Below are 144,179 nucleotides of genomic sequence, written 5' to 3'. Positions count from 1 at the left end.
CCCCTTTTGAACAATTTCTACGTCAGAGAAATTGACAATTGCTAAGTGACAACTGCACGTTGAGACAACTTGCAGATGACGGCGTAGTGTCTATGACAGGGCCCAAAGGGGTCGACCTACAAGGACCCTTACAGGATACCTTAGACAATTTGTCTACTTGGGCTATTCAGCTAGGTATCGAATTCTCCACCGAGAAAACTGAGTTGGTCGTTTTTTCTAGGAAGCATAGCCCAGCACAACCAAAGCTTCAACTTTTGGGTAAACCGATCACTCATTCTATGTCCTTCAAATATCTTGGGGTCTGGTTCGTTGCAGCTGCAATAAAACCTTTATAAATTTTGAATATAGCCGAGCAGCTCTAGATTTGTTACTTGGGTTGTGTATGACATATGAAGCCTGTCAATTTTGCTTTAAGAGTGTCACAATTAGCTATTCGCATCTTACAAATAAAAAAATATCAACACACATACGAATCAAACGAAAACAATGAAGGGTTTTCAAGCTATGCTGGGGCTGCACCGTGTTGGCGGATCTTTTCATAAACAACAACCAAATCTAAACAGAAATAGCTGAAATAACACATGACCCTTCATCAATAATAGATCACCTCATTAATGAAATCATTATCACCATTTATTAAAATTAAAACATTTCCATTTCTCGATTCGGGAGACGAAAACCATTCCCCCTACCAATTTCCGTTCCGTTCAATCACAACCATTATCACCTCAGAATGGTTGTTTGAACTGGAAAAAAATATGATGAAATCTAATCAACGAATTGCATCATAAAAAACACATTCTCATCCTCATCCAATGTCAATCGAGTTCAGGGTTGCATGCACAATTGACAGGCTTCATGTGTCAAACTCATACTGTACAATCTCTTACTGTAACTTGCAAGTGCAAAATATCATCATAACATCTAATGATTTAATAATTCCAAAAAAAAAAATTATAGCGAAGTAAGTGGAAGCAACCCTGATCAAGTTAAGTGAAACCTTTTTTTTCTGCTGTCAATCACAGAGAAAATAAAAATTACTACCGACAACTCCCAGCTCATTAGGTGTCTCCCAGGAATCCACTCGAAACCGCACACGTACAACGTGACAATGAGCTATCATCAGCGGCGCAGTCGCAAACCGCAACTAGCGGAAAACGGCGCCTCGGGCCAACCACAGCGAATGTCGTCGGTCGTCCTTGAAGGGATAGAACGCTGCAGCACCGGCACCGGACTGGCGGTTCTTGGCATTGATGCTTGCCGGGGAACCGAGACCGAGCTTGAGCTTGACCAATATTTCACCGACACCCCAAGATCCACGAGCGGAGATTTGGCGCTCTGTCGATCGGTTACCAGGTGGTGGGTCCGGGGAGGGAGGGGGTGGGTGGTTAATTACCTACTTGTTATTATTTAACTAACTACTAGTTGTTGTTTGTTTTCACGCGCTTGTTGCAGCCGATCGACGGTAATCTAGTTCAGTAGAGTTGCTGAGTTTAGCTATCAGACAGCAGCCGGCTTGTCTGCCTGTCTCGAGAGTCGGATCGGCCGCTTGCAGTCGGCGATAGAGTGAGAGGGCGGAAGAACCGTGTTAGAACATAATTATCACCGCAATTATCAGCAATATTGGTAATTTAATCGAACAGCTTGTCAGATCAGTATGCAACGCGGTGACATTTATTTGCTGACGGAGTAATCGGTCGGTGGTTTATGAAGTGCGTCGTGCTTTATGCGTTTCATTAGTAAGAATGGATCCATTAGTACATTGTATAAACTTGACTTAGACCTTGAAACGTCTCAGTGGATCAACTCTTCATGCAACATTTCAAAAGGGCGAAACTGCTTTTCTCGCATATAACCATCAAACAGAGGGATGTTTCCTCTGCAGTTAGTATGGTTAGTTTGCACGAGTGAGCTTTAATTTGCCGTAAATCGGTGGTTGAAGTCATTGTTTACAAAAGCAGTTTCGCCCTAAGGAAATGTTGGCATCGAACTATCAACTTCCTTGCAGTTCCTTATTAATGCTGTCACAACTACCTGATAAGAACGATTGCTCTGATGAGTGAAGCGCCCGAAGCACCGCACACAGGGCCAACTAGCTGGCCAAAAGCCGATTTTTTTTAAATTAACCAAAATTTATTCTAAATTGATGTACTCAAAGATAGGCGAACAATGCTCTAAACTTGTTATTTAATATTCAAACTTCACAACGATGCGGTAGGTATCAATTTAAATTTGAGCAGATTCACGCCAAATGACGAATCGGAAAAACTCGACAATCTCCGATTTGCATGAAACTTTGCATAATTGTTTGTTATGGAAAATGATTCACATTTGTGCCAAAATTCGACCACTTTGAATTTTGCTAAACTTTTCAAATAGTACCTTTGAATTTTTTTTTAATTGTAGCACGGAAACGGAACTTCTGATCAAAATGACGTCTGAGACAAAGTTGTAGAAAACAATAATGTCTTTCTTGAAAAATATACAAGGAAGCAATTCAAATAAGCTCTACCAGAGGCTGGACCAATTCATATTCAACCCGTCAAGGAACTGGGATCACTTATTGCACATCACCATTGCCATTTGGATCAAAGAAATGGTACTGCATTTGTGAGATGCATTTAGATCCAGCTTAGGAAGCATGAGAAGGTTGGCTAATTACAGAACATTCCAGTGAGACCCTTCCTTTTTATGTGTTTACTTTATTGTTTTAATCAGTATTTGTAAAATAAGGTACTAAAATTTAAATTGAGGAGCTCGGCTAACTTGGTGGCTGCCACTTTTGCTTACTGAGTAGATCATGGGTTCCCAAGCTCCTCCAAAACAAAACAATTACTATGGTCGCATCGCTTGCTTAAGGTTCAATTTACTTTGATGCTTTTTCGAAAAATTCAAGAGCAGTTTTTTTCGACGCATTAGTTCTGATTGCAAAATGCTCGCACTATTCGATTCCTTTTGCTATTCTACACAAAATGACGCGAGCTCTTAGCAATCTAAAATAATGCTCCGAAAAAAACTGCTTTTGATTTTTTCGAAAATGCATCAAAGTAAATTGAACCTTAAGCGAATCCTGACCCATCTATCCAAATATCCAACTCCGTAGCATCTATGGGGCGTCGGTAAGTCGCTGGGCTCCCGTTGAGTAGATGTTACAACAACAATGTTCGCGGGTAAAACCGACTTTACGGACACAACACAGAATATTCACGTTTATTTAGACGAAAACTAAAACACTTTATTCCTAACGCGAACACTACAACGAAAATTTATTGCGGATAATCAAACGCGCTCCGACGATATGTAAAGCGAGACGGTTTTTTTTATCTCGCTCGAACATATGCCGGGCCTTGAAATATTCTGATTTCAATTGCACTACTCTAGCTTCTAGCTACCTAATCTATAATTTTGTTTTGCTATGCTGATTCTTCCTTATATAATAGACACATTAAAAATTTGTACAAAATCAACACTATTGTTCTCCTGCTGGAAGTGGGAATTTATGTAAGAATAAACAACTTGCCTGGAGCGGAGGCCCCGCTAATGATGACGTTTCGATGATTCCTGATAGGTTGACTTCCCTCTTGACTGCTTAAGTTCGATTTGGCTCCCCGATGATATGACCGATCAGGTGAACTAGCCAAGTTCGCTGACGACCACTCTGTTGAACTAGGGTTTGAAGTGTACATCTTCTTACTGGGAATGCAGTTGTTATTTGGAAGTACCTCGGAAGTGTCTGGCTAGGCTGGCCCCTGTGATCCAGTACTGTGTGCGAAAGAAAGTACGATGCAGTTTGTGTACAGTATACTGGTACCTTTGGTGATGGGGGGAGAGGTAGCTCATCGATTCTTCCGGTTCGCCTCCTAGCATCGTGCTATAAGGTACCAGGCGATAACCAGGGTAGTTGATCGATAGCTCGATGACGTCATTTCGTTGGCGTCGGCAATGGGAAATTCTCATAGCAGGCGTTGACGATGGGACGTTGTCGAGTTGTTGAATAGCAACTATCGTGGTAACTCACCGATTACCTGTCGATCTGCCAAATTTGGAAAGACGTCTGCATTGAATTGTCTCATATAATAATATTCCGCCCACTATATCACAAGAAATTGCGAGTAGCTGAGTGGAATGGAGATAAGTTAAGCATTGGGTACAGGACCAAGTCTCCCCTGGGTGGTGCCAAAAGATGAGCGCAATAGAATCATCAAGTTGCCATAAGGCACGGAATGAGACTATTGCATGGCTGGGTAGTCAAAGTCTTCCATTCGTTAGTCATTTCAGGTGGATTAGAACAGGTTTAGGTGGGCATTGGCCAGATTTGGATTTTTCAGATGTAATCCTGGATAGGACCCTGTCATTGAACGGCGCGTGAAAGTGGAACTTAATGAAGGTCTAAGTACTTTTTCATAGTTTTTAGTTTTCGGATTTGAATCGGTCGGTTACAGTGGCCTGCTTACTGAGCAGAAAAACGCTGTCCCAGGTCCTTACATATCAAAGAGATTTATGGTAAAATCGCTTGTGTATCGTGTATTTTGCGAAACTCGTTGTTGTCGTTGGTTCCGGGTTTGAGTGGATACACAAATTTGAGCAACGGTATTATGTGATATGAGGGGCTCGGTGGCCTTACAGCAACCGTTTTTGCTTACTGAGCAGAACATCGTGAGTCTAATCTCAGGCCCATCCACATTCAAGATTCGTCAATCGTTTTATTTGTTAATATGACTACATGGTAATAACAGCAACTCGGTGATTAAAAAGGTGCTCGTCTGCCTAGTGGCAAACGTTTTTGCTTACTGAGCAGAAACGAACCCTGCTGCAAACCCAACCCTCTTATCCAACATCCCAGTGATTCCTCGTGGAAGTGCAGAGGAGTTCTCGGCTTCCATCAAAGCGAGTGTCATGTCAACACAATCCTTCCCATTCCTTTCTTGACCTGAGTTCGGGCGCGGCCGGCGCTGGTATTGCCTAATTTAAGATCACCAGTTTTTACACATTGAGGATGATTGCTAGTCCCAAGCATCGTCTATTGGTTCTCTGTGTAATTACAGCTGATCTGGCAGTAACAGAGTAGCAACCGTGGGCGGTCAATCAAGCTCAAGCTCAAGCTCAAGCTCAAGTATGCTGGTACCTTTGGTGATGCGACCGTCCAAATGTCATGGAGAAAGAGTGCAAAGCAGAGAGAACGATATAGCGTAGACGCGGTTTTGATGATACTGATCGAGATTGTGTGAGCTGCTTCCACTGGTATGTGAACGTTTGCTGTTGGATCAGTCGGAGTAAGGCTGATTCCGCTTTTTTTATTTCTTTCCGTACCGTAGGAGGCTGTGACGATTATTATTGGAGGTTGACGTATTGTATCGTGATCGCAGAACTTGTCCATGTGTAGATCGATGAACGATGGTTCTGCGAATACTGGGCAGACGGTTGTCGGTCGCTCTTCTGGTTTCTCGAGTGCATTACTGGCATCGTCCTTTATTGGCAAGCGAGTAAGTCGCATTTGTTCTTTGCATGTTGATTGTTCGTCGGAGGAGGAAGGAGTAGCGTCTTCATCAGTGGGGCAGAAACGCTTCGTGGACCGATGTTGGTCAGCGTCGCATTGGGAGATTACATGTTTCGTAGGAGTGCCGTGTGAAACCTTGCCTGAAACGATCCAACCGAGGATCGAGTTGACCAAAGTCGGAAGAGAGTTACCAAGTGGAATGCGCCCAGGAACTAAAGGGCTCGAAAAAGATTTCAGCTCCGATGACGATATCGATCTGCTTCGATTCGTGAAAATACGGGTCGGCTAAGTGCACTCCAGGAGGAATTTGCCACGAAGAAGTATCGAAAGAGACAGTCGGTAGATCGATGGGTAGGACCAGAAATTCAGCCGAGGTGGAGTAATTACTGACTCTCGAGCAAATGGTAGAGACGATCTTGTATCGTGCATGCAACGACGATTGACCGATCCCCGAAATCGGAACAGAGATGTTCTTGCGATGTGTCTTGACGAGCTGCGCGAAAGTCTCGGTAATGAAGCAGCATTCACTACCGGAGTCGAGAAGTGCTCGTGCGTGGTGAACAGTTCCGTTGTCATCGACCAGTTTGACGACTGCTGTGGCCAAAAGTACATTGTGCTGTGACTGTTCGGAGCTTGCGTAGCTGACAGGTTCACGGATGGTAGCTGATACAGATGCCTTTGGTTGCTCGCCGGACGTAGAAACGATTGGTGCCTCGGATTGGGAAGATTCGGTAGTCCTGGAGTTCTCAGCGACTGATTTTTTCCCTGAGCAGGGCTGCGTATGATGTCGGCCTCGACACTTGCGGCAGGAGCTAGATGACGAGCAATCCCGAGCCGGATGACCTTTACGAAGGCAGTTACGACAGAGCTGATGTCGGCGAACTTCTATCTCTTTCTCCTACACGACGAGTTTGGCGAACACAAATAGAGCGGATGTTGATCAGAACAGAAGATGCATTTCTATCCGAAGTTATATTGGTTGGCTTCGTTACTGGCAATCGGACGTTGAGCAAGCTTCTTGAACTGCTGAGTGGACGCTGGAGCTTCTTCGACTTTTCTTTGAATAGTTTGAAGAACAGTCACTCTCCGCTGAATGAACGATATGAGGTCTGTGAACGGAATGGCATCCTTCGTCGACGAGTGCTCCTCCCAGTCTCGTCGAGTAGTTGGATCCAGGTGGATGCTTAACATTCAGATAAGGATGATGTCCCAGAACTCAGTCTTCTCTCCAAGTTGCTTCAGTACCTTCACGTTGGCTTCAAACTTCTCCACTAGCGAATGAAGTTCGGCTGCAGATTCGCGTTTCAGTGAAGGAAACTCAAAAAGGGCGTCGAGGTAGGACTGCTTTAAGCGAGCAGTATTTTGAAAATAGTCCACCAGCAAATTCCAAGCGACGGGGTAGTTGTTCGCACTAAGTGGAATCGTTTGAACCTATTTTAGGGCGTCTCCAGCCAAAGACGAACGAAGATAATAGAACTTTTGGATGTTGGACAACTCGAGCGATGAGTGAACCAGTGAAACGAAAAGGTCGTGGAAATTGAGTCAGTCGTCAAGACTTCCACAGAATAAAGGGTGATACGGTCAAAATTTGGTCAATATCAACTTGACGTATTTCTTTCAATTTTGCATTTAAAAAACCTGAACACCCCTCATTTTGAAGGTGTGTGTGTGTAGAATGTTGCTCCTATTTTGATTTTGGAATTCACTCTTCAGTTGTCAAAATGGCGTCCAAGCAAGAAGAGCAGCGTATCAAAATTTTGCTCGCGCATCGCGAAAATCCGAGCTACTCGCACGCAAAGTTGGCAAAATCGCTAAAAGTTGCCAAATCAACCGTTACAAATGTAATTAAAGTGTTTGGGGAACGTTTGTCGACAGCCAGGAAGTCTGGATCGGGGGGAAATCGAAAACCGGAAGCCGCTGAGACGACAAAGAGAGTTGCCGGTAGTTTCAAGCGAAACCCTAACCTCTCTCTCCGAGATGCCGCAAATAAGCTGGGTGTATCGTCTACAACCGTGCATCGAGCCAAAAAACGAGCCGGACTATCGACTTACAAGAAGGTAGTGACTCCAAATCGCGATGATAAACAAAATACGACGGCCAAAGCGCGATCCCGGAGGCTGTACACGACGATGCTGACGAAGTTTGACTGCGTGGTAATGGACGACGAAACCTACGTCAAAGCCGACTACAAGCAGCTTCCGGGACAGGAGTTTTATACGGCAAAAGGAAGGGGAAAGGTAGCAGATGTTTTCAAGCACATGAAACTGTCAAAGTTCGCAAAGAAATATCTGGTTTGGCAAGCCATCTGTACCTGTGGCTTGAAAAGCAGCATTTTCATAGCTTCCGGGACTGTCAACCAAGAAATTTAAGTGAAAGAGTGTTTGAATAAACGTCTGCTGCCTTTCCTGAAGAAACACGGTTGTTCCGTACTGTTTTGGCCGGATTTGGCATCTTGCCATTACGGTAAAAAGGCCATGGAGTGGTACGCCGCCAACAACGTGCAGGTGGTTCCCAAGGACAAGAACCCTCCCAACACGCCAGAGCTCCGCCCAATTGAGAAATACTGGGCTATTGTCAAGCGGAACCTAAAGAAGATCAAAAAACTGCTAAGGGCGAGCAGCAGTTCAAGGCAAACTGGCTTTCTGCGGCGAAGAAGATGGACAAGGTGGCTGTACAAAATCTGATGGCAGGGGTCAAGCGTAAGGCCCGGCAATTCGGATTTGGAAAAGCGGAAGCCTAACTGAATATTTTTCCTGAATTTTATACTAATTGAACTTGAAAAAGAAATTTAATTTGATTTTTTAAATAAACGATTTCACCGATTTACACGCGTTTTCCCTTGACCAAATTTTGACCGTATCACCCTTTATGGGCAGCTTAACGTCAGGTAAGCGCACGTGACATAATGAACCAGGGAATTGCGAGCTTGAAGAAGAAGAAGTATTTATGCGGGATGACGACGGCGTTTTATTCATCGACAACAGAAATCCTCGTCTCGAAATCGGTCCGCTGATTCAACTGCTGGTCTATTGTTGCTTCGTCGAGGGATTCGAGCTCTGACTGGACCTGCTTAAAGTCAGTCCATAGAGCGTCGAGGCTTTCCAAGCGAACCGGAATTTCGCAGGCTCCGGTTTCCTCGTCGTAGTTGTCAACGACGGCCTTAATGAGGCTGAACGACGCAAGTAGGCTCTTCTGCCTTATCTTGAGGCAATTGATGCGTCGGTCGGTTGGCATGATGAATGGCGAGCAGGGTCATGCTATAGGCAATACTGTGCCTTGTACAAAATTACAGCAACAGCAATGACGGAGTCCAGTACACTGATGTGGATCTCCAGAAAGCGACAGATGATGCGATGGGTCTGAAAATCAAAAGACCACGCAGCACAAAAAAGAAGCAATACACGTAGTTGGAATGCTAATTACCTTTGAAAGGCTAAGCAATGCCTTTAACTGAATAATCCGAATAGTAGCTGTAGAGATCCTACGTGATGATCCCAAGGATGGCGATGGCGGATCCTACGTGAGTCGTCCCTCTGTTGCATTGGTGGTTTTGCTACCCACAGGAAGGTTCCGGAACGGACGGAGTTCGACGCCAGATCCGGTTCGAAGGACCAAATGTTCGTATAGTTTAGAGGAGAGCAGTGTTTCTGTGCTAAAATCTCTGCACCGAGCACAGTAATAAATCAGTCCTTATGACACTAATTTATTACTCGAATACTATAATTTACACAATGTTAAAATTTGAACTAATTTAAATTCACTTCTTCAAGTCGTCATCTTTGTTTTGACTCGAACGTTCCCATCTGCTCCTGCGTGAACTTCGGTTACACGCGCTAGTGGCCACTTGAGTGGCGGAAGGTTTTCATCCTTTAGAACAACCATCGTCCCAACAGCGATGCTGTCTCTTCGTTTTGTCCACTTCGTTCGATTGTGTAGGTCTGACAGGTATTGTGTAGGCCATTTCTTCTATATGCCTTGCATGAGGTGTTGTATTCGCTGCCATGTTGAAAGCCGATTCTCTGGAATTCCATCCAGGTCAGCTTCCGGAAGTGTAATTAGAGGTCGTTGAATTAGAAAGTGTCCTGGTGTCAATGCCCCAAAGTCTTCAGGATCATTGCTGAGCGGTGTCAACGGCCTAGAGTTTAGTACTGCTTCGATCTGTACGAGAACCGTTTGCATTTCGTCGTACACGAGAGTTAGAACGCCGATGCTTCGCTTGAACACGGTTTTCAAGGACTTGACTGCTGATTCCCACAGTCCTTCAAAGTTAGGTGATCGTGCAGGGATGAACTTGAATTATATGCCTTCTTCAGCTGCGAGATTTACAACAGATTTCTGAAAGTCCGTTGACTTAACCAGATTGTGAACCTCAACGATTTCTCATCTTGCACCAACGAAGTTTTTTGCATTATCGCACATTACAACTTGTGGATTTCCTCTGCGAGCGATAAATCCTTTGAAAGTAGCTAGGAACCCTTGTGTAGACAAGTCTACTGCTAGCTCTAAGTGAACCGATTTCGTTATCAGGCATACGTAGATTGCGAAGAAACATTTAATCGGTTGTGCACGATGTTGAGGGTACCTGATTGTGAATGGTCCACAGTAATCAACTCCAACCCGCTGGAAGGGAAAGCAGGGAGTGACTCGTTCAGGAGTAAGGGCTGCCATTAGCTGTTCGTGAACTTGTGGATGTGATCGGAACCATGCAACACATTCATGCAATACTGTGCGAACTAGATTTCGGACATTCGTAGGCCAGAATCGTTCTCGCATGGCAGAAATCAGCAACTGTTGTCCTGCATGGAGATGCCTCCTGTGATAGTGAACCACAACAAGCTTGGCGAAAGGATGCAGATAATCAATGATGAATGGATGTTTCCGATTTTCCGATATGATGGCGTGTTTCAGCCGACCGCCAACGCAGAGTATGCCCTCGATCAGCTGAGGATTCAGTGACTTGATCCTTGAGGAGTCTCGTTCAGGTCACTGATTTCTTGGGAGAAGCTTTCATTTTGAGAAACACGAACTAAAATTTTGAGAGCTTTGTCAAGCTTTAAGGAAGTTACAAAACCAACGCCGTGTGTTTGAGCGGAAACGATCTATGTATGTACATAATGACTCGTACGAGGTCCATCAGCGAAGATCTCCAACTGAATATCTTGCTGAGAATAGCGGTTGGAAGCGCTGCCGTTACGCTTTTCTCCTTCAATACTGCCATTTGAATTTCTGCTTCTTGAACTCGTTGATCGCTAGGCCAGTGTTGATCTTCCAGTCGCAGCCAGCATTGACCGTGGAACCATAGTGTCTCATACTGCAACTGTGCTGGTGTCATCCTTCGTGAGATAATGTCTGCTGGATTCTCCAGTCCCACAACATGACTCCAAACTCCCCCTCTCGTGATGTGCTGGATTTCGGGGACTCTTTTGGCGACAAATTGCTTCTATCTAGCTGGAGATGATGATAGCCAGCACTTCACAATCATTGAATCTGTCCAGAAGAATAACTGCGCTCTCAAGTGGATAGCAGTTTTCACATTTTCATACAAATGTGCGAGCAGAAGTGCTGAAGAAAGCTCCAACCGAGGAGTGGTTTCAGCCTTCTTCGGATTATTTAGAGGAGCTACACTAGATTTGGCTGTCAGTAGATGAACAAACATTTCGCCAGTTTCCAACACGGTGCGCAAATAGATGCAAGCTCCGTAGGCCTTCAACAGCTGCGACATTCTTGCTGTATCCAACCCAACGACGAATCGTCAATGTGTCCAGACCTGCTACATTCCGCTTGTACTCCCGCCATTGATTCTCGTCCAGCGATTCATCCCACCAATACTGCTTCCCCCACAGGATCTTTGCCTGAACTACAACTGGTCCTACTAGGCCAAGTAGATTGAATGTGCGGGAAACATCCGAAAGCACAGTCCGTTTGGTGATTATTGCAGTGGGGTTCCACGATGGTGTGCAGAATTTGAAGTGATCAGAGCTAGGCTCCCACATTAAGCCTAGTGTTTTAACGCTGGAATTAGCTGATTAAAGCTCCAGAATAGAACGACTATCCCTCAAGTCGAGACGGCTAATACATAGGTGTAACAGTCGGAAGAAGTGTTAGTTTGTTTACTTAAATGAACCATGCCCATTTTGTTATGGCATGTTTGCTATAAGAAATGCGCCTCGTGTTTATTAGCGAATTTCACATCAAAGATCGATTAATTGAGTAGGAAATCAGTTTGGCACGGCATTTGTGACCAGCATACACCTTCCGGTAGTATGAAACAGGTCAAAAACTGTTCAAATCCGCAGATAAAATTTTTGTTTTGAATTTCTGTATAGCAAAATAGTGAACTTTTCGTGAACATTAACGGCAAAGAACTCACCAACACTGGGAGACTGTGAGTTCCTGCCCACCTGTCATTTTCCATCGTGCCCTCAAGTCTTCTGGTATGTTTATCAGCAATTCACTCGAATTGGAGTTCCACTTTCGAAGGGTGAAGCCGACTGAATGTGACAGCGCTATAATTTGTTGAATCAATACCTTGCCTTCCGCGATGTAATCTACACCTGACAGCATGTCGTCCACATAGAAATCCTGCCTGAGCACTTTTGCAGCTAACGGATATGTTGATTGTCCATCTTCCGACAAACGTTGCAAACATTTTGTAGCTAGATAGATATGATGGACTTTCTCGGAACTTTAACTTGTTCGAGAAGCCCTTGGTCATCAAACAGTGCTGAGAACATGAGTCCAGTAATGCTCGTGCCAGCATCGAATTCCCAAATCGATCCTGGATTTTGATAAGCACTGTTGATAGGAGTATGTTTTGTGTAGGAGTGATAGGAAGTGCAACGAGGTTTTGGCTAGTGTTGGCTTGTTCTGTGGCTCATTGTGTGTGCGAGTTAGCAGAGCTAGCAGCAGAGGTTGTGCTGATCTGTTTTATTTTATTTTTTTCTCGCTCGAACAAACAATATCCTTCCTTTTTTCGTAGCGGTTAAAATGGGTGTGGCCGGCAATGGTAATTGTCATGCTTTACCTGTTCTGAACTTTGATTGGAGAGATTTTAACTCCCAAATATTTTTCCTTAAGCAATCAAAATGAGAACATTAAAGTAGACACATGACAGTTGCCAGTATGCAAACTACGAAATACTCCGTTACAAACGCAACGCAACGCAACATTAATAGGAAAACAAGAACCTTTGGTTAAATTTTTGAATTTTGTGTTGGTACGCTGCTCCACTGCTCTCTCCATGCTTCAGAATTTGGAAAGGCTAAAAGTAAACAAGAAGCACTCGTAGTACGATAACTCCATCTTGTATACTTTTCTGCTGAACGGGGATTGGAGGGAATCGTGGTAACTGTGTGAGTCGTTATACAATGTTAAAAATAAAACACAAGGCAAATGCTTGCTGCTATAGGTGAAAGCAAAGACAGACGAAATAAAAAAGATTAAACATTATTGCATCTTCTGCTAGGTCAACTTATATCATTCGGTGGGGAGGAAAATATGAAATGCAACTAACATTTCAATGTGATACATTTTTCATTTGCATGTAAGTTACAATAAGAACTTCTTTGGAGAAAATCTCTAGTGTTCTCCACAACCGTAGATTTGACGTAAGATTACGTGCTCGGTATCAATATTTGGCGACTGTGTTAGGGAAACCACTTTTTTACAGGCAATCGGTGATAGTTTTGATCACCATTGCAACAGTTGGACATTTGTGTAATTTTCAATAGTGACCCATTGAAAATTGATTAAAAGTTACTTTTATTAGAATCGTAGAACATTTTTCAATCCATTGGCTTATTTAAAATTAAAATCCATCCGCTCTTGACAGAGTTATAACTAGTCAAAAACTGACCGCTTTTCGTAACGAGGTCGATTTTGGTTTTTTTGTGTTGTTGCCGAAAGACGTAATCATACGTCAAAAAAATTTAGAAACCCGCAAGAAGCATGCTGCAAGTTTTATGAGTAGACTTAACAAAAGAATTCAAAATGGCGACTTAAAAAAAATTGCCTGTAGTTCAATTTTAAACAACATTTAGTTAAATTACTTCATTCAGATATATTTATGTTAACGGGAAAATTTAGTATATGAAAAAGTTTGAAATTGTTAAAACTAAAGAAATATATGTTTGAAAAATATGATCGGCAATCACAACCCGAGGATCGTTATGATGAGCACGGTAAAGAGTTTAGGAAATTCAATTTATGATTTATTCCGACCTTATGAAAGAGTGTTTCGGCCAAGTGGCGATGGTTTAATGTTATTGGCCTGCTAGAATTAAAAATACCCCACTGTGCGCCGGCCGCCTGCAACAATGTTCTTACACATAGTAGTTCTAACTATGCCTTCCTTGAATTACTGACACGCAGCACAATCATTCATATTTTAACCGAGCCACTAAGTGTTGCTGCAGGTAAATCGACAACCTCTTCACAAGCACGTTGCTGTCTCGGTCTCGACTCATCGTCAACGGCTCATCACTATCCATATGCAGCGATTTCATTCATCGAAACCTTGCTTGTGTTGAATGAATCATAACCCGACGGAGGCGTGCTCGTTGATGGTTGGACTCTACTCCGTGTGAATTATCTACCACTACCTGTTGTTTACAAACATCAGTCATGCTACTAGACAAATCGTAAATCATGTGTGAACAAGGCGGTGCGAATGATTAAACGATTTTTCACTAATATCTTTGCGTAGTTCGGAAACAGTTTATTTTGAATACTACCATAGTTGTCATGAAAATTGCGAGTCTACCATTACCACCATTACCACAGAGGAGATAAAGGACTCAAAATCACACTTAGGCCGTCCTCAATACTGTTGTATTTTATATGGACTGTTTAAATTTTAAACTAGAACAGAGACTCGCAATGCTTAGTTGCAGTTTCATTATTCGAGCACTATTTTGCACCAAATTTGCAACTGCTCGAGTATTCGGTTTGGTTTTATTCTGAGCGGGTTTGAAACACGAATGGAACTCTGTTTCAAATTTATTTGGATGTATTTATTGGAGTTTGGTGGGAATTTTACAGAAATTTTGGAAACTTCTGAGAAGTTTGAGGATATTTTATAGAAGTTCGGAGAACTTCATTTAAATAACGAAGACATGGAACCAAATTGTGTTCATTTACATCAAAAATATTAATGTTCATTATAAAAACATATGAGTAATTCAAAGTAAATTTGAAACATTTTTTTTTTTCCTTTGGTTTGTTTTTTTCCGTCGATCTTGTTTTCCGTGCTGAGCACCAATGCTACCGACGTGCCAGGAAGGCAGCTCCCACACCTGGACCCTACCTATCGACCCATCAACTCATGAACCGGGGATCAACGGCTTTACTTCCCATCCGAAGGAAGGCGTGATCAGAGATGTTATGCCTCAGAACATCCCGGTGGCACCGACTGGGATTGAACCCAGGCCTGCTGGGGTGAGAGGTAATCACGCTTACCACTACACCACCGGCGCCGTTAATTTGAAACATGTTTGAAACAAAAATGTTTATTGTTGGATTAAATTCAAAAGCATGTTTATTTCAACAATATAGGATTTGGGTAAACGATTTTTAGCGTGTCCTGCCTTGTTTACATTCGGCAGAAATTGACTCAAGCTATTCCTCGGAAACGTGAAACTGAATAAAAGGATCCGGAAACCCATCTAGGTAAGAGTCCAAATGAAGTTCCAGCTCGACAAAACCGGCGGAACCCCACAAAATCAGCGTCACTCCATTGCTTCTGATGCCGATCCCCATAACACCCTTTCTCAAGACGTCGAAAGAAAAACGACAATTCGAAATGGATGCTGAATCTATTCCGGATCCTCTCCCTTCTCCCGACACCAACCGTAGAAGGAGGACCAACGTCAGAAACGACAAAAAATTTCACCGATTCCACTGAACTGGAAACCCCAGACACTCACCCCGACAGGCCTTTTGAAACCCGGACTAGAACACCACCATAAAAGATCGGGGAACATCATAGTAGTTCTAAGAATTTCATAGTATATTATAGAACTTCATGGAAAACCATGGGTCTTCACAGAATTTCATGAAAGCAGTTGCGTCTTTCACATCAAGAAAATTTTCTCTCATATGATACCAGGCAGCTCAGAAATTATTCCATGTGTTTTAAGATGCCTATAAAGTCCTCTGGATACTTTTTCAAGTTGATCAGGTTGATCAGGTAGTATTACTATACTGATAAAGATCTCAAACTATCCAACAATTCAAATCACATCTCCCAGATATTCTCTCATGACACCAGGTGACTCAAAACATATTCCAACGGCTTTCAGGTGATCAGTGAGTTCCAAAATCTTCTCAGGATGTTCTCATGTCTTCAAGATGATTTAGTATAATTTTGAAGATTTTCAACTGCCCAACCATTTAAATCATGTCTCTCCCAGATACCAGGTTTCCCAGAAATTGCTTCTAAGACCATCAGGTGATCAACGATCTCCGCAAATAATCATACCTTTTTTACATGTTTCGACAGCAGAATTGTCCGGGACCACTATTCGTGGTTCGAACTCGTTACCTGATACTGGATTACGAATCACCGAAGCAAACAAAATGTGCATACGCACACATATGTAGCGATGAATTTCAAACACTGTGCGTTGTTTTGCCAGTTTCAAATTATAGAACTGTCGAAACAATTTTGAATTTCATTGAAGAATCAAAGTAACGATTGACTCACAGATGGCGAGTGGGTGGAAATGGCAATGACGTTTTGATATCTGTCAAATTGCACATATTTTTCAATAGATCATCAGTTTTTAATTTGCGGGTCTAAAAACTAGGTGTCGCATGATCAGTTTTGGCTTTGCTTTGATTCGCCAATAGTCTGTGTTCTTCTTCTAGAACCTCGAGAAAAAAGGTCTTATTTATGTGTCTGGTAGAAAGTCGCTCTCGAGTAACTCTCTGAGTGAGTTTAGTTTTCAGTGTACGTTTTTGCGATTATAAGTAAAAAATCACTAAATTTTGAGCTGATCTAAATAGTCGTGTATACACAGACAGAATAAATAAAACACGGACTGAGTTTCATTTACTCACATTTTTAGCATACTTTAATCCCCCACACAAAATTTCACTCCAATTTATAAAAGCGTACACTCTAACTTTATAGTACCCATGAATGAGTACAATTTCCCCCATTTTGAAGTAAAGTAGGTTGACCCATTAAATGGGTAAAAAAATACCCATTAATGAGTAATGTTTACCCACTAGTAAGTAACAATTTCTCATTTATGGGTACAAGTTACCTATTAATGGGTAACTTTTTTACCCAATAAATGGGTAACTTTTTTACCCAACCTTCTCTTCTCAGATGTCAAAACGATTGGACAAGTTATTCTCTTGGTCGGTGGTTACATTCCATTACTCCAAATGTTTCTTCAAGACCGTGGTTCAAAGGTCTGGATGTAAGTCGGGGATTCATTCATGTGATGTCAAGACTTACATACCAAATTCTGTTTTCATCTTCCAGCAAAATAGTTTGCTGAAAATGATCCAGCAATACGATTTTTGCTGAAACAACAGCAAACAAATTTTCAATTACTGAAAACCCAGTAAATCAGTTTGTTTGCTGGAAACCAGCAAATCATAAACTGTCCAAAAGACTTGTGATTTTTCTCATTAGTTTGACGACCGCTTAGAAACAAAATTCTGCTAAAATGTATTGCATTAAGAATTCCTGGTTTCTGAAGAAGTTCACTATTGTTCGTAATAATAACGGTAAGACAAGGGAATACTTTGAAGGAAATATTACCTCTTAGCAGGTTGTGTTTAATTTTAGGTTATTCCGGTGGAAAAGATTCTTTCGGAAAAAATTATCATCCGGTGCTAGTAGAGATAATCTTGGATATATTTGAACGTTTAGTGCTTAAGGGTAGATATGAACTGAATAAAATAGTTTTTTTAATGAGTTCTCATTCTTTTTACATTATTTTGTTTAATAAAGTAAGAAAAACACGCGTATATAATTGCTGAACGAGCAGCAATGTTTCCCAAATAATTTTCAGGAAAAATGCTGATTTGCCAGCAAACCAAAATCCAGCAAAATTTTGCTGGTTCCCAGCAATTAATAAATCATGTTTAAAATAAAAATATTTATTTTTAATTATAAAGCTGTCAAAGCAAAAATATTCGCGATGATTTTCAACACGAATATTTTTAAAATAAACATTTTAAACATTGATGTCACATGACTTTAGACATTATTACGTTTGAAATCAATCTAATTTATTTTTGTGGCCAGAACAAACTGAGTTTATGTTTATATTTACCTCAAATATTTTTATTTCGATAATATTTTTTGTGCGTGTAGCTCCTTATAACCAAAATTGTTACCCATAACATCAACCCAATAAGGTAAGCGTGATTACCTCTCACCCCAGCAGGTCTGGGTTCAATCCTAGTCGGCGCCGTCGGGAAGTAAAGCCGTTGGTCCCCGGTTCATGAGTTGATGGGTCGATAGGTAGGGTCCAGGTGTGGGAGCTGCCTCCCTGGCGTCGGTAGCATTGGTGCACAGCACGGAAAACAAGATCGACGGAAAACAAATCATAGAAAAAAAAATCAACCCAATACTAACCTTGATTACTGCTTTTTAAAATGTTAATTAAAAAAAAACGGATTTTTGGCTCCGCAAAGTGTCTGAGCCTAGTAAATAAACGAACTAGTTTAAAAAAAATGGGTTAACCGACTTTACTTCAAAATGGGTGTAATTGGACCCATTAATGGGTACTTTTCAGTTACAGTGTAGGCTACTCAGCGCTCCAACCTACGCTTCAAGCCATTTGAGTGAAAATTTAATGGTGATTATAGTATGCTAAAAAGTGAGTAAATGTGACTCAGTCCGAGAGTTGTTTATTCTGTCCGTGAACGCTGATGCTATAATTTATAACATATTTTTGCACGCCATCTATGTTTCAACTAAAATAACGTTATTATGGTTACACGGCCGTTGAATATAGCTCATTTTTTGTGATTCGTTTACTCAATTTGTAGTAATCCCACTTCAAACGATTTTGAGAGAAATATTGTTTAATTTGAGTTAGTTAGATCAGCGGTGGCGTAACATTACCGTTGAAGCTCTGTTTATATCATGTTATTAAGGGTTCCTGGGATAAAATGCACCAAGGTGTTAAAAGCAATAGTGAAAATAATGTATTGCAAAATTCTCGTGAGCATTATTTAGTTGTTTATATTCACAAGAAAACTTCGAAAAAATACCTTAAAAAGTGATTTTAGAAATCGTTAAAATAATCTGGAAATGCTACTGATCGGGGCAAATTCACCCATGCTGGGGTATTATGCCGTACAGCAAAGGGGCAAGACGCACCATGATGATGAGGCAAAATGCACCCCAACAATGGGGCAAAATGCACTACAATGATGGGGCAATATGGCTCTCCTTGCCGTCTTATAAATGATCATGGCCAATTGGGGCAGAAAAACAACTTCGTTTTTGAATGCCTCCAGTTCCAATCGTAGTTGTTCAAAGGTCCATGACTGCTTAGTAGACGTCGGAACGTTGCGGACCATTTTTGAAGAAAATATAGAACGTAAACCAAGCTTGTTCACTAAAGGATCATTTTGACCCGAACTTAGGAGTGGATTTTGCCCCGAACATATAAACAAATGTTTTTGATCATAAAATATAAATACATATTAAAACGTACCGGTATTTTATCAGAAAGATATAGCTTTAACCTCAGTCAAATGAGTAATAGCTTTCTCTGACGCTTAATAAATGTTTGAATCGTTAAAAAATCTTAACAATGAGGGGGACAAAATCACACTATATCCGAAGAAAACTGGTTTTTGTTTTTATTTACATTATCTGCCATAGAGCTGCCAAATTGATACGGTGTCCAAAGCAAACATAGATTTAGCTTGTAGGGTAACTCCTTTGACATTAAAATGTATTTTAGGCTTAAAACAAAGGAAGTGCATCTTCTCCCAACGGTAGATGTTACGTTACCCCAGGTACCCCTAGTTGTTTGTCACAAAACTGTACCATTATTAAATATTCCAGCGGACGACAAAAGATTCAATTGCGGATATTTTATAGATAGCGTTCATATAGCCACAGTTCAGTGAAACAATTTTCCAGAACTATTACAATACAGTGTAGTGAAAGGTTGTATTAGCTTGCAAATGCAACATCAAACGCACCGAGAAATGTTAATCCAGCCGAGTTATTAACAAAAGAGAAAATCAACGAAGAGAATCGCTCATCGCATTCTGAACGCTAGATATGGAACTCTTCATTAGGTTCTGCAGCGTGACGTCACGAATGAACTCAGTGTTAATTGGCTGAACCTTTTTGACTTTTCAGTGGTACTGTTTACAAGCACTTACATCTCACTGCAGTCTGAAAAATTATCTACCCAAAAATCGACTAAGTCCACGTAAACAGTACCTCTGAACTGTCATCAGATTGAGGTTAACCCCGACGGTGCAAAACCTAATAGGAGTATACAAGTTGACATGTGAACAATGTCGAACGGATTTGGGACGATGATGTAGATCTTGAGTCAGAGCGTCTCAAAATCTACCAATTTTTGATAATGTTTACATTTGGCCAACCAGAATAAATAAAACAACAAAAAAGGTTCCATTTAATTCCACTTAATTAATTTTGGTATCCATGACAGATACGTATTTTGACTACAATGTGCAGTCTTCATCAGTGTCATTCGCACTAAAGAACTTCCCTAATAAAATTGTTATGGTTATTTTGCTTAACGACGTGTTCCGGGTATCATCCAAACCATTTGTGGAATGGTTCTATTATTTGGGTTGTCGTTCGTTTATGGTTATTTTTTATTAGGGTTACATAGGGGATGAGTACTTAAGGGGGTTAGATTTTGATAAGTTATTGATGATATTCTCAACGACATGTTTTCTCGTATCATGCTAAGACTAATTGATACGAACATTTCCTCCTGATGATATATCAGTAATTTATTTAGTAATTATAAATGAAAAACCTTTCAGTTGGCTTAGAAAAACGCATTATAAACGATTCAGGTCATATCTAGACCAACAATTGAAATAGGCGAAACAACCAAACGTAAACAATGGCTTTAATCGCAAATTGTTCGAGAATCAAAGCACATCCAAGAAATATAACATCATCATCTGATAGAGCAAACTTCTTTTAACGAATGGCATTGTTAGTTTGTGTGGGAGTGTTTTGATTCTCGAGAATTTTGTGTTTAAAGACATTGTTTACATTTGGTTATTCCGCCTATTTCAATTGTTGGTCTAGATATCAAGAGCAAATTTTCATTATGTCGTAAGTAACATTCGCACCAATCCGAGAAAAATAATGTTTTGTTTTGATGACCGAAAAGTTATTCCTATTTTCAAGTAAACACATATAATCTCATAGAGACAGCAATGTTTAACATATTTAGCAGGGTTTTAATCATACAAATGCAAATCGCTAGCTTTCATGCTAAAAAATACTGGTTTTTGAGTCAAAAGTTATTATACGTCGTTTGGTGGCCCCTATTGTTACTTAAGTCAAAGTGTATTTACCAGGATATTCGGGAGAATTATCAATTACGTCTCCTTACGTGCAGCCCATTCATCATTTTAGGACCACCGAAATCATCTTAGCAACAAACAGTTCGATTTATTCACTTTAATAATGAGAAAGCGAAACGACGAACGTACACTTTTCACGGGTTTCTCAGCGCTGTTACTTAAGTCAAACGGCATCTCCATAGAAATTGGGTGACTTAAGTAACATCGAAAACTATTTTGATCGGAAGGTGATTACGTCGAAAAGTAATTTGACTGGTAAATAAATTTAAAAATGGGGTTTGATCCTATATTCGGACAGTATATAGTGTAATAGCAGGAGAATCGATTGACACTGATAGCTCGACTTTGTTTACCTTTGTTACATTCGACGTAATGAAAATTTGCTCTTGATATTACCTTGTGACGCGTAAAGGGTGATACGGTCAAAATTTGGTCAACGGAAAACGCGTGTAAATCGGTGAAATCGTTTATTTAAAAAATCAAATTAAATTTCTTTTTCAAGTTCAATTAGTATAAAATTCAGGAAAAATATTCAGTTAGGCTTCCGCTTTTCCAAATCCGAATTGCCGGGCCTTACGCTTGACCCCTGCCATCAGATTTTGTACAGCCACCTTGTCCATCTTCTTCGCCGCAGAAAGCCAGTTTGCCTTGAACTGCTGCTCGCCCTTAGCAGTTTTTTTGGTCTTCTTTAGGTTCCGCTTGACAATAGCCCAGTATTTCTCAATTGGGCGGAGCTCTGGCGTGTTGGGAGGGTTCTTGTCCTTGGGAACCACCTGCACGTTGTTGGTGGCGTACCACTCCATGGCCTTTTTACCGTAATGGCAAGATGCCAAATCCGGCCAAAACAGTACGGAACAACCGTGTTTCTTCAGGAAAGGCAGCAGACGTTTATTCAAACACTCTTTCACGTAAATTTCTTGGTTGACAGTCCCGGAAGCTATGAAAATGCTGCTTTTCAAGCCACAGGTACAGATGGCTTGCCAAACCAGATATTTCTTTGCGAACTTTGACAGTTTCATGTGCTTGAAAACATCTGCTACCTTTCCCCTTCCTTTTGCCGTATAAAACTCCTGTCCCGGAAGCTGCTTGTAGTCGGCTTTGACGTAGGTTTCGTCGTCCATTACCACGCAGTCAAACTTCGTCAGCATCGTCGTGTACAGCCTCCGGGATCGCGCTTTGGCCGTCGTATTTTGTTTATCATCGCGATTTGGAGTCACTACCTTCTTGTAAGTCGATAGTCCGGCTCGTTTTTTGGCTCGATGCACGGTTGTAGACGATACACCCAGCTTATTTGCGGCATCTCGGAGAGAGAGGTTAGGGTTTCGCTTGAAACTACCGACAACTCTCTTTGTCGTCTCAGCGGCTTCCGGTTTTCGATTTCCCCCCGATCCAGACTTCCTGGCTGTCGACAAACGTTCCCCAAACACTTTAATTACATTTGTAACGGTTGATTTGGCAACTTTTAGCGATTTTGCCAACTTTGCGTGCGAGTAGCTCGGATTTTCGCGATGCGCGAGCAAAATTTTGATACGCTGCTCTTCTTGCTTGGACGGCATTTTGACAACTCAAGAGTGAATTCCAAAATCAAAATAGGAGCAACATTCTACACACACACACCTTCAAAATGAGGGGTCTTCAGGTTTTTTAAATGCAAAATTGAAAGAAATACGTCAAGTTGATATTGACCAAATTTTGACCGTATCACCCTTTATTGTCCCACCTCTCCTCTACTCTAAATTTCTTTCTCAACATTCTCTTCCTACTGTGTTCTGACTGGTTGACGGTGAGACAACGGGACACATTTTGCTCTTGCCATTGCATTACTAAAACGCTAAGAGGAAGAAGTGACAATTGGCTTCTTTCTCTTTTAGTTCTATCTCTATCTCTATCTTTATCTATCTCTATCTCTATCTTACGCACATGAAATCGGCTAATCAGGAGCTGGTTCACGTTTGACAGAAAAGTGGTTTTTTTTCACCCCCTTATTGTCACCTCTTCTCTTGGCTAAAACGGGGTGAAATGTATTACCGCGCTATTTCCCCTCGCATAGCTATTTTTCTACAGAAATGATTTTCAATAACCGCAAAGCGAAGTAATACACTTTTCTCAGCAATACATTTCTGTAGGGCAACAAGAATGTTTTTATGAGCATCCCAACCAACATTTTCAGATTTATAAGCCAACTTTTTCAGCGTTGTGCTGTAAAGTAGCTGAAACAACGCTACAGATACAACTGCAAGCAGAGGCTAGCAAAATAGTTTTGGTGAACGTTTACTAAACATTTTCACAACCATTATTCAATTTGTCAGTCGCACTGAATAACAGCAGCCAATAAACGCTAATGTCACTTTTATACACATGCAAATCAACTTTCCACTTGTAGCTGCAAAACAAAGCTAACAAAGTGAATATATTACTCATTTGATGGCGTCTACACAACCAACCACTCTTGTTGGATAACATAAACATCAAAAGTGCTTTTTCAATAACTAAACAACGTGTACTCAGCTATAAACAGCGTTAGCGCTATTTTGGAAGCATTTTTACAGTCACCTAGGTTTTTTTTTTGACGTGTGCAGTTTTACAGCTTTTACTCTGCTCCTTTACAAAACTGAATTAACTATATACTATAGTAGAGAAAAGTGATTCATGTGCACTATTATAAAGCCTCTACTCGGTTGTCTTGTTGTATCAGGTAATGTAGATTTGTTTACGCCAGTTCAAAGTGTTGGCTAAGCTAAGTTGGTATTGTCGTTGTTTGCCAATGCGGTCGTCTCGAGTTCGATTCCAGCACAGATGAACAGACGTAACACTGTATATTGTATATCTTCGTTCACGCATTTAACGGTTGATTTGAATATTATCAGTTCCGCGAACTACTCGCCGTAGCGCTGGCATCAGATCACTTTGACGTTTCTATACATTCTATAGAAATTTTATGCAATATTGTTTGCGAGTTAGCGAGCAAGCTTGTTTTCCGCGAGTAGCCCGAGAGATGTCGTTACTGAGGTCATATGTTTTGAGATACTATGTTTTCAAGAAAAACTTATTCATAGAGTTAAGTCTGTTTGTCTGTGATTCCAGGTTCCGGTGCAGGGTAGATAAAATGTGGTGGAATGCTTATAACCGAGGGGGGCGACTCTATCTAAGTTGCAGGAATTTTTTTGCTTTGCTGTTGTGAAATGCACTCACGATTAATAGATAGAAACACGATTGATTATGATTTTGAAGATTTCCTGCAAAAAGGTGGAGAGCGTTGCGAGAGATGAAAAAAGACTTTTCGTAGATTGATTCGCTAGTGTGAGATTTTTCGACCATGTGGTAAAATCGAGATTTAGATGTGTCGCACCCCTCGCTTATAACTAATTTAGATTAATTTGATTCACAGCAAAATAAACTCAATAAATTCTTCCAATATCAACAAAATCGTGAACAATATTTATGCTGGTTTCAAGAGATAGCTGTGTAGTGATTATTGGATAACCGGGAAAAGGTTGAATAAGCGCCTTTCAAGTTGACACCGAATTAAACAGCAGGATAACAGCTGTATAGAAGCGTAACCCCAACAGCCATAAGTAGCTGACTAAGTTCGCCAGATTAGCTTGTAAAGAGGTTGAGTCGAATAACATGTATGATTAGTTTTGATTGTATGATTAGTTTTGATTCAAATAAGATTTTGATCACGTTCTCGAAGGCACTCGGAACATGTCGTATGAGGTCATTGGGATCTTAGCTTTCCCAATCTCTCTTTGAATGTAATTATTATAATGGATTACTTTTTTACCATTATATTGGCAACACTTCCAGAGCCAACACGTGGTTATTTAACAATTAAACGTGGCAATTTCAAATTTAACTATTGGAAGCTTGGCCTCACCTCATAAAACCATCCTTTGCCTGTATTTTTTTTATTTAAAATTACTCATGGAAGTCATCATGCCAAAGAGACATTTAAAACTTTTTAAAACGCATGTTTTACAAAAAATCTGTATCTCTGTTTATAAAAGAGTTATATTGAATTATATTTTATGAAATAAACAAAGTTAAATTGAATTTAAAAAATGACATGTATCTAATTTAATCAAATAATATAACATCATCATCTGATAGACCACCCTACTGGTTTCTCTCTGAGATGATCACGTTGGTCATGACGAGAGGAGCAACACAATAGTTGGGTAAAGAAGAACTGCATTATAACACACCATCGACTGGAAATGCTCTCGCAACGTGGGGCTTTAGGTAGTGATGAAAACGTCGCTAGAACTATTCCACAGCCGCAGTCAGTTTATGAGCAACAAGAGGGACGCACATTTTTGCCTGTGGACTTGGAGACATACTTCAAGTCCCTGCGTACATCGTACGGGTTAGGCAAAGATGTGCGTCTATCTTGAAAAACTGACGCATTAATGGCCCTTCGCTCATTTTCAACTTCTATTCAATTTTCATACTGCCGTACTCTAACGGAACTATCCACCTACCCTCTTCTAAAGATCATTCTCTAGCTAATAAATCATCACACTAAAGCTTCATGTTAGCATTTCCAACCAACTCCAAATAATGTATTTAAGATTAGCCCTTTCAAATGGTAACCTGAAAACGTATGTGTATTTGTCCCGTGCTGAGTAATTAGCATCTGAAAAGGGATATTTTTTTTGAGAAAAAAGTTCTAGGCAAAATAGCGAAAAAAATGACTTTCTAACTCCACCTTCTCCGATTTGTAGGATCAGTTTCATGGATTGACCACTTTTACCGATGTTTTGGATCTTCCGAAGGACCGTTCCGTTATCTCTAGCACTCCCCGTTACACGGTAGTCGGAAGCTTCGTAGTCGCTGTAAAGTTTTTTACCCACCGTGTTCGGAGTGTTAAGCATCTTTTAAATGTTTGTTCAGTCTGCTCTATGTCCAGGGAAGTCTACAAACTTGTACCTCGATCGGACCGGGAATCGAACTTGCCGGCTTGGTAAGGCCGTGCCTTTATTGTCAAGGCTATCCTTCTCAAAAAAAAAAAAACACATTGCATGCAAAATTCCATACATCCAATATATGACATCCCGAATAGACGGTAATATCAAATCAATAGCCAGTTTTACTTTTAAAACAGAACATCAAACATTACTATTAGTTTATCAATCAAAGAGGTAAAATATGAAAAATAATATCAAAACATCTATGATCAACAGAGTAATATGACATATCTAAAGAATATGTTGACATATCTAAAGAATAGCAAAATCATAGCAAATTGCTATTATATCTCATCAAGCTATTGGTACTTTGATTAAATTAATCAGTTTACATACATATTAATAGCTAATTCTCCAATCAGATCAAAATTATCTCTTGAATTCATGGTACCAAACTATCAGTACATTGGCAAATTATGCTTTGAAAGCAGAATAAGCTATTAACTTGTTAAAGCACACAACCTACTACAGTCAAATTTCGCTCGTTGGACTATGCTTAAGTGGGCTACTTTTTAGTTTTGGGGTGTAGCCCACCTAATACCCCGTTCACATTACAACCTATATCACGTAATATAGGCTGTCTTGCAATGAGCACTCATACATAGGATTTCCAGTGAAAACTAGATGTATGAGTGCTCATTGCAAGACAGCGTATATCACGTAATGTGGACGGGGTATAAATCGAAGTCAAACGCCATTTCTGGCAGAGCTGTTTCTTTTTCGATGGGCTCATGTATGAACACTTTGGATAGTTGGTTGGTCTAGAAAACGGTTTGGTTTTGACGATGACAGGAGCACATACCGTGGTAGAGGTAACAATAGCTGCAATTACCAAACCTGGATGCCTCCCTTCAAATAACAACATGAGTTCGGTACAATCGAATAGAACCAGGCCTAAACATTCTCATTTGAGCCAAGGTTGCAAAGACTCATTTCAGCTAAAACAATGTTTTTCTAAATTATGAAATAATTAGATGCCATGATCAAATTTTGAATTGGTAGGATACAAGAAGAGGTTGCAAAGAATGTGTTTGACATATTAAACCTGGTGTTGTTGAGTACTTGGCACTGATGAAGTCTGCAAGTAGTAGACGAAATACGCGTATCTGTCAAAAGATAAGCAATTATAACGGAATTAAAAGGAAATATACCAACCCACTCAAAGCTCTTCATAAAGGGATTCCGTTAAGAGGTTCGACAAATTTAAAGGATTAATATTAAACCTGTTTATTTCACTTCATGAGAGTCACAATCAGCGATTTTTCACAAACTCACTCACTCACTCACTCACTCACTCACTCACTCACTCACTCAGCGATCAGCAAATCGCTGATTGTGACTCATAGAAAGCAAAATTTACAGGTATTATGTTTCCAACGCATACTTTGTAACCTCTTCTTGTAAGTTGCAAGTAAAACATGCCATCATACCATCTTTTGGTTTTATTATTCCGAAAAAACATAATTTTAGCTGAAATGAGTCTTTGCAACCTTGATTTGAGCTAAAATACTAGTTTTCGAAATTATGAAACTATGAGATATTATAATAATAATGTTTATATGTAAGATGCAAGAAAAGTTAAAGTTTGTGTATGACACATAACACCAGTCAATTTTGCTTTCAGAGGGTCACAATAAGCTATTTTAGCTGTAATGAGTAATCGTCATGAGTGAGTACTATTCGTTATAGCTAATTGCTAATGGTGACACTCTGAAAGCAAGATTGACAGATATAATTTCGAAAAAGTAGTATTTGAGCGTTAATTAATATGTTCAGCCCTGGATAGAACTGTTTCAAACGCATCGTCGGTACATGAGCAAGTCGGTGATCATCTCTTTTTGCCAGTGGTGGTAGGGGGGGGGGGATACCCTTCACCATCCCTCTCCAACGGGGGAGTTTGGTAAAGAGGGATGCTCAACCCGATTTTTACCTTCCTAAAATGTTGTCCTTGCTAGCTAATATACAATTTTCACAATGCCGTACTCTAATGGTACTATCAATTCTATACTTTCATCTCCTCATCTATCGTATAAAAATTACCACTTTAGTCTGTTATTTGAAATAAGCATCTTGAACTATGTAAATCGTTAACTTCGCGTAGAAGTAATACAAACAAATATTTAATGTAATAACATAATAAGATATTGATAGTAAAATATGATATTATTCAGTTCTGATTTTGCTATGCACCTCTAACCGGGATGCGGTGGAAAATGTGCTGCACAAGCAAAACTGACGCTACAGCACATGTTCCATGAAACTAATGCGCTGCAAACAACAAATCAACGAAGATTGCGGCAAAACTGGATCAGTTCGCAACAATTCGTCGTAATGAGAACATCTAGCCACTCGTGGAGACAATGTGCGGCTGTTGTGTGAAGGTATCGTTGAACTTACTCGCCAATCTGCTGCAGCGCATCACCGATGACATAATGGAGCTGATCTACTGCCAAAGAAACTGCTCTGGTAGCCTTCTGTCAGCCGAAGATCAATACCAATGCCACCAACGAGAGCAACCACAGGCTAACAGTGATCATGAACGTCATCTACCACCAGACCAGCAACTGGTGCACCGCGTTGATGAAGGTGATTGATTCGGTTTACACGTAGAAAGACATATCATTCCGTCACAAATGGTGCTTAATTACACACAGGCGGACGGGATGCCACCACTGCGTGTAAATAGAGGAAAAACAATTAATCATTCCGCGTCGAACAGATGGCTTCCACAAACGGGAAAATCAACTCATCCATGTTTTTTGTCTAACGTTCAGATGCTACGACAGACGCAACAAAGGGCACTGACCTAGGAATGGCATCGGCAAAGCTGAAGGGGCCTAGTTTTTACAACGTGATCTACGATACCGTGGAACTGGAACCGTACTTCTGCGCCGTTGATCGTCCGCAGAGTGTGGAAATACTTCGCGGTCATCCGGATGGAGCCTGTCTCGTGAGACCGTTTAAGCTGAAGGTTGGTATTTTTTGAAACAACATTTCTTTCACGTAACAATTGGAATTGGTTTTTGATCAGCACGCTCACATCCGGTATATCCTTTCGGTGCACGCTGCGGGGGCTTACTTTCACCTGTTCATCCGAAAAACCAGCCCGAACGGGATGTACGCGCTGGGACTCGAAAAGCAAAAGGAGCGCCAGTTTAAATTCCCCTCCGATATCGTCCAGTATTATCGAACCCATCGATTGGAATGTGCCACCGGTGATAAGGCGGTTAAAATCAGGCTCCATTTATTGCCCATCGTAAATGTTTGTGCCAATCACCCGGGGCGGCGGCGCATCGATGACGATGATGACGGCGAGCAAGGAAGTTGTGATACCAGTAATAGCCAGTAAACCCGACGAAGTGAGTTGAAAACGTTTAAAATTTATTACATAAAACATTATACTATATGTACAGAATCTTACCGAGCAGATACGAAAACGCCTGAAACAAAAGTGGTTAAAATCAATTTCGGTCGGTTGTCTTATGTCGCTACTTTTTGGAACTTGCACTAAACGGCTCAGTATTATTTAACGGTACGATGATTTCGTCAATCGCGGTCCTTTGACTGCAACGAAAAAATACTTGTTTGCATTATGTAACTATGAATCTATATAGACGTAGCGGAAAGCGTTGTTGAGCAAATATTTCCCATGAACCGATTGGGGTTCCGGATTGGTACAGGATCACTACTACGTGGCAACGACTGCCTTGAAGACGCAGCGGCCGTTCTGAATCAGAGCTGGCCACAGGAAGGCACGGATGATGTCCGATCGCTTCTCCGAGATTGGGTAACGTTCGTGTTTCTCCGGTTGGAGCAGCCCTGGAAGGAGATGAGGAAAATTTCGGATTATTTGATGGTCAACCCAAGTTCTAGTTCAATCTAAGGTAAAGCACGGTGTGTATGGTAGAATAATATTATAATGAAATAATAAGCATCGCTGAATCCTTCACTATTTTAAAATAGATCGTTTTACCTTTCATTTGAGACCTGTTTGAATATAATCCACCGAGGGATCGTGGACCTCTTTTGTTTGTTATAATTGTTCGTCCTGAAAGCATAGGCAACTTAAAAAAGAAAGAAATTCCCTGAGCTTTCCCAATTTTTCAAGGTTCAAATTTAATGCAGATTTTGAGTAAACTCACTCAGAAAAATCTACTGTATTAAAAAAGTTAACGAGGAATTTAAACATTAGTTTAGGTAAATACAATAAATTTGATGATATTCTTGCATATTTTCGGGAAATTAATAACTCAATAGGATAAAACTCGTAATAAGTTAGAAAACTTATAGCTCTTTGAGGGGGTAGTCCACTTTGGCGGCATGAAAAATAGGTCATTTTCACGATTTTTTTTTTTTTTTTTTTTATGTAAAATAACGATCAATTCAAAAAAAAAATGCATGGTTTTGTCAATTGAAATGTCCTCTTTAATTGAGATTTTTTTTGGCGCGATTGAATGTTTCCTGTAGCCGCTGCACCAGGTTCCCCAGGAGACCTCCCGTCTGAGTCGTTGCGGGGCGGGACGTCTGGCGGTCACACCACTGAAGCTGGAACAACGATTTTTTTTGTGGTTATTCTCTTATAGATGACCCAGTCTTGTACGTAGCCGTTTTTGATTTCGTTGAAAAATTTGGCGACGTTTTGGAAAAAAAACAGTCCGTTTTTGTACCCTAAAATTGGAGATAAAAGCTTGCACCAAAAATCCATTTTTGATTCATTTGAAAATCGGCTACGTACAAGACTATAAAAAAAGGTACTTAACTCGAAAATTTAATCGCCGTTTAAATCGAATGAGCCGTTTCTAAAATACAGCGCCCGCCAATTCTACCATCAGCCATCTGGTAACGACGCGGCAGCAGTTGGAACTACTAAGACACGCCGTTTCGCCGGTAACGGGCGGGTACTCCGAGCGCTCACCTGAGCGCGCTTGGAGCGTCTGGACACGAGTCCACAAATCGGACTATAACTTTGGAACGATGTCACTTGCGGACTTGCGGTCAAGTCTATGTCCAAGTAAACATTCCAAAGTATTTTAAGCCAAAAAAAAAGATTTTTTTAAATTTCCAGAGTGGACTACCCCCTTAAAGCAAAGTAATAAGTATCATTCGTGATGAATATCGGGCCAAATTGGTATTCAAGCAATTATTGAAAATTTAAAAGAAACCCGATTTTTTTTTAATTTTGCTTTTGCCACTTTAAGTTAATTAATTTTTTTTTATCGAAAAACACCCATGCTTTCTGAGATCTAAAAAGCTAAGGGTTGTGTCCAAAGCACGACGGCATTGTTGATGTAGGACTACGAGATTATTTTTGCTGCTTCATTAAATAACGGGCCGCGAAATTATTGAAATCATCACTGTGGCCAAATATTTATTTATTTATTGCCATTCGCCTTCGACTATGTCGCACAGACTACTACTAACCTATGTTCCTAATACTATTTTTAAAACAACTTTTAGTCATACTAAAGCCAAAACAGTCACTAATGTTGCTAAAAGCCTTGATGCCAGGGTTGCCAAAAGCAAATCTGTATTTTTGCTTATAAAAATCTTTTCATCTGTATTTCTTCTTCGAAAAATCTGTATGTATCAATATCTGTATAGATTTAATATTGCGTATTTCGCTCCAAAATGAACAAATAAGTGTTGGAAGTGCGGTAACGGTCATAAAAGTGCGCTTTTGCATCGAATCGTGCTAGTGCGTTTTGCGCCGAATACATTGATAGCGGTAAGCTTCAACTCGGAATTATTTTTAATACCGTCCATGTTTGGAAAATTTGCCAAATGTTTGCTTAAGAGGAGGTTCTCTTTCAAAATTTTCAAAAAATCGGGTTTTTTGTGATTACATTTTTTGAATGGTATATGCACAGACAAACAGACATAACACATTGAACATTTCTCATTGTAATACATCGTCGCTAAAACATTTGCGCCATCTGTTGAGTACACTGTGGTGGGTAGTACGCTGAACAGATGGCGGTAGTATGTAAACGTCAAACGCAAGGAAATTTACTATGCGCGCCACAGGTGGCAGTACTACAAACTGAGATATGTACTTTCAAATTGACCGTTAAATGCTTGTTCGATGAACAACTTATGAGAATTATGTCTGTTTGTCTGTGGTATAAGTGTCTACTATATTGTGTTGAAAGGGTTTTCGATCCGCACACAAGAAAAGTTTCTACAGGCCATTGTTCGAAGCGGCGTCCCGGCACTAATATTCGATCGAAGCTGTCGTGTTTATCTCGAAACAGGATTTTTCAAAACTGCGTACAATCTCACTTGAAAACGATTAATTTAACGACTTCAACCTTTGACTATTCAAAAGAAAACCTTTTTCATTTGAGGGATGACCTATAAAATCTACAAATTCTTTGTATTCACTATTTTTTCTGAAGCCTGAAAGAGGAAAAAAGGGTGAATCGACAAAAAAGTTTGAGATCGCACTATTTCGTCAAATTTGAAGTTATTTACCAGTTCTTAGATCATTCCTCCAATTAATTAATCGTCAGATCGATCCTGAGGCTGGACGCAGTTTGACAATTCCAGGTGTACACTACCTTACTCAAAACGTGACCACGAACGCCATTTTGTTTTTTCCGCTTTGTAAAAATTTGTAAATAAATTCGAAATTCTAAGCTTTTTGAATTTCAAAACCGCGTCCTTCTATGTTTTTTTCATGCCAACAAAAAAATGCCAAACTTTGCTTACTTTTTGGTCATTTGAATGAGAACCTCCCCTTAAGATTGAATTGGTTAATACTAAATCAACCCAACATTCGTTATCCGGATTTAAACCGAGGATAATATCAGTTGGTGCTTACCACCATAAAACCATTCAAGTATTAGTAATCCAAAAACATATACATTATTATTTATTTTTTTTTTTTATGTATTTGACTATATCAAGCATAACTTTTCAAAAGGACGTAAGTCGCAAAAATAAACAAATCGATATTTTGCATCTAACCGAATATAAAATACATGCTTTTCCTACGAGTTAATGAAAAACAAGGTTTTAAATTGTAATGCATTATGGAGAATATATTTAATGAACGCCCTATGTGATCTCCTTTCATTGTTTTTAAAATGGTGTTGATACACCCTTTTATTGTCAACATGTCTTAACTGTTAAATTTTGATGATAACACAAAAACTGCAGATACGCTCACAGTGAAGCGTCGTATGTGAAAAAACAAAGCAACCACTATCAATCAGCAAATGCGTCAAGTTTGTATGTTTGTTTTTGTATATCCGGGAGCAACATGTCTATTATTTCAAAAGTATTCTAATAACATTTCACTTTAATATTGACTTTAATATTGAACTTCACATACCAATCTGACCAGCGCTTTCTTAATACGAAAAACACAAAACGTATAACATCTGACAGCAGATAATGCGGTGACCCTCTCATCTCCGCTTTTAACATCGATTATTTCACAACTTTGGGTAGTTATGTAAATAAACCAACCAACCGACAATTCCTCAATGCTTTTCGAGCTGCCGACGTATCTTCACTGCAAAACAAAAACCGGTGTATCTGATTTGACGTATGTGAAAACCCTTCTGTCAAATAAACGAATCATGCAGGGTGTATGTAACAATCAAGGTGTGATACCGACGAATCAATCAGGGTGTATGTGAGTAGTACACAAGTAAAAGGTGTATGATTTTGTTTTATCAAAAGTCTTGTCCGTGTTTACAAAACTCGACATTTTTCACAATTCTCTTAAACGCTATCCCTTTATCCAACTAATAGCACAAACAGATTTAAAAAAATAGCATTAACTTTTAAATAGCATTTAATAATCTCATATAGACATTGCTATCCAATGTTTCTAATTTCCTATCCAATGTTACATACGTCCTTTTGAAAAGTTATGCTTGATATGTTTAGTATTACTTCTGCGTGAAGTCAACGATTTACATAGTTGAAGATGCTAATTTCAAATAACAGACTGAAGTGGTAATTTTTATACGATAGAGTGAGGAGATGAAAGTATAGAATTGAAAATTCCGTTTAGAGTATGGCAGTGTGAAAATTGCTTCTAGAGGAGTAGACAGCGAGCTCGGACCAGGCTAGTAAGAGAGGTGCCACAGTCGGAAAAAGTGTTAGTTTGTTTACTTAAATGAACCGTGCCCATTTTGTTATGGCAAGTTTGCTATAAGAAATGATCCTCGTGTTTATTAGCGAAATTCACTTCAAAGATTGACTAATTGAGTAGGAAATCAGTTTGGCACGGTATTTGTGACCAGCATACACCTTCCGTTCGTACGTAACAGGTCAAAAACAGTCCAAATCCGCAGATAAAAATTTTTGTTTTGAATTTCTGTATAGCAAAATAGTGAACTTTTCGTGAACATTAACGGCAAAGAACTCACCAACACTGGGAGACCGTGAGTTCCTGCCCACCTGTCATCTCCCATCTCGGAGCTAGGACAACTTTTAAGAAGATATAAATCGGTTTTATCATACCCCCACCCCGCCAACACTGTCAAAAAGAGATGATCGCCGACCGCTCAAATACTAGCGATGTGTTTGAAACAGTTCTACCGATTTTTACCGCACTCCAGTTGTCATTTTAAGGAAGGCATCCAGTCGTAGGTTTGGAAATGTATATGCATATGCAATTTGTGTCGTAGGTAATTGCATGTACGTACAGTGCTGTCATGCAGTTGTGTGTGCCCGATTACTTCACCCCGGTAATTCAGTTCATTGAGTTCTACACTCTCGAGGCAAGGTTATAAATCATACGATAACATGAAAGTAACACTGGCGCAAAAATTTAGATGAATTAAAGACAGACCTCAAAATATTTGTATCCAATCAAAAAAATCTATTTATCTGTATATTCTTGGTTTAAAAAATCTGTATAAATACAGCTTATTCTGTATTTTTGGCATCCCTGCCAGAAGCAGGAGCTTAATGGGCTGTTGTACCCGTAACTAGTCTAATGTCGTGGAACAGTAATGAAGGCCGAGTTTCTAAGTTGACCATGGGGCACATTGAAGGAAACTTGCTGAAGTAGGTCCGAGCAATCGAAGTTGTTCTTTAGAAGGTCAAATATGAACATCCGCTGTGTCTGGAGGCGTCTTGCTGATAGCAACTGGAGGTCGTCAATACAGCGTGGCGCATTCTCAGGAAGATGAACAGGATCGTTCCACGGAAGATGACGGAGAGCGAATCGCACGAATTGTTTTTGTACACATTCAATGCGGATCACTTGAGCTCAAATCGGAGAAGCGTATTCGAGAATACTAAACACTTAGTAAATCATGTAAATTAAGGTGCTCTGAGACTGACATATACGAGCGTCAATTTTGACATAGAATTGAGTCATAACATACGCAAAATTCAATGCAATCAAACGTATTTTTCGTCGAGTAACAAACTTTTCAGTCTCGGAGCACTTTATTTTACATGAAATATTTGTTTACGTGTGATCCTTTATGTCAAAGATGGATTCCGTCACGTGTAAACTTATTTATTTCTAAGTGTGTACGCACCAACGCGCATAACCAGGCATGGAAGATCATTTACATTCATTTGCCTCTATATTTTTTAATCAACAGCATTCCGCAAAATGATGTATAGAGCTTTATTTAGTAGGTTTTGTTATTAGCTACAACTTTTGCCCATAACTCAAATCTGTATCTCTTATGCATCACGAATTAGAGCGGGCAGAACTTGTTAACAAAAGTTGTAGCTTATAACAAAACCTACAAAAACTCTTTCGCCATTTTGCGGAATTCTGTTGATACAAAAATATAAGGACAAATGCACGAAATGAAAGCAAATGATTTTCCATGCCTGCGCATAACAGTGCTCCCAAGTAGCATTTCTTGTTTTATTGTACTCTATTAGTGGTTTTTGAGATCAATTTTATAAAACCGTCAATAAAATTAATAGCTCCAGCACAACCTTTTGAAAACCGCTATAAGAGCATCTTACAGCTTAGGGTACCACTCTTGATAAGGTTTATAAAGCATGTTTGAGAATCACAATGAAGCTGTCTTAAACCTTTTGTCAGAAAACCTCATACTCTACAAAAGGTTCTCATAGCCTCTTTAAGAGTAATATTGTATTCAAGCAGTCTTATTACGCTTTTGTGAAAATCAGCTATGAATCCAATTTAATTTATATTTGCTTCAAAGCAACCGCCATAAATTAGCTTGTTGTTATTCTGTTCTGCTCAAGGAGTGGGCACTCTACACACTTATTTTGCGCCAACATTTTTCTCAGTGTACCTCAGTGTGCCGCAGCTGTACGGGCAGTGCCAAGAAGTCGTTGAACTAACTTTTATTTGCTTGTGAATAATGCCTTGCTTGGCAACCCGGTATTTTAACAGCTCTTGTTTTTGTTTTGTTTTTCAATGTTTTCAAAAACGACACGGACTCCCGTTGGGACTATACACTGGCTGCATCCGTCTCCAAGGATGCCTGCAACGGACAAGCTCCGTTGCTACACGATCCTTCCATCTTCGGCGGAAGACCGACTCCACGAACGTCAATCATTAGTCAACCTGCCCTTCTGGGAGCCGGCGAAGGAAACGAATTTGCACCGCCCGAGTATTATCCGTCGGAAAACTGGAAACCAACACCAGCTAGAACACACGTCGGACTGATGAAGGACGCACCGCTGACCCGAAACGGACCAGTCAACTTCATTCAACCGGCACAGCAACAGGGCGCGCAGTGATGATGGTCTACGGACTCGATAACAACACAGCCAACACCGATAGGCTGTTCAATCTGTTCTGCCTGTAAGGAAATGTTGTCAGGATCTCGGTCAGGATAAAGTTCAACATCGAATGAATGGAAATCATGGTAGCAAAATTCAAATTGCATTTTTCAAGCAGAACTACTTGTCAGAGTCCACCAACCCGCACACCCTGCCAGACAATTCGAACAGCTTCAAGGTCTACAGCGCCTCCAAGAACAATAGCTTCCCAGGCCAGCAAAAATCGCATTCTCCACTTCTTCAATACCCCACCCGTATGCCGTCTGAGGATCTACTGCTGACTGCATTCACCACCAAGGACTGCCACCCGTCCCAAGTGCGAATGTTCTCGCTGAAATCGGAAAGTTCCTCCACCGGATTGGTCGAGTTCTCAAGCAACCCAGCGCGGTCGGTCACAAATGCACAAAATTCCCGTCCATTATGAAGTTGTGCTTTTCCTCCTCCAAGAAGATGAACGGTGCGTGGAGCAACGAAAAAATCGAAAACACGTTAGCTTTGAAAGAGCGGAAATTTGTTTTTCTGAGAACAGAAAGGATTTTCCTTTTTATGTGTAGTTAATTTTATAATTCGTTATTATAGGTAATTTCTTATTGTGTTGGAAATGCAAAAAGTCAAGAGAGTAAAAATAATTTGTTGAACTATTTGAAATTTTGCCAAGACGTTGAATGATGGAATCGTTGGTGTAGCAGCTACCGCCATGGATGTATTCGAGCAGTTTGAATGGTCTGATGGTATAGTTTTTGTATGGTTGTTGACTTTCCGATTAAATCTTAAACACCGCTTGTCGAGACCGGACCGAGATTTCCAGCGTCGACCACGGCTATAGGAATTAGCGATGCAACTCCCGCGGCTGCTTCCAATGCTGCTGCTGCTGCTGCTGATCCTTCTGCTGGTCCGTCTCCTGTAAAATTCGCCAAAAAAGACGGAGCAGCAGCAGCATTGGAAGCAGCCGCAGCCGTGGGAGCTGCATCGCTAGTTCGTGTAGCCATGACCGGAAACCTTGTTCAGGTCAAGATACTGATGTCAGCTGTTCTTCGTCTGGGAGGAAATGTGGATGCGACTGCCGTCACGGGTGTAACGATTTTGAGAATCCATGGCGAGACCTGGTGGAGATTCACGGTTGTTTTGAAAATAATTTGATTATATTGTGGCAACATCTATAACAAATTTTGACACATGCACACTGCAAGCGAAGAAAAATTTCAGTGTTGCCAGTAACTTGAAAGATTATAAAAATTGTAACCATGGGTGCCAAACAGCACCAATGATTTCGACCGGGTGTGCCCAAGTTTGATTTTGGCACACTGTGTAGAGTGACCAACCCCTTGGTTCTGCTGAAACTTTTTTTCTCCATATGGAAATCTCTAGCGGTAAAAATAGGTTTGAGTGTTGGTGTCAAGATCACCATGTAATCAATTTTGTTTTATGGCGACATTAGTGAAAATCTTAAAGAAAATATGTGACTTTTTAGAAGTTCCAAAACATATGCGCTTGAAATTTTATCGTGTATATTGGGATTATATGAGTCTTATTACAGTGTTCACTCGGCTGTCGACAAAAGCAGGCCACTCTCGATGTGTGCTACGCGATCGTCTGTTTTCTCGGCAGCAACCATTGTGTGGTCCTCCTCATTGTTCTTCATCAGCAGTTCTTTCGGTCGATGCGTCGTCGACTTTGGAAAGCAACCGTTTCGTGATGAGTGTGTGAGTGCTGACCACGTTTTGCGTCCATTGCTGCAATGGACGCGCTCTGACCCTCGTTGGCGTACAACAATTTGCCATACAATGAAACTACTGCAAGCGGCTTCAGTTCTGATGGAGGAGGCTTTTTGGATAGCGGAAGATAAAGTGTTTATTGTGTTGTACCTTTTGACTATAGTTTTAAGATGTATTGTACCAAGAATCCTCGGCTCTGTAAAGTTAATTCGGTTGAGCCTTATCAAATAAATTAACAAAAAAAAAAAAAAAAATGAGCCTTATTAGGCGCATTTACCTCCAAAATAATTCAAGTTAACAAAATATATTGTTTCAGAAATCAAATTCATTTGATGGAATCATCTTAATTTTACAGAAAATAGATCTCAATAAATAAATTTATACCAATGCACACTGGAAATCATTTCGGATATCTAATTTAGCCATTATTTTATTGAAATTTCTTGGATTTTATTCCAAGGCTAATGGCATTTTCATAATGACAAAATGGCGACAGAGGACAGCAGGCAAGAAAAACACCAAGCGCAATTTCTTAAAATGTCTAATGCTTACATTGCACACTGGGTCAGGAATGCAACCTAGCGGAGCAGAATTAATAACTCCGAAACGAAGCATTTCCGCAACTTGCTGCCTTGGGCAAAGTTTCTTATCATAATAAGGACCATCTATTGACATGAAATGAAGTAATATTAAAAACACCAAAATACACCTCTCTCAAATTTCAATATTTTGTTTATTGAGTATTGTTTAATTTTTGCTGAAAATGTCAGATTGCAAATTTTTGCGCTTCAGGAGATTTTGAAGTGCAAAAATTTTTGTTTTTTTTTTCGTTTTTTTCAACAATATCTTTAAAATTTTAAGCTTAATCCAGTATATTTCTTAACAAAAGTTATTTATTTAATACATTTGCATAAGAGAAAAATACAACATTATATGGTTGTAAGCAAAAAAAACCGAAACAGAAAGAAAAAACCAAATTCTCGACATTTTTTTAACTCCATATAAATTGGAACCAGTAGGCTGTGGAAATTTCACGTCTTTGAAAGAGCTGTTCATTTTGTCAAGATAAACAACTTTGTCTTGAACTATTTGTTTATGCCAATAGATGGTCCTTATTATGATGAGATACTTTGTCGAAGACACCAAGTCGCGGAAATGCTTCGTTTTGGAGTTATTAATTTTGCTCTGCTAGGTTGCATTCCTGGCCCAGTGCCAGTGTGCATTGAATGAAAGCAGAACAGAAAAGCATAATGCATGATTTTATTATGAGCACTATTTTCTTTTTTACAAGAGCAATTCCTATTGTACGGGTGCAACCGATTAATTTTACAAACATTTGGAAAAGTTTTAAATGGTACATTAACCTTTATGAAAAGTTATGCGTGATTTCAACTTTTTTGTCCTAGAACTGTCACCATTCCATTTATTTCGACCAATGGAATGGTGAGGAAGCACACTCTTTACAGCTTGTGACATCCGCAGAAAAACTGCGGCATTTTTTTTTTCTTGGTTGGAGTTATTCACGAAGGTTTGCGGCTGACTGTAGCAAATAAACGGGCTCATGCTAACAATCTTGTTGATTTTCTTTGCGCTCCTCTTGGAGCCGGAAAGTTTTGATTCTTTTCTATGTTGTAGAAATAAACCGCACATTTACACTTCGGACAAGTTGCAACTGAATGCTTATAATTGTTTTAAAATAACTGTTTCATGGCCAACTAGCTTTATTGCGCTTACGTATATAGCAATATAAGGATTTATTTTTTTATACTTCAAGGCAATCATAAAACCTTTAATAAGTGGAAATAGCATAAGCATCAGTTGGTTCTTTTATAAGCTTTATAGGGGTTTTATAGATAGCTATAAAATGTTCCATGCCTTGCATTGTATATGACCGTCAAAAAGCTGTAGGCAATGGTTGCAGCTGCAATAAAACCTTTATAAATTTTGAATATAGTCAAGTAGCTCTAGATTTGTTACTTGGGCTTTCAACGCATAAACGTCAGTGAATTGCGGAGCGTTGCGACGAATGAATCCAAAAACATACAAAGCTTTAACTGTTATGGTAGCAATATGATCATTGAACCTCAATTTGTGGTCAATTATAACACCCAAATCGCGAATGGACTGAACACATTCCAGAGGGGGGTTGTATCGATGGAGTAAACGTGAATAATAGGCGACCAGCGGACGTGATTACCTTGCTCTTGTTGATGTTTACACTCATACCATTCTCGTTGCACCATTGGGAAAGCATGTCGATGTCTATTTGTAAAGCCGCACAATCCAGTGCGGATTTGATTACGAAGGCACAGATTGTTTATGAAGAGGATGAGGATAAGAGGGCCTAACACGCTACCCTGAGGAACTCCAGACTGTATTTCGAATCCTTTGGAACGTGCAGAGTTAACCTGGACGAATGCTTTACGACCAGTCAGGTATGACTTCACCAAGTCCGTTATCCATTTCGGAAAACCCATGCGTTTCAGCTTCTCCACAGCGTAGGTATGTGGCACAGTGTCAAACGCCTTCGAAAAGTCGACGTAAATAGAATCAACCTGATTCCGACGTTCCATCTCTCGGAATAAACTGCTCGTATAACACATCAAATTAGTTGTTGTTGAGCGACGAGGAACAAACCCATGCTGGTATTCAAATATCAGGTATTTAGACAACATTCAGGAACCTTTGAGTTCCATCATTCGGAGTTCCAAACCGAAAAATTTGGAAGAAGCATACCAAGCAATGCTTCTCAATCAAAACGCGGACACTCGAAAAAACCGCAACCTCACCCCAACCCCAATTACTCAGGTAAATTTAAATCGCATAAACCACAGAATGCACAATAGACTAATGCAAAGTTTGACTTTTTCGCTCCACAGTGCTTAAATGGTTTCAAATCGGGTCCTGATTAGCCTCTAAAAGTTACAACTCATTTGGTTAGAAACAGACTTCGCACAAGCCATTTGAAGTTTACATGTAAATTACTATGGGACATCTCAACTTTTTGTTCATCGCCTTTTAGTCTTTTTGCATATGGAGCTGCGAAACAGTTCGATAGCCATTCTTATAAAAAAATTTCTTACAACTTTGCTGAAGATCGTTTCTATGTAAAACAAGACAGGAAAAAGTTATTAATTATTTAAGAGATTGGTAAACTTATGACATGATCAAGCAGCTACTCTGTAGGCAACACTGTATTTTGCAGTGTGACATAGTAGCCTTGATTTTTGTGTCCTATTCAACGCCCCAGAAACACCAATGTTGCCTGCTGAGCAGTTGATTGAGCATGATCATAAGACATCAGCGCATTGAACCATTGATAACTTTCGATCCTTACATTTAGTCAAAAAGTAGTCTTGAGCAAAGTTGTAGCTGGGAAATGCTCCTACAAGTACAGTTGAAAACTTTTGAAGCAGACCGATATGGTGAATTATTAGATAGACATGAACGAAAATCTTGGTTTTACCATAGTAATTCCAATACAAACTTCAAATCGTTTGTGTCATCTCAGTTTCTCACCAAATGGGTTCAAATTTTGAGAGGTTAGTCAGGATCCGATTTGGAATCGTTTAAGTATTGTAGAGCGAAATTTTGCATCACTCTAATGCACAAGCAGGCGGTTCGCAACAATCGCAACCTAATGCCCCGTACAGACTATGGCTTATATCATGTCATATAGGCTGTCTTGCAATGAGAACACATTGAGTGCACATTGCAAGACAGCCTATATTACATGATATATGCCATAGTCTGTACGGGGTATAACGCGTCGCATAAATATGCACCAGTTAGAAAACAACCATTGCAGCCAAAGCCGCGAACTGAGGCTCATGATAACGAATTGGAGAAACTGGACGAACCCGAAACTCCAGTTGAGCAAAATGATAATTTGGATTTCTCGGACGAGGAACTAAATTTTCAGACTGCCAGGGGAGAGAAGAACCTAACATATATTTCATTCCATATCTTCGTTTTCCATGATGGACGCGATGGACTTATTGGATATGGAAATTTGGCAAAAATGAAAGCCGTCGTTGATACGAAGCGTCTTAATTTGCAATAAATCATATGAATTCTCTCGATATCGGTAAAAAATTGCATTGTGCAAATTGGTACCACTAGAAATGGTACGTTTTTAGTTCAACAGGAGGAGAACTTATCACCGCAAGTTGTTTTGAATCCAGGGTTGTATTCCGCTAAAGGAAATAAAGCCATGCTGCAACTTTCGATCAATTCAAAAGGTTTGGACCCATTTTGTAACGATGATTTCATCTTGATTTTCCAAGTGATCATTTGAATAAAGAGGAGAAAACACGTCTGATTAGACTCTTGAAACCATTCAGAGATGTTTTCTTTCATGAAAGTAAAAAATTGACTTTTACGCATGTAGTTAAACGCAGAATTTCAACAACCGATGAATCCCCTATTCATCAGAAAACTTAAAAATACCCATACCACCATACCAGGCAAGTGGTATCGGAATAGATTCAAAAACTTTTGGAAACAAGATTAGTGAGAGAATCCTATTCTCCTATTTTGGTAGTGCCCAAGAAAATGGACAATTCTGGAAAGCAAAAGTGTAGAATTGTTATCAACTACAGGAAGCTCAACGAGAAGACTCCCGCATATCGATACCCAATCCCATAAATTAGTGAAATTCTGGTTAGATTGGGTAAGGCGCAATACTTAACCGTCCTAGATCTCGCCAGTGGTTTCCACCAAATCTAGATTGATCCAAAAGACATCCCTAAGACACCCTTCAATGTTGACGGAGGTAAATTCGAATTTGTTTGAATGCCTTTTGGGCTCAAAAACGCACCAGCCACCTTCCAGAGACTAATGGACTCCGTGCTTCGCAAGCATCTGAATATTAGATGTTTTGTCTATATGAACGACATCATAATATTGTCCTGCTCTTTGGAAGCACATCTCCTGACATTCAGAAAGCTTTACAGACGTTGAGAGATGCCAATTTGAAAGTTCAAAGTGACAACTCCAAATTTTTTAAATCCTTGGGCACGTAGTAACGACCAATGGGGTTAAATCCAATCCGAAGAAGGTTGAGGCAGTAGAAAATTGGCCTATTTCGAAGACACCCAAAGAACTTAAGTCCTTCCTTGGAACAATTTCATATTATAGAAGGTTTATTCCAGGGTTTGCTAAATAGCAAAACCTATGCCCTGCATGATCCGTGGTAAAGACAAATCCATTATTATAAACCGGTAATACGAAAATGTCTTACTCGCCAGAGATTGTATTTAGAACAGTTTGATTTCAACTGCCTAGTTCCAGGTAGAAGTAACAAAATATTTGCCCCACTTCAAATTGTCCTAGCCTGCAAAAATATCCTAGAAAACTATTTCAATCCCGGCATGAAAGTAAATTTCTGCAACCATATGCTCCCTGATGTCATTTCTGAGCAAGAACAAATTGACTTCATTAAGAAGCGCCACAAATTTAATCACAGAAGTTGGAGACTCTCATATGAAGAAGCACAAAAGTCAGTGTTCTTTCCCGGAATGATTTCAAAAATCAAAAACTTTGCGAAAACTTGCGAAGATTGTAAATTTTCTAAATATGAGCGAAAATCATTTAAGATTGAAATAACTCGACGAGTTTACGAAAAACCATTAGAAAACGTCTTCATAGACGTATATTTAAAGGAAAACGAAAAATTTCTTACACTTGTCGACTCGTTTATAAAATTCTAGTTCGATTTATAAAATTTGCAATGAAACGTCGGAGGAGTTAATAGAAACCCACATTAAATACTACTCACTATGCTAGTAGTAGCAACAGTAATGGCATCATCAAAAGATTCCATGACTGACGAATTGACACCCTACCAAGGACTGTCTTTCGTGACAGCACTATACAACGACACGAGACATTCGACAACGAACCTGACACAAAGACAAATAATCTTTAATACCTCGACGTCACTGGATCTAAGTGACATAAACTTGACTGAAAAACGAGCAATCATGACAACAAAAGCGAAGACAACAAATCAATAAGACTGGCAACGCTTCCATTTTCTCATACGAACGCTATGAGACAGATACAATCGCGTCATCTGCCGCTCAAAGGTAAATGCTTCGAAAGAATTTGATAGCAAATACTACATCCTCAGAAGAAAGGTTTCCCTAATAAAAAAATACTATAAACGAACGATAACCCAAATGATTGAACTATTCCAAAAATGGTTTGGATGATACCCTGAACACGTCGTTAAGCAAATTAACCATACAACTATTATTAGGGTTGTGTATTTCCTCATTTTTCTATGCGTAGCTTCCAGCTTCACTCAAGCGCAGCGCTATTGTATCTGTCACTTGGATTCTGGCAAAGTTGCCAGTCTTCTTGATATGATGTCTTTGACAAAAGACAATATTGCTCGCGAAGCCAGCATACATAATTCAAAAATTAAAGCAGGAAACAAAAATTATGAAATTATTAGAAGTAAAGAAATATTAGTGAAAACAAAAACAAAGTCATTTCCATACCCCGATAGATATAAGATGGTAGAAATTCAGGGACAACCCGCATAGAAAAATACCATTTCTAGAACAGTTAAAACTTCACTGACACCTTACTAGCTATGTTAACTTTTCACAAAATAGTTTTGTTATGGTTTATGGAATGTAATAAACATTAAAGAAACACTACTTTCAACTGTTACAGTTTCTGGTATGTTTCAGCTAAATTTTGTTACGGTTGATCAACTATACTGAACTGTTACAAAACATTACGAATAAAAGTTGTAAACAACTTGTACAACGCTTACGTGTTTCGATTATGGTTGCTTTATGTTTTTACAATTTGTACAAACAGAAGAAAACGCTTTTGATTGAAACGGTGCTCGTGAGTTCATTGTGTTGTTTTGTTCGTTATTTTATTTTTAAAACCCTTGGTAATATTAGCTTAAAGCATAAAATATTTCTTAAAAGCGCATGCATTTTCTACACAAATATTCAGGGCTAACAGCGGTTTACATGTGAAGGAGATTTCGATGTTGGTGGCTCACATCATCCAAAAAGGAAATCGAAGCAGGTACGTTATGCCGGGGCCTTTTTATCTTCCAGAAATGGAATGGAGTTTGTTTTGCAGGGCAAATTCATTTATCTATTCATTTTATATTAGATCAATAAACATGTTACCAAGAGCAAGGGAGGTGTCCACAAAAAGATATCTTGTAAATCACATTAAAATTAAAGAACAACCCATGATGGCTGTATTCCGGATAAGCTACGACAGTATTTATTATAACGTCAATAAGTATAGTAATTTATACCATTTCATAGTATATCATGAAGTTAACAACAATGGTTGGTTCTAAACCGTACTACCTTATTCGAAAGTTAATGGAAATAGTTTCACATATCCAACTAGAACCTTTTCTGATGTGGTAAGGCTATAGTTGTTTTGCTAAAAATGTATGAGAAAAAGCGAGATTTCGTATGGTGAACGTTCTTAACCACCCATTGTTCATATGGTTGGGTCTTCGAAAACCTTAATCAATATGGTCAAAACTTTATCTAGGTATGGTTTGATTAAAGTTGACTGAACCTTTCTCATTATGGTTTTCAGAGGAAGATAAACCATTTTTAATGTGGTAATCGTATGGTTGTGATTTATGCGGGAAGATAAAAAAGGATTCTAATTGAATAAGCCTAAAACATAAAACATTTACTTGATATGTCATCAGAAAGACTCATTTTCTTCCCTTAAGTCACTTTAAGTCACTGTTTTACAACTATAAGTCACTATTCGGTCACTTATTTCTTCAACATGATCACAAATCACTATTTTTGACAGCATTGAACGCTACCAGCCTTGTGTGTGTTTTAAAGCCAATTTTAAAATAAATATCATCCTTTATTTGGAGGACAGTCATGGATGCTCATTCAGTTGATGACGAATTCAACCATAAGGAAGTCACCCGAAATTCGACAGCATATTGTTAAAGGACTCGAGAAAAACAATAATTAGTCAAAGTATTGCGCATGATTTCGTTCAGTGTAGAGGGATTGATGCACGACCAATGAGAGTTACTCAAAATAGCAAAAAGTGGAGTTACTCAGAGAATAAGGTCGATTTTCCTTAGAAAAGCGTAAAACATTTTACTCACCACCGCACTTTTTGCGATTTTGAGCAATTTCGATTCAGTTACTGAGCTATTCTCGTCGGCCAATTCGAGAAATTCCCATCAATTAGGAGATGCATTTTTTGCATTTTCATATTTGAAGTTTAATAACATTATCTATTAATGCTCACCCAGCGTAAAATCCGTATCCAGGTAGTAGGGTACCGCTTGGTTGGTCATCTTCCACGCTAGCCGCACGCAGTCGCTGATGTAGTGGATCAGCGGGATGCAGGCCTCCAGACAAGGATACTCGTGCAGCGTTGACAGCACCTAGATCAAGTCGAAGAAAGTTCGTAAACAGCAAACAGCAGCATCAAGTAAACAAACAAACAACAAAAAGAGCATAATATATATGCAATCGACTAGAAGGTACTGCTGCTGCCCGTTATTGGTTGTGCGATAACGCGTTCACTCACCTGATTGGCAACCTGTCGCTCGACGTCGCCCATCGGAAACCGGTCCGCGGTGTCTTTGAGATTCTGCCGCACTGCGCGGTCCAGGGCAGCCGTCGCGTCATCGTTCGCATCCAACACGTGCAGCGTGCGGCGGACCTCGAGCACTTTGCGCTCCTTCAGGCCGTGACAGGCGCGAAATGCCAGCTGGTGGAAGGAAATAATAACCGTTAATCATTTTTATGCAGCGGAATTGTGATGCGATATCTGTCTCGCGAGAGGGAAACGGTTAGTTCGCGATGGTGTCAATTTCACCTATCGTCTCTTCGCATTGATGGATAGGTTGATAATAGCGTTACTGCCGGTGTTGTTGTTGGGGCAGATATGATTTACTGATTGATGGAGAGTGGTGGTGGTGGTGAGCCTCTGCCAGTTGCTTGTTGGTGAATTACTTTATTGACACCTTGGCAATGAGATTCGAAGCAGTGCCTAACAGGTTAAGTATAGGTTCGCAGATGATAGCGATCCGGAATCGGTGGTTGTTTGAATGTCAAGATCTATTATCGGTGGTTGAGTCGGTAGCTGTAATTTGTCACGGTAGGTGCAATTTTGATTATGGGAGAAAAAAAATGAAAGTCTCAAATAGTTATAGCGTAATCTCGGAAACAGTATACCACTGCTTCGAGAGCTTGATAGGATGTGTTAACAACCTTTGTTTGAATAATCACGAATTTGAGCTGTGGAGAGAATCTAGTCCACATTAAATATCAACTCATATCCAACAAGCATTCTATACATAGGAATCCTGACATAGAAATTATCGCTCAGCTGCTCGCAGAGCTGAAAATCTACAATATTTTCATCTCGCATTTCTTCGACGATTATTCCTCTCCCATCCAAACCATGAAAATTTCGCTCTCTCGAAATCGATGAGATCACTTTATAGATGAAAAATACCGAAAATAATCGATAGTGTGTTGCTCGAGTTCGAGCAGGAGTGCTGCAAATGAGCCCAATGTGGTGTAAACAGGTGAGCCGATATGAATTTGTCGAGTGTTTTGTTCTCCTGCTGTTCAAATGTATGACGGAGTTTAACGTCACACTCCGTCTAGGCGAGTAAGAGAGGTGACACAGTCGGAAAAAGTGTTAGTTTGTTTACTAAAATGAACCGCCCATTTTGTTATGGCAAGTTTTGCTATAAGAAATGCTCCTCGTGTTTATTAGCAAAATTCACATCAAAGATTGATTAATTGCGTAGGAAATCAGTTTGGAACGGCATTTGTGACCAGCGTTCCGGTCGTATAAAACAGGTCAAAAACTGTCCAAATCCGCAGATAAAAATTTTTGTTTTGAATTTCTGTATGGTAAAATAGTGAACTTTTCGTGAACATTAACGGCAAAGAACTCACCAACACTGGGACACCGTGAGTTCCTGTCCACCTGTCATTTTCCAACTCGACACTCCGTCACCCGTTTACAGGGTGCGTGGTAATTCCTGTCAGTGAATTTTAAGCGATTGTAGTTTCGGATGGGTGAATCCCTCCAATTATTTTAGAGTGTATTCAAATGTCAACACGACTTGCAAGTTAGTTTTGAATTTTCATTCGTTTGACACTCGTGGTAATCATGAACGTGAAAAGGGAGCTCGTGGTATACTGCTCAAGCGGCACGTTGATTGTGAAATTATGTTTTCGGACGAGAAAATGTTCCTGCAATATTTTTCTGATATTCCTCGTGACAAAGTGACTGTTCAAAGGTTTCGGGATGTTTTCAAAGTGATGGTTTTCTCCAAAACTTTGAAGTTTCCATTGCTTGTCATGGTAAAAATGTCAACAATCCAGTTTCATTACTTCATTATGATGGCTATCAAGTCTTTGAGAATTTATCCTTATAAGAGATTTGAATAGATTTTTCTCCTTTACTTTACTTGTACACGTTGTAGTTTCATGTTTATACCTGTGCTGTGATCTTAACTGGGGGAGGTAGCTCATCGATTCTTCCGGTTCGCCTCCTAGCATCGTGCTATAAGGTACCAGGCGATAACCAGGGTAGTTGATCGATAGCTCGATGACGTCATTTCGTTGGCGTCTGTAATAGGAAATTCTCATAGCAGGCGTTGACGATGGGACGTTGTCGAGTTGTTGAATAGCAACTATCGTGGTAACTCACCGATTACCTGTCGATCTGCCAAATTTGGAAAGACGTCTGCATTGAATTGTCTCATATAATAATATTCCGCCCACTATATCACAAGAAATTGCGAGTAGCTGAGTGGAATGGAGATAAGTTAAGCATTGGGTACAGGACCAAGTCTCCCCTGGATGGTGCCAAAAGATGAGCGCAATAGAATCATCAAGTTGCCATAAGGCACGGAATGAGACTATTGCATGGCTGGGTAGTCAAAGTCTTCCATACGTTAGTCATTTCAGGTGGATTAGAACAGGTTTAGGTTTAGGGTGGGCGTTGGCCAGATTTGGATTTTTCAGATATAATCCTAAATAGGACCTAGATTATTTAATACACTAGTAACCTCAACTTCTGTCACAATGTTTCATTGTGACTAATCAACACTCAATGGGTAAAATATCAAATTTGCGGTAAATTTGAAAAAAAAGGTAACTTGGAGTGTAGAGCGCACTGCCCACTGGACGATTCTGAAGCCTGACCAATATATATAGATACATTCATACCATTGGCATTTTGTATTTGAGATAAGACAGAGACAGGATGCGGAGGGCCCGCTTAGGGGAAGCGTAACCCATGTTATGGCTTCCATTTATTAAATAGTTCAGATAGGCTGGAAATGATAGGTTCATGTTGAGAAAATGTACCATATGGTGCCCGTTCACTGATCAAAATTAAATTAGATTCAAATCGTCAGGCCCTGCCCTGTAATAAGGGGATTGACGATGATTTGTCAAGTTTCATTTTGCATTTGCATATAATTGTAAGTTTCGGTTTGCTTTTGTAATTGTAAGATAGATAGTTTGCCTCAATTGAAACATTGAGTTGTATAAACTTGACGAATCATACCTCTAAAATAGTAGTAGTTACAGTGCCGCATTATCTAACAACCACTGCCTGCAACTAATGTTGGAGGGGTCAGCAGGGCTGATTACGGATCAAAACTAACATAACTCTAACACTGAAATGATCCCGAAACTAACGCTCATTCATTGCACTTTGAGTCATAAAGTAGTTTTATTTATTTTCCTACTAATCTATCTACACACTTAGTTTTTTCTACCGAGCTCGGCTGTGTGGGTCTCGGCGGGGAGGGGGTTTCGCTGAGATCTCGGCGGGAGTGACATTTGATTGCCGAGTCTCGGATAATGCCTTTTCTAATAATCTGCCTACGTTTCTTTTATTTGTTATCTACTTCATCCCTTTTTTATTTGTCTGCTCTTCTTTCCTCTTCTCTTCTTTTGTTTTGTTAATTTGTTTGTTTACATATAACTAATACTAATACCTCCTTGTTTTCTCTCTCATTTGTCTACTATGTCCCACCATCACGATGAGAGATGAGCTACCGTACATGGTACACGCTCATATACACTCCCAAAATAGTATGCCGCAAGTAAGTATATCACAGAGGCAACTAAAGATCCAGAAACGAAAACCGATAACGCTGAAGATAATGAGCTGTGGTGATTTATATGACTAAATAGTATTATTTATTTATACTAACCTAAACACAACGTGGGGTGACCCAAAATCAAACGATCACTAACCAAAATAATAGACTTATCTTTTTTCAGCAGCACTACACCAGCCAGCAAAGTTCAACAATCCATCGTTGCTTATGCCTTTGTTGTCGTTTGGAACCAGTTTTGCGAGGTAGGCGACGATTGTGCGTATTTCTCGCGTAACTTTTGAAAAGAGCCTATTTATAGCCTGAACAATACGTAAAGAGCAAATTGAAACATTGAACGTCGCGTGAAAGTGGAACTTAATGAAGGCCTAAGTACTTTTTCGTAGTTTTTAGTTTTCGGATTTAAAAGATCGTCGGTTACAGTGGCCTGCTTACTGAGCAGAAAAACGCGGTCCCAGGTCCTTACATATCAAAGAGATCTATGGTAAAATCGCTTGTGTATCGTGTATTTTGCGAAACTCGTTGTTGTCGTTGGTTCCGGGTTTGAATGGATACAAAAATTTGAGCAACGGTATTATGTGATATGAGGGACTCGGTGGCCTTAGAGCAACCGTTTTTGCTTACTGAGCAGAACATCATGAGTCTAATCTCAGGCCCATCCACATTCAAGATTCGTCAATCGTTTTATTTGTTAATTTGACTACATGGTAATAACAGCAACTCGGTGATTAAAAAGGTGCTCGTCTGCCTAGTGGCAAACGTTTTTGCTTACTGAGCAGAAGACCGTGGGTTTAGTCCCAAGGTCCTTCGCGTTATATGATCGTTAGGACATCAATTCAGCTTATCGTTTACCAAAACGAACCCTGCTGCAAACCCAACCCTCTTATCCAACATCCCAGTGATTCCTCGTGGAAGTGCAGAGGTGTTCTCGGCTTCCATCAAAGCGAGTGTCATGTCAACACAATCCTTCCCATTCCTTTCTTGACCTGTATTCGGGCGCGGCCGGCGCTGGTATTGCCTAATTTAAGATCACCAGTTTTTACACATTGAGGATGATTGCTAGTCCCAAGCATCGTCTATTGGTTCTCTGTGTAATTACAGCTGATCTGGAAATAACAGAGTAGCAACCATGGGCGGTCAATCAAGCTCAAGCTCAAGCTCAAGCTATACCTGTGCTGTGATCTTAACATTTTTACCTAGGGGATGAGTACTTAAGGGGGTTAGGTTTTTGATAAGTCTTTAGTGGGAACGACACTGATGAAGACTGCACATTGTAGTCGAAATACGTATCTATCATGGATACCAAAATTAATTAAGTGGATTTAACTGGAATATGATTTTCAAGTATACTTTAAACGTATTTAAGGTTACGCATGATTTTATTGTTATTATAAATTATTTGCAATTGCGTGATGAAACAAATAGAAGTGCGCGATTAAGTTAAATCGCCAATCGTGCGGTTTTAATGCATTATCGCCGTCACATGATCTGGAGGCAATCACATCCGTATGTAGGGAACAGTCCTTCATCAAGAGACCAGTCCTTCACCGTCTTATCTTTCGTACACGAATCATGGGTTATCTTCCGGATACCCCCCTGGTAACAACGTGTGAATGTTCATTATTCATCAGCTCCAGTGACGCTCCATCCAGCTCTTGATCTCATTGGCCTCTACCAGATTCTTCGAAATGGCTAGCGAATGAATTACCGTCTTCTGCGCCTTTATCACCGCCAACCGTTCCCGCTTGGCCAGGTCCCGCCGGACAATGATTCCATTCTAATTCGCCACGTACAGTAGCCGATCATTGTCAGTCAAACACAGACACGTCGGTAACAGAATTTGTCAAATACAATTGATATTTTGATATTGTTGAAATAAACATGCTTTTGAGTTTAATTCAAACATAACTAGTTTTGTTTTAGAAATACTTTCAATTTACTTTGAATAATTCATATGTTTACAGTATAAACATTTATATTTTTGATTTATATGAACGAAATTCGTATCCGTGTTTGTACCTATGCTGACTTCGGTTCTGATCACCTTGCAGTAACTTTTGAAATATCCCAAGAAATAATGTCTAATCCCAACAGCTCTACTTTCAATGACCATAGAGTTGATTGGGAGCAATATCGAACATTTATGGAATATAACTACGATCCAAACATTCCTTTGCAAACCAAAGATGAAATTAATTATGCTCTTGAAACTCTTACTACTTCTATAGTGGAAGCAAGAGCTGCCTCAGTACCAAAATGCGAGGTTAAATTTGATTCAATTATAATAGACGACGATCTTCAGCTCTTGATCCGCCTGAAAAATGTCCGTAGGAGGTAATATCAAAGAAAACGCGATCCTGCCATGAAATTTATCTGGTGGGATTTGCAAAAACAAATTAAAAAGCGATTCTCTGCCCTGAGGAACAAAACTTTTGAAAAATTATATCCGAGTTCCAAACCCTTTTGGAAGCTCACAACAAATTGAATAATCTTCAAAGGCCTATTCCAGCACTTCAAGAAGTAGGTAAACTTTTGATCACAAATTCAAAAAAAAAAGATCAGAAACTTGCTAAGCAACTCGAGAGCTCCCATAATTTCAGTTTGAGTCTTACTAGTCCAATTGCTTGCTCGGGATTATCTGAATATTTTCTTTTCGGAAAAATATTTTTGATGATCCCTGGGGGACTGATTTGGACGAAGTAAGGTCAATAACTAAAAAGTTTCATAATATGAAAGCTCCAGGTGTTGCTGGAAATTTCTATATCCTCATCAAAAAACTCCCAGAGAGTACCTTTAACAGATGTTTTCATTTGGCATACTTTCCTGATAAATGGAAAAATGCAAAAGTTGTTCCAATGTTGAAGCCGGGTAAAAATCCAGCTGAAGCTTCTAGCTACCGTCCAATAAGTTTCCTTTCTTCAATAAGTAAAATTTTTGAAAAGATAATTTTAAGTAGAATGATGCTTCACATCAATACGAACTCAATTTGTGCAGATGAGCAGTTTGGATTTCGCCATGGGCATTCAACTACTCATCAACTCTTAATAGTTACCAATTTATTTCGTTCAAACACATCTGAAGGCCACTCAACTGGAGTTGCTCTTCTAGATATAGAAAAAGTATTCGGCAGTGTTTGGCATGAAGGTTCGATTGCTAAATTGAAAAAGTTTAATTTTCCACTTTATATTATGAAATTAGTTCAAAATTCTGACTGACGGAACTCTGCAAGTAAATTATCAAAATTCCAAATCTGATCGACTACCTGTAGAGCAGGAGTTCCTCGGGGTAGCATTTTTGGGTCTATATTGTGTAACATTTTCACTTCGAACCTCCCAGATTTGCCTCAGGGTTGCCACAAATCTTTGTTCGCTTATGACACAGGCATTTCCGCTAAACGAAGAAGTCTTCGTGTTATTTTTAGCAGACTGCAGTAAAGTTTAGATATTTTCTCTTCTTATTTACAAAAATGGAAGATTTCTCCCAACGCTTCCAAAACTCAACTTATAATATTTCCACATAAGCCTAGAGCTTCGTTTTTGAAACCTAGTAGTAGTCACATAGTCACTATGAACGGAGTTCCAATTTCCTGGACAAACCAAGTGAAATATCTTGGATTAATACTTGACCAAAAATTAACTTTTGAAGATCACATTGAGGGCATTCAAGCCAAATGTAACAAATATATCAAATGTTTGTATCCTCTTATAAACAGGAAATCCAAACTTTGCCTGAGGAATAAACTTCTAATATTTAAACCAGTTTTTAGACCGGCAATGCTTTACGCTGTTCCAATATGGTCTAGTTGTAGCACTACCAGGAAAAAAGCACTTCAAAGCATTCAGAACAAAGTTCTGAAGATGATTTGAAGTTGCCTCCCTGGTACAGTACTACCATAGAGGTAACTCTAAGACAAGTAGGTCCCGAAGAAACGTGCTCAACTTTTTGGCTCACCTCTGGTACTATCTTCGGTCCCAAGCTTGTCGAATCACCCCTCGAAACATAGGTAAAACCAATAACCCCTCATTTTATCTGTCAAACTTTCATAGCGAATCAAAACAAACATTGCGTAGTACTAGAATTTCGACTAGAATAGGGTACGTTAATCGTTTGCTTGGGACCAATAGGCTACTAAAGTGGTGAGCCAATTTAAAATCGTTAGTTTCGTATTGATTGTTGGTACTACCATAGAGGTAGCTCTAAGACTAGTAGGTCCCGAAGAAACGTGCTGAACTGTTTGGCTCAGCTCTGGTACTATCTTCGGTTCCAATCTAATCGATGCATCCCTCGAAACATAGGAAAATCCACGGACCCCTCATTTTATCTGTCGAACTTTCATATCGAATCAAAACAAACATAGTGTAGTACTAGAATTTTGACTAGAATGGGGTACGTCAATCGATTTGCTTGGGACCAATAGGCTAGTCTAGTGTGAGCCAATTTAAAATCGTTAGTTTCCACCGGTTGGTGATACGATGTTGTTTTTGTGCCGAAGGAAGCAAATCCGCGAGACTCGCCAGAACTTCGCCCAATAGAAAAATTCTGGGCGATTATGAAGGGCAAGCTCCGCAAAACAGGGAAGGTCTTCAAAAAAGAAATATCTTCTCTAGCTTTACATCGCTTGGTCGTAAGTAAGCGCGTGACGACGACCACACGTACGTAGTTATGTTCAACTTCAACGGAGACTTCCATCGACGGCCGCAGAAGAATCTCGGTAGAGTATCGCAGACACCAGACCATATCACGATCTTCCAAAAGGCACAGCATTAGCTCCAGGCGGTGCCGTGGCAAACCAGAGTTCGGTTCGCAGTTACGTCTAGCGGCAGCGATGGGAACGGGATTGTTTCAACTAGTATCAAAAGACATGCGGGGTACATATAATCTGCCGGATCTGAAGTATTTAGTCAGGCTGATCAAGTTTTTCCACCGCATCCAGATGTTTCCTTTTTTGGTGCTATGTTTGACAGCAGCTTTTCTGCTTCGCATATCCACATGTTGCTGTGATGCGAAAAGAGAGAAAGCAAATGACAGTGATCTTGCTCACTGAGCAATGTGAGTTACTCGAGGTGCCTCAAAAGTAACTCGGTGTCTTGCCCCTTGATTGCAACCAAATTTAATTTGACCCAGATTTAAACATTTTTTACTAAATTAATACAGTAAAAAAATAATATATTTTTCTCAAACTATATCACCTTCTAGAAATTATCAAGAATTTTGAACAATTCTAAGATCAAAACATTCCCGTTAACTCACTGACCCTGCTGTCTCAGTGTTGACTAAAGGGTGTCAACAGTTAAATTGCATCACTTTAAAAAACTGTAAAATTTTGCCCTTTGGGGTAATTTTAACGAAATTTCGGATGAGATGGCCTCAGCGTGTATTGTTTACACTGCGTGAGTTTCTTTGTGAAATTTTTAGTAGTTTTGATAATGGAGTCGAAGGAACAGCGCGTGCGCGAGAAAATTTTGCACACTCACATTAAAAAACACACAACTTTCGCACTAATGTACTGTTTCTCGTGTCATAAAACGTTTCGGAGAACGTTTAACTGTTAAGCGGAGGCAAGTGACTGCAAGAAAAAATGTTCCAGACTGCGTTGAAACAAGAGAGTGATTGTTGCCTTCAAACGCAAACCCAACAATTCCATTCGGGATGTCACGAAAAAGATGCACCTGAAAAAAAGTCTCGTCCAGAAAGGCAAGAAACGAGCAGGACTACGTTCATTCAAGTTTCAGGAAGCACCAAACCGCAATGAATGTCATAATAGGACAGCTAGAAGACAAGGTTCGATGTTTCAGAATCCCTCAGTTGCTCGTGCGGAAAACGGAGCAAGCCTTTCCTAACAACTACAACCGTTAATGGTCAATGAATGAGTGCCTGAAGAAACGACTGCTTCCGTTTCTCAAATCACACAACGTTCCTGCAATTTTTGGCCTCTTGTAACTACTCCAAGGACGTTCTGGAGTGGTGCAAGACGCCGAATGGCGTCAATTTCGTGTCGAAGAATCTCAATCCCCCAAACACACCTGAGTTGCGGCCGATCGAAAGATATTGGGTTATAATGAAACACGAAATCCGTTAGCATCCTAAAGTTGTCACTACAGAGCAGGAAATGTTGAAATCATGGTTGAAAACAGAAAAAAAAAAACCTTATAGGTGGAATTAAGAAGAAAGTTCGGGCATTTGGATTTGGTGAAGAAATAGAGTGAAATAAGGGTACGTAAGCCAAGCTTATATCAAGAGCAAATTTTCATTATGTCGTAAGTAACATTGGCACCAATCCGAGAAAAATAAAGTTTTGTTTTGGTGACCGAAAAGTTATTCCTATTTCCAATTAAACACATATAATCTCATAGTGATAGCAATGTTAAACATATTTAGCAGGGTTTTAATCATACAAATGCAAATAGCTAGCTTTCATGCTAAAAAATACTGGTTTTTGAGTCAAAAGTTATTATACACCGTTTGGTGGCCCCTATTGTTACTTAAGTCAAAGTGTATTTACCAGGATATTCGGGAGAATTATCAATTACGTCTCCTTACGTGCAGCCCATTCATCATTTTAGGACCACCAAAATCATCTTAGCAACAAACAGTTCGATTTATTCACTTTAATAATGAGAAAACTAAACGACGAAAGTACACTTTTCACGGGTCTCTCTGCTCTGTTACTTAAGGCAAACGGCATCTCCATAGTAATCGGGTGACTTAAGTAACATCGAAAACTATTTTGATCGGAAGGTGATTACGTCAAAAAACAAATTTGACTGGTAAATAAATTTAAAAATGGGATGTGATCCTATATTCGGACAGTATATAGTGTAATAGCAGGAGCATCGATTGACACTGATAGCTCGACTTTGTTTACCTTTGTTACTTTCGACGTAATGCAAATTTGCTCTTGATATATAGTATGACATTCCCTGAACATTTCATGACAATCGGTTGAGAGACTTATTTTTGGCGAGTACTTCTAAGTGATGCAATTTTACTGTAGACACCCTTTACTTCACCCTTCACAAAATAAGCTGAAATTTTCACATAATAACCTCAAATACTCGTGAGAATTGAGAATCGATTTTATAAAAAAAAAGATCTCATTTGGAAATGGCAAAGATGGGTCATTTCTAAATTATTAAATTTAACTAATGGACTGTAGCCTGACTTTTTAATCAACGCTTAATCACTGACAAACCGACATGAATATCCATAGCAAAAACAATAAAATTTCTGACCAAAGCACACTACTGACATGTGGTTCCTTATTCGCGGGAAATATTTAGCTAAGCCATGAGCCCGCATGCAAAAGCTATGAATCGGTTCGTGTCTGATATATTCTGGACAAATTATTGTTTTCAAGTCAAAAAATCATTTGTTTTTGACAGTTCGGATCACTGCACATTTAAATCGTCCGTTTACGATTGTCGGGCATAAGTCAGATTTAAGTGTCATGACGGTTTGTCGGTGGCTTAATTATAAGTGTCAATAGCTAATGCATACACACAAATGAATTAAATTAGTAATTTCACAAATACACGCTGGTCAATATGTTTCAATTTCAGCATAATTTTTACTTCTTCAATTCATAATTATTTTTCAAGTGGATTCATTAAGAAGTTCTTGTACTTCAAATAGATGATAATGTCCAATAATTATTATTTTCGTATTCACATAAAGTAAGCACTACTTCGGCCTAATCGCCCATTTCGGGCCTATCTAGCAGAAAACTTCAAATAAATCCATGATTTCAGAGTTAACAAGTCAATTATGCATTTGGTACAATACTTTAGTTAATAAGCTACGGAACGAAGTCAATGAGAACGCGTGATATGAAGGTTTACACCCATTATTCCCAAAACTATAAGGGACAGCCTTATGGGGTTGTACGCAATGGTGACGTAGGACTTCGTAGTCTTATGTAATAAATCTTATTTGTCAACTGCAGCAGGAGCTTGTGTTTTGCGTATGAATAGGAATTAGAGCGGGTTTCTTTCTGTTTATACTTTTTAGTATGGCACGATTGACATAGATGGCCCACAGCAATTCACGAAGAGCTACTGACTAATTTATCTGTAAAAAAATGAAGGTTGCATTTTATGATAACGCAACAGGCAGTTGTTTTCCCTATCAGAAGACGATACTTTTAATATTGAACAAAATGTTGGTTCATGTTAGGCTCAAGCAGAACAATGTGCAACCAACCGGTGGAAATTACGATTTTAAATTGGCTCACTACTTGACTAGCCTATTGGTCCCAAGCAAACGATTAACATATCCCATTCTAGTCAGAATTCTAGTACTACACTATGTTTGTTTTGATTCGCTATAAAAGTTTGACAGATAAAATGAGGGGTTATGTGGATTTTCCTATGTTTCGAGGGGTGAATTGATTAGCTTGGGACCGAAGATAGTACCAGAGCTGAACCAAAAAGAAGAGCTCGTTTCTTCGGAACCTACTAGTCTTAGAGTTACCTCTATGGTGCAACCAAGTGGTACTCGATTATGACGACTGCACACTTAGAAAAAATCATGTAAATTTAGATGCTCTGAGAGTGACATATACGACCGTCAATTTTGACATAACAGACGTGAAACATTGTTCAATCAAACGTACTTTCCAACGAGCAACGAACTTTTATTTCATGAAAACATTTGTACATTTTTCAAAAGTTTTTTTTATAGAAAATTGTATTTCAACAGATTCGTAATGTGAAATGTTTGGATTTTAATTTCATCTATAAATGACAAAGTTACAAGCGTTCAAAACCTAACACTATTTCACCACACATATTTTTTGATTTACACCCCAGTATAGTCGACAAAGACGTAGGGTAACCAACTGATTTTGGACCCCTAGAGGAAGTGAGATCACGTTTATGTCAGAATAATATTATTTGTTTATTATTATTATGCAATTTACATGCGGTTGTGTTCGAAAGCTACTCATCTTGGATGTAAAATGTCACGTCAAAACTATTTTGTCCAAAAATTACTTACTATTTTTATTTTGGTGGAATTTAAAAAAAAAAAAGTAGAATGGTCTGTGCCTAGAGGCACGAACGGAAGCTTGACGTAGGACCGCTAGTGGACGGAATAAATGTGAAGAGCATTAAGTTCTTTTAATTGATTAAATATCTATTATCTCAACTCTTTCCGTTTTTTAATTGTAGGCGTACCAAATTTGTAGTAATCTTTTTCAAAGAGAAAGTTGATTACGAGAATCAATCAAAATCACTTACACCCCTGCTTCCAAGTTTGTGTGGTCGTTGGGGGCTTGTGGCTCTGAATATGGACAAACAAGCACAGATAAATTCTATTTCAACTCTTTACTGATGTAAGCTTGATGGACGTTTTATTGAAGAGAACATCCATGGCCACTTACGCCTGGCGTGTTTAGTGTAGGTGACAGCATCACGGACCTCATTTTCCAGGAACACCTTCAGCACACCTCGTAGATCAGACCGGAGATACGTCAGACACCGCCACGGCGAGCTAGACGACGGATGGTGGTTATCTCGAAGAATTTGCGATGACGATTGGCACCTCCTTTGTCACGACCAGTCAATTGTTGCTTGTTGGGTTATAGAAAAGTGGACTAACCACCTTCCTACTGCTGCTATTGCTGACCACGCCGTCCGAAGCGAAAATGAGCTGATACCAGTAGTAGTAGTAAAATTTACGTTTATTTTCTGGGTTTTATGTTTCAACATTTGATTTAACATTTCAATTGGTTAGCCTTTGGCTCTTCATCTTTGTTCTAGTTAATTGGTTATTCTAATGTGATGATTGCGTTTAGCGCTAATTTACAGGATACCCTTTGTGGGATTGTTTTGGTTTGAATTTAAAAATTTGATAACCTACCTACTTGAGCACCTAACTACTTATACTAGGTTGCCAAATCACGAATGATCTGGTGGTTTGATCGCAGACAGGCGACTCTGAACCTTTCCAGTGTGGAAATCTTTCGCTCCTCGAGTGTTTGAAGACCGGCCAGGTGGTGAATCTCAGAATTACGAGTTCGCGGTGGACTGTTAAGGATCATTCTGAGGATCTTGTTTTGGATCCTCTGAAGCTTTAAGTGGTGGCACTTAGCACAACTCTCCCAGATTGGCATACCATACTCAATAGCCGGCAGAATGATTTGCTTGTGGACAGCAAGCTTGTTTTTGAGGGACAGGGTGGACTTCCTGTTTATCAGAGGGTAGAGCGACCTGATCAAGATGTTACACTTGGTGGATGTCTTGTCCACATGGGATCGGAATAGCAATTTGCTATCGAGGGTGAGACCAAGGTAGACTACTTCACTCGACCATTCAATGGGAGTGCTATCAAGATGGACCTTGTTGTTAGCAGGTGGAACAAGCCGAGGTGAATTCAAGTGTGGGAACAGAATGGTTTGTGTTTTAGCTGCATTGATACAAATCTTCCAGCTCTTAAAATAGTCGGACAAAACATCCAGGCCTGATTGTAGTTTACTCGCCAAAGCACGGATCACTCGACCCTTATAGATGATGGAGGTGTCATCTGCAAACATTGACAGGATACCACCACCCGGCAGGGGAGGAACGTCTGACGTGAAAATGTTGAATAGGATAGGCCCAAGCAGGCTACCTTGAGGGACCCCTGCATCAACGTTGAACGTATCAGAGGAGACATTGTTCAAGTAGACCTGGAATGATCTGCCCGACAAGTAGTTTTTGATGATCTTCACGAGGTAGTTCGGAAAGTTGTATCGATGCAGCTTGTACACTAGACCATCATGCCAGACATTGTCGAACGCCTTCTCGACGTCCAACAATGCCATGGCAGATGTATTGGAAACGGACTTGTTCCGCTTGATGATGTTAGTAACCCGTGCGAGTTGGTGGATGGTAGAGTGGCCTTTCCTAAACCCGAATTGCTCTTTGAGAAAGATGTTATTATCATTTGAAAACACCAGCAGACGGCTGAGTATCAATTTTTCGAATAGCTTCGAGATGGAGGACAAGAGGCTGATGGGGCGATAGCTTTTGGCACTGGTAGGGTCTTTGCCAGGTTTGTGAATTGGAATAACTTTGGCTAACTTCCAGCATGCAGGGAAGTAGCCAAGCATTAAACACTTGTTGAAGACCACTGCAAGGTGCTTGAAGAAGTCAACACTCAAGTTTTTCAGCTCGAGGTTGACCACTCCATCGACACCAGCGGCCTTCATGTTCTTTGTTGATTTAATCGCTGCTATCACCTCATCAGCCGATATTCTACTTTCGTCAGGGACAACTACGGAGGTGGCAGCGACACTAGCCATTGCCTGTGATACTGCAGGCTCGTGGGGACTCACCATGGCGTGGCCAAGGTTATGTGAATTTTCAAAGTGTTGTCCAAGAGCATTGGCCTTTTCAAATGGGGTTATTAGTAAAGATGGGTCCGAATTTTGGTTAGGAGAGGAAAGGGGAGGAATGGGCCTCGGCTTATTTTTCAAAATCTTTGCCATTTTCCAGAATGGCTTAGCACAATCTGGGAGAGAGCGAATCTTGTTTGCAAAATCGATATTTCTGAGATCCACCATCCTGGCTTGGATGATTTTGCTCAAACGGTTGCAATTGGTCTTCAGATTAGGCAGCCCAGTACGCTGGTACTGCCTACGGATCGTGTTGCGGAGTCTAATGAGGTCTTTAGTAGGCCTGTCAAGATTCAGAGTGTTACTCACCTGTCTGGATACTGGCACATGTAGCTCCCTGGCCCGGGAAATTGCTTGATCGATGGAGCGCAGACACCGGTCAACATCTTCGGACGATTCCGGTTGGACATCGTAGTCTACAGCGGTGTCGACGTAATGTTGGAACTGACCCCAGTCAACACGATGATAGTTGCGCCGGAAAGCTTCAAATCGATTTACGGAGGATCCCACCTCAGTCACCACCGGGTAGTGGTCCGAGCTGAGTTCCTGATAGGTGATAGGTTGAGCGATGTTGTTGCCCATGTTGCTGATGAAGATATCGATGGTAGCGTGAACACCGGACCGACTCAACCGGGTGGGAGTTTCCGGACTCAAGATGTTGTACTGCGCTTCCTGCAGGTCGTTGTTCAGGATGGTGCCGTTTTGATTGCGCCGATTGTTGCCCCAAGCTTGATGTTTGGCGTTCAGGTCGCCAGCGATGATAAAGTTTTCCCGTCGTCGTGTTAGCTTGATAATATCTCGTCGCAGATCTGCTGCTGATCCGTCCCTGATGTTGACTTGTTTGGGGCAGTAAGCCGCGACGATGGTGATGGGGCCGATAGGAGTAGAAACTTCCACCCCTACGGCTTCGATGATCTTCAGCTGAAAGCTGGGCATCAGTCGACAGCAGATGTTTCTCCTTATTGCAATAGCCACTCCTCCTCCTCCAGAGTTGGTTCGATCTAGCCTCACGAGCCGGAAATCGGGAAGGTAGACGTTTGTTTCAGGCTTCAGGTGGGTTTCAGTTATGATGGCAATGTCGATGTTTCGTTCATTGAGAAACTCAACAAACTCGATGTTTTTGCTCTTCAAGGAGCAAGCGTTCCAATTTACGATCTTGATGGCTTCACGGTCCATACTTAGTGACAAGGGACAGGGCAGCATGAAGCTGTTCAGATCGAGTCTTGCAGGTGCGCAAGATGATGATGACCTCGGCCACGAGCGTCACAAGTTCCTCCGAGGTGAACGGAGGATCGTCGACAGGCTCACCTGAGACAACACCAGCGTATGATAAACCAGGGGCGGTGGAGGGACCTGGCATTGGCTGGGCAGCAGCAGCAGCGAGACGATGCTGGACTGTTCGATTGTTAGGAATACTCACATGCTTGACTTGTTGGTTGTTGAGCGGAAGTGGTTCTAAGTTCGGAACATGTCGACGGGGCTGGAGAGCTGGGTACTGGACTTCCGTGCGTGCAGGAGGCGAACGATGATTACGGAGGCGACCGGGCTGATTATTGATCGTAGCCTTCCGACGGATATTGATGAACTCCACTCGCTTGGGACATCCGCGATTGGAGGCTTGGTGGTTACCACCGCAGTTGACACACGTTGGCTCGATGTCATCATCTTGCTCACAGGACGCAGTCGAGTGAGTTCCAGCACACTTGCCGCAGATAGTCTTCATATGGCAGTTTTTGGTGCCATGGCCGTAGGAGAGGCAGTTCATACACTGCGTAACATCACGATGTTGGGGTTTGTAATGCTCCCAACTGATGATGACCTGAAACAGGTCCCGGATTTTGGATCTCAGAGCCGCTAGACTGGTGGATCCCTTCGTGAAGTGCACCAGGAACAACTGGTCACGGAAGCTGGTGTTGTGGTTGGAACGCCGGTTTATTGGGAACACCGCCTCAGGTTTGAGCCCAAGCCGCTCCAGCTCGGATTTAACCACAGCCGCCTCGAACGACGGTAATCCACGCAATACCAGCTTCAGTGGCTTGCTCGATGGCAGATCGTGCGTGAAGAAGTCAACGTTGTTTTCCTTTAGGAAACATCCTGTTTGATTGTACTCCTCCAGGCTGGAGCACATGATTTTGGTGCCGATGCTGCAAAGCTTGAAGCGAGGCAGCAGCTTGTGTTTTGCCAGTTCGGCACGCAGCTTGGCAACATCCTTCTCCGGCGTGAAAAGCGGGGGAATCCGCTCTCTTGCAGCGATGGGAACGACGTCACCATCGCCATTTTCTTCGGGGAGCACCGCAAACTGGTTGGCTTGCAGTACCCGTTTTCCGGCGTCATCCTGCGACGCGCTGTGCTGGATTACCACCTTCTTTGAAGGGCCCGCTGCTGAATCATTGGTACGTTTACGCACCATTTGTTTCGTGTTGGCAAGTTGTAGTAAACTTGCCAGAACGCGCGAAGGTGGCGACGCTTCCACGGCGCAACGCGACAGCACAAACCGAATCGAAGCGAGAACTCGAGCGAAAAAGAAAACGAACTGAACAGCTCAACAGTCTGGCAGCGAATCGAGCTGATACCAGACAGCAGCGCTGCTTTATATCTTTTTAGGTTAAAGCAGAATGATGTGCAACCAAGTGGTATAAAAGCTACAAAGACTCCTCCCATTATGAGTAGTTTGCTATCAAGTAGCGACACTGGCTATTTTCTTTTTGCGTACACGGCGAATGAGAACAACCCAAATTTGAGTTTAGTTCACTCATAATCACCAAAAGTGTAGGAACTCAGCGATGAGTAAATTTGTCTCATGGTTTCCTGTGGAAAACCTAAAAAATCTGCCAAAAGATGAGGAAATTGACGAAAATTTTATTTAGTCTCGGAGTTGTACCAATAGACTGAGTGAATCCAATCTTTACTTTTCTCAAATTCGGGAATTTTTCCCTGGAAAATCCTGTAAAACCCTGGGAAAACATGAGGCAAATTTACTCATCGCTGAGTTTCTGCACTTTATTTCTTATTTCTGAGATAACTAAACTCAAATTTGGGTCGTTCTCATTCGCAGTGATAGATATCGGCGCTGGTGGTTAGCGTGATTACCTCTCACCCCAGCAGGCCTGGGTCCAATCTCAGTCGGTGCCACCGGCATGTTCTAAGGCATAACATCTCTGATCACGCCTTCCTTCGAGAAGTAAAGCCGTTGGTCCCCGGTTGAGTAGATGGGTCGATTGGTAGGGTCCAGGTGTGGGAGCTGCCTCCTGGCGTCGGTAGCATTGGAGCTCAGTTCGGAAAACAAATCTCGCGTCACTTTTCAATAGGTCCTATCTACATTGATCGATTCTCTTCATCGACACTCTCTTTCGTAAATAACTCGGCTTCACAAATGTTTCCTGCCGTCTTCGTCGAATTTGATGCTAGATTGTTGCTTCTTCCATCGAAAATATCCGGCCGTGGCGATTCAAAGTTGATCAAGGTTGATCAAAATAATTTGTACCCCTGCTTCCAGTTTGATTACACGAGCATTTTGTGTAATCGTTGGTTCTGAATATGGACAAACAGGCAGATGAATTCTATTCCTACTCTTTACTGTAATAGGCTTGGTAGCCCTGAAAAGAGCCGTTTTGTTGCAAAAGTTGGTGATGAAACCAAACAGAGTGCGTCTTTGTCACTTCAAAAACTTAGATGACATCCATGGCCACTTACGCTTGGCGTGTTTAGTGTAGGTGACAGCATCACGGATCTCATTTTTCAGGAACACCTTCAGCAAACCTCGTAAATCAAACTGGAGATACATCAGACACCGCCATGGCGAGTTAGACAACGGATGGTGGTTATCTTGAAGAATTTGCGTTTGGTTCTGAATATGGCGATGAGTGTGCAAAATATTACGCAATTCCATCCTCCCTATTCGCACGCGCCCGAGTATCGGAGGCGAATGCCACTTTGACTTGTTTCGTCTACTTACTACTCTCTGACGACTGTGTTGGGGAAGCAGCATATGCATGTAGGTAATTGGTGGATTTGTTAGTTAATTCGACGCTTTTGGACAATGCTGGACATTTACCAGTTTTTCAATAGTTTCTTGTTGAAAACCAACATTCGAAAGCATTGTTAAGCATGCGTAGCCATATTTCTGATCGATTGGGGATAAAATTATTGAAATTGGACTAGGGGCAGCTGAGTTATTAACGTTCAAAATCTTTCTTAATTTGTTACATGTTCTATTTTCAGTTTTCACAAAGTGTACCCCCATATAGAAATCAAAGACGTAGTCCTACGTCAAAAAATCTGGTGCAGCAAGATGACTTTTGCCGGAATAAAAAATGTCGAGTTAACACTAGATATCGACGTTTCATACATTTCTAAGTCATGCGGCTTTAAAAAAAAAAACAATTTCTGAAATTTTTCTAAGTTTTAGAAAGTTGATTTTCGACAAGAAAAAAATCCGGGTTTAAACTAAATCTAAACGTTTCATGTATTTTTAAGACATTTGGCATCGACTAGAAAATTGATTTCCTTGGCGCAATTTGTTGATGAATAAAGTTCAAACTTTGTCCAATTTGCGGCACCCCTAAATCCTGGCCGATTAAGCGTACATTTTTCATAGGGGCTTTTATCAAGGCAATGGACATTTTGTAAACGGTCCGTTTAAAAAAATCATTAGCACCCTAAACTAAATATTCATACCCAGTTGATTACTGGGGGAAATTAATACTAAGATTTATTGTTGCAATAGAAAGAAGTGTGTTGCTGTATAGGGAAATGATCTTCAGGCTAAAACACATTGATTTTCATACTAAATACCTATGATTAGGATGAGAAAAGTAGACGTTCTCTTTAATTTTCACATCAAATTTTGAACACTTGAAATTGATCACCGGAAGATTAAGAAAAGATAATAAACTTGTTAAAATTTCTAGAGATCGCAATGAGATGAACTAACCAAAGAGGTAAAAATCTCACTTATAAAGCTTTTAAAAAAACCTAGCGATAGCAAATTTAGTTGTTTAATTTTCCATGAAAGAATTTTTCCTTTACAATGTTTTTTTTTAAATCAGTTAGTCACTGTAAGCTCATCCACTTTCGCCTTAAACTAAAACCAGTAACATAAGACTGACCATTGGATATCGTACCTTGCTTGACGCACCTGCTGCATTAGCAATAACAAAACCGTTTCCCTTTCTCCGAAACCCAAACCCACGCCCCAGAAGCCGATATCTTACCACAATGATCGAAAACAGTATCTTGGCCTTGAGCTGGTGGGCGTGCTTCAGCTGCGGCAGACTGTTGAGCGAATCCAACGTATCGATGCGGTTCTTGCTGTACATTAAACCATACTGTCGCACCAGTTCGGAACTAGACCATGGCAAAATTGTCCACCGGGTTGCAATCGCAGGTAATCACAGATGAAGAAAGGGAAAGAAAATGGAAAATTTGCAACGCTTGATTAGTCAATCGGGCATCGGGGGCTCGTTTGGAATGATGGATGATGAAACGACCCTCAGACCCACCCTTGTCTCCCCCCTCTGCGCAGACTGAATGTGCAAATCGATGGGGGAGTGGGTGGGAATGAGAGCAGCAAGAGCGAACGTAGTTTCGCGCCAGATTCTAGGTTAAATACTTAGTTTCATCGGTATCGGAGTCGGAGTGGTAACCGTCGCTCCCGCTGCCACAGCCATTGCTCGTGGGGCTGCTTGGAGCCGATAGGGGTCCCATCACTCCCAGGACAGCCTCGCAACCGCGGGAGTAGTTCATCAGCAGGCCAGCTGCAGGTCTGGATGGGTGCAAATGTAAGGTAGGTGGATGAAGGAAAAAGAAAAATAAGATCAAAGTAGCATAAAAGAAATAAAGCACACAATAAAAGCGGTTAATTACTTAGCAATGTCGGTCGAAGGCAATGAGAAAGAACATTAAATCTGAGATCTAAGATGATCGAGACTAATTAATGTGAGCGCAAGGCGAACATGCACGCGCCGCCACCGTCTACGATTGCTTGTTAATCGACAAACACATTGAACCAATTCAGTCAGGGTTTTTTTATTCGAATTTACCTCTCCTCCGTATTTGCTGAGGTATCGATTCGCCGGATTTGTCCCACGCAGAACAGCGCCTCCTTGTCGCTCTGAACCCGCTGTGATAGGTTCTCGACCAACAGGGCAAGTTGCTTCAGCGCCGGTTTGTCCAGCATGGTAAGTAGGGTCTTGTTGTCGATCAGTCTCTGCTGGATGTCTCCGTGGCTGATGGCCAGCAGGCGTTGGTGGGAAGATTGGGCAGGATCCGGATTCACCGTCACAGGGCTGAGTTCCTCCAGCTTATGGATTGCCGTTTTGTAGGTCTCGATGTGGCGCTGCAGTTCATTCTTCAATGCTACATGCAGCGAGATGAGCGATCCGCTGTTATCAGCGGTAAGCCCATGAACGCCCAGTCCTTCGATCGCTTGATCCAGTTGCTTTCGGCGTGCTATCAGGGCGTCCCGGAGCGTTGGCTGCCAGGTTCCGATTGCCTGGGCCAGTTTGGTGCAACGTTGCTTCAGGCCGGACTCATGAGGATTGCTAAACAGCTTGACCAGGTGCCACATGATGGCTTCGCTGGGGACATCGGGCTTTGGGTTGGGCACCACCGTGTTCAACCTGTGTGCAAGAGACAGAGAAACAGAAGAACCGTGAGAATGGGTTTGCCGGTAAGGTGTGAAGAAAATAATGACCAGCTCGAATTGTTTTCATTTATCGGCCATTCCGGCCCGGAGTGAGGTGCTGAAAATCAATTGCCGGCATGTAAGTCGGCGAAAGCAAAGTGGTCGCATGTAGAGGCAATATTGAAACCGATGAGAGAGATGATGAATGGTGAGACGGCAGTAATTGTGAACCATTGAAGATTAACCACCGCGTACTGATGGAATCGATCAGTGATTCCAATTAAGCCACGGCGACGGCCTGATGGCGAATCATTGTGGACTAAGAGTGTGCTCGAAAACATTGTTCGGCTAATTGTGGGAATCTTGTTTTCAAGTGCAATTGGTGTGTGGAGTTGTTTGAGTATGATGTGTTTGGTTGAGCTTATTAACCTTGAATGTTTATGGTTTTGGAATGTGAAATGATGAAGTCATCGATATAATCGACAGTGGATTAGGTAGGATCGAAACATGAATTGATTAAGTTATTGAAGTTAATTATAGCGTACCACATTTCAAACCTCCTTCTCCCTTTTCCCTACATAAAATTGATACTGCTGCGAGTATTCGGTTAAATTCCTTTAACTTTAGTTAAGACATTAATAAGGTATAACGCGTATGATAACTTGGCTCTGTAAACTTTATTCGAAATAAAGCAATTAACACACAAAAAAATTGGATGAAGATGATCATTTCTAGCACATGTACATTCTGAACTAAGCTCTTTTCCGTAAGGAATGAACGATGAAATTGCAAATTAAGTGAGATCCGAGACACATTATTAAGATTTCTGACTCAAGAATCTTCAAGGCTGTGAGACTAAAGAAATATGTCTTAATTACGAGTCAAACTCTGGAATACGAACAAAATAATACCAAAGTTCTGCACCGGAAAAAAGAATAATCCAAACTTGAAGAAATTTTCAAGATTCATATCCCTAAATTTAATAAACGAACGATAACCCAAATGATAAAACTATTCTACAATTATTAAGGATGTCGAATTATGAAAATTTTCCAAGATAATAAATATCAAAATAATGGATCTCGAAAAGTTGTCAAGGTTCTTGGGCTTGAAGAGGTTATGTTGGGTTAGGTTGGGTTAGCTTCATTAATGAGACTTTCAGCCGTGGACTGGTTCGTGTATTGGGACTTGATGAAAACATTTATGATTCTGGCATTTCGTAGAGAAAATTCTTGGGACTATTCATTTTAGTTTTGAGGAAAATTCTAAAGTAGTTGTGAAGTGAACTTCAAACGAAATTTAAGGAATGCTTCTAAAGTATTTCTGATGACCTCTTGATTTCTGGTAAATGCTTAGAAGAATTCCAAGGGAGTACTGAGGAAAAAATTCTGAGAAATATTTTGTCTTTCTTCATTAAAGAGATTTTCATGTCTGAGTTTGGGCTTCAATTCAATCAAATCAGGAAAGCTCTAGAGAAAATTCAAATGATTATTTAAACATAATAACTAAGAAATTTTGTGAATAATTTCAAGTGAAATCTGAAAAGAAATTCAAGAGATCGAAGTAAGCCGCGCTGCGAAAATGACGTGTTTTTGTTTTGCGGTGTCGTTTTCGTTCTAGTGAAAATGTTATAAATTTACAATTTCATTTTTAAAAAGTGTTAATTTGAAAGTACAGAAGTGATGTTGAAAAGTGCATTGAGTGAAAGTTTTCGAATTCTTATCCATTGCATGTGGTGCCGACTGTTCTAACCTACGTGTAGTTACGCTCAGCTAAGTTTATTTACATTTTCGTTCCTCTGTCGATAGACGATCATTTCAAAACTTTTCAAAAACGCGTCAATGAAGTTTCAGTACATTATCAATGGTGTATATTTGCATATTTGATAATGTATTGGAGCGGGGCTTATCATGTGTGAAAATAGCTTGGGAATGCTTGCGTTCTTGAAATGAGCTATTGTGGCTGCGGTAGAGCTGTCACCTTTTAACTCCCGGGTTCAAGCTTCTTGCATTCATAAGAAATGATTGCAGGCAGATTTTATCCATAATGCCATTGTCAGACAGTGGGAGCTAGGCCAAGGGTGAATATTCATTCTAATCTACGATTCACAGGATCGAGCTGATAACGTTTCTTGATTCCAAAATCTGAAGACTTTTTTGAATAATATGTTTAGGTAATGGGCAGCAACAACGGACAGATAAACTACTTACAGCTTCTATTTATTAAATGCTTGATATAACGATTTCCAGCAACGCCGGCTGGGCGTATCCTATGGCTTACCCTCCCTACTAACTAAAATCCACCCTTCCCGTGACACTTATGAGCGGTCGAAGAGTTCTCTGCATCTCTCTTAAGTAAGTGTCGGACTAACATTCCTCCCCTTTCCCCACCAGAAGCAAGGACGTACCCAGGACAGCTCTGGTCTGTTAGAGGGAGACACATCCTTTATCTAAGAGGTAGTAATTAATCACAAATTACTATCTAACAGCAACGGATGAAGGTGGGTCTCCTTCTTAACAACAGTTTGGAGCTCGTACCACCCACGACATTGTGCAACCTGGTTTATGCTATGCTATGCTATGCTATGCTAATATTCAGTAAAAGATATGTTTTACGGTTCAAGCCCAGTTGAAAAAAATACCGAACAACTAAATGCTGAATTAGTATGTATGATCGAAGTGTGCCTTGCTTCTAAACGGAAGCGAACAAAATTCGTCTCTCAAATTGATCGTCTGCTTTCCCAAGTAACAAAAAGTTCCGCATTTAACGATAAAACTCACTTCCAAGTTCCATAAAATGCCCGCAAACGGTCGGTTTTAATTTCGCTGTAATTCGTTTTCATTAATATCATGTGTATATAGATTCATCATGATTAATTTATCAGTGTTTTAATATTGTAAATTATTGTGAAAATTCCCGGGCAAGAATTTTGTTTGAATAGTTGTGTGCTGTAGCGCCGTGTTAGCGTGTTTCGGTGCTACGCATCCTAGCCAAGGCGCCAGTAGACCGGAAGTCTGCGGAGGACCGGAACGACTGGACCCCCCTTGGCACCCTCTTGGGGACGAAGTGGACAGCGAGTCGCGTGATCACCTCACTCTCCCTCGCCCGGAACCGGATCAAGGTGTGCCCACCCAGAGTGGTAGCCAAGGCACCAGTAGACCAGAAGTCTCTCGAGGACCGGAACAACTGGACACCCCTTGGCACCCTCTTGGGGACGAATACCGAAAGCGAAGCCCAGGATGCCAAAACGAGCGAGACCGCCACCCAGCACTGAACAAGCGACCCAGCCCCCGTCGATCTGCCAGACTGCGGACCAAAGGTGCAATCCCTTTGGACGCCAGAACGAGCGCGAGAAGGTACGACCAATGGAGGAAAAGCTTGGGGGACCACTCACTCCCCTCGGCTGGACCTTCATTGGAACCGTCCCATTTACCAACGGCTCCAGCATCTCTGCCGGTTGCGGGGTCCTCACAGACTGCTTCTTCCGGTGGAGCTCTACTGGGGTCCGCCTCAAATGACGACACCACCTCCAACACATCTTCAATCTCGTATAGTGTCAGCGCCGACGACGCCGCATCGACCACGTTAGCCATAGGAAACCGACCCAGTAACGCGAAGATCTCCACCCTAGCAATCCAATGGAATATTAATGGTATTTACCATAACATTGGAGACCTAGAGGTGCTAGTCAGAGAGCACGAGCCACTGATCCTGGGTATCCAGGAAATCCACCGTGCTGACCCAACAGGCCTGAACAGATCCCTCTCCGGAAGATACACCTGGACCACAAAGACGAACCAGAATGTGTTCCAATCTGTGGGCATTGGAGTCGTCAAGGACACACTGTTCTCCATAGTCGAGATCGACACCGATCTGCCAATTGTGGGAGTCAAACTAGAGGTCCCGTTTCCTATCACGGTCCTCTGCGTCTACCTCCCAAACGGCAAGATCAACGGGCTTGCGAAGCAACTCAGCGACATAATCAGCGCACTTCCGGAACCGGTCCTCATGCTAGGCGATGTTAATGGTCACCATACAACGTGGGGCAGTCCTAGAAACAACACCCGGGGTTCCATCATAGCAAATCTTGCGGAACAACACGACCTGATCATTATCAACGACGGGTCGAACACGTTTACCCGTCCACCGATAGAGTCGGCCATTGACATCTCGGCGGTAAGCGGGAATATCGCCCACCGGCTAGCGTGGAAGGTGTCCGACGACCCTGGAGGCAGCGACCACTTCCCAATTTTCATCACGGTCAACGACAACCCCCCGGAGACCTCCCGTCGTCCAAGATGGCTCTACGACCGTGCCGATTGGGAAGGTTACGAAATAAGCATCAGCAGCATATGTCAGGAGAACCCACCTCTGAGTCTGGACGAGCTTACGGAAAATATGGTAAAGGCAGCGAACCAGGCCATCCCCAAATCAAAGGCGAACCCGGGACCCAAACCCCTTCATTGGTGGTCACCCACAACGAAGGCGGCCGTCAAAGCCAGGCGCAAGGCCCTCCGCGCAGCCAAACGCCTACCGCAGGGCCACCCTGATAAAGAAAAGGCCATCGAAGTGTACCACTCCGCCAGGAACCAGTGTCGGCAAACCATCCGGGATGCCAAAAAGGCCAGCTGGGAAAGCTTCCTAAATGAAATAAATGCCAACCAATCTGCGTCCGAGATCTGGCAAAGGATCAACGCTATCCGGGGAAGCAGGCGAGCCCGGGGCTTCACCCTCCGAGGACCAAACGGAATAACCCGAGATCCGGAGGAAATCGCCAACCTCCTTGGCGATTATTTCGAGTCGCTGTCCAGCCTGGGAAACTACGACGAGGGTTTCCGAAACCGCAACTCCGTCTCCACCTCCAGCATCAACAATCTCCAAATCCCCGACGACGGAAACGACCTCACCATCAACATGCCTTTCACAATGGAAGAGCTGGGCTTCGCCCTCAGAAAGGCCAAGGGCAAATCCGCCGGGCCGGATGAGGTCGGATACCCGATGATAAGGAACCTCCCACCCACGCAAAAGGCGACCCTCCTCGAACTGTTCAACCAGGCCTGGACTGACCGCCAGATGCCGAACACCTGGAAACACAGTCTAATCGTACCCATTCCGAAAAACCCCGGACCGGCATTACTGCCTAAGGACTTCCGACCGATCTCCCTGACCAGCTGTTGCAGCAAAATTATGGAGCGCTTGGTTAACCGAAGACTGACGGGCTTCCTCGAAGGGAACAGCCTGTTGGACCACCGGCAACACGCTTTTCGACCTGGCCACGGAACCGGCACCTATTTTAATAGCCTCGGCCAGATCGTCCAGGAGGCACTCCGTAAGGACCAACACGTAGAGTTGGCCTCCCTGGATCTGGCTAAGGCTTACAACAGGGCATGGACACCACAAGTCCTACACCAACTGTCCAAATGGGGTCTTGGAAGAAATATTCTCTACTTCCTGAGGAATTACCTACAGGACAGGACATTCCAGGTGACCATCGGTAATCATCGATCCAACACCAGGCGAGAGGAGACTGGAGTTCCACAGGGTTCCGTAATTGCTGTCACCATCTTCTTGGTGGCAATGAACGGAATCTTTGTGGGACTGCCAAAGGAAATATACATCCTGGTGTATGCGGACGACATCTTGCTCCTAGTAGTCGGGAAAACTCTAAAAGCAATGAAGGTAAAATTGCAGGCGGCGGTCTCTGCGGTTGGTAGATGGGCCGCCAAGACAGGCTTTGCGATATCAGCCGAGAAAAGCTCGGTTTCCCATGTATGCCGGCATGGTTACCGGCCACTACCGACCCCGATTAGGATCGACAAGCAGGCAATCCCCAGGAGGAAATCCATCTCCATACTAGGAGTCACGATTGACCGAAACTTCCGGTTCGGCCCCCACCTCAACGAGGTCAAGACCAACTGTCGAACAAGACTAAACATCCTTCGCTCCCTATCCGGTCCACACAAGGTGAACAACCGAGGTATTGTGATGAACACCGCCAGATCCATCGTCCACAGCCGACTGACATATGGAATCGAACTTCTATGCGCGTCCAGCGACTCCATCATCTCCCGTATTGCACCGATATACAACCAGGCTACTCGGATTGCAGCCGGTCTACTGCCATCAACACCAGCCGACGCCGCATGCATTGAGACCGGAAGACTACCGTTCCGGTTTTTCATTGCGGAGTCGGTTTGTACGAGAGCCGTGGGACTCGACGAACAACTCAGCTGAGACGGAGATTCCTATCTCCTCTCGGAGGGGAAACGAATTCTCCAAGAGACCGCCCACCAGGAGCTCCCTCCGGTGTCCAAACTCCACTGGGTCGGAGCCAGGGAGTGGGATGCCTCCCCCATCCGATCAGCTAGAACCATGGCCAACCGATTCAGAGCAGGGGACAACTCGGCGGAAATGAGAACCTGCCTCACCGAGCGACTGAGAACGATGTACCATAACCACCAACTCCGATACACCGACGGATCGAAGGCTAGGGGCCGAGTAGGTTTTGGAGTAACTGATGGCCGAACATCCCATTTCTGGAAACTCGCGGACCAATGCTCGGTCTTCTCAGCAGAAGCAGCAGCCCTACATTACGCGGCCTCCCTACCATCCTCCTCCCCTCTATGCATACTCACGGACTCCGCCAGCGCTCTGGCTGCATTGGAATCTTCCACTGCACGCCACCCGTAGATTCAGGCCATCCAGAAGCACACACAACCCGGCACCACCTTCATGTGGATACCGGGCCACTGCGGAATCGCCGGTAACATTGAAGCCGACCACCTCGTGGCCACCGGACGAAGCGGCCGTCTTGCCCACAAGTCGGTCCCCAGACAAGACCTGAAAGTCTGGATAAAATCTACCATCAGGTCAGCATGGGGCAACGAATGGAACAGCAACCAAGAGCTTTTCATTAGAAAGGTCAAAGGGGAAACGGCCCCATGGACGGACACCAAAAGTTACGCGGAACAGAGAATACTCTCCAGACTTCGAACCGGTCACACCCAGATTACTCACAACATGGGAAGCAGTAGCGGTGGAGGCTTCCGGAGGAGATGCGACGCGTGCCGAACAACGATGACGGTTGAGCACATCCTTATCAACTGCCCGTGTTTCCACGGATCACGGGAGTTGTACGGTCTGGCCGACAACATTCGGGACGTCCTCCAAAACGACCCGGTAGCGGAAATCCAACTCATCTGCTTTACGAAGGAAGCAGGAATCTACAAAAATATGTAAAATACGATATTGATAGCAGGCCCGGCAACCCTGCCGGCAGTGGCTGCCAGGGTCACCTGGCAGTTTCTGCCGGTGGGGCTCTACCGGGGTCCTGAATTTAGTCACTATAACACGAAAAATACTATTTTGATAGCAGGCCCGGCAACCCCTGCCGGTAGCAGCTGCGAGGTTCACCTTAAATGTTGCTGCCAGGTTGTTTAAAATGTTAATTAAAAAAATTCGGATTTTTGGTTCCGCAAAGTGTCACACACGAGCCTAGTAAATAAACGAATTAGTAAAAAAAAAGTAAGAGGTTGTATCCAAGACACGACCGTAGATTTGACGTAGGGGTAGGACTACGAAAGGTAGTTTTGATGTCACAGCAAAAGTAAAGTAAATTTAAATTGATTTCTTAACTCATTATGTCGGTGTCCATGTTGTCAATCCTGGACGATGTGTCTTGGGTACAAGGTCTTACTGAAAGTCTTTAGTTAACTCTTTTATCAGTCATTTGTGGTCCTGAAGAGGACCGATGGGTTGAAAGCTTGGAATCCAGCTTAGAACAATGCTGTGGAATTTTTTCACAGCCTCTGTTATTAAGAAAATATGGGAAAATTTCATTACATCAAAAAAGTAATCGATGATAATTTTAACTATCATGCCTATAATTGTGATTTTTAATAGTGACCTTTTGAAAATTGATAGTCGTAATTTTAACAGATTTGTAGAAAAATTTCCTAACGATTGGCGTATTAATTAAAATCCATCATCTCTGGCCACTTTCATGATGCAACCGACTTTGGTTTCTGAAATTGCACCCCCAATGTTGCCTTAAAAATACAGGGTAGGTTAGATTTAAACTTATGGGAACTGACACCCGATTGATGACATTGACAAGTCTCGCGTCACTTTTCAAATAGACCAATCTACATTGATCGATTCTCTTCATTGAATTTCTCTTGGCTGCATTCTTATTTCGATTGCATTTGCGGGCAGCCTTTCGTCGTGTACTGTAGAACAATTCACAATGCCACGCGCCAAAAGCACTGCTGCTACTGATGATGATGACCACTGGACAGCACAACTCACCACACGCGGTGATAAACATCGTTCGGTGAGACCGGAGTGAATTCGAATTTTGAATCCGTGTTAGGGAAAGCGCTTTTCGCAGTCAATCGGTAAACATTTTCATTATTATAGCAACTGTTGCACCTTCGTGCAATTTTCAATAGTGACATTTTGAAAATTGATAAAGTGTTCATTTTAGCTGATTTGTAGATGACATTCCAATTGATTGGCTTGTTTAGAATTAATATCCATTCTGCTATTGACAGAGCTATTAGCGGTCAAATCCTGACCACTTTTCGTAACGGTATTTTTTTTTTTTTTTTGAAATTGCACCGCCAATATGTTGCCGAACGACGTAATCATACGTCAAAAGGACCTCATCCGAATGATCTGTAATTAGTCACCCTCCATGTTTCATAAGCTTAAAACCAGTAGCTGTTCCAAGTTCACATTCTGTTTAAAGAAAATACTGAACTACCGAAACACCGTTCATCGACTTGATGTAAAAATCTAAATTTAAGCCTTGATTAAGGAGATAAACGCGATTAAACACTTCAAACTTCAAAGATTTAGGCGATTTAGGCCTTAATTAAAGACATCAACGCGTTTAAAAATGTCAAACCTCCAACCCCTCAAATTATGCCTCAATTAAGGAGATAAACGCGATTAAACTTTTTTTGTAAGGAAAATACGACTCAAATGAAAATGAGAATACGGCTGTATAATAGAAATCTTATTTTCCATCATCGAAGGGCTGAAAAAATAAATCAATAAACCCAGCCTGAACGAAGGCTGAAAAGTTAATCTATATGTGTCTCATCACCGAGGACCTAAAGATGAACTTAAATAGTTGTTGTTGTTGCTGTTTCCTTATTAAAGAAGCTTCTGATAAACTAAAATAATTAAAGATCCAATGGCACAAATGTTGTGCTGTTAATTCTAAAGCCGCATGATAATCTGATATGAATACCGATACTTCCATATCATTTTCATTGGCCAGAACCTTAATCACCGCTGCCAATCACACAATCCGATCAACGAACAACCAATCTGAACAAATTACAAAATCAAGAAATCAAGAACAATGATAACCAAGGAATCAAAAACGATCAACGAACCGAATGATAACGCTATGTCAGAAGTGGAAAGCAATAATAATATAATCTTCTTCCTTTTTTCATGACATGCAGCCCGTGTCGCACGGCTCACTCAGGGCGGTAGAAGGAAACGAGCAAATTGTTGACAAGCTGCTTCACGAAGTAAGGCCGAAGATGATACACGTGCACTGTACACAAACATCATCCTCTGGTCGAATGAAACCTCAGACCATTCAAAACAAAAGACCGAAATCGCTTTTTCGAATAATAGCTGCAACCGGATGACGGTTGTTTTGAAATCAAATGATTTTCCTCTCGAATACTGGATGAAACTTGTTATGAGAAGGGATAGGGCCTTCAGTTGAAATGCGTAATGCTCTCTGTAGAATGACTGTCATACTAAATGGAAATGCATATGGTATTGGTTCAGCCCCATAACGCAAATCATTCAAAACGATGATGTAAATAATTCTATCGAACGTCATTTGCTGATCTGAGCTGACAAGCATAGCTGACAAGCTGATCTGAGATGGAAGCATATGCATCGCTATCAGAGCTTTTACGAACAAAGGTAAAGGATGAAAACCAATGTTTGATACAAAACACCATAATTACCCATCTTCATGCCACGTACAACTGTAATGCCCAAGAACCAGTTGCCATCAATAACTTCGTTGGTACGAAGGTTGAATTGAACTGATTCTTTGACATAAATAGCAACACCGCCAGTGTGTCTAGAATGTGATAAACAAGCAGCAACAATATATCCCGGAATACTATACTGATCAAAAGCTTCAGTTTCTACAATATGAGTTTCAGATAATAAAACTAAAAGAGGACGTTTTTCCTCAACAATCTGACGTAATGCTACGTAGTTTGTTGACAACCCCGCAATATTCAAATATAAAAAATCGAATTGATTCACATTCCTAGAACTTGGCTGCTATTTATTGAAACGCAAGCTGCTTTTCTTCTGATCAAAAAGTCTTTTATAGAGCAAACATTCCGAGCTAAATGCGGCATGGTTGACGTCCAAGTTCATTTTTCGTTCTTTATTCATTTTCAAACAATTAATACATTTCAATACAGTTGACGTACACTCCGACGTTTTGTGTTGTTGGCTGCACCTAGAGCATCTATCACAATTTTTGCAATCCATGCTCTTGTGCCCAAATTCTCCACATTTGAAGCATCTCAGCACATTAATCGCGGGAACTATCGAGCACCGATCAAACCCTACATTTACTTTTTTCGCACATAACAAACATTTATAAGTTTCGACATCGACTTCAATTACAACACTAAACTTGTTATAAGTGAAGCGTGGATTTTCAAACATGTTCACTACTTTTACATCATTAATAGCGATGTCTTCATTTTGACTTTTTAAGTAGTCAATAAAGACATCGGAGGAAAACTGATCGCTCATGCCCACTATTTTCAATCTTGGCACCGAAGTGGGAACAACAGCACTATATTTTTCACCCAGATTGCTTTCAATACCATTTTTCACATCACTTACGTTTGCTCCTGTTGCACACTCAACAATAATGGAGCCATCTTTACCATTCCTAAAATTACTGATTTTGTGTGTTTTTGGATCCAACTGAGTTTTTAAAAACTTACGAGTATCTTCGCAAGGTTGTTTGGACTCTTTCGGATTAATCACAATGACTGGACGAGTCTTACGATTTTCTGGTTTGTTACTTTTACTATTACTGTTACTATTAGTTTTACTTTGACTAATACGACTATGTCTTTTTACAACATCCGCAAAACTCGCATTTTCTTGAAAAACAACATCATCATCATGATCACTATTACTAATTACTAATTTACGTTTTTTGCGTCTGGTATTTTTGTCCGATTCCGACTGAATCGTCCTAGATGAACTGCACGGATCATTCTTTACAGCTAATTGGTTTTCCGCATCAATTTTAAAAAATGAACTTTTCATATTATCCAATTTCTCACAAATCAAATTTTCAATACCATTTACATTTATTCTAATATCTGCCATCCCGCTTTTAACCGCGATGTCCACCTGAGCAGCAATGTGATCTCGCATGCCAGTGATCGAGTCAGAGAGTTGAAAAACCTTTTTCATCTCTTCCTCTATTCTTTTGACGCGCGAGATCAGATCATTCTGCTCGTCACAACTCTGATCTGATAGACAACTATCACACTTGAACAGAATATTTGCATTATCTGCTATAAGCCTGGCCGCAGTCTTAGTGAGTGCCGCACAAGCGAAATGGAACGTTCCATTGCACGGACCTACACACGTAACTGGGAGCCCACTCATAGCAATAGACTGCTCGCATACATTACACACATCCATTCTACCAAATTAAACGCTAACACTGTTAGCAGCAGACATATACAGGGGAGGAGAACACAAAATAAAATTTTACCGCCACAGCTCTCTACACAAATCAATAGCGCGCCGGGGGGAAAATCCAAAATTAAACAAAAACTAGTTGCTAGGCAACCTTTCCTCTACTTATCCTGTTAGAAAAACACCACGGGCACGCGTTGGAATAATCCTTTCGCGGCACACGCCACTATTTCACACAAAATTATTAATTTATTTTCACAGCACAACTCAACAAAAACACTACTTTGTACGCCATACTACAAGCAGATGAACGTAAGGTAAGAACGAAGCCAATTAAGAATGGGACCATGGAAGCCTAATCGCTCTAATTTGGCAACAGCAATCTTTTGCTTCATTTTATCAAACGCAGCAGAGAGATCCGTGTAGATAGCATCAAGTTGTTCGCCTTTGTCAAGCTCGCGAATTACAAAAGTTGTGTATTGCACGAGATTTGATGCAGTGGATCTCTTCTGCATAAATCCATGTTGTTCGGAGGCAACGTAACTGGAGCAAGTGTGTTTAAAATAATCCAAAACTATCAGCTCAAAAATTTTTGAAACTGCGCACAGAGCCGTTATGCCTCGATAATTAATTACTGACTGTTTATCGCCTTTCTTGAAGACAGGAAAAACAAAAGAATTTTTCCAGCCATCAGGGAAGATTCCAGAATTCAACGAGAGGTTGAATATGAATGCTAGTGGTTCGCTCAAGGCTCCTATACAGTTTTTAATCACCACAGATGGGCCTGCTGTTTGAACGTCATCTCTCGATAAAGGTGGATGAGATTCAACGACTGACCGTATGGGAGCCTCGTTGACGAAAATACTGCAGAAATGTGAATATGAATAATTGAATATATGAATATGAATAGATTCGCATAATGTTTTCATAATTAGAAAAACAATTTTTTTCAGCTAGTGAAGGGAAATAACCCTGCTTCTAACATTCGCTGCGTTGTTCATAAACAGAGGGTGATTGGAAATAAAACTAACATTCGTTGTAATAAATTTTTGATTTGCGTGTATAAATGTTCTTAGGGGCTGTTAATTAGCTACGTAGGCAATTAAAGGGGGAGGGGGTTGACAATTATGCACGGCCCATACAAATTTTAAAATTTGTGTACGCGAAGGGAGGGGGGTCCATAATCGTAATAAACTGTCTACGTAGTTAATGAACTGCCCCTTATACATGTGTACAAACGAGATTTCTAGCGTCCAAATTTACTTTCTTTTATTTAAGATAATCATATTTTTATCTATGATGTACATGGGTAAATGACTGTTACTTAGGTCATTTGGACTGCCTATAGCATGATTGGCAGGGATGCCAGATGATTTTTCAAAAGTCTGTATGAGTGTCAAAAAATATCTCTGTATTTGTCTGCACACTAGAAAAAATCGCCTTGTTGCTGACATGCATTTTGGCTATAAAATAGCTCGTTACACACTAAACTGAATAAATAAGCATGTTTGAACTTAAAAAAGTGCGTTTTTGTGTTTTTTTTCAATTTTTATTATTAGTAGTTTACGAAATCAAAACTTAAAAAGCATTTTGCTGTTTAAAATCACGAGATTTAAAAAGACTTTTTGAATTTTTGGTGCGCACAGTCTAAATCTACACATAAAAAAAAAAAGTTGTTGAATATTACATCCATACAGCTGCACAGAGATCATTTCGCCGGTTGTGTAATATTACGTTGTACGATGTACATCGATTTTGCGAACAAAATTACATCCATTGATGTAATATTGTATCTGCTTTTTGCTATTACATCATTATTTCATACATCAGCTTGAATTACGTTGATCGATATTATATTTTTTTGCTGTTGCTGTGTAAGATGCACGAGCAAGAGGGAAATAGATTATAGTGATGAACAAAATGGAGTCCTTTTTGATTGGGTCGTATGTAACATTTTTGTCAATCAGAGAGACGGGGTGTTTTGTTTTGGTGAACAAAAAATTCTTTCTATTTTCAATGAGATGGATAATTCTTTCAAAATTCTCACTAACTAACATCTCAGGAGTGTTGCTATTTACTGAGTAAGGTATTGATAGCGTTCCTGTTGAAAAATAAACGTTTTTTAACCAATCAATATTATACGACCTTTTGCATGTCGTGTTTTTACATTCGACCGTGCGCTTTTTAGCGGTTTAAAAATGTATTATTTATGAGTAATTACTCACGACAAGCGTTGTTATCATTTTATAGACCACCCGCTACCGTTTTACATTGAATATTTGCTAAATTTGCTCTTTCATTAGGAAAAAAACAACAGGTCTTCTGTACAGTTTTTACGCTTCTGTCAACTTTGTTACATACGACTATTGACAGCCCCATAGAAGCTAGGTGTCGTATGTAACATTGAGCTATGTTTTGGTCAGCTGGCACATACGTCGCATAGTATTTGATGAGAAAATGAAACAGAAATGAGGTAGTGGGCCCAAATTTTGTCTTCAGGAAGAGTAAGCAGATTAGTGTCTGGTAGCATTAAAATGTTAATTTGCTTACGTTTGTTACATACGACCCAATCAAAAAGGTCTCCAGAAATCTTTATTTGCCGTCGTTGTGTGCTAGAAAAGAGAAGACGATTAAACGTCAAAAAGGCCAGGTCCGTAATCAGTAAAACAAAATGTGCCAGGTGCTTGCACCTTTTAGAAACGTACCATAATCATAACAAGATGCACACACTCCAAAATAATTATGTTTATTTTATGTTAAGTTCCAGGAACCATTTGGTAAAAATCTGTACTAAATCTGTATTAAGTTTCAAATATCTGTATAATGTCTGCAGTCTGTATTGGGTCTGTACGAGACTTCAAAAATCTGTATAAATACAGACTCTCTGTTCCGCAATTTAGTGCCAACTGACCAAATGCAAGGAATGAACGCACGAAAAAAAAATAGACTAAAGTTACGCGAGCATTACGTCATGTGATCATTTTTAGTAAACACGGCACCGCTCAAACGTCAAATTGTTTCGTTAGTTCATTCCGTGCTTAGAGTTCTCTAGATGCACAAAAGTGTGCGTGAGTGTTGGATTTTATCTAGATCTATATTGGTTAATCACCGACGGACATCGAATGTGCAGGGAGGCAGCTTCCACACCAGCATATAGGATATCGCACCCATTCAACACACACGGGCCGGAACCTAGGCGAAATAGGTGACACACAAGGAAGAGGTGTTGAGGCGCGTTAAAGCCAACCCCGGTCTTTCGATCCGAGATGTGGCCAGAAGGTACAACGCAAACTTTCAAACAGTGTGGAACATCCTTGCCAGGGAAGGATACAAGTCGTACAAGCCAGTAAACATCCGAAACGGCACATGAAGCAGAATTCCGTGGCCAAAAAGCGTGCAAGGCTCTTGTACGACCGTGTTTTGACGAAACACAAGGGCTGCACTTTGGTCGATGCCTAAACATACGTCAAACTCGATTTTAAGCAGCTTCCCGGTCAAAAGTTTTGCATCGCGACTGGACGTGGGAATGTGCTGGGAAGATTCAAGTTCGTGTTTGCCAACAAGTTCACGAAGAAGGCCATGATTTGGCAAGCGATTCGCAGTTGTGGTCTGAAAACGGAACCATTCGTCACATCGTCGACGATGACATCCCATGTTTACATCGAAGAATGCCTGAAAAAGCGTGTATTGCCGTTCATCAAGCATAGGAGCAAAATCATCGTTTGGCTCGATTTGGCCAGCTGCCACTACTTCAAGGGAGTTCTGGAGTGGCACGCTGCCAACAAGATCGATTTTGTCCCCAAGCTAATAAATCCTCCGAATTACCCGGAATTTCGATCAATCGACCAATACTGGGCAAAATGCGCTGATTCCGTGTCCGTTTCCACTGTGCGGGCGCTGATGGGCTGCATCAAGAGGAAGGTTCGAGATTTCGTTCGAACTGGAGAAATGTAACCATCTGATGCTGTAACTTTGAAGTTTTATTAAAACTACTGTAAAGCAACCATTAATGGACTTTTTTACGTTTTACTACTTAGTCAGCCTTTAAATATGTTTAATCCAAACTTTCTACAAATCACAAACTTGTTGATGCTACAATTAAATATGTAAATCGGAAGATTATGGCTGTGAAAGTTCTTTACAACCATCAACGTTGATGACCTTTCCTCCTACAACAATCTTGTTAGGTGGTCATAAATTAATAAATGTTTCCATACCACAGCAGTCACAAAACATCCGACCGCCACCACGGCCAATGCAACAAGTAACAAAAAACGAACACAATTTCAAAACAAACTAAATTAACATTCTCGCTTCGCCACTTTCGTTTCCCATAAAATCAAGAAGATGCTCTTTTCCGCGAAACAACACACCCGGCATCAGAAGCGCGAGCGGGAAGAAGGAAGCAAGCCAATAAAAACATCCCGAGACAGTCACCATCATCGCGCAGGTTGAATATTTCCCAGACAAATGCCGTTGAAGTGGAAAACGAAGAAAAGAAGAAAAAAAAATAAACGGCCGATGCGATAAAAACCAGAAACATGTTCCTGTCCCGGTCCACTCCGGCGTGCCTCTGGGCCAACAACGGGAAGAGAACACATGTGATTGCAGCATCACCACCGCCGCAGTTTGTTGATTTTCGCGAATTTCACTTTCACTTGACGAGTCGCGCGAGTCACCACCCGGTGTCGTTCGTCCCATTACCTTGCGTCAGGTCAATATTTTGAAACGCTTAGCGAAATCGAAAACGCCAATTTTATGCATTCCTTGCCTCTCCCCAATGTGTGTACCTACCTATCTTCCGAAGTTCGATGATTAATAATTGAGGAGGTATAACAGTGCGTCGGCTTCGCCGGCGTTTCAAATTTACACCTCCAAAGATTTGAGCCTCGGCATATTGATGCCTGGAAGCGAAATAGCTAAATTGCTGATTGAGATACAGAAGAGAGGCGCTAATCCCGTCGCAGAGTGTTTAAGAGGTTTAGGTTTATTGAACGCGGATTAATGAATGAAGACTTTTGCTTGATTGTGGCAACTAAATGACGGCTTCAGGTTTTGCCGTTTCCCGATCGAGATATGATGCCATTTGATGATGACGAGAGTCGCTTTCACCTGTCAGAGGTTACACATTTGCGAAATCCAAGCGGTTTATCTTTAATTGCCCGTGGTAGAGGCATGTCTTTAAATTTGGCAAGAGATTTCGGATTTGCTGGTGGCATGGGGAGGATAAGATAGCCCAAAAATTGTACACAATCAACTGGCTGAAAGAATTTGAAACTCATGCCATTGGCTTCAGACATAAGAGGGGACCATCTCCTACGGAGATGAGCCCAGCGCCGTCATGTCAGAGTCAGAGTCGGAAGGGATTTTATAATCTAACAAGTCGGTGTCGGTGAAATAATAGGTCTGTTCCCATATATTAACTTTTCTATAAGATTCTGTACAGCAAAAAGCAAAAGTAAGTTCCCGTACTTTCTGCAGCATTTGGCCCAGCAACCTACAGCAAATGTAAAAAGCATGTACCGAAGAACCCCATTAGTTTAAATAGGTAAAATAACAAATAAATGGCGCTCCTTTAGAATTTGTTTAACTGACATCCCTATAGAGGTGCTCGATGGTGTTACGCACCAGTGTAGGGGTCCCAGGTAAACAAATTCTATATGAGCATCGTTAAATTGCGATCTTAGCTATTCAAAATAACGGGGTTCTACGGTCACAGGTTGATCGAGCAGATCACTTCTAGTTTAGACTTAACGGTGAATACATCGTGGAATGAAGATTGTGTGGTTGGAATCGGTGGATGAGAATGTGCGCGGAATGATGGTCATTAGACTGATGCAAAATTTGAAATTTTCGCTCCACAGTGCTCAAACGGTTTCAAATCAGGTCCTGATAAGCTTCCCAAAATTTAAACTCATTTGGTAAGAAACTGACTTGGCACAAACTATTCGAAGTTTATATGGAAATTACTATGGGAAAACCAAACTTTTTATTCATTGTCTTCTGCCCATTTTCCATATTTCTTTTTCGAAAATTTCTATAATTATTCTTACGGGAAATTTTCAAAGCTACAACTTTGCGGAATACCGTTTTTCAGCCAAATGTCAAATTAAATTGTTATTAATTGTTTAAGAGATTGATAATCTGTTGGCATGATCAAGCAGCTGTTCTGTGGGCAACACTGTATTCTGCAGTGTGACATAGTAGCCATGATATTTGTGCTCTATTCTTCGCGCCAGAAACACCAATGTTGCCTGCTGAACAGTTGAATGAGCATTATTATAAGACATCAGTGACTTGAATCATTAATAACTTTTGTTCCTTACATTTGATTGAAAAGTGGTTTTCAACAAAGTTGTAGCTGGGAAAAATTTCTACAATCCCTGCTATCATTTTTAAAAGCATGGTGATGTGGTGAATTGTTAGATACATAAGAACAAAAACATAAGTTTTACCAAAGTAATTCTCATATAAACATGAAATGGTTTGTGCCAAGTCAGTTTCTTACTAAAGTAGTTCAAATTTTGGGAGGCTAAGTAGGACCCAATTTGTAACCGTTTAAGCACTGTAGAGCGAAAATTTCAAATTTTGCATCAGTCTAATGGTCATACATGTCGATGTGTCGGTGAACATCATATAGAATGATTCGGGCCCGTCTGCCATATGCAGAATATATACGTTTTTAATCTGTTGGACGAGTGCCATGTCGTTTTCTCCCATTTCAAAATCATTTGCAGTTTGAATTCATAGTGTATAAATCCGCACCATTGGACAACGATCATGGTTGGATTTGGTGAGTTTGTTCCAGTTGAAAAACGTTCCTATACATTTGTTATCATCAGCTAATCCAAACACATACACTGTACACAAACATCATCCTCTGATCGAATGAAACCTCAGACCATTCAAAACAAATCACCGAAATCGCTTTTTCGAATGATACCTGCAACGGATGACGGTTGTTTTGAAATCAGATGATTTTCCTCTAGAATACAGGATGAAAATTGTTATGAGAAGGGATAGGGCCTTCAGTTGAAATGCGTAATGCTCTCTGTAGAATGACTGTCATACTAAATGGAAATGCATATGGTATTGGTTCAGCCCCATAACGCAAATCATTCAAAACGATGATGTAAATAATTCTATCGAACGTCATTTGCTGATCTGAGCTGACAAACGAGATGGAAGCATATGCATCGCTATCATTTGCTATCAAATTGCCAAGAAGTATGGAATTCTATGTCGACTGAAAAACGATTTAACTATTGCCAGTAAAATACAGCTATACAAATCAATCACCTCTCCTCATCTTGACTTTTGCCCTTCCATTTTATTTCTGGCCAATGCAACACAAATATCGAGATTACAGCGCTTGCAGAATAAAATAATGCGTTTGATTTTGAGATGTAATAGATTCACTTCCTCAACTTTGATGTTAGACGCCTAACAATGGTTGTCGGTGAAGCAAAGAATTGTATATTTGACTATGGTGTTCATTTTTAAAGTAGTTAACGGTTAGCTGCCTCGATATTTGTGTGATCGAATTGAAAGAGGAAGTGACTTTCATAGATATAATACTAGAAACGCGGTTGAAATAAGAACACCACATTTCTTGACTTGTGCTTCACAAAATTCATTATATTATAAAGGAATAAATGTTTTCAATTCGATGCCTAGACATATCAAACGTTTAGCAACACTTACCTACAGAATTTAAAAGACACTGCATTTCACACGTCAAAACTGTCTTTTGAACAGTTATCCAGTGATTTTTTTTTTATGAATTGACAAATTATGTATCTGGACGAAGTTATCTCTAACGGATTATTTTATATGGATAGCTGTCATAACGACTTTTTAATAATTATTGTAGCACTGTAAAAACTATTTCTGTTCGCCACGAGGGTGATGATGGATTTTTTATAGGGTAAATGTTGGCTTCGGCACCCATTGACTGTTTTCGGCAACCAAAATTTAAACGATAATTTCACTATGTTTTCCCATCAACACACTTCCCTGAATGTATTCAAACGATTCTTTAGTCTTTCAGCTTCAATCTGATTATATTTGTACGACCGAGCAATCCTATTATGCCAGATTTTTCTTCAAATGAAGTATACGCACTACAAAATGGGGTTGATTTCGAGTTGCCGATAATAGAACAGCTGGTTAACACGCAGTTCTAATGGGAAGGTTGCCGAAGAAAAAGAGGCTGCCGACAATAGTCACACTCACCTGAGAAGTTTGGAGCGTTGTAAAAACGTTTTCAAAACGTTTTGAAAAATTCTGTCGATTGGAATGGATAGAGAAGCAAGCAGCAGATGAATGTTAACAAACAGACACGTGATATATGTGCGTAACGCTGACAAAATGCTAATAGAAGTGCGGACGCTGCTTAGATTGACGAGAATACGTAAATTCCCCTATATGATTTTATAGTAGATTAATTAAAAAAAAAGTAGTCTACAAAGGTTTGAGCCTCGCGCGCGTATTACGGATATAGAGGACTGAATTTAACATCTGATAAAAAAAAAATGCAATTTTGAAGCTTATTTGGAAGATACCTTGAGTTAGTAGTAAGTTTTCTGGTAAATGTTAGGGGTTCGTGAGCATTCCTGACATTGCTGAAAATTATGATAGCATCAGATTGCGGGGTTGCTAGTGTAATTTGATGCTTTGTTGATTGTTCATTAACTCTTGATAGCTTGTAATACTTATGAATATTTTAGGTGGACAAAAAGGCGAACTAAGAGGTGGACGCCTGAGCTTTTCCACATTTATATCGCTGTGAAGCAACTGTAAACTTTAGAGGGAATCTATATCTGTAACTGAAACCAGTTCGATTTTGTTTGCCAACCTGGTTAATATGTCATATTCAATTATCTTAAAGATAAATCGTCCAGCTCAAACCTTTGTAGGGGTAAGAGGTGGGACCATCATCACCTCACCGGTCGTCAAATGTCAGTGAAAATAGGTGACCGTATTTCTCAGTCGTTTCCGGTTTCTTCTGGTGTACCCCAAGGTAGTCATATTGGACCATTCGTATTTCTGCTGTATTTGAATGACATTCACTATTCAATCAGGTGTCCGAAGCTATCTTATGCGAAGGATTTTAAACTGTATTTTGTCGTAAAGGATCGTAGTGATTCAGTTTTCCTTCAACAACAGCTGGACGTTTTTGCTACTTGGTGTCACAAGAATAGGATGGTATTTAATGCTTCCAAATGTTCCATCATCACTTTCTGCAGAAAAAAAAATCACCCACCTGCTTTACGTACAGCCTTCATGGTCAGACACTGAATCGGGAGACTACAGTCAAAGACTTAGGAGTCATGTTAGATTGTCAACTAAAGGGCGAACACGAAATTATTGCGACACCGAAAATGTCATGCCAATTTTCTTATAATGTTTAGAATCAAACCAAAATTTTAGGGTAGTTTTATACATATATTTACTTCAAAAATCAAAAGAAAAGTTAATCGATGGAGCCTTGAGTGTAAAATTCGCTTGATGCCCTCCATCAAAGTCTTTACAGTGTCATCCGGTACCAGTTTCTCAGTTTTTTTTTTCTATTTTCTTAACATGTCCTTCTCGTCTTTGACTGTCTTCTTGCTCTTCCGAAGTTCCCGCTTCATTATTGCCCAGTACTGCTCCACCGGGCGCAGCTCCGGACAGTTTGGCGGATTCATGTCCTTTGGAACAAAATGGACAGAATTGGCCTCATACCACTCCAGGACACTTTTAGAATAGTGGCATGATGCCAAATCTGGCCAAAATAGCGGAGCTTCGTCGTGCTGCTGCAAGAACGCCAAAAGGCGCTTCTCGAGGCACTCAGATTTGTAGATCTCGCCATTTACTGTGCCCTTTGTCACGAAAGGCTCACTCCTCAGTCCGCAAGAGCAGATGGCCTGCCAAATGAGATATTTGGAGGCGAACTTCGACATTTTCTTCTTCTTAAATTTGTCGTCCACATCGAACTTGCTCTTGCCGGTGAAAAACTCCAACCCCGGAATTTACTTAAAATCGGCTTTTATATACGTTTCGTCGTCCATCACACAGCAGCCATATTTTGTCAGCATCTTCTGGTAGAGCTTCCGTGCCCGAGTTTTAGCCGTCGATTGTTGCCGCTCATCGCGGTTTGGGAAGTTCTGTACCTTGTATGTATGTAGTCCAGCTCTCTTCTTTGCATTCTGGACGTAGCTCTGCGACATGCCGATCTTTTTAGCCAAATCACGGCTTGATACGTTGGGATTTGCTTTAATCATCCGCTTCACCTTTCCCTCCGTCTTTTTGTTCTCCGGTCCCGGTTTTCTTCCAGCTCCTTTGCCGTGGTCCAACGTCAACCGCTCCTGGAACCGCTTCAACACTCTGGAGACGGTTGAATGGTGAATGTTCAACATTTTTCCCAACTGCCGGTGCGACAGGTCAGGAAATTCCAGGTGTTTGGAAAGAATTTGTTCTCTCAACTCACGTTGGTTCACCTCCATTTTCGTTGAATCGAAAAACACGACTTCGAGTTTGACAGCATGTACACAATACACATCAATGAGAAAGTGTGCAAAATTTGGTTGATTTTTACCCAATGGTAAAAAAGTTATGCCCTGTTGAATGTGTCGCAATAATTTCGTGTTCGCCCTTTAACCTTCAAGGAGCATGTTTCATATGTCGCCAGTAAAGCATCTTCTCAGTTTGGCTTTATTTATCGCTTTACTAAAGATTTCAGAGACACTTCGTGCTTGAAAACGCTTTATTGTTCACTAGTCCGTTCGACACTGGAATACTGTTCAGTAGTTTGGGCGCCGTTTTACAACAATGTCACGAATCGACTTGAGTCTATTCAGAGGAGATTTGTTCGCTATGCTCTTCGTTGGCTGCCCTAGAGAGACCCTGTAAACCTCCCTAATTATGAAAATCGGTGTAACTTGCTGAGCCTACAACTTCTCAGTGTTCGCCGTGACGTCGCTAAGGCTGGCTTCATCGCCGATCTCCTGCGTTCGGACATTGACTGTAGTCCACATTTGCAACAGCTTAACAATAATATAAGACAAGTCAATTTGCGAACCCACTCTTTCTTTACGATCCCGACTTCTCGCTCAAACTATGGTGCAAACGAACCAATTACTAGCATGTGTAAAAATTTTAATAAATGTTATAACTTTTTTGACTTTAATGCTTCCCGTGCTAGCCTTAAGTATTTATTTTATAATGTTTTACCATCCTGATTAGGTAGAGATAAATGTTTCCTGATTTAGTTTAAGTATATATGTATCTGTAGGATTTTATGTTATCTGTTGATACGAAAAGAAGAGGTTTTCCGCCCACTTGAGAAGGGGCACGGTTGGTCCTTCTGAAGTGGGCTTTTCCCTTTCAAATAAATAAATAAATAAATAAATAAATCAATAAATTAGATAAAACAATGATAATAAGTACTTGTTAGTTACAAGAAGAGGTCGTGAAGTATGTGTTTGACACATAAAACCTGTCAATATTGCTATCAGTGCGAGACAATCAGCGATTTAACGATTCGTGATCGCTCACTCTGAGTGAACGCTCGCGAATCATAAGATCGCTGATTATGACGCTCTGAAAGCGAAATCGACAGGTTTCACATACTGTACACCCTCTCCTTGTTACTAACAATTACAAAATATTATTATATCATCTAATTATTTAATAATTCCAAAAAACATTGTTTTATGGCTAGTGAGTGGAAGTAACCCTGGTTAGAAGTTGACCTTGCAGACGATGCAATGATTTATAACCTTTTTTTATTCCGCGTTCTGAATATACTTTCACCTACACAAGCAAGCATTTGCCTTGATTTTTATGAATAACATGATAGAACGACGCACAAACTTGCCTCGATTCTCTCCAGCAGAAAAAGCAAACAAAGTCGAGTATGCGAGGAAATGAGCTCTTCTTGTTTGCTAATCATATCCCGAAGCATCGAGAGAGCAGTGGAGAAAGCACAGAACTTATTATCGTAACGTTCGTGGTTCGAGTCCCCCAGTTGGCAACCTTTTTTTACAACTAATTAATTTCACTCACTAATACACTCCACATTTATCTTTCTACATTTTCTTGCATTGGACCGCAGCTCGGTATATCGCATCCTCCATTCATGTGGTCTCGATTAACATCCTCCGATGATGAATCCCACATAATTGTAAGCGAATCTTTCATCCGGTTGGGTGTAAGAAAAGGGGTAGAATCCGATGAACTCTTTTGAGGTGCATTCAAAGTGTTTTTATGTTACTTCATACGCGAAGTTAGCGTTTTTCAGAGTTGGTTGGAAATGCTGACACGAAGCTTTAGTGTGATAATTTATTAGCTAGAGAATGATCTTAAGAAGAGGGTAGGTGGATAGTTCCGTTAGAGTACGGCAGTATGCAAATTGAATAGAAGTTGAAAATGAGCGAAGGGTCATTAATGCGACAGTTTTTGAAGTTAGACGCACATCTTTTGCCTAACCCGTACGATGTACGCGGAGACTTGAAGTATGTCTTCAAGTCTACAGGCAAACCAACCAACTCTGAAAAACGCTAACTTCGCGTATGAAGTAACATAAAAACACTTTGAATGTAACAACTCAAAGCGGGAGTAGCCGTCAACAATGCTGATGATGGTACAGCACGCAACAACCACCCTACTGCTATCTCTCTGAGATGACCACGTTGGTCATGACGAGAGGAGCAACACAATAGTTGGGTAAAGAAGAATTGCATTATAACACACCATCGACTGGGAATGCTCTCGCAAAACGTGGGGCTTTTGGTAGTGATGAAAAGTCGCTAGAACTATTCCACAGCCGCAGTCAGTTATGAGTAGAAGGAGGACGCACATCTTTTGCCTGTAGACTTGAAGACATACTTCAAGTCTCCGCGTACATCGTACGGGTTAGGCAAAAGATGTGCGTCTAACTTCAAAAACTGTCGCATTAATGACCCTTCGCTCATTTTCAACTTCTATTCAATTTTCTGGGAACTTCAAGAAAACTGTTTGATCTTCAGGAAAGTTTCATAAATTCTAGGATAATTTTTGGAACATTCAGCAGGTTCTTAAGGCTTCAAGAAATTCCAGAGAAGTTCAGGGAAGCTTAGACATTTTAAAGAAAGATCCGTAAAACGAGAGAGACATTTAGGAAAGTAGAACTTTAGGGCAGTTACAAAAGCTTCAGAGCAGTTTTCCATGCCAAATGACGAATCGATAAAACTAGACCTTTTCCGACAATACACGGCGATATTCAACATTCCGCTTTGGTAAATCATTTGAGCTAACAATTATCGTCAAGGCAAACCATGTCAATTGTCAGTGACGAATATGTGCAGAATTTTTTATAAGTTAGTTTTTTTGTATTGTGTATCAAGCTGGAGCTGCGTGAAAGCTTAGTTTTCAAGACTTGACCCATTTGAATAAATTTTGCTTATATCTTTGACAATACAGCAGAAGGACTAGCCTATGTTGGCAGCTTGGACTCTGGATTCCGTGTGTATTGTTTCAAGATAGTTTTGGAAAAAATGCTGTGACGTGTGCGCATAAATACATCCACGTAGTAAACAGATTGAATAAGTAAATCCGTTTCGAACGAAATATCTAAATTATGTAAGTTACAAAAATCGCGCGAATTCCGAAAGCCGTGCGAGACAACCGAAAAGAGAAAAAAAGGCTTATTATCATTTAAAGAGTGCCACCAACATAAATGTGATAGCCTATGTTGGCAAGTTGATTAATTTTGGTTTCCTCCCTAGATATTCTACACCCAACCGGTGGATGTAAGATTCGCTTACAATTATGTGGGATTCATCAACAGAGGATGTAAGTGGAGACCGCATGAACCGAGGATGCGATATACCTAGCTGCGGTCCGATGTAAGAAATTTGGAGACCGAAAAATGTGGAGTGTATTAGTGAGTGAAATTAATTATGTCGAAAAAAATAGAAAAAAGGTCGCCGACTGGACTCGAACCACGGACGTTCCGACTATCAGACCTGTGCTTTCTCCACTGCTCTCTCCATGCTTCTGAATAAAGATAGCCTAAAAGCAAACATGAAGCGCTCATTTTCTCGCATGCTCGACTTCGTATGCTTTTTCTGCTGGAGAGATTCGAGGCAAGGGTGTGCGTCGTTCTACAATGTTCTACAATGTGCGTCGTTCTACAAGCTTACTGGTATAGTCGAAAGCGTAGACGGAACATGAAATAAAAAAAGACAAAAACCATTACATCGCCTGCATGGTCAATTTCTAACATTCGTTGCGATGTTCATGAACAGAGGATGATAGGAACTGGAACTAACATTCATTGTAATAGATTTTTGGTTTGCGTGTACTTATTTACCACTGAGCTTTGTATCAAATTATTTAATTTAAAGAACGTATCAATCATTTCCAGATTTGCGACCGTACCGAACAAATTCTATACTACATAAGCTCAAAAGCGTTTGACAAGCTCTACTGAATTGCGTATCACTTCTGCGTAAGCTCCTTAGACGTACTAAACATCTAAATTACGTAAGATACGAAAATCGCGCAAGTTACCATGATTAAAGTTATCAATTGTCACATACCTCTACTTTTACTTGTTTCCTAAACTATTCCTCTCCTTGTTAATTTACTAAATGCTATTGGTTTGCTTGCGTTTTCTTATTGAAGTTCAAGACTACACGCAAACCAAAAATCTATTACAATGAATGTTAGTTCCAGTTCCTATCATCCTCTGTTCATGAACATCGCAACGAATGTTAGAAATTGACCATGCAGGCGATGTAATGGTTTTTTGTCTTTTTTTATTTCATGTTCCGTCTACGCTTTCGACTATACCAGTAAGCTTGTAGAACGACGCACATTGTAGAACATTGTAGAACGACGCACACACTTGTCTCGAATCTCTCCAGCAGAAAAAGCATACGAAGTCGAGCATGCGAGAAAATGAGCGCTTCATGTTTGCTTTTAGGCTATCTATATTCAGAAGCATGGAGAGAGCAGTGGAGAAAGAACAGGTCTGATAGTCGCAACGTCCGTGGTTCGAGTCCAGTCGGCGACCTTTTTTCTATTTTTTTCGACATAATTAATTTCACTCACTTATACACTCCACATTTTTCGGTCTCCAATTTTCTTACATCGGACCGCAGCTAGGTATATCGCATCCTCGGTTCATGCGGTCTCCACTTACATCCTCTGTTGATGAATCCCACATAATTGTAAGCGAATCTTACATCCACCGGTTGGGTGTAAATAGGACGATTTATTCTACAACTTTAAAGGTTTGCTGCCTCCCTAAGCGGAACCCCCGCATCCTAATTCTTTGTTAATATACCTAATGTTATAAGACTTTCTGAATTTTCTTATTTAAGTTCGTTTGATGATTATGATATCTCATTAGTCAATTTAATAAATAATTGAAATCTCTAATTCACGTGATCAATCATAACCAATGCTGTATTAAGTACCTGCACTTGTGCTTATAATCTAAAATAAACGTGTTTCAAGTACTTTTGATTTTGACCTATACCTATTTATTATACCTTTGTTCGACCCAAGTGACACCTTCAAGTGACTAAAATGCTTCATTTTGAAGTTAGTTTCCTAGCTGATTTTTAAATTATATAGGGTATATGCTCCAACTACGCTCACACGTTTCCACTATGTCGCACCACAAAAATACGGATGAGTATGTCACAATAGAAGCACGCCACAGTGGAAATCTCGAGCCATAGTTCAAACACTTATCCCAAATCAAAATGAAGCACATATAAGATTAGTTACAATTCCATGTACCAAAATGGAGTTTAACATTGTTCCCTGAGTAATACCTCAATGAAAACAACAATGAAAACAACAATGAAAGCTTGTCACGCAAATAGAAGGAGCACCGATGGGCACTTTCTGAAATATTTCAATAGTATAATTCCCTTGCAAACCCAAATAAATCTATCTGCGTAAAAATAAATAAAATAAGAGTGATTTGCGGCAAAACCCGCCAATATCGCACCCAACGTCAGTGCCTATACGTAATCGTACTACAACGCGGCTCTCAAACAAAGGAGTAACAAGTGTGATACTATCACTGCTGGACTAGATCTTTGGTTCTCTCATGCAGTGGTTTATCAGAGAGGGGAAGCTTAGTAATCCCCATTGCCTGCCCATAGTGCTATTCTATCGCGGCATGAGCCAGCAATGCCGGCCCTAAGCCTACCGTCTCCAACACTCCACTATAAAGCATGAAATTAAGCCAACAGCAAGGTGCAAAAACTAGCCATGGGGGGGGGGGGGAATTTTTATTAGTTAAATTTGAATCGAAATTAAATGACTTGAGCAAAACAATTACATGGAGCCGTTAAAGTGACCAAGCATCTACGTCCTCAACTGCCTGGATAACAATAATGTGACTCAGAATGCACGAAATTACATATTCTGTTACGGTTAATCTTTGCCTAAAATTAATGAGATTTTGACATAGGTTTTTGTTTTAGGATCAAGTCTATCAGTGTCTATGTGAATAACAATTTTGTCTATATCGCGCGAAAGCCTGTCAATGATGAAGAAAAATCTCAGAGCATTTCGGCCATTTTGGATTTTATAATTTCTTTCAAAATTACGTCTTGGTAATTTTTTAATAAATTGTAGCTCAAAAACGTCCCATATGATCGAAATGACATCTGCTACAAATTTGTTGAGAAAAATAAAGTCTTACTGGGAAAAACATACACGGTATTTTATAGTTCATTATTTTCAATAAAAATTTAAAAAAAGCGTGAAAAAGGATCATAAATTCGTGGAAAAAAGTGTTAAGCGTCGTTCTGCTAAAAGGCTAAGATTTACCAACTTGTTGAGAGAATGAGTTTAACGAGAAAAACTAAAAAGGGGAGGCGCTTTAGCTGGGTGGATACTGATATAATTTACGCAGTTCTAAAGAGTGTTCTCAATCGTGTCGTGAATTAATTCTTCAAGATCTTTAAACTACTCTGACAGTATAAACTTTGCGTAAAAATTCAGAACTTCCCTGAAGATCAGTCCCATGCCAAATAGCAAAATTGGCATAATTGTTTGCTATGAGCAATCATTCACATTTTCACATTCGTCCATTCGTAACTTTTTTTCAAAATGGCGTCCTTGACAGCTTTCAATGAATTGTAGCACGGAAACGTCACTTTTGATCGGAATGACCTCTTTTGTGTCAGACGTTGTGCTGTTGAGAAAATTATAGGCTTTATGTGAAAAATATACACGTTTTTTTTTATTTTGAGAAAAAATAAACAGCGGTGCCGGTGGTTTAGTAGTAAGCGTGATTGCCTCTCACCCCAGCAGGCCTGGGTTCAATACCATTCGGCGCCGCAGGGATGTTCTGAGGCATAATATCTCTGATTACGCCTCAACATCTCTGTTCAGGGAAGTAAAGCTATTGAACCCCGATTCATGAGCTGATGGTTCGATAGATAGGGTCCAGTTGTGGGAGCTACCTCACTAGCGTCGATAGTATTGGTGCTCAGCACGGAAAACAAATCAAGGAAAAAAAATATGCACTGCGACCTATCATTTATCGAACGTAATTTTTTTAATCTCTGCAAAAGTAATTCAAAATCCCTTTCAATCACTTACTAAAAATGTCCAGCAAAACATTAGCTACTGTATCACATTTTGTTTTGAATAGCACACACTCATCATCCAGAAAAAGTCCAGATCTAAAAAATACTCTTGCTTTTGTGCAGCACACTGAGTAGAATTTTTTAACCTCACACATTTAATAGATCAAAATGCCACAGAAACACCCAAGTGAAACATTGCATTCCATTCCAAAAATTTCAAAATTCTTATTCTTGAATTCTACCTTCAAATAGCATGATTCTAAACTCATAATCCATTTTAAGATCCTCATGAGAAGATATGGTAATGTAACGTTCGAATTAAAATTAAAAAATATAGTACGATTGCAATTCTGGATGCCAGAGAGCAACGATAACTGAAATGAGAAGCTGTCTCCAGCACTTGTCACTGCCTCTTAGATAAGAAAACTTTTAAGCACTAATGACGCTATGCTTCAAAAGGAATTATTTTTTTTATTTCATGCAATTTGTCAAACAGTCAAAAAGTTGACAGATCTTTTGATAGCATTCAACACTCCCTGAAGCATACCGCCATAAAAGTTGACCACCTCACTGGTCGTAACTTTACAACTAGTAAAATGTGCAAAAGATGTAATCTATCAAGCATGCATAATCAAACCAAACACTCACCGGTTGAAAAACGACTCCAGCAGGTAGGTGCTGTGAGGCAACGCCTCGATCAGGATATCCATCGGCAGTTCCGCTACGACCGAACGCAACACTGACGGACCCAGACGTCCCACTACGGTGGCTGCTTCGCGGTATTGGCGACCCTCCGACAGCAGCATCAACCGTCTGAGCACCTGCCGTGGACTGGTGAAGCCTTCGCGGCCATCGCGCGGGGGACCTCGTATTCGCTCGCGACTATCGGCCATGACTATCAGAGCACTTTCCGACAACAACACAAAATGTAATAACCGAAATTGAAACCCCTAACTATAGGCGCCACCGCCGAAGCCGGAGATGATGCAAACCTCACACTAACTGCGACTTCTTCTGCTGCAGCTGGTGCCGCAGATGGCTGCGAATCGCGCACTTATTGTCAATGGATTAAGGTGAAGGTCTCCGTCACGTTCGCTGCTGCCACTGGTCACAATCATCGCGCGCAGTTCCTTTCTCTGCGGACTGCGCCGTCGCCCACCTGCCCGAATTTATCAAACCCACCCGAACGCGCACTTGGTGGAAGTGTTAGGAAACGCAACAACGGTAACATCCGAAGGAAAATGGTAACTCAATGCACTTCGCGGCTCGGTTTAAAGACTTCACTTGTCCGGAGATTGCATCATTTAGTAACGTTCACCGTTCGCCATTGTTTTCCACTGACCCACAGAAGAAGACGCCGGCTAAGACAATTGATGCTGGGGTGCACTGGAATTTCTCAGCTTCTCACCCATATCTGGGTGCAAGATTCAATTTCTGTAACACTTTAATTTAAGTGTCATCAAAATTTTCGGTGATGGCTCAATTTTGTCCAACATCGGATTCCCCCGAGGGAATCTGTTTCGTGCTTGTAGCCCAATAACGGTTGGGTTTTCACGTCTATCTTTCCAGCGGCGTTGAAGTCACAATTTTGGTCAGTTCCACGCTTTGGCTGTAAATGAGAAGAGGAGAAGCAAAAGAAGGGAACAGATTAGTAAACAATAATAGGTGCGCATTGCGTTCGGATTGCGGTGTTGATTGGTGGTTGGTCGGGCGGCGGGGTCTTAAATTTATGACTTGGATAATTATGCAGTAGATATTAAGTACTAACTTCCATTGAAGGTGGGTTTTTGGGTTATTGGGTAAAATGAAGCCGTGGTCCTATCGGTTTCGGCAATAAATGCACGCTTTGGTGTGAAATTTGATTACTTTACTAGGCTACCATTGGTTAGTAATATCGGTATTGTCTTTTGAATGGGCCATAGTCCAGGCAGGAACAGTAGAATAAGTAAAATTTAAAAGTGGGGAGAAAATTCAGAAGATTTTTTAAGTCATTACTAAGCAAAAGTGAGAATAATTATTAGGGCATTCCAATTGAATTTTGGGGAGAAATTCAGCGGGAGGTCGAAGCCAAAAAAGGAGAAAACTTAATATTGGCTATGAATTGTAAAGAGGGTTACAAATGAATTAAGGAGAATTTTAAAAGAATTCTGAAAACCATTCCAAGGAAGTTGGGCTATAATTTCAGGAGAATTATTAGGAGAATTCGATGGAAGTTCTGAGCAAACATCTGAATTATATTTAAGATGTATACCAAAGGATTTCTGAGGAGTTTACTAAGGGAATTCTTAGCCTGAATATACCAATGCAATTCCTATGAGAATTTCATGGAAACTAAAAATGGAATTCCATGAGAGTTCTGAAGCATACACACTTCGAAAATCCTAATTTTACACGTGACGGAATCCATCTTTGACATAAAGGATGACACGTAAACAAACATGTCATGTAAAATTAAATGCTCTGAGACTGAAAAGTTTTTTACTCGACGAAACGTACGTTTGATTGAGCTGCATTTCGCGTCTATCATGACTTAATTTAATGTCAAAATTGACGCTCGTATATGTCAGTCTCAGAGCACCTAAATTTACATGAATTTTTCTAAGTGTGTACTGTGAGGAATTCCTGAGCAAACTTCAAAAGTAATTGAAGGAATGATTCGATCGAAATTTTGTAGAAATACTAATTAAATGCTGAGGAAAATTTCAAAAGATTCAGAAGCATACTGAGGGTAATTTTAAAGTAATTATTCTACAACTATTAGTAATTCGAAGTGAATTACAGAGCAAATTTCAAGAGTTTTCTTTAGGTAATTTCTAGAGTGAATTGTGAGTATTACCATAGAGAGTCGGAGTTCCAAGATCGATTTCTTAGACGATTTAAAAAAAAATCTTGAACAAATCCCAAAGTAATCCTGTGAAAGGTTCCAATATAAATCTGACTGAAATAAAAATTAAGATTCTGAGACTTCAGATTAGTTTTCACTTAAAAAACTGGCGATAGGGTAAATTATGGCTTCGGCACCCATTGACTGTTTTCGGCAACCGAAATTGAAACGTTAATTTCACTGTATTTTCCCATCAAAACTCTTCGCTGAATGTATTAAGCCGATTCCTTACCTTTTCAGCTTCAATCTGATTACATTTTTACGACTGCGCAATCCTGTTCTGCCATATTTTTCTTTAAATGAAATATACACACTACAAAATACGGCTGATTTCGAGTTGTCGATAATAGAACGGCTGGTTAACACGACCGCCGTTCAAATGGAAAGGGTGCCGAAGAAAAAGAGACTGCCGACAATAGTCACACTCACCTGAGAAGTTTGGAGCATTGTAAAAACATGTTCAACCCGTTTTGATCAACTCTGTCGATTGGAATTGGTAGAACAGCAGATAAATGTCAACAAACAAAGCTGCCATGTATGAGTGTGACGCTGAGAAATCGCTAATAGAAGTTCGGACGCTGCTTAGATTGACGAGAATACGTAAATTCCCCTAGTATATGAATATCCCGAAGATGGATGATTAACAGAAATAAAAGCTTACTAAAAGTAAATTGGTATGCTCAAAAAGACCTGTAATCCGTCATTCAATAAGTTTAAAAAGTTCATTCATGGTTACTTTACAGTAGTTTTATTAAAACTTAAAAGTTACAGCATTCGATGGTTACATTTCTTCCGTTCAAGCGAAATCTCGAACCTTCCTATTCACAGCAAAAAAATAATTTTGATATCACATCAAAGTGGATGCACTACAATCATGTCGAAAATTTCGTGTAATTTTTATGACCACATAAATAAACAAATGCAGTAAAAGCAGCGTAATGTCAGTTCATGCATTGTATTAATGATAATTTTGTCCTTTTTAGCAAGTAATATTACACCATATTTTCGACATGATTGTGGTGCATCCACTTTGACGTGATATCAAAATTATTTTTTTGCTGTGTTGATGAAGCTCATCAGCGCCCACACAGTGGAAACGGACACGGAATCAGCGCATTTCTTCCATTTTGCCCGGATTTGTTGGATGTCCTTGACTGACAGAACCACCTTGGAGTAGTGTCAGCTGGCCAAATCGGGCCAAAAGATGACTTTGCCCCTATGCTTGCGGATTAACGGCAAATACACACTTTTTCAGGCATTCTTCGATGTAAACTTGGGATGTCACCGTCGAGGATGTGACGAATGGTTCCGTTTTCAGGCCCCAACTGCAAATCGCTTGCCAAATCATGGCCTTCTTCGTGAACTTGTCGGAAAACACGAACTTGAATCTTCCCGGCACATTCCCACGTCCAGTCAGGATGTAAAACTTTTGACCGGCTGCTTAAAATCGAGTTTGACGTATGTTTCGTCATCGATCAAAGTGCAGCCCTTGTGTTTCGCCAAAACACGGTCGTACAAAAGCCTTGCACGCTTTTTGGCCACGGAATTCTGCTTCATGAGATGGTTTGGATGTTTACTGGCTTTGTACGACTTGCATCCTTCCCTGGCAATAATGTTCCGCACCGTTTGAAAGTGGGCGTTGTACCTTCTGGCCACATCTCGGATCGAAAGACCGGGGTTGGCTTTAACGCACCTCAACACCTTGCTGCGCAGCTGACGATCCCTGGTTCCAGTTTTTTCGTAGGTCCCCTGATTCCTGTCCACACTCGGGGTTTCCTTGTAGGTTTTGAGCACTCGACAAACTGTTGTTTTCGGCATCTTCAGCACTTTAGGCAGCTTGGAACCGAACCACTCCGGATTTTCCAGATGTTTGTGCACAATAGTTTTTCTTCGTTCGAGATCCATTTAACGTTATTTCTGAACACGATCGACTACTTTGATCAAACTTGCACCAGTTGTTCTCTATAGAAGTGTAAGCAAACCACTGTCAAAGATTTACGATTCCCAATACTAGAGGCGTGCTAGCGGTGTGCGAGGGGCGAACCGATTTACTTTTAGTCAGCCTTTATTCAAAATACTAGACTGCTAATTTAAAATAAAGCAAATGTCTAAAACTTCTAAGCATTAATGGAATCTTGTACTTTTAAAATTTTGAAGATACTGAACCCAAACAAATTTTTGAAGCTCAAGGGCACTGGTAATTTATGAGATCTAAGATTTAGAACGATTTCCGATGTTTCAATTTTGTACACATTTAAAATTTCAGGCTTGAAAAATTTCTATTCGAGTTTCCGAGACTATGATATGATTTTCGTAGCAGATTTACCTTCCTTTGAAATATGATCACCTAACTCGAAAGTTTGCCCCCTCTATTTTGAAACCTGGTTACACTCGTGCTCATAATAACCATTTTTAAGAATCTGCTCAATATATGAATCCAAAATCAACTTTAATCTCCGAATGTCTTCATATGTCTTAAAAAGTCTTCACAAAACATGAAATGTCTTCAAAATGTCTGCCGAGAATAAAAGTCTTCCCGGGATTTAAAGTGTCTTCTAAATGAAGACATCCCAACTAAGAATTATCGCAATGTAAACGCTTTACTCATTTCATTTATACAGCCTCAAGCTGTATTAAAATGTTATACGATATGAGGAAACATTTACTCACCTCTATACAAACAAATCTGGCGAACTTAGTCAGCTACTTATGGCTGTTGACACGGTAGTGACAAGCTCTTATTGCATATCCATTTACACTTCTATACAGCTGTTATTCTGCTGTTTTTGTGTGTAAACTTCAAAGGCGCTTACTCAACCTTTACCCAATTATCCAATAATCACTACACAGTTTTCTCTTGACGCCAGGTTGAATATTGTTAACGCTTTTTTTTTTTGGTGGAGGCATTTTTCAAGTTTATTTTACTGCTAATTAAATTAATCGAAATTAGTTATAAGCACACCACCAAATGATTTACACTGTACCGGAATCTGGAATCGAACTCGACGACCGCATTAGCGAACCTTGATACTACCAACTTCGCTACGCCAACACTTTGAACGGACGCAAACAAATGTACATGCCCTTCTACAACAAGATCGCTGAGTAGAGGTAGAGGCTTTATAATAGTGCACATGAACCACTTTTCTCGATGCTTTGTTTGTTCATGCTTTTTGTAAAGATCGTTTGTTCATGCTTTTTGTAATAAAATCACAAAGTGTCCAGATCTCATAAATTTAAGCATCTCAAACTTAAGAAAATTCTCAGAGTTAGGTATTCAATGAATTTACAACTAGCTGTTTAATTTTGAATATTTCATCATCAGAATACAAAAATTAAATTCAAGAAGTATAAATTTCCGGAATTCAGCTGTTGGAAGGCACCGGTGTTCCCTATAGTGAATGTACAATCAGGTCCATAAATCTAGATTCATCATTCAAGATTCCATCAGATTCAATAAGCTGGAAATGTTTTTTTTTATACTTCCTGAACAACCTACAATCTTGAAAGAATATTTGAATTTTTAAACAATTGTAGATCCTCAGAGCTTGATCATGGAAAAATATCAAGACATCATTACTAACCCACATAAACAATAACCATAAGATGCGCCTAACTACCAATTCGGGATATCATCCGAACTTTATGTGGTATGTTCCTATCATCTATGATATCGTTAGTGTATGGTACCCGTTTATTAGGGAATATCTTTGTCTATATGAAAATCTTTTGAATATGTCCAGCTGTCTAGGAGGAATGTCTGAAAGAATATCCTGTAACATATGCAACGTTTCCTGAACATCTACAAAACTCCCTTAAGTTTTACAAAATTTCCTCAACTTCTACGAAGTTCCCTGAATTTATTCCACATTAGATATTTTTTTCCATCTCTCTTTACACTTCTGGAAAGACACCTAAGACATCTACGAATATTCTTGAACATCTAACGAAGTTCCCAAATCCTCCACGAAGTTCATGGAGCTTTTTTGAAGTAAGATCTCTGACAAACTGCAACGAAGTTCGCTAAGCTGAAGCGAGGATCCCTGAAGTTGTCAGAAGTTCATTGAACTATTTTTAGATCTTATACAAAATTCCCTGATTTTTTTAAAATTATTTACACTTGAAGTTTCACGCAGCTCCTCAAAATGCTAAGAAGTTCGCAAAACTTTAAAAAAAAAACTTCTATGCTAAGCGCGTCACCCTCGTTCCAAACAACGTATAGCTCGCCGGCCTCATCCGTGATGACCCTAATAGTTCAGCATTACTCAACCATCACCATAAATAAGTTTTTTTTATTTTTTCAGGACCACCACAAATTATTGTTCTTTAAGAGTTGATTTTCATTGAAAGTTCGCTTGCGCAATTTTGTCATCAGAAAACGAGGCGTTTTCGTGATGGGAGAGAGTGGTTTCCCTACCAATTTTTTGATTCTGAAACATTTTTTTTTGACTGATATGAACATTGATATTTTGACGTAAGACTACGTGAAAATACACTTTCCGAGTAGAAAAAATGAACATGTAACGAAAAGTGGTCAGAATTTGAACGATTATAACTCGGATATTCCATGAAACATTTTCAATATTTCTGCATCAATCGATCGGACTCTTCTCTACGCATCGATTCCAATAGATAAATCTGTTTACAATATACTTTTGGAACCTTGGTGGACGTTAAGCATCGCCTAAAACATCGTGTAAATCATAGAACCTCACTGTACCAACTATTGTTTGCATGACTGCTGTCAACCAGAAGCCAATATATAAGAGAACAGTGCCAGCGCCAGGGTTGCCAAAACTACAGATTAATCTGCATTGCTATAGATTTTTTTCAGTTTTTCTTTTTGAACCAGACAGATCATAGATTTGAAGGTTGTACACAGATTATACAGATTTTGTTTTAAATTATGACATTGAAACATTTAATTATGGCTAAACATTCAAAAAATCCGCTCCAATTCGTATGAATTCTAAAATGGCGGAGCATGTTGATTTTCCACTTCTACTCATGTAGCCCATTCCATAGATACCAATATTGCGTGGGTTCAGATGCATATTCACTGTCCGGAGGCCGTCATATTGTATTCTGGTTCGCCATATTGAATTCCAAAATGGCGGCGGATGTCAATACCGTTTTTATTTCAGCTTTAAAATATTTATGATTTAAAACAAGTCTTCTTCAATGATGTTCTTTTGACCTGAATTTCTCAGAGGATTTTAGAAAATTTCCACAAATTTGCCTGAAGATAATTGAGTTGCCCTTAAGTTCTTTGATTTATCCTGCAGATCCCATATTGTGTCTGATATTTTCGATACTTCCTTAAGGCTCATGGACATTTATTTAAATTCTCTAAACTTCTCTGAATTTTCCAAAATATTCAAGAAGTTCTCGAATTTTCTCTTACGTCTTCTAATTTTTAAAGTAGGAGAAGTGTACCAGTTATGACACTAGTAAAAGTTATCATTAAATTTAAAAAAAATCTTCCCGAGATGTTAGTGTAAATACTGTTCTGCATGCCTACGTTGAAAAGTTTGGATAAACTTATTTTGAACATGATTTAGGCCTTAAGGCCAATTAGAGAAGCACTACCCAAGTAACCACCAAACCCGTTAATAGCCCGATAAGTCCCCTTAATTAATTATAATATACGGCTATACATAAATGGTTACTTGGGTATTACCATAACTGGCACACTTCTTCTGTTCTCGGAACTTTTCTAGCAATGATACAATTTTCCTGATATTCATGGAACTTCCTTGACGACCCCGCATATTTACGGAAATTTTCAGAACAATCCTGAAATGCTCGGATTATTCCATAATTTTTCGGAACTTCTTAAAAGCTCCTGCAATTAATCAATGGAACTGCTCTGTAGATTTCTGATCTTCCTCGAAATACGTGATAATAGTAAAACTGCATATAAATTCTTTAAACTTCACTAAAGATCTCTGGTCTTTCCTGACAATGTCGGATCTTTTCAGAAGTTATCAGAAATTCAGAATTTCTTGGAATTTTTATAAAGTTTCTGTTATTTTCTTGAAGCTAATAGAACTGCTCTGAAGCTCTCGAAGCCATCCTGAAGTTCTAGCAATTCCCTGAAGTTCATGATACTACTCTGATATGAATGGAACTGTCCTAAAAATCATTAAACTTTACTGAAAATTTCTATGAAATTCTCAGAATATGCCTCAAGTTTTCAAAAATTCTCGTTCTTTGGACTTACCTGAAATTCATAAAATATCTAAAAAAAATTGCTGACGTTCATGGTGAAGTCCTGAATTCATCAAACTAACTTTCACAGATCTTTAAACTTGCCTGAAAGTCTGGACATCCCTGAAGTTGTTGTGACAGCCTCAAGATCTCTGACCTCTCCTGATAATCTTTAGAGCTATCTCCCTGAGGTTCTTTTTTAAACTTTTCACAATTTTCCTCATGCTTTCTGGAGTTTTCTTTAAGCGCTCTGGATATCTTTGAAGATCTAATAAATTCCTAAAACTTCGTGCAGTTTTTCTGAAGCTGATGAAACCACATTGAAGTTCTCGAAGCTACCCTGAAGTGCCCGAAATGTTACAGAAGCTTCCTTATTATTCCGTAGTCTGTTCATGAAACATTTTTTTTAAATGCTCGATATTTCCTTTCATTTCATAGAAGTTCTTCAAAGTTCCTACAATATTTGTTGACCATCCTGAAGTCCTCTTATCTTTCCTGGAGTTCTTTTTTTTTCTGAGGATGTTCTTGGAATTGCCTTAAAATTAATAGAACTGCTCTAAAGACCTCTAAACTTTGCGACGTTTACGTTCTCTAGGTTTTTGAAATTTCTTGAAGGTTCTCACTGCTTTTCTGGATTTCATGGAACTGCCCAAACATACTCAAAATTTATTTTGATACCATTTCCATATGGAACCGACTTGCGATGAGCGGCAGTATATGCACAGCAAAAAATTCTGAATTTTAATTGTGATGTAAATATTCATTCTCGCAAACGAGCAACTTGTTATCACTTACTACTATCTATCTTATCTACTATCTACTACCAGCAAGACTACGATGATGAGGAAAACACTGGTTGATTGAGCCACTGCCATCGAAGACGGGGGTTCATTGACGGGAACAGCGGAAACGGCTGCAAGCATAGTGGAAGAACCTGGATTGGCAGGTCCAGATACTGCATTCTCATTCTGCAGGTCCAGATACTGCATTCTCATCGGTGGTTGGCAAGTTGAGCTCGTATGGCCCCGGATGGAGCATCGAATGATGTCGCTTGGAGCAATGCTTGCAAGAATACATCGAGCGATAGTTACGGGCAAAGTGATCACTACGGAAGCAGTTGCTGCAAAGTTTCTTGTCCGTAACCACCTTCATGCGACCTTTCGAATCGAGACCGTTGAACGAATTTGCTGCAATTTCAGTTGCTGCATATGTGCTGAATCGGGGCTGGTTTGATTTCTTCGGAGCTGAAGGATGATTAACGGACTTGGGATTAACATGCTGAGGTCGGTTGATAGAAATCGTCTCAAATACGCGCGCTCGCTTCTGCAGAAACTCGACCATTTTAGAGTACGTAGGGTGTTCCTCCGTTGTGATTGATTCTTCCCATGCGGAAACCGAAGCGTCGTTCAACTTGTCCTCGAGCAGCTCGATGAGGATTGGCATGATGATCGACTAGCACCCCGAGTTGTTCCAGAACCTTGGTGTGGCGCTGAAACTCATCCACAATTTGATGAAGCGCTTGCACGGTGTTGCTCTGGATCTTCGGGTACTTGAGCAGGGCTCGGATGTGTTTTTTTTCGGAGAATTGTCTTGTTTTAGTAACGATTCACTAACGTCTCCCACACGACAGCGTAATTATTCGCCGTTATCGTTATCGACTGGATCAAGTTGGCTGCCTCTCCCTTCAGGGCAGCCCGAAGGTAATGGAACTTCTGCACCTACGATATCTCCAAGTTCTTTTCCAAAGATTCTTCGGAGTCATCCAGATCTTCACATTCTTCCGGCAGGGACTCGAATACGCCCCACACCTTCTCCAGACGATCGAATCGATGGGAAACTTCATGCTGATGCTGCTCGGGAACGTAGTCGGTGAAAAACTGAGCCATTCGATTGATTCCTTCGATGGCATTCCTTCTTCTAGCCTCCTTCATCTTGATCCGTTTTTCGTCAGGCATCTCGTAAACACGGCACAAGCAGTAAGGTTGAAATGGTCAAAAAAGATCCAAGAAGTACCGCGATGATGGACGTAGAGGTATTGGAGAGGTACTCACTTGTTTTCCAAAATCACGATCCGGGAACAATTTTTCCAATGGGTACGAGCTGATTTGGGCCACTCTAATGCGGGCACAATAGCGTCGAAGTGAGGTTACTCTGATGACTTCACGCGGTCGGGAATGGGACACCAGGATCCTGGTCACGGCACCAAATGATGGGCAACGGGTTGACTCACCGGGCAATTTTGCGGGACGGGCTTCGGGTTTGCATGTACTGGGACGGGTTTCTCTTCCTTTTTCTTCCTTACAGGTGACGTAGCAGCGATTAACTTCCACGGGCAGCGGCAGTGGCAGCAGCAGAATATTCAGGTGAGACGACGATCAGCATAGGCTCCTCCGGTTGCAGCAGGTAGGTGTCATCCAATAGGTGAAGCTCACTTGCCTTTCTTCCACACAGCAACGGAATCACACACAACTGAAAACTAACGCGCGACGGGTCAGTCCGCATCGTGCTCTCTTGCCGTGCGGATCTATTTGCTTTTTGCTGAAGGAAGTGTTACTACTACCTAAAGCTACAACAAATTTAAACAGCACTTTTCAGTGCTCAACCTGTAAAAAATTTCTACCTTGTTCCAACTCTTATTCCTCTTCGATCCTTGTTTAGACCCTACCCGAGGTAATCCTTCTTGGATATCGATTTGGAAAATTCCTCTTCGATCCTTCAGATTCTTATAGTAATCTGCTTGGAAGTCGAATTGGATAAAAATTTACTGCCGCCATGGCGCCTAAACGCAAAAGAAAGGGGCAAACTCTTGACCCCCCTTCTGATGAAATTAATTTGAGTAATCAATTTGATTTGCTCACGGATGATGAGAATGATCCATCATCCAAGAAAAATTCTAGTAAACTTTCCCGGCTTAATGCCAAGAAGGAAAAGATTCCCCCTATTGTGATAACCACTACCGATTTCCATGCTCTTCGCATGGAACTTTTGAATTTCGTGAAAGTTAAGTTTTCACTATAAATTGGACGTCGGGGTGAATGCCGTGTATTGGCTGAAACCTTGGACGGATTTAAATGTCTTCTCAAGTATCTTACTGAGAAGAAGCACAAATTTTTTACTTACGACACCAAAACTGAACGTGTGTTCAAGGTTGTCATGAAAGGACTGCCCAGTGGTGAATCCCTGGATCAGATCAAAGATGAACTGGCAAAATTACTTGGAGTTGTGCCACTCCAAGTAATCAAAATGAAAATGAAATCCCGTCCTGGCGATTCGCGCAACGGGATTTCTAATGATTTTTATTTAGTTCACTTCAAGTCTAGTGAACTAAACAACCTTAAGGCCTTAGAAAAAGCTAGCCTTATGCTCCATGTCCGAGTGAAGTGGGAACACTTCAGGAAGACTGGAGGAAATTTCCAAAACCTCACCCAGTGCCGTAAGTGCCAGGGATGGGGTCACGGAACTAAAAATTGCTACATGCCAGCTAAATGCATGAATTGTGGTGATTCCTCTCACGCAAAGGACGACTGTCCTGTGAAGGAGGATCCTAAGAAATTTAAATGTTCAAATTGTGGTGAAAACCACAAATCCAATTTTTGGGAATGTAAGACTCGCAAAGCGATCCTACAATCTCGTTCTAACCGTCAGGTAGGAAACGCTCCACGTTTCCGACCAGGTACAAATTCCTCTGCTGTTAACAACGGTCAGCGAGGAACAAATTCTACATTCGTACCCGTAGGTACAAATATCTCCCCTGCTTCAAATGTTTCATCTGTACCTACTCCCCTCGCTGCTAACAATGTTCAGCGAGTTAATGGAGCTACCTATGCTGCTATTGCAGCGGGTAGAAATCAAAATACTAACCACCGTTCTAACGGAAATTTTGACAATTTTGACTTAGGAAGCATTACTGCCCCCAAAATGGAATTTTTACAGAATTCATTAATTGACATGATTTCTGATATGCTTAAATCTAACTCCATGTTTGATGCTATTCAAACTGGAGTAAAATTTGCAAATAATATTGTCATGACTTTAAAATTCAGTAATGGATTTTAAAGCATTAAATATTGTAAATTGGAATGCTCGATCTCTTAAAGATAATGAAGACGAGCTATTTAACTTTTTAAGAGTTCATAACGTGCATATTGCCGTTATAACTGAAACGTTCCTTAAACCTGCCCATAAGGTTAAGAAGGACGCAAACTACTTGATTTATAGAAATGATCGTCTTGATTGACCCTGTGGTGGCGTTGCCATCATTATTCATAGACGAATCAAACATAAAATTCTTTCTTCATTTGAAACCAAAGTTTTTGAAACTTTGGGAGTTTCTGTTGAAACAAAATTTGGACAACTTACGTTTATAGCTGCCTATTTGCCATTCCAATGCGTAGGCCAGCAAAAGAATTTTCTCAAGGGTGACCTCCAGAAACTTACCCGTCATAGGTCTAAATTCTTCATTATTGGTGATTTTAATGCAAAACACCGCTCATGGAATAATGCTCAAAGCAATTCCAATGGTAATATTCTGTTTGATGATTGTTCTGCAGGTTATTACACTATTCAATATCCAAACAGCCCAACATGCTTTTCTTCTATAAGAAATCCCTCCACTATTGATTTGGTCTTAACTGATTCATGTCAACTTTGTAGCCAATTGGTTACCCATGCTGACTTCGGTTCTGATCACCTTCCAGTAACTTTTGAAATATCCCAAGAAATAATTTGTAATCCCAACAGCTCTACTTTCAATTACCATAGAGCTGATTGGGAGCAATATCGAACATTTATGGAATATAACTTCGATCCAAACATTCCTTTGCAAACCAAAGATGAAATTAATTATGCTCTTGAATCTCTGACTACTTCTATAGTTGAAGCAAGAGCTGCCTCAGTACCAAAATGCGAGGTTAAATTCGATTCAATTATAATAGACGATGATCTTCAGCTCTTGATCCGTCTTAAAAATTTCCGTAGGAGACAATATCAAAGAACACGCGATCCTGCCATTAAAGTTATCTGGCGGGATTTGCAAAAACAAATTAAAAAGCGATTCTCTGCCCTGAGGAAAAAAACTTTTGAAAATAATATTTCTAAATTAGACCCGAGTTCCAAACCCTTTTGGAAACTCACAAAAATTTTGAAAAAACCTCAAAAGCCTATTCCAGCGCTTAAAGAAGGTGGTAAAATTTTGATCACAAATTTGGAAAAAGCTCAGAAACTTGCTAAGCAATTCGAGAGTTCCCATAATTTCAGTTTGGGTCTTACTAGTCCTATTGAGAATCAGGTTGCTCGGGATTTTCTGAATATTTTCTCTCGGGAAAATATTTTTGATGATTCCTGGGGGACTGATTTGGACGAAGTAAGGTCTATAATTAAAAAATTTCAAAATATGAAAGCTCCAGGTGATGATGGAATTTTCTATATCCTCATCAAAAAACTCCCAGAGAGTACCTTGTCTTTCTTGGTAAAATTATTTAACAGATGTTTCCATTTGGCATACTTTCCTGATAAATGGAAAAATGCAAAAGTTGTTCCAATTTTGAAGCCGGATAAAAATCCAGCTGAAGCTTCTAGCTACCGCCCAATAAGTTTGCTTTCTTCAATAAGTAAACTTTTTGAAAAGATAATTTTGAATAGAATGATGCTTCACATCAATACGAACTCAATTTTTGCAGATGAGCAGTTTGGATTTCGCCATGGGCATTCAACTACTCATCAACTCTTAAGAGTTAACAATTTAATTCGTTCAAACAAATCTGAAGGCCACTCAACTGGAGTTGCTCTTCTAGACATAGAAAAAGCATTCGACAGTGTTTGGCATGAAGGTTTGATTGCTAAATTGAAAAAGTTTAATTTTCCACTTTATATTATGAAATTAGTTCAAAATTATTTAACTGACAGAACTCTTCAAGTAAATTATCAAAATTCCAAATCTAATCGACTACCTGTTAGGGCAGGAGTTCCTCAGGGTAGCATTCTTGGGCCTATATTGTATAACATTTTCACTTCGGACCTCCCTGATTTGCCTCAGGGTTGCCACAAATCTTTGTTCGCTGATGACACAGGCATTTCCGCTAAAGGAAGAAGTCTTCGTGTTATTTGCAGCAGACTGCAGAAAAGTTTAGATATTTTCTCTTCTTATTTACAAAAATGGAAGATTTCTCCCAACGCTTCCAAAACTCAACTTATAATATTTCCACATAAGCCTAGAGCTTCGTTTTTGAAACCTAGTAGTAGTCACATAGTCACTATGAACGGAGTTCCAATTTCCTGGTCAAACCAAGTGAAATATCTTGGATTAATACTTGACCAAAAATTAACTTTTAAAGATCACATTAAGGGCATTCAAGCCAAATGTAACAAATATATAAAATGTTTGTATCCTCTTATAAACAGGAAATCCAAACTTTGCCTGACGAATAAACTTCTAATATTTAAACAAGTTTTTAGACCGGCCATGCTTTACGCTGTGCCAATATGGTCTAGTTGCTGCACTACCAGGAAAAAAGCACTTCAAAGGATTCAGAACAAAATTCTGAAAATGATTTTGAAGTTGCCTCCCTGGTACAGTACTACCGAAGTACATAGAATTTCGAATGTTGAGACTTTAGCACAAATGTCCAAAAAAATAATTAATAATTTCAGGCAAAAATCGTTGCAATCCTCAATTGCAACGATTAATTCCCTTTATACTTAGATAAGATTTAGTTTTAGTTTTTAGTTTTAAGATATCAATTGTTATACTGACATGCAGGTTAAAAAACCTGTTTAAAATACTGAATTGCCAAAACATGAACAATGTAAAAACACTTAGATATATATCATAACAATTAAGGCTGGTACGTTACTGCAGTAACTGGAGCACCTAGGTTAAAATGAAATGTAATTTATTTTGAATTTGGAACAAATAAAGAGTTAAAAAAAAAAAAAAAAAAAAAAAAAAAACGCGCGACGGGTAAAAATCTGGGAAAAACTCGCGAAAAACGCACTTTTTCGGGAACAGCAAAGAGAAAAAAAACTTTCACTTTCAATTGGGTTCTTTAGTTTTGAAAAATGTATCGTTTTTTATACATCATCTGAAAGAGCTTCGTTTTCTGAGTACAGCGATATTTTTTTCGAACCCACACACTTTCATCTCGATTTTTAAATTAAGATTTAGAGCAAGATAACAACTTCACTGTTTGACGCTAAACTAACAAACTGACAGCTCGATCCCATACAAAGTGACACCGAGGGGCGCAAATAAGGTGATTTTTGCAAATGTAATCGTACTTATTTAAAATAGTTCCAGTGTACCAAAATTGATGAAATTTTGGGTTTGGGTTCCATTTTTAATGCATATTACGAATATGCATTTTCCTCAATACCCTTAAAGAACCCAATTGCTTCCTACGTTAGAATGATTTGAGATTTGGGCGTAATTGCTTTTATGTACAAGCACGTCAATCGCTTAATTCTCGTGAATAACAGATCAATCTCATGAACAAACTAAACCAAATGGTAGAGGAATCATTCCTCTACCTGATAGTATTATTAGTTTTGATTCGCGAGAAATCGGTGATTGACGTGTTTGTTTACAAATGCAATTACGCCCAAATCTCAAATCACTCCGAACATAATGGGAGGTGATAGAGTCGGTGTATAATAAGTCACGCCAAGAGAAAAACAGTTGAACTCGCATCACGGTTTTCAAAAGATTCCCTTTCTTTTCACTTGGCAACAGAGGACTTCTGCATCAACTTCAAATGACTTCTAGCGAGGAAAAAAAGTAACGACTTTAGTACATCATTAAATTAGTGATTTTGTCAATTTATCTTAACGAAAAATAGTAGAAATTCTTTATTACTGACCATTACAAAACGTATCGCATGACAAATGTAATGCCCACTGCGTGTTTATGATCATTTCTTCGATTATATTTTATATTTAATTGCAATACCTTTCGTGGACCTTTCATAGCATCGTAATGCTTGTTTATTTGCACGATAAGTAGCCGATTTGACAGTTCAATAGGTAGACTTGGCTTAACTCTTGGCGTGACTCATTATACACCGACTCTAGGAGGTGATTGATGCAGAACAAAGCCAAAAAGGTAAACAACACAAATTCCAATTAGATTTCTGTGTGGAACCAGAGGAAAACGGAACAATAAAACGATTCATGGGTACAGTGATAACTGCATTTTAAACCTTTAAAAACTATAGATACTATAGATTCCATAGATAAGCGGAGTTAAAGTATAATGTAGCCAAACGAACTGTCAGCTAGTGTAGCCAAAGGAGCATGTCGTCATCATGGTGTTGTTTGAGGGAGAAGTATTTGAGGGAGTAAAAGTAAAATTACCTGTTTCGGGTCGGGTACGGGTAAAAAAAGGGGACTACTCAGTGCTGAGGATCACTCGTTTTTAGAAATGTATCTTCAATCTGAGTAGAAATGGTTCTCTCTCTCTGAGTTGGTCTCATCGGCCGTGTATATTCTAAATTCTACACGGCGAATGAGAACGACCCAAATTTGAGCTTAGGTTACTCATAATCGCCAAAAGTGCAGGAACTCAGCGATGAGTAAATTTGCCTCATGTTTTCCCAGGATTTTCCAGAAAAAATTCCCGGATTTGAGAAAAGTAAAGATTGGATTCACTCAGTCTATTGGTACTACTCAGAGACTGAATAAAATTTTCATCAATTTCCTCATTTTCCGGCAGATTTTTTAGGTTTTCCACGGGAAACCATGAGACAAATTTTACTCATCGCTGAGTTCCTGCACTTTTGGCGATTATGAGTGAACTAAACTCAAATTTGGGTCGTTCTCATTCGCCGTGTAGAGGGACACTAGCTTCGTGAAAATAAAACGTTGGAGTCGTAAAAATAAAACTGTTCAGTCATTAGTTAGGAGCGATTCAGTTAAATAGGCTCCACGGGTCTCTTAATATTTATATTCACATTAGCAACGGAGTTGATATTACCTATCCTATTGGATTTATTCGAAAACCACGGAACCACCTCAGTTGTAGCAAATCCTTCACCCTTTCCAACTAACCCACTGTTCGTTTGAAAATACCTTTCCCACATGCAAATCAAACAATACGCCAGTCTCAGGGAGAATATCTGGTTCAATAGCTCGTTGATGATGTACCCAACTGCTGTTTCCACTTCCTCCTAATCCACTAAACTGTCGATAGACTCTCGTACCGCCCTACATTCATCACGCGGGAAACGAAGGCAAGAAACTGTTACAGACCCTTTGTGTGGCCCCTTTCCGTCTCATTCGCATAAAGATAGTGAATCTTCCTTCTGCTCCTCCCCTCCTGAGAAGCGTAATTGTAATTGATGTAATAGAAAAAAAAAATACATAAACCAACAACTCACATCAACAACATCACTCTGGGTGGCGCTGCTGGTCGTCTTCATGACCGCCTTTCGTTTATATAGATATGAGTTAAGGACACTCGGCACGTCAACAAAGTATGGCTTCGTTGAGTAATTGAAAAAAAAAAATAAAAAAAAAATGTAAAGGTGTGCGAAAAATTACCTTCGAGTTCAATTTCGAATTATATGTTCCGTATAGTTTATTAAATAAATGCATATTGAATGACAATATATTATATCCTCAAATGAACAAATTTCTGCAATAAAAAGGCACTAGGAAACATGCAGCATCGATAATTCCATGTTACAAATAAATTTTCTGATTCTACTTCTTTTTGGTGCACTTGTTATTAAGCTTCTGGTAGATTTTTGCACCAAATTTTATTCAATGCATTTTCACTATTTTCCAAATCATAACACTGCAGTATTGTATGACGACAATTATGCATCGATAAATTACCTGATGTGGTGTTTTGCTTAGCTATTAATGCACTAAATTCACGTATTTGCACTAATAAAATTATAACATCGAGATCCAAACAAAAAAATTTATGTTTGTGTCTACTATGCACTATACATGCAACTGTGTGTGTCTGCAGTCATTAATCATCACGTCCAGTGTTGTCGAATTATTATTCATAAAAAAGAACAGTGGAAATATTTTTTACCTCTAGAACCTATCTAAAAATTTATTTCAAAAGTTATTTGTTAAGATATTGTAATAACTGTTTATTTTGAAAGTCATATTAGGTGATTAACGTTAAAATAAATTATGGAAAATTATTGAAATAAATTAAACATCGTCCATCCGGCAGCACTGCACATAGCAACCGGTTGATTCTGACAGCTTCCAAATATGTAAACATTACCAAAGTGCTCAGTGTGACTTCAACATGCCGCGAGTATTAAAAAAAAGAAAAGCAGCGTTTTCAAGTTGGATTACCAGAAAAAAACAATCGAATGAGATAATTGTCCACTCCGAAACCCTTTCAATAGATCCTGCTTTACATGGTACTGATAACATCGATTACGAAGGTAAGAGTGCTTTGTGTATATTTCAGTTTCTTTTGATCAGAAAGTTTTTTTTTGTAGAACTCGACACTCCACGATCAGCACATTTATATGCAGCAGATGAGCTAGAAGACATCTCCCTGCCGTATTTTGAAAATGCTTCGATGCTGCTCGATGAAATTGCTTCATCAGAGCCAGAGATTTATGGGATGCAATTACTACCTCCGTTAGACGAAACTGAATCTTTCTGGCCATATAAAGAGGCAGCGGATATCGAAGATCTCCTGGCCACTAATAACTCATCACAGACCACCGATAGGAATTTCATTGATCTCAAACCAGGATCACCACTCCTTATGGAGGATAATCGAGAACATGCTGTGGTTGCAGGTGAATCAATGCCGCCAGTGGAAGACAATCACGTATATTGCGGAAATACTTCTGTTTATTCTGCTCCACACGAGATAAACTGCAACGATTTGGGATCAATAAGTCATACAGGTAAGAGTGCTTCCAATGCATTTCAATTTATTTTTTAGTACTTAAAAAGGTTTCTTCCTCCACATGACACACCACAATCACCGATTATCCTACCGGCAGATGAAATAGAGGAAATCCCACTGCCGCGATCAGAAGGACTTTTGACGGTGCTTTCGGTTCCTGACGAATTGACCATGCCAGAGATGGAAGATGTAGAATTACCCTCGTTGTTAAACGGGACAGAATCATTCATGTTAAATCAAGCTGAAGTAGATATCGCAAACCTCCTGGACACAGATAGCTTGTCAGGAAACTCACATGACCGCACAATCGATCCTGACTCGGGATCACCAACTCTAGTTGCAGATAAAAGGAACCATTCAGACGAAGAGCTCATTTCTATGAGTGAGACAGTGGTGGACAATTCAATAACACACTCTAGTAAGTTCAGTAATTCCCCGATAAGCGCGGTGCCTTGTGCCATCTACCAACCGCAATTTTTCGGCTGTCCTTCAACCAATTGAGTTGTTTTCTGTAGATGACAAGTTCACGGTTGACCATAATCACATACAAAAAGTCAGCACCACCGGACGAAGGGAAGCCGAAAAATTGCGGTTGGTGGATGGCACTACCTGCTGCGCTATTCGGGGGATTCCTGTAAATGTATTTCATATCAATTATATAAATTTAAAAATTTTAACGCTATTTTCAGGCGACCAATTTGAAGAAAATTTTACCCGACAGCAGCCGAAAAAAACCGTTACCTTGACGCGCTCCAAAACACTGATTATAAGTATTCCAGGAGCTCCTTCCGGGAAATTCGAAAACAGTAATATGGATTGTTACTGTGCAGCATGCGTAAAGACTGCTGAAGTCAACCAAAGCAACCAAAAGACACCGACTTACGAACCAAAGGATTCCGAATCAGCAGCTTTCGATTCTCAAGAGGACAAGTCACCCGAAGTAGAAATGTTGAAAATATATGCCTGCTTTGATGGACTTACTTTCTCATCTGGGACGGCTAATCAATCTGTTGGGAATACTATAATTAATAAGTCTCGAAATTCGTTAAGAAGGTACGTAGACCTACGATGTTTAATTTGTTAAAATTTTACGCAGGCAAAACTCATTAGAATACCCTATGTACCCTGTAACATTGTTGTGAAAGGATCATCTGAACAACCTAGTAGTGGAACGCGCCTAAGGTTCTGCACGAACTGGGCGATTTTGTGTAGTGGATCTACTTACACAATGGCACACGAAATGTTTTCGTTCATGGACATACCGTTCATGCATAGGAAGTCATTTTGCAAGGATGAAATGGCCATGGATACAGTTCTTGAAAATGCATTGCATGACTCATTGAACAGAGCAGTAGAAGAAGAAGTGAAACTTTCTTCCGAATCTCTAGGCACTGAACAGTCGCCCAATATTTGTTGTGAAATGGATGGGTCCTGGGGCCAAAGAAGTAATGGTCACAGATATAGTTCGGCCTCCGGCTGTGCTGCTATCATTGGAACTAAAACTAAAAAGGTAATATTTATTGGTACCAGGAACAAAAGATGTTCTGCTTGTAATCGTAGCGCATTGCGATTAAAATCCAACAAACGTTCAACGCCTCATAAATGCTACAAGAATTATAATGGAGCGTCTGGAGGTATGGAGAGTGATGTGGTCATCGAAGGGTTTCAAAAACTGTATGAGAAGGGTATAAAAATTACAACTGTTATCACGGATGGCGACTCTACAACAGTATCAAAATTAAAAAACAGTTGTCCTTACGGCCATGAGATCAAGCATCAGTTATGCTGCAATCACACCATTAAAAATGCTAAGAAAAAGCTTCGAGAGGTAAATCATTCTTTTTTGTGGAGTAACAAATTCGATGCTGGAAGTACTTTATTTCTTGCTTGTATTGCAGATCAAATGCCCCAAACAATACGCTGATCAAGTTACTAATAAGATTGACCGAATGACGAAAGGAGTAAGAAGTGCAATCAAACACTGTGCTGAGAATGGAGCATCTGACATTGAAGGATTACGGAATGATATTAGAAACGTGCCCTATCATGTCTTTGATAGTCATTCGGCTTGCCGTGATTATTTCTGTAAACACAAGGATACAACTAAAAGTAATCCTTCCATCATAGTAGATTTAGGGAAAAACGGTGTTTGGGAGAAGATACTTATTGTTATGGAAAAGTTAGCTTCGAAAGCAGAATTCTTATGTGAAAACAAAACCAGCAACTTGTAAGTATAAAATGTTGATTATTAAATTGCTATTGAACAACTAACTGTATCTATTTGTATATTCATGTTCCATGTTTATTTTACATTCAAAATTTTCCAAACTGTTGCTATAAAACACTATTTTTGTCAAGCTGTGGTCATATCAAAATTGTTAGGAAATAAAAATATTTTAGTAAAATATTGACTGTCACGTTATTTTATAGGGCTGAAAACTTGTTCTGTCGTTTTTGTAAGTACAATGTCGGGAAAAGAGTGGATACAATGAGTCGTGGGTCATTTCAACGACGCGTTATTATAACTGCTTTGATGTGTAACGAGAACTATACATGGCATGAAGACTACATGAAGATGTTCACAGGACAAGAACCAGGTTTCTGGACAAGGAAAATGTTTGAACAGAAATGCAAATCATTGAAACGAACTAGAATAGCTCAGAATAGTTCAAACTTCCACCGCCGATCTGGTATTACTCAGCATGAAAAAGAAACTGATTATGGAGAGGAAGCTGTAGAAGCTGCAGAGATTGCTGCACGTGATAATTTAGTAGTTGATATACCTGCCATGCAGATGCAGTATAAGGTTGGACTTATTATTCGCCTCATTTTAACGCATTATTATATGTGTTTATTTTCACAGATACATGAGCTCACTAAGCAAAAGCTTTTAAAAAGTATAACCATAACTGAAATGGAAGAGTTGGCTAAAGGTCGAATTGTATCAAAATTCGTGCCAGAGATAATCAACGCCCGAGAGACTACCAAATGGAAGAAGTGCGATTCTTTATTATTAACAACCAATACATGGAATTTCTTAAAGAGCAATCGTGCTGTTGTTGGACTGGTTCTACGAATTTTAAAAGAGGAGCATACTCTGGATCTTGGAGAAAGTCGAATGTTTATCGAATCCAGCCATGGATTTCTTTGTTGTTTTCCCGATGGTAAATATAGTGGAGTATTTTTTAATTTTAAAACTAACATTACAATTTGCAGCAATATCGAAGGACGGTTCGATGATCCTTCTGATAAAGAAGAAAGATAGTTTTTGTAATATCAAGGACCAAGCAAAAACTGAACGAGGATTCCTTGGTTGCAAAATGAAGGATGGAGTTCTCATGTTGGACCGTAACACTATAATTGAAATTCAGACTGCACTACATGTATGTTCGAGCTCCAAATGTCTAATTTATTTCATGGTCGGAACTAATGCTACGAATTTCTTATTCAAAATAGTTGATAGAGAAGAAATTTTTTTTAAGTCCAAAGTTGAGCCGAAGTTGAATGACTTCTTCGAGAAGTTTTTTGAAAAAGGTTATTGAAAAGCAAATTTTAATTAAACAGTGAAGAGAGAGCAGTTTCAGAAATAAAACATTCAACGATAAATAGTTGTTATTAAATCTTTTTATTTTATAAATCGTATCACAAAACAAAAATTCTAGATAGAGCTGGAATTAGGGCGTAGCAGCTTTTGTAAACAATGACTTCTCTCGATGATTTCTAGGAATTCAAGGCACGCCCACGCAAACCAACATAACCATCGGGTAGGGGAAGCCTTCTCATTACTGATGGTGATGTTGATTTGAATAGGCGAGCCTTGAATTCATAGAAATCATCGAGAGAAGTCATTGATTATTTTTTTAACTGTTACGTCCTAATTCCTGCTCTATCTAGTCATGAATACTTGTCGTAATACTTTTTTTTTATCGATGAGATGTATTATAGTAATCGACAGTGATTGGCTATGTTGTTGACGTTTTTTCTCAATAGTTTTCCTTATGGCGGTAAGCTCCAACTCGGATTAACTTTTAATACCGTCCCTGTATGGATGATCTTCAAAATAATTGATTATAGTCGTGTTGATTATCTCTGATGTCGAAATTAACTCTGAGCTAATCTGCAGGGTGTTAAAACGCCAAGTGCCAAACACTGTTTTGTACGATATGTAATTTACTGATTACTGATGTAATTTTTAAGAAGTGCCATAGTTGATACGGGGAGATGAAATTAAAGAATAGTTGATTCAATTTTTTTAATTTTATCGATACGTTCATGCCGTGCGGAAAAAGGAAAGTTGTACGGATAACACTTAGGCGTACGAATTTCGGTTCTACACGATAAACCACATCCAGTAATTGAACATGATCCGTAGATATTCATGTAACAAATGTTCATCAGAGGAAGTCAATTACACTCTGTCGTCGTGCATACAGATTTATGGATGTTTATTGATAGGGATGAAGATGTGCTGTTCCTCCTGATTTGTTCCAATTTCTCAACGTACACTACAGTTAGTCTGTTTGCTTCGAATTCTGTAACCGAGGAAAAACTGGCAGCTGAATTTGTTTACAAAGTGATGTTTACATGTGCCATACAAAACAAATGAAAAATAACTCATTACAAAATTCACGCATACTACTAGACAATCGATGATTGTTATTTCACCAACACATAGAAAAACATAAAAATATGTTGACGTGCCGCTTCACCTTAATTACTGCGCGAATCAACGCCGCTCAGCGCCCCATCACGCTCTCCTCCAGTCCCAGCTTCTGGTGGCGCGAACTACCTGTCTGGGGGGCTTGCTTGTTGATTTTGCACGATCTTATCAGAGACCCGCGCGGTATCACCATCGTCATGGTTTTGCTTGCTCTAATGAACGAGACTCGAATATGGTGAACAAGACGGCGATCGTTGTTTAACATCCCAAGTCATCGTCTTCATCGACGACAGCGCGTGACGATGACGACACGGGGCGGGGTGGACTTTGTTAGTCGTGGGAAATTCCTATCATTTTCCTATCGAGCGGTGAGCAGCAAAGCCTTGTTGGAAAAATCCCAGCTTACAACTTCTCTGCGCACACGGAGATGACCTTTTCTGTGAAGATGCTTTGGAATTGATTCCACGAGTAGCAACGGTAGACTTGTGTGTATGTTTTTGTTTGATTTGTTCCGCATTCATCCGAATGAGTTGGGTCAGATACTTCCTACTTTTATGGCGCATTTGCTTTCGTGACCTATGAGGAAAAGCATCAGTCGCAGCCATGTACACTTTGGTAATTAGCAGAGAAGATTTTGTGTTTTGGTTAGTTGCATTAAATTTGATTGCTGGGAATCCATTTCATGACGATGCAAAGTAACAGGTGGACTGTGATAGGACCGTCTTTGTAAATGGAACACACGCTTACCACTACACCACCGGCGCCGCTGAACACAAAAGGTTATAAATACTCATTTCCGCGTGATTTCAGAAAATGCTTGGGTGACTATATGACCACATTACAGTGTAGTGGATCCGTCAGTTATAATAATAACTAAATTATTCATGAGTTCGTTATTTGTTGAACATTTTTGAGGTATTATTTTTGGTATTCTACCTATTATTTCAGGCTCGTCAATACCATACTTAGGTTGCTAGTTTTTAGTACTAATAAGTTATTTTCTCCTGCTCGGTTATAGTGAAAGGAAATGTTCCTACGAACTTACTTAAGCCAAATTTTCGATAACGAAAATGCTTCACGTACGCTGTCTTCCATGCGTAATACAAAAACTGTGTAACGGGAAACGATAGACATTATGACTATAGAGGCCAACCGAACCACCGTTTCTACTATAAGGCTGATATAACCACCCAAAAAAAAGTATTCCATAGACGGTATTTTATGATTTTTCGCGGAACTTCTGAAAATGGTTCATCAAGGAAAAATTTGATTTCTCTGATATTTGTATTAACACTCCGAATACGGTGGGTAAAAAACTTTACGCCGACTACGAAGCCTCCGAAAAACGTGTAACGGCAAGTTTGCAATGGCATAACTTAGCCATTTCTTAATGAATTTCAAAAATTGTGGTACCTTTAGACTTCCTAGGGTTTGTAGATGATTTTGAATGAAAAGAGATTTAAAATAGAGTCGTTAACTTTTTTAAAAAGCGAAAAGAGTTACACGTTTTTTTGAAAAGTGTGTTTGCATGGTTTTGCAAGTGGCGCAAGATCTGTAATTTAGATTAATGGGCACAAATGATCACAATTAGCCAGAAAACAGTCATGGTTCCTATATATGGATCCTGGAGACAACGGAACGGTCCTCAAAAAATCCGGAACATCCGTAAAAGTGGTCAATCCATGAATCTGATCCTAGAGCTCTGCGGTTTTTTTTTTGAAAACATTAGGAACTGTGATATAAAAAAAATTGGGGCCGTGACATAAACATATACCTGGATGGCCATGAGACCGTCCTCCGGAAGATCCGGAACATCCGTAAAAGTGGACAATCCATGAAACTGATCCTAGAGCTCCACGTTTTTTTAACATTAGGATCTGTGATATATGAATGAATTTGGGACATGGACCCAGATGGCCATCGGACCCTCCAGCGGAAGATCCAGAACATCCGTAAAAGTAGTAAATCCACGATCCTGATCCTAGAGCTCCGCATTTTTTTAACATTAGGAACTGTGATGATAGAAGCAATTTGGGATTGTGACATAAACATGAACCTGGATGTCCATGGGACCGTCCTCCGGAAGATCTGGAACATCCGTAAAAGTGGTCAATCCATGAATCTGATCCTAGAGCTCCGCAGTTTTTGAAAAACACTAAGAACTGAGATGATAGAATGAGTTTTGGATCGTGACATAAACATGGACCTTGTTGGCCATGAGACCATCCTCCGGAAGATCCGAAACATCCGTGAAAGTGGAAAATTCACGAAACTGATCCTAGAGCTGCGTGGTTTTTTTTGAAAACGTTAGGAACTGTGATATTAGAATGAATTTGGGATCGTGACATAATCAAGGACTCAGATGGCATCTGCTCGACTACATATTACCAATAGCTCTAACAGTAATAACCGAGCCTTATGGCCACGGTAGAACCGGTTCCAGATATCCCGAATTATGGCTCAACATAATCAAATTCGTTATCTATCATTGCCTGTCATATCTTCTTCTTCTTCTTCTTTCCTTTATTTAACGTCGGCCTCTGTTCCGCAATCTAGTGCCAATCACCGACGGACATCGATTGCATTCCATTGACGGCAATCGAATGTGCAGGAAGACAGCTTCCACACCTGCGTAGGATATCGCACCCATTTAAACACACATGTACCGGGACCAACGGCTTTACTTCCCTTCAGAAGGAAGACGTGACCAGAGATTTTTATGCCTCAGAAAAATCCCACCGACCTCGGCTGGGATTGAACCCAGACCCATCGGGGTGTTAGAAAACAGTCACGCTTACCACTAGCTTGTTTTCCTAGTTGACAATCTTCTCTCAGTTCCACTGCCATGACTGCTGCCCCTGCTGCGATATCTTGCCTGGTTCCTATCAAGCACTTGTTTTCGTTTCCGCCCCTCGATAGTGTATTGTCGATTCACCTTCGCTTATGTTTCTGAAATTATGTTGATATCGACTTCGGATCTGTCGGATTCAGTTTAGCTATATTATGTCTATAATCCGTACATCTAAAATCGACTGCCTTCCTGCACATTTGATTGCCGTCAATGGAATGCAATCGATGTCCGTCGGTGATTGGCACTAGATTGCGGAACAGAGGCCAACGTTAAATAAAGGAAAGAAGAAGAAGAAGAAGTAGGAAAACAAGCTAGTAGATAGGAATTAGACCAGGGCCCAGGTCAAAGTAAAAACAAGCAGCCACCCAGGATGCAAATCTTTCATGTTTTTAGGGGGAAGGGAAGTTGAAGAATTGACAAGGAAGGGAAGTTGGCGGATTAAGGCAGATTGGCTTCTAACAGATATATAGGGGAAATGGCTCTAATGTTGGCCTATGGATCTAAGATTGGGCCCATCGCTAGAAATTTGCTATTCATCAATTGTATCTAGATGAACGCCGAAATTACATACATTTCCCCTATATATACAGATATATATCCAACTGGAGATTATCTCAATCTATGGAATTCTATGGACGAAAGGTACTAGAGATTAGAATAATACTGATTGAAGCCCGTATCGTCTCATTAAACGTCATGTTTGGACCCAATTAAAGATTTTCTGAAATTAAACCAGGACAGTTGCTCTAGTAACCCAGCACAGATTTTTAGGTTAGATCACGCAAATTCATAATTTTCGTGTGTTATTATTTTCTATGACCGAACAGCCTAGCGAAGCTATGTACTTGGGTAGTGGTTGATAAGACCTACTACGAATAGCCTAACGGGAGAAGCCCACCACACACATCCCAAGTAACATTGCAAGTTTTATCGAGGTTTTCAAGCATTCTACAAGTCTAAATCATGGTCTACAGAATCATCATAAACCAAAATTGTGACTTGGGTTGGTTGGTTTTATTTATTCAAGAGACTTTCAGCCGTAGGCTGGTTCATCTCTGGGAGCCCCAGAAGGGGACTCCCCAAGTTGCTGAGCGGTTTGAGAGCCCGGAATGGACTTCCCCTGTGATTGTCTGATCGTGGCATATTTGAAAGTTTGGTTCGTAATCGTTGTGGGTAGCAGTGGTCATCCGCTAAGGCATCCCGAATGCTTCCGGCAATGCTCGTATTAAGGGCAGTGGCAGATGGCATGTTCGACGGAGTGATGTAAAGGGTGTCCAACATCAAATTGCGTAACGGAAAAACACGCTGTAGAAAATTACCTAGTTAACCGATCCTTTTCAAACTTTCAGACAATAAAATATAACCCATTAGTAAGCTTTTGGCAAATTTATTTTAGTCAACTTTAAAACCATAACCGTACGCTCGCACATTACGCTTAACTCCACTCATTAGGTTCTGTACAACATCTGGCTGCAGCTTCTTCTGTACGGAAACCCTTGCCTTCCTCAGATTTGCCCTCCTTGGGATGCTTCCGATGTGCCTAATTCATAATAGCCCAGTATTTTTCGATGGGCCTCAGTTCCGATGCGTTGGGAGGGTTCATGTCCTTGGGTACGAAAGTAACCCCGTTGGCTTCCTACCACTCCAATACAACATTTAAATAGTGGCACGAAGCTAGATCCGGCCAGAAGATCGTAGGGCCCTCGTGTTGCTTCAACAGAGGAAGCAGACGCTTCTCCTTGAGGTAGATCTCCCCGTTTACAGTCCCGGTAGTCACGAACGGCGTACTCCGGTTGCCACATGAGCAGATCGCTTGCCAAATCATGTATTTCTTGGCAAACTTTGAAAGTTTCTGCTTCCTTATTTCCTCCGGAACATCAAACTTGTGCTGGGCCGTGAAGAACAGTAGCCGGAAGTCCGCCTTGACGTAAGTCTCATCATCCATGATGAGACAATGAGGCTTCGTCAGCATCTGGGTGTACAGCTTCCGGGCCCGTGACTTTCCCACCGTATTTTGCCGTTCGTCACGATTTGGAGCCTTCTGCACTTTGTACGTATGCAGTCCTTCCTGGTCCTTGGCTCTCTGAACGAAAGATTAGGACAGATTCACATCCCTGACCGAAGCATTGGAATTCCGCTTAAACGCTTTTCCTTGGGGCCACCCTTAGCTCAGTCGGTAATGGCGCAGCTACAAAGCAAGACCATGCTGGAGGTGGCTGGGTTCAATTCCCGGTCCGGTCTAGGAATTTTTCGGGTTGGAAAATTTCTCGACTTCCCTGGGCATATAAGTATGATTGGACTTGCAACACAATTATACCAATGCAAAATGGTACACGGATAGAAATCTCCTTATACCTTTTGGCAAATTTCTATTGCTGATTATTCATAAAATGTATAAGTCAACTAATAAGCAGACGCCTTGCAAAAAGTTTATGGAGATCATGTGTCAAATGAAATGTATAAGCGGTCACACATACCTTTTATGCATTCTTATAGGACCTATATGGTTTGTCTTACGGAATGTATAAGGCTGATGTTTGGCAAAAATGTATAAGTGAAACACATGAATAAAATAATTGATTTTCGTTTCGTGTACAGGCATCGAAAGCTCTCAATTAATAACTGTGGAAGTGCATCTAGAACACTAAGTTGAGAGCACGCTATAAGCTAATATGCGATATGCAATAAGCTTGAAATGCGAAGAAGAAGAAGAAGAAGAAGAAGAAGAAGAAGAAGAAGAAGAAGAAGAAGAAGAAGAAGAAGAAGAAGAAGTTAAACGCTTTCACGACACTCTTGTGATCCTGATCACTAATGGAAATTCTATTCTGACCGCATTTCTCCTTCCGTTCGATGCTCAGACTTTCGTAGTAACGTTTAAACACACGACTCACCGTTGACTGGACGGTTCCGAGTTGTTTTCCAATGTCCCGATGAGAGAGTTGAGGATTTTCCAGGTGCCTGCACAAAATCAAATCGCGACGTTGCTTTTCGAGTAACGCCATTTTCTCCAACTTTCGAAAAACTGACAGCGATAAAAAAAAATCAGTGTAAACAATACACTCTAAACTACTTCTACCCAAAATTTCAAGAGATAAAACTCAATGGGTAATTTTCTACAGCATGTTTTTTCCGTGATGCAATTTGATGTGCAACAACCTTTACTTGGCATACCTCGAAGAAAAAGGGCCGGTGCCAGAGCAATTGTGCGATATGCGGGTGTGTTCCGTTCTCAATCTTGACAGTTACACCTGCATTTGATGGTTCTTAGGATCTTCCCATCGAACGATATCTCCTTTAACCGACCGGATGAATGGTTCTCTAGCATCGTTCCAGGCGGACGCTCACGAGTCGTTGAAAGCTTTGTCGACCCGTTTTGTTCAGGTCTGCAGCTGGTACTGCATCGGTGTATGTACGATCTTGTATTATCTTTGATCCTGATTTTTTCTGGAATTCTAGGAACCTCCTGAAGTCTTAAAATATTCCATGAAGTTATAGAAAATTATTATTTTTTTTTGTAATTTCCCTGTAGTTTACGTTCTGTAATCTTCCCTGAAATTCTCAGAAGATCTTCAAAAATTCTCGTTCGTATGAGTACTCTGGAATTCTATGACGCTTCCAAAAAATTTCTGAAGTTTTTTAAACATCTCTAAAGTTCTCTGGACTATTTAAAAATCTGGGAACTTCTGAAAACCTTCCCGCTATTTTTCTGAAATTAATAAATTTGCAATATAATCATCCTCCATTCTCAAAACAGCGCATGCTCCTGATGTTCTCAGAATTTATCTGAAGTCTTCTGATCTTTCCTGACGTTCTCTGAAATTCAATGAAGTTCCCGCAGTTTTCCTAAAACTGCATCACTTTCTTTGAGTTCATTGGGATTTCCTGAACTTCTATAACCTTACCTTACCTATGGCCTTGTTGTCCTCTGCCGTTCGAAGAAGTCGCCTCCACTCTACTCCATCCATGGCCACACTTCGCCAGCTTCGTAGTCTGCGAAGGGTCCGCAGGTCGCCTGCTACTTGGTCGATCCTCCTTGTCCACTGCGTGCCTCTTCTTCTTGTTCCTGTTGGGTCGCTTTCTAGAACCATTTTCACTGGGTCGTCGTGCGGCATTCTTACGACGTGCCCAGCCCACCGTAGTCGCCCATTTTTTGCAATGTGGACGATGGATGATTCTCCCAGCAGCTGGTGGAATTCGTGGTTCATTCGCCTCCTCCACGTTCCGTCATCCATCTGCACTCCACCGTAGATGGTACGCAACACCTTCCGTTCGAAAACACCAAGGGCGCGTTGGTCATTCACGAGCATAGTCCAGGTCTCGTTGCCGTAGAGGACCACCGGTCTAATCAGCGTCTTGTAGACAGTCAACTTCGACCGGAGCGTCTGCGGAGTTCAAAGTAGGCATAATGCGTCTTTGAATTTCTCTGCTGGTATCATTTTCGGCGGTCACCAGTGAGCCCAAATACACGAACTCATCGACCACCTCAATTTCGTCAATCTGAACTCGGGGTGGGAGGTGGGGGTGTCTTCCCTGGAACCTCTTCTTTTCATGTATTTTATATTTGATGCGTTAATGGCAAGGCCAATCCACCTAGCTTCAACCTTCAGTCTGATGTACGTTTCCGCCATCGTCTCAAAGTTCCGTGCCATGATGTCGATGACATCTGTGAAGCCAAGAAGCTGGATGGACTTCCTGAAGATCGTGCCACTCGTCTCTATCCCAGCTCTTCTGATCACACCTTCTAACGCGATGTTGAACAGCAGACACGAAAGTCCATCACCTTGCCGTAACCCCCTTCGAGATTCAAAGGGACTCGAGAGTGTCCCCGATACTCGAACAACGCACATCACTCGATGTACTCGTACTCGTACATAATCTATAACATAACATAGTACATAACATTGTACTCGTGCATAATCTGCCATAGCTGAATCGATCGAGCTGACGGGCACGTTGTATTCGCGGCATTTCTGCAGAACCTCCGAATCGCGAAAATTTGGTCCGTGGTAGCGCGGGCCTCCATGAATCCCGCCTGGTATTGCCCCACAAACTCTCTTGCAAATGGTGACAGGCGGCGACATAGAATTTGGGAGAGTACCTTGTAGGCGGCGCTTAGCAGTGTGATCGCGCGGTGGTTTTAGCAATCAAACTTGTCGCCCTTTTTGTAGATTGGGCATACGACACCTTCCATCCACTCTTCCGGTAATATCTCCTCCTTCCAAATCTTGGCAATTACCCAGTGCTTCACCATCGTATTTTAATAGATCACTTGGTAGTTGATCTACACCAGTTGCTTTGTTGTTCTTCAGCCGACCGATCTCCTCCTCAACTTCTTGAAGATCAGGGGCCGGTAGCCTGTCGTCTTCTGCGCGTGCTCCAAGGTCTGTTGCCGTGCCACCTTCGTTTTCTGCTGCTTCACCGTTGAGGTGCTCGTCATAGTACTGCTTCCACCTCTCAATCACCTCACACTCGTTCGTGAGAAGGTTACCGTCCAAGTCCTTGCACATATCGGCTTGCGGCACGTAGCCTTTGTGTCGTTTACGCGGTACAGATTTTCCATCGCCTCGCGATCTCGGTCTTCCTGCTGACGCTTCTTCCTTCGGAATTCCGAATTTTGTCTGTTGCGCGCTTGTCTGTATCGCTCCACATTCAATCTCGTACGGTGTTGCAGCATTCTCGCCCGTGCTGCATTCTTCTCCTCTACTAACAGTTTGCATTCGCCGTCGAACCAGTCATTTATTCGGTCCGGGATCGCTTTTCCTAGTGCCGCTACAGCAGTAGGTACTACCTATGGCGCAACGTAGCTGCGCTTAGTGCAACTTCCAGCTGCTGCGCGTAGTCCGGCGTCCCGTAGTTGCTCAATGTTGTCGAGAGTTTTGAGCGCATGCATACTGCAACTAGGTAGTGGTCCGAATCTATGTTCGCACTGCGGTATGTGCGGACGTTGATAATGTCGGAGAAGAGTTTCCCGTCGATTAGAACGTGATCGATTTGGTTTTCTGTGTGTTGGTTAGGTGATCTCCAGGTGGCTTTGTGGATATCCTTGCGGGGGAAGGTACTCCGAACTACCATACCCCGAGAGGCTGCAAAGTTCACGCATCGTTATCCGTTGTCGTTGGATAGGGTATGCAGGCTGTTTGGTGGTCTGTACATTGCCTCCCGTCCTAGCTGAGCGTTCATGTCGCCGATGACGATATTGACGTCCCGTTGCGAACAGCTGTCGTACACCTGCTCCAGCTGCGCCTAGAACGCTTCTTTCTCGTCGTCGGGTCTCCCTTCGTGTGGGCAGTGCACGTTGATGATGCTGTAGTTGAAGAAACGGCCACATCCTCGCATTGATCGGCTGCCAACCAGTCACGCGTTGGCGCATCTTACCCAGCACTACAAAGCCGGTTCCCAGCACGTTGGTGGTGCCACAGCACAGCTAGAAAGTAGCCGCTCGATGCCCGCTTTTCCATACATTTTGTCCCATCTAGCAAAGTTCCTGCAGTGCTACGACTTCGAAGTTGCGTGGCTGAATTTCGTCATAGATTAACCTATCGCAGCCCGGGAAGCCGAGCGATTTGCAGTTCCATGTTCCGAGTTTCCAATCGTAGTCTTTATTTCGTCGCGTAGGTCTGTGCCAATTGTTCCGATCCGTATTTCTTTCTTCAGTATTTGCAACTTTATGTTTTTTTTTCAGGGCGGCTTGTTGGACCTGCCCCAATCACCTGTCTCGCCGGGGGACCATCGTGCACAGCTCTGTTTAGAGTCCCACGCTGGCACTAGGATGGTGATCAGCCGCTCGCAACATGGAGAACAGACGCCGTTTTGAGCCGCACCTCCATGGTGAACAGTCGCTCGGGTTTGGTAAAGCATTTCCTCTATCACCGTACTATGGTTACCGCGCCAGTGTTCGCGTCGCACTTCTTCATGTTGGTATTGCCGGACTGGCAACATTGCCCAGGCTACGCCACCCAGCTGTGTCCATGTTTCAGCTGGTAGTCTTTTGTTATCATATGACTCGGGGAGGCGTGAAGTAGAAACTTGTGAGGACCAGAGCTAGGTATTCCACTCCTTCCAGGTTGTCAACTCACCATTTTGTAGCCCTTCTTTAAGCCCCACCTGAACCTGAACCTGATTTTCACAAAGGCTCTCGAAATTTTTTTGAAGCTCATTTTAAAATTTCTTCAACAGTAAGTCGCTGCTGAAGAAATTTTAAAATCCAATTAATACCGATGAACAAATGAATTTCTAATTTTCTCTGTGTATTGCACAACCCAGTATGGAACTAATCACCAAACAATGTAACTTTTTAATGCTACACTTGACACATATCGATCTGCAAGTGTCGAAAACCAGTTTCCAAACACACCACGCAATTAAAATTAATTGTTCACGCTAGTGCTTGTCACCGGCGATCCAAAAGCAACTCCCGAAAAAGAAAAATGATGGAATTAATCCATGTTTCAGTTGCTCATTTATGGTTAGCGCAAGAGTGTGCACGTAATTCAATCAACAGTTTACTTGTACCACCAACCAAGGTGTTGCAATGCAATTGGCACAAGCTGAAATCTGGTCGTCGTCGTCGTCGTCGTCGCCAAATCGATCATTGGCGTAACTGGAGCGGAAATTCGAGATCGATTTATGAATTATGGAATCCGGACCACCGAAGCTGGTCACACGTAGGGCGAAAGCGACACCTAATTTGTTAAAGATGTAACGATAATCGACTTCTTCGCCGCAAAGCTCCGATTGGAGGTTAATTGATGGCTCCGAAGTGGGTCATCTTTTCACCAGAAATGTATAAACCAACAAAGATTCGATCCATTTATTCGCCCGGCTGCACCGTGCGAACGCACGAGGGATGAAAAGCCACATTAAATTAAAATCGCAGACAGCTTAAGAGCTTTCATCCATTTAGTGTGGCCTTTTCGGTGGAATGACCATAAAAATTCGTTTGGGTACATTAGCATACCTACACTAGACCACGTTGATGGTCCCGTTGGGTTGGCTACAGTTCAAAAGAAGCATTAGTTAATCTTCTGAAGAGGAATTTGTGACCTCCTGCTGGAGTGGGTTCATCGTTCTGATGAATCATGTTAATGAACGACGAAATGTGACAGTAGATGACCTTCCACTGAAAGTGGTAATTAGTTCTCACCTGAGAGTAAAAAATCGTGACCAAACTGATGCAATCTTATGACTCGGAGCTTTCATGTTCAACCAGAGGGAGGTAATGAATCCGTGATTGATTCAATTATAGACTCACACGATCGTTTGGGTTCCGATCAAGATGTTTTCACACAGGTCTCCGATGCAAATAAAACACGTTGTGGGAAATGGTTCATTAATCGAGGGAACCGTCGAAGATGGATAAACAAGGCTAAATCCACTATTAACTAACCGAGGGAAGCAGCAGGTGCTGGCAAAGTGACCTACCTAGCTACAAGTTGTTTGTGTGCCGACGTCATAACGTGAGATTTATGCCCACTCGGTGGAGGGTTGATGTTATTTTTTCTTCAAATAGGTCGGGACGCACACTGGAGAGCTATTATTAACTGGCATGATTTGCACACAGAAAGCATCAGCAAATTGCAGAAGGTGCTAAAACAATCGATGGATTTACGGTTAGCGAAGAGGTTATAACATGAAACGGTACCCAGGCAGATGTGGGATGGTAAGGGGGGTTTTTTTTTGTAAGAAACAAATTGTGTTACAGAGGAAATTACGTGACAGAAGATTCCTTTTAAGTAACACAAAATATAGTGGAAATCGAAAGCAGAGAGAACTTCTACACCTGAAAAAATCCGATTCCATTTTCGTGAATAAAAATCATGAAATGGAAAAACTTGCCATCTCATGAAATCATAAAAATGATTCATGATTTCGGGATGGAGCCAGCGACCTAGGCGCTTAATACAAAGGTGACAGACAAGGAAGAAGTGTTAGTTTGTTTACTAAAATGAACCATGCCCTTTTTGTTATGGAAAGTTTTGCTATAAGACATGCTCCTCGTGTTTATTAGCGAAATTCACATCAAAGATTGATTAATTGCGTAGGAAATCAGTTTGTGACGGCATTTGTGACCAGCATACACCTTCCGGTCGTATGGAACAGGTCAAAAACCGTCCAAAACCGCCCATAAAAAATTTTGTTTTGAATTTCTGTATGGCAAAATAGTGAACTTTTCGTGAACATTAACGGCAAAGAACTCACCAACACTGGGAGACCGTGAGTTCCTGCCCACCTGTCATTTTCTATCTCGGTTTTAGATGATGGCGGGATCTCACTCTCCGACGATGATTCTCTGCTGGATATTCCTTCTTCTGAGGCGATGAATACCTCTGGTGGTGATGGGTCAGCCACCAATAAGTACACCGCACCGGAGCGTATCCAGAGATTAAACGATCTTAACAGCCACCTTATCCACCAGCTCCTCCATTGCCCTCTGTTCCACCCGTTCCCCCGAGAACATCACCTGCCCCCCCCCCCTAAGACACTTACCCAGAAGACTCGAAGGGCCCGTGGGTTGTCTTCTTCCAACGCAAACAAAAGGCTTTGAATGTTCATCAGATTTCAAAGCATCTGATTAAAAATTTTTCGGCCGTGACCGAGATTTTGAAAGTAAGACCAAATAAACTACGTTAGCGATCGTGTGCAGGCTAGGACTGGGCGATCTTAGATCGATCTTTTTCATCCCGATTTCAGATTTTTCGGATCGATTCTTTGTCCACGAAAAGATCGAAAAAATCGATCTCTTCTTTCGATCTTTCCGATCATCAAAAAAAAAATTTAAAGAATATCTACATCGAAAAAACGATTTACTCTCACCACAGACTGCGTAGTAGATTTAACGAACATAACGTCAACAACAGCATCGCTCCCTACAATGACGTCCCTATTTGCGTTTTCGATATTTACGAATAAAGCAACATTTGATGGTTTGTTCCACCTCCCACCTGTGCTCATTGCTCCTTAGGGGTTGTTCATAAACTACGTAGACAGGTTAGGGGGTTGGAAATTATCCACGACCCATACAAATTAAAAACAATTTGGTATGGACAATTGACTACGCAGGGGGAGCGGGAGGGTCAAGAATCCCAAAAAAACCGTCTACGTAGTTAATGAACAGCCCCTTACCGTCACGACAACATTTAATTTAATATTATAAAGGAAATAATTGCTTGAGGCACCAACGTAAACACGCGTATTAAAATAAAAATCAAAAGATCGAGCTATCAAAGATCGATTATTTGATACCGATTTAATCAGTGGATCGATTCTAGAACCAAATATAAGATCGATCAGCCAAGATCGATCTTTCTCTGAAGATCGCCCAATCCTAGTGCAGGCAAACAAAATTTGTCGGGTTTGTTGGAATACCGAGTGTATATTCCAAGTAAAGAAGTTGAAATCGAGGGAGTTGTTAACAGGGCCCCACAAAGTCACTTTCAATCGAAAATCGTCAAATGACGATGAAGCTGTCAACCATCACTTTCAATTGAAAGTCATTCTGTCTTCTCTCCGAGCAGATCCCCGTCAACATCAACAGAACCCCTTTCGATCAGTTTTCATGCTGTTTGTTTTCACTTGACTCGTGTTCACTTCTTCTTTCATTGTCAAATGAACTTATTTTTGAATTGAAGCGGTTCGATCCAAATTCGCGCAATTTTTATGACTTTTGTTGATGGTTCACTCGGTTCGTTTAACCGTATGCGCATATATCTGTGTCAGTGCTGCAAAATCTCGACAGTACACGGTGATATTGACAATTCTGCTTTGGTCACTCATTTGAGCTAACAGTCATAGTCAAGGCAAACCATGTCAATTGTCAATGACAATGGTGTCAGTGACGAACATGTGCAATTTTTTTTCAATAGCTAAATTTGTAACGAAATTAAATGACTTGAGCAAAACAATTACATGGATCCATTTTAATGAACAAGTATCTACGTCCTTAGCTACTTGGATAACAATATTGTGACACAGAATGTACTAAATTACACTTGTTGTTACCAGGTGAATCTTTGTCATTGACGAATAAATGAATGAGATTTTGACGAAGGTTTTTTTGAGGATCAAGTCTGTCAGTGACTATGTGACGAACAATTTTGTCAATATCGCGCGAAAGTCTGTCAATGACAATGACAAATCTCAGCACTGATCTGTGCACGTGGATGTCAAATGTATCATTATCGGGTGGTTCATTTACCCATCTAGACGTCCACACACCAAATTTAAATCGCTGAACATCAGCAAAATTTTGCTGATCTTGATGAAAGATCAGCAAACGTTCCAGCAAAATAATGCTGCTGATTTTTTCAGCAATTCCAACTTCTGTCAAAATGACAACCTTTTACTGAAAATAAGCAATATTTCTTTACTGATCTTTCAGCAATTAAAAATTTTAACATTTGGCTGCTCATTCAACAATTATATTCAGTACATCGAATTTGTTTTCACTATATGAGCTTCTAGCTTCTGTAAATATACGAATAATAAAGATAAAATCGCCAGACTCCTTTCCAAGTATCATTTATTAAATATAACCAGTGTCCGAGCCAGTTTCCTTACCTACATAATTTTATCTATTTGTAGTTTTTTTTAGCTCTTCCTGCTCCTGCGGTTTGAATGGTGGTGAACGAATGCAAAAATACTTGCGACTGTGATGCTAACAGTTTGACAGCTCTTTTACTGGGTGTTAGTTTATGTTAGCTGATGTTTTCAGTAAAAATATCGTTTGCTGTTTTTCAGTAAAGCATTGGATTGCTGGTCATGATCCAGCAATCCGTTTTACTGATATTGAAAACTTCAATTTGGTGTGTAGAGATCGAAAATTGATATGCGACGCCATTTTGAAATCCAATATGGTGGCTTCCTGTTTAAAAAAAAATGGGAAATGCTGTCAAATACTTATCAATAATGATATTTTTCGAATAGGAATTATGTCCAGAGGACAAAAATCGATATCCGACGTCATTTTGAAATCGAATATGGCGGCTCCCGATTTACGAAAGAGTGGAAATACAGTCAAATACACATCAATATTGGTATTTTTGTAAACGGTATGAAGTCTACAGAACGAAAATTGATATGTGACGCCATTTCGAAATCTAAGATCCCGGAATCAGAACAAGTGGGAATGTCATCAATATATGTATTTTTGGAATCGGGATGGCGTCTAGAGGTGGGAAATCAATATGCGATACCATTTTGAAATCTAATAAGGCAGCTTCTTAATTCTGAAAAAAATGGGAAAAGCTGATACCATCCCATCAATATGGGTATTTTTGGAATCGGGGTGACGTTTGGATATTGGAAATAAATATCCGACACCAATTTGAAATTCATGATGCCGGCTTCCGGTTTAAGGAAAGTTGTAAATTCTATCAAATACCCATACAAATGGTTTTTTTTTTAATCAGGGTAACGTCTAGAAGCCGGAAATTGATATCCGACGCCATTCTGTAATCCAAGACGGCGGCTTCCGATTTGCGGAAAAGTCTTCTTCTTTCCTTTATTTAACGTCGGTCTCTGTTCCGCAATCTAGTGCCAATCACCGACTGACATCGATTGCCATCCATTGACGGCAATCGAATGTGCAGGAAGGCAGCTTCCACACCTGCGTAGGATATCGCACCCATTCAACACACATGGGCCGGGACCAACGGCTTTACTTCCCTTCCGAAGGAAGACGTGACCAGAGTGCGGAAAAGTGTCAAATACCAAAAAAAAATATGGTTATTTTCAGAATGGAGATGAGACGTAGATGCCGAAAATTGATGTTTTGCCGTCTTTAAATCCAATATGGCGGCTTTGGTTCAGAAAAACTGTGAAATACTGTCAAATACCGATCAATGTGGGTTTTTTTTAATCGGGCTGACATTTAGAAGCCAGAAATCGATGTCCGACGCCATCTTGAAATTCAAGATGCTGGCTTCCGATTTCAGAAGAAGTGTCAAATAGCCTACAAATGGCATCGAATATCGATTTTCAGCATCTACGCGTCGTCCCCGTTCTGAAAATACCCATATTGTAGGATATTTGACACTTTCTGAATCCTGATGGCCGCCATATTGGATTCCAACCAGGGATGGAAAATCATTTACTTTCATTTCGTGCATTCATTTACATTCATTGGCCTCTAACTTTTTTCATCAACAAAATTCGGTAAAATAGTGTTTCAAGATTTTGTAGGTTTTTATGTTAGCTACATCTTTTGTAAACATTTCAAATCTGTATCTCTTATGCATGATGAATCAGAGTGATTAGAACCCACCATTGTTTTTCAGTGTTGTTCTGCCAGCTCTATTTCATCATGCATAAGAGCTTCATATTTTAGTTATTTACAAAAGTTATAGTGAATATCAAAAGCTACAAAAACTTCATACATCATTTAACGGTATTCTGTTGATAAACAAAGTTAGAGGCAAATGAATGTAAATGAATGCACGAAATGAATGTAAATGATCCCTGATTCCAACATAGCATCGGATATCGATTTTCGGCACCTTCGCGTCGTCCCCGCTCCGGAATACCCCCTGCGTCGTCAGGTCGTGACAAGTCGAATGAGCCCCGAATTGAAGTAAAAGTGGAAAAAACGAAGGAAGCAGTTTCGAGTCATTCAAGTCTTTGCTTCAAATGAAATGAACTGAAGCACTTGACGAACGAAACAAGCGATAGTTAAGTCATGTTTGAAAAGAGAAATTTTCATCGTGACTCGATAACAAGAAACACGATGTGTTACACGAAAATGATATTGCTCGAAATGAAGCGATTCTGCGGAGAGTTCATTTTCTTTTCTTTGTTTCGAGAATGCAGAACGCTGGTTGTTAACGAAGCGAGTATAACTCCCGATGATTTCCTGAAAGGCGGGGTTGCTGTCTTCAAGAACCCTCACCTTCCGAAAATTAAAATACTAGACTGCATTCAGTGTCTCTCGTTGGAACGAAGAAAACGTACACGCTTTCGGACTCGTTTCGTGTGACCTTCGCTGGGTCAGTACTACAAGATTACGTCGCGATAGGCATGATCCGATTACCTGTGTGCTCCACAAAATGTAAGCGACCAGGTCACACTGCGGCTTTCTGTGGTAACAAGCCACGCTGTGATCAATGTGGAAAGCAACATACGGAGGGTTCTTGTCGTCCCTCCCCAAAATGTCCTTATTGTTTGGAAATTCCACTGATTGTCCAAGATACTAACAGCAGGCAGAAAAACTCCAGCGGTCTTTGAAGGCTCGCGCGCACCGTTCCTTCGCGGAAATCCTAAGATCAGTTACTCCATCTTCCCGAGTTCCCCCGTGTAGTAACCCCTTCGGTTGATGACCAGGGCTCTGACCCTAATGTTGGCGAGGGAAGTCATTTCGTTTTCAAAGCTCCACCTAGGAAGCGATCCAAAATTATCACGCAACAGCCTCAGGAGGCCTCTCGTATGGAACCTCGAGTCATCTTGAAGAAACCAGGAAGCAGCGGTAATGTTCCGAAAGCCCCTCCACCGGGTTTCAAACCATTTGATGTTGATAGAGACTTTCCGCGGCTTCCAGCTTCTTCCAAGGTTCCGGAGGTTCACGCCATGTTCACGTTTTCTGGTATTGTAGATGGCATTCTCGAAATATTGAATGTGTCTGACTCCATGAGGAACATTATTGTTTTGATGATTTCAATGTTCAATACTCTTTTGAAGCAACTAGCTTCTAAATGGCCAATGCTTTCGTCGATCATCAACTTTGACGTTTAAAAATTACTAGCGTTTGAGAGTGTGATTGTGATTTGTCTGTTCGTGTACTAATATTAGTTTGTGTTCTCTTATAGTTGTCCCTTCCCAAGCCACTTTTTTATGTTTCGTTGCAGTGGTAAACAGTCACCAGTCATCTGGAGAGAGATCAAGAGCACTTTCCCGTCACCTCACTGCATCTCCCATGGTCAATCGTCGAAAAACAGCCAGTAAACGGCAGTGAAGATAAATATATCAATCGCATCCTTGTGTACCTTTTCGTTGATCCCTTCCCTACCTTTTAATAGATTGTAGCCCGTAACCTCGAGAAAGCCGCGTGTATTCGGGCACCTCTTGTTCTAACTCTCTTTTTAGGAAACATTGCAAACGGTAAAATGAATTTCGGCTCCGTAAAGCTTCCGCATTTGAGCCTTGATAAATAAATGAGTTAACAAAAAAAAAATGCTGCGAAATCATGACCGCTACAAGCGATACTCCCTGTCGTTAACATTTCATGAATTGAAGGTGGGCTCTTCTCCCCACTCATTGGGACATCCTATCGTATGACGGCTTGCTCTGTATTGGGCTGGATTATTTTTATCATTAGAAGGAGATTCTTTTTGCTCCAGTGGATCACGCGTAAGTGCCTCTGTTTACGGTTCCGCCCCTCCGTTTTTGGCCCTTACATTGAATACAACCAGCCCAAGTAACATTGCAAGTTTTATCGAGGATTTAAAGCATTCTACAAGTGTGATTCATGGTCTACAGAACCTTCATAAAACCAAAATTGTTACTTGGGAGGTATCGTATTTGATGAAATCATATGAGATGAACAGTCCACTGTCTAATGGCTGTGCACGACTAAATAGAGTGGTATCCTTTACATACATACTAAATTTCCATCTTGTACTTCAGTCGATCTCGTTAATTATAAGAAATATCAATTTACTTTTCTCGACAAAAATGTATATTTCAACAAGCCCTTAAAATCATCTGCAGATAACTTTCACAAAAAAAAAGTTAGAGCCTAAAACTGAATTTTTCAGAACCACCAGTGTCACCCTAAGTCAATTCAGAAAAATTTCTCCAAAATGAGAGCGCTAATAGACAAAAAAAAAACAATGTTTCTTAAGCAAAGTAGCTTAGAATCATTTCAGTTACAACTTTTCTTAAGAACATGCGTTTTTCTTTTCAAAAATACTCATTTTATTTTTATATAACAATAATTTGAGTACCACCTTAAATTTTAAAACAGCCAAACAAGGAGCTTATAAGTTGAAAAAGTTCCCAGAAGACACTGCATATCTAAACTTAAGGTAGAGACTTTTGTCTTGCTAAATTCCCATCTTGAACACAGAAGTGCTATCATTATATGCTATATAAAAGAAGGCGATAAGCAGCTGCCTCTGATTGGCGTATTTTAGTAAACTATTGCAATCCTAATGGCTCTAACGATTCATAACTTGAAGTGTAAATGCTATCTCTACCACAGCATCGCTTTGACCTAAAGGGTAATAAAGTGAGCGAGGTAGAGAAAATTATTATTAGAGAGTAGATTTTACAGTTTGCTTGTCCTAAATGGTAACATTACCTAAACAATATAAACATAAAATCTCGTGCGATCATATAACTGCCAAAGATTTGATCATAATAACAACGCAGCAGCACACACCATCCGCGAGCATAAATGAACTATGCTCAATGCAAAACAAATCCCAAAGTACATGATTCCCACCGGCGAGCGCAGTAACATCTTGTTTGCATTTCCCATACCACCCATCAACCATTCTGACGCGTTTGAAGCCACTCATTAGCTTCAACATCCCAGCAGGCACATCCAACTTATCTCCCTTCGATACTGCCCCAGCGACCCCGCTCCGAGGTGCTGCTGAAATGCCAACCTAAACCGTCGGACAATGGCTGTTATTAGCGTTACTGCTCACAACAAACAGTTAGCCCGGTGCCATCTGCCTTTGTCTATCAATTGTACGCCTCCCGGCCCAACGGAAATGCCAGCGAGCCGGCCTTCTTCTGATGCGACGGACGGAAAGCCCTTACATAAGCCCCCGCTCGTTCGTAGATGAATCTAACCCGCCGCCGTCGTTCCGTGGCAAGAATAGATTTTCCGTTTCTCATTATTTTGTCAAAACAATATAATTTGAGCATCACACGGAAAGGTTGAGTCGGGGTCCAGGAACTCCATCAATCCCATCGTGCGCCTCAGAAGGGACCGAGACAATGACCCCAGGCTCCAACGAGCATGACTTCCTGGGCATAATGATGAGCTGGCTGACGTAGTTGAATTTCGTGCTGCTTTCCTTTGAATCGGGCAGTCTCTATTCTCTCTTCTATGTTCCCGATTACGGTTGATTTGTCACGTCTGTTTATCACCGCCGACAGTGATTATTGCACGGAGGCCCATTTCCTCCCCGTATAGGTAGCTATGCAACATTGAAGCATCATTCTAATCTCCGCTGCTGGTCGGCGGACCATTTGTTTGTGGCAATGCCCATTCCCATCTTTAGCGTTCAAACTCCGTTACGAATTTCTGGCCCATTTCCGCAATTCTAAGTCGCCGACGAGCGTGTGTTTGCGCTTCTGTCCGTTTACAAAACCCCGATCATGTAGGTCTCTGCCGACTGGAATTTCTCTCACACACAGTTGAATAGCGATTGAGCGACTGACTAACCTAACGGAACAGCGTGCGACGAGATCGACCTGATTAATCTCGGTCTCTTTAGAAGCCTGGCTTGCTGTTGCCCCACGGAGGTCTGGGGGAGGAGTTCAGGACCTGATTATTGATAGAGCTCCCGGGGCGACGCGCGGTCGGTGATAGCAGTGTAGTGAAATAATTGCACAATGAGGAACAACCGGATTCTTGATGGCTTGATTTCTCTCGGTCGTCTTGATTGTTTGTTTACTAACTGGCTACGGCGACTACGTTCATTTATTGCGACCATGAATCATCGCGCGGAAACTGGAGCTGGTGGGGGTCTTAATTAAATTATGTTTTTTTTTTGCGCTTAATTAACGTGGGAGAGGTAACGGTAAGAATACGACCTTGTTGATGTGAAGGTGTTAATATTTTGTGTTTCAATGTTTATGCCAACTTGCTTGGTCGTTCTTTAGCCTGCACGTTAAGCAAATTTGTGTTACGTCCAATGTAATGTTGGATTTATTACATGCTCTGCATATGTTTCATACAACAAATGTAATGGCTGTTCTTGGAATGGACTGCAGCGTGCCAGCAAGTTTTTACAGAATACATATTTTTATATAAAAACTTGAGATGATTTTCTAGACACAATGCAATTAAGGAAACAAAAGTTTGTTAAAAAAATATGCTATCATAAAAATTACAAAATTATTTTAAACACCACATTACAGACTCTTTGCATTGCAAATTCTGCATACTTTTCATGCAAATCTGTATTATAAGCTTCCATTTCCCGGTTGGGTGAAGATATTGAAATTTGGCAAAACTGAGTGAATTATAATTTTCTGTCATACACAAGCTTGCAGCAGGTCTGCGTAATTTGGAAAGACACCTCAAACACCCTGTTATTGCAGTTCAACCTCCCAAGATTTAGGTATAAGTTCAACAGTCATCATTTGCACCACCTGATACTTAATAACCTGGATAACCTCCAAATAATCATCAAATTTCTAAAGACGCGTTGATCGCCTTGTTGTTGCAGTTCAACTTCCCAAATATGTCAAAAGAGATCACTTAGAACGTCAAACTTCAAAATCATTAAAAATCTACAAGAGACGTCCTATGGAGTTGTACGCAATAGTGACGTAGGACTACGTGGTCTTATATAATAAATCTTATTTGTTAACTGCAGCAGGAGCTTGTATTTTGTGTAGGAATAGGAATTTGAGCGGGGTTCTCTCTGTTTATACTCTTTAGTATGACGCGCTTGACATAGATGGCTCATAGCAACTCATGAAGAGCTACTGATTGCGATAAGTAGCGGTGCGGCTTCTCCCTCCTTCTATGGATGCTCATGTTGGCTGCAGCTCGCTGCTTGCATGCAGCCTTTCGTTGTGTACTGGAGAACGCTACCACTTACCACGGGG

The 144,179-nt window shown here is 40.5% G+C and overlaps 3 protein-coding genes across 3 annotated transcripts; 1 reads left to right on the top strand and 2 right to left on the bottom strand.

The window, feature by feature from the left end:
- The first annotated feature begins 28,347 nt into the window (after nt 1–28,347).
- On the top strand, nt 28,348–29,403 carry LOC135710805 (uncharacterized). The gene is made up of 3 exons (XM_065233492.1): nt 28,348–28,611; nt 28,800–28,996; nt 29,057–29,403. The coding sequence occupies exons 1-3, from the start codon at nt 28,386–28,388 to the stop codon at nt 29,372–29,374; spliced, it is 741 nt and encodes a 246-aa protein (XP_065089564.1). The 5' UTR covers nt 28,348–28,385; the 3' UTR covers nt 29,375–29,403.
- Nucleotides 29,404–29,650: 247 nt separating this feature from the next.
- Nucleotides 29,651–99,480, bottom strand: LOC135710802 (uncharacterized). Its single transcript, XM_065233489.1, has 7 exons — nt 98,561–99,480; nt 68,026–68,604; nt 67,596–67,748; nt 67,198–67,330; nt 47,043–47,225; nt 46,758–46,896; nt 29,651–29,844 (listed from the first exon to the last, which is right to left on the bottom strand). The coding sequence occupies exons 1-7, from the start codon at nt 98,803–98,805 to the stop codon at nt 29,714–29,716; spliced, it is 1,563 nt and encodes a 520-aa protein (XP_065089561.1). The 5' UTR covers nt 98,806–99,480; the 3' UTR covers nt 29,651–29,713.
- Nucleotides 99,481–107,969: 8,489 nt separating this feature from the next.
- LOC135710762 (uncharacterized) lies at nt 107,970–108,449 on the bottom strand. Its single transcript, XM_065233426.1, has one exon. The coding sequence runs from the start codon at nt 108,447–108,449 to the stop codon at nt 107,970–107,972; it is 480 nt and encodes a 159-aa protein (XP_065089498.1).
- Between the last annotated feature and the right edge of the window lie 35,730 nt (nt 108,450–144,179).

The sequence above is a fragment of the Ochlerotatus camptorhynchus genome, unplaced genomic scaffold (genome assembly GCF_037179485.1).
Source record: "Ochlerotatus camptorhynchus isolate MF236.1 unplaced genomic scaffold, CSIRO-AGI_Acam_v1.1 ptg000402l, whole genome shotgun sequence".
NCBI lineage: Eukaryota > Metazoa > Arthropoda > Insecta > Diptera > Culicidae > Ochlerotatus > Ochlerotatus camptorhynchus.
This window is presented reverse-complemented; position numbering and strand designations above follow the sequence as displayed.

What these genes read in the sequence shown, in the direction of transcription:
- LOC135710802 (XM_065233489.1), bottom strand. Translation starts at nt 98,805, where the DNA reads ATGGCCGATAGTCGCGAGCGAATACGAGGTCCCCCGCGCGATGGCCGC. An exon ending in TCAGCAAATACGGAGGAGAG is followed by an intron (nt 67,749 to 68,025) that starts GTAAATTCGAAT and finishes GCACCCATCCAG; the next exon opens with ACCTGCAGCTGGCCTGCTGA. An exon ending in TCCGATACCGATGAAACTAA is followed by an intron (nt 67,331 to 67,595) that starts GTATTTAACCTA and finishes GCCATGGTCTAG; the next exon opens with TTCCGAACTGGTGCGACAGT.
- LOC135710805 (XM_065233492.1), top strand. Translation starts at nt 28,386, where the DNA reads ATGTGCGGCTGTTGTGTGAAGGTATCGTTGAACTTACTCGCCAATCTG. An exon ending in GGTGCACCGCGTTGATGAAG is followed by an intron (nt 28,612 to 28,799) that starts GTGATTGATTCG and finishes TCTAACGTTCAG; the next exon opens with ATGCTACGACAGACGCAACA. An exon ending in TGAGACCGTTTAAGCTGAAG is followed by an intron (nt 28,997 to 29,056) that starts GTTGGTATTTTT and finishes GTTTTTGATCAG; the next exon opens with CACGCTCACATCCGGTATAT.
- LOC135710762 (XM_065233426.1), bottom strand. Translation starts at nt 108,449, where the DNA reads ATGCCAATCCTCATCGAGCTGCTCGAGGACAAGTTGAACGACGCTTCG.